General features: G+C 40.9%; 10 protein-coding genes across 21 annotated transcripts in view; 4 read left to right on the forward strand and 6 right to left on the reverse strand.

Annotated features, from left to right (window-relative positions):
* The first annotated feature begins 2750 nt into the window (after positions 1-2750).
* Positions 2751-5771, forward strand: atp5mf (ATP synthase membrane subunit f). The gene is made up of 4 exons (XM_074655391.1): positions 2751-2891; positions 3980-4087; positions 5333-5449; positions 5616-5771. The coding sequence occupies exons 1-4, from the start codon at positions 2876-2878 to the stop codon at positions 5642-5644; spliced, it is 270 nt and encodes an 89-aa protein (XP_074511492.1). The 5' UTR covers positions 2751-2875; the 3' UTR covers positions 5645-5771.
* A 117-nt stretch (positions 5772-5888) lies between these two features.
* Positions 5889-12477, reverse strand: cpsf4 (cleavage and polyadenylation specific factor 4). 2 transcript variants are annotated; one of them, XM_074655389.1, is made up of 8 exons: positions 12063-12477; positions 11858-11908; positions 9992-10144; positions 9756-9851; positions 9511-9604; positions 9215-9287; positions 8916-9083; positions 5889-6871 (listed from the first exon to the last, which is right to left on the reverse strand). In XM_074655389.1, the coding sequence occupies exons 1-8, from the start codon at positions 12163-12165 to the stop codon at positions 6803-6805; spliced, it is 807 nt and encodes a 268-aa protein (XP_074511490.1). In that variant the 5' UTR covers positions 12166-12477; the 3' UTR covers positions 5889-6802. The 2 variants fall into 2 exon arrangements, with proteins under 2 accessions (XP_074511490.1, XP_074511491.1); XM_074655390.1 differs by lacking the exons at positions 11858-11908; positions 12063-12477 and adding an exon at positions 10612-11260.
* A 1473-nt stretch (positions 12478-13950) lies between these two features.
* On the reverse strand, positions 13951-24639 carry shmt1 (serine hydroxymethyltransferase 1 (soluble)). Its single transcript, XM_074655393.1, has 12 exons — positions 24513-24639; positions 23435-23563; positions 21626-21771; positions 21403-21518; positions 21100-21260; positions 19251-19332; positions 18927-19139; positions 18666-18779; positions 18432-18554; positions 17648-17764; positions 17352-17462; positions 13951-15159 (listed from the first exon to the last, which is right to left on the reverse strand). Exons 2-12 carry the CDS (start codon positions 23525-23527, stop codon positions 14987-14989), a joined length of 1449 nt encoding a protein of 482 aa, XP_074511494.1. The 5' UTR covers positions 23528-23563; positions 24513-24639; the 3' UTR covers positions 13951-14986.
* Positions 24640-25932: 1293 nt separating this feature from the next.
* pdap1b (pdgfa associated protein 1b) lies at positions 25933-30422 on the reverse strand. 3 transcript variants are annotated; one of them, XR_012596595.1, is made up of 7 exons: positions 30264-30422; positions 29585-29676; positions 28685-28789; positions 28366-28487; positions 28054-28148; positions 27789-27940; positions 26067-26527 (listed from the first exon to the last, which is right to left on the reverse strand). XR_012596595.1 is itself a non-coding variant. In XM_074655394.1 (6 exons), exons 1-6 carry the CDS (start codon positions 30274-30276, stop codon positions 26472-26474), a joined length of 540 nt encoding a protein of 179 aa, XP_074511495.1. In that variant the 5' UTR covers positions 30277-30421; the 3' UTR covers positions 25933-26471. The 3 variants fall into 3 exon arrangements, 2 of the variants coding, with proteins under 2 accessions (XP_074511495.1, XP_074511496.1); XM_074655394.1 differs by lacking the exon at positions 28054-28148 and having other exon boundaries at positions 25933-26527; positions 30264-30421; XM_074655395.1 differs by lacking the exons at positions 28054-28148; positions 30264-30422 and having other exon boundaries at positions 28627-28789; positions 29585-29682.
* A 2021-nt stretch (positions 30423-32443) lies between these two features.
* Positions 32444-36533, forward strand: bud31 (BUD31 homolog). Its single transcript, XM_074655396.1, has 4 exons — positions 32444-32661; positions 34584-34706; positions 35121-35287; positions 35966-36533. Exons 1-4 carry the CDS (start codon positions 32568-32570, stop codon positions 36014-36016), a joined length of 435 nt encoding a protein of 144 aa, XP_074511497.1. The 5' UTR covers positions 32444-32567; the 3' UTR covers positions 36017-36533.
* Positions 36534-40445: 3912 nt separating this feature from the next.
* On the reverse strand, positions 40446-49079 carry smcr8a (Smith-Magenis syndrome chromosome region, candidate 8a). The gene is made up of 3 exons (XM_074655397.1): positions 47884-49079; positions 43852-45603; positions 40446-41053 (listed from the first exon to the last, which is right to left on the reverse strand). Exons 1-3 carry the CDS (start codon positions 48483-48485, stop codon positions 40594-40596), a joined length of 2814 nt encoding a protein of 937 aa, XP_074511498.1. The 5' UTR covers positions 48486-49079; the 3' UTR covers positions 40446-40593.
* A 1781-nt stretch (positions 49080-50860) lies between these two features.
* Positions 50861-69176, forward strand: top3a (DNA topoisomerase III alpha). Its single transcript, XM_074655430.1, has 19 exons — positions 50861-51416; positions 52536-52595; positions 52707-52780; positions 52873-52948; positions 53621-53729; positions 54154-54297; positions 54446-54616; positions 54712-54812; positions 55438-55512; positions 55697-55779; positions 56115-56325; positions 56763-56948; positions 57288-57417; positions 58688-58801; positions 58891-59056; positions 59230-59376; positions 59529-59651; positions 65038-65762; positions 67594-69176. Exons 1-19 carry the CDS (start codon positions 51174-51176, stop codon positions 67755-67757), a joined length of 3102 nt encoding a protein of 1033 aa, XP_074511531.1. The 5' UTR covers positions 50861-51173; the 3' UTR covers positions 67758-69176.
* Positions 69177-80523: 11347 nt separating this feature from the next.
* On the forward strand, positions 80524-85743 carry cbx7a (chromobox homolog 7a). Of its 2 annotated transcripts, XM_074655432.1 has the most exons (7): positions 80524-80912; positions 82146-82189; positions 82421-82486; positions 82642-82708; positions 83753-84068; positions 84165-84253; positions 84338-85743. In XM_074655432.1, the coding sequence occupies exons 1-7, from the start codon at positions 80844-80846 to the stop codon at positions 84695-84697; spliced, it is 1011 nt and encodes a 336-aa protein (XP_074511533.1). In that variant the 5' UTR covers positions 80524-80843; the 3' UTR covers positions 84698-85743. The 2 variants fall into 2 exon arrangements, with proteins under 2 accessions (XP_074511533.1, XP_074511532.1); XM_074655431.1 differs by having other exon boundaries at positions 80572-80912; positions 84165-85743.
* A 3230-nt stretch (positions 85744-88973) lies between these two features.
* On the reverse strand, positions 88974-128579 carry ep300b (EP300 lysine acetyltransferase b). 7 transcript variants are annotated; one of them, XM_074655424.1, is made up of 30 exons: positions 128362-128579; positions 124966-125573; positions 122999-123175; positions 121017-121320; positions 120428-120541; positions 119972-120214; positions 119397-119499; positions 118997-119122; positions 118511-118628; positions 118126-118381; positions 117857-117934; positions 117390-117469; positions 116880-117032; positions 115727-116374; positions 114686-114925; positions 114313-114499; positions 112585-112736; positions 109448-109687; positions 108015-108103; positions 106828-106938; positions 104363-104419; positions 103894-103971; positions 103224-103291; positions 102483-102633; positions 100296-100556; positions 99939-100104; positions 98554-98721; positions 98288-98449; positions 95440-95721; positions 88974-93827 (listed from the first exon to the last, which is right to left on the reverse strand). In XM_074655424.1, exons 1-30 carry the CDS (start codon positions 128453-128455, stop codon positions 90363-90365), a joined length of 8979 nt encoding a protein of 2992 aa, XP_074511525.1. In that variant the 5' UTR covers positions 128456-128579; the 3' UTR covers positions 88974-90362. The 7 variants fall into 7 exon arrangements, with proteins under 7 accessions (XP_074511525.1, XP_074511528.1, XP_074511527.1 ...); XM_074655427.1 differs by having other exon boundaries at positions 106828-106908; positions 112618-112736; positions 115727-116377; XM_074655426.1 differs by having other exon boundaries at positions 112618-112736; positions 115727-116377.
* Positions 128580-137491: 8912 nt separating this feature from the next.
* Positions 137492-142575, reverse strand: part of xpnpep3 (X-prolyl aminopeptidase 3, mitochondrial) — a 15276-nt gene continuing 10192 nt past the window's right edge. For both annotated transcript variants that reach the window (XM_074655398.1, XM_074655399.1), the window contains 2 exons: positions 140935-142502; positions 137492-137911 (listed from right to left, as the gene is read on the reverse strand). In XM_074655398.1, the coding sequence (XP_074511499.1) occupies positions 142336-142502 (167 nt within the window). In that variant the 3' untranslated portion in view covers positions 137492-137911; positions 140935-142335. The remainder of the gene's footprint in view (positions 137912-140934; positions 142503-142575) is intronic.

A 142575-nucleotide genomic window follows, 5' to 3' on the forward strand; every position in this document is an offset into this window, starting at 1 on the left:
CTCGACAAGCAAAGACGGACGACTAATGACCAGCAAAACCAAATGTCAACTCAGTTCATTAGCTGAAGGCTGAAAGTCTTTTCTTTGAATTATATTCAGTTTTAAGGTCATCGCTCTTTTCATAAAATGATCCATCTTTTGAGAAATTGTGGTCATCATTTTTCAATAAAGTAGCTGTCATTTCAGGTTCACCTAAATGTATAGCCAACTAGTAAAAGAGAAGAGTGAAGGTGCGTCTCTTCATGACGCTTTATTTTTTATTATTGCACTCATATTCAGCCACAGAGCATATGTTAGAGACTCTCTGGGGCCAAAATTCCTGCCAGCATCACAGAAGCATGTTGTCTAGGTGCAGGTTGTGCCTATGTGTGTGTGTGAGTGTGTAATATTATCATGTCCCTCTTTGTTATTTCATTGGCAAAAGAAACCTTCTCCAATAGAAAGCAAAAACTTGGCTGCTTTTAATGACAACTGGGTGTGTTGGAGGCTCTGATTGGAGGAGAGAGGAGAGGAGAGGAGACAAAAGGAGAGGAGAGGAGAAACATTTGGGTCAACGTGCAGTAACGAGAGCTGAATCATCAACATTTAAGACCAAATCCCTGTAAAAATTCATCCATGTTCAACACACACACACACACACAAGTTATTCATGTATCCACCTACGTTGAAGGTGGGTGGATAAGCCTGGTTTTTAATGTTCCTAATATGGATGTATATACATGTGTGTGTGTGTGTGTGCGTGTGTGTGTGTGTGTGTGTGTGTGTGTGTGTGTGTGTGTGTCTGAGTGAGAGAGAGAAGCAGTGAAAAGGATAAAGAGGGAAAAAAACAGGGTGGATGTTGGACATCTATATGAGTCCTCCATCTAGGCCTAATGAAAGTCATTAGAGTGAAGCAGGGAAATCAGTCATATAACAGAAAGAGGTTGCTGCTCAGTCTTGGATGAAAGCCAAAACCATCACCACACACCCTCATTCACTCAGTGTGTGTGTGTGTGTGTGTGTGTGAGTAAGAGAGAGAGATGAGATAAGGCTAGAGAGGGGTGTATTGATCGGTGGGCGTGTTGAGAGGGGACCTGAACTACCACAGCTCCACCTCTACCACACACACACACACACACACACACACACACACACACACACTAGTCTCCATAAGATCTTCACTATATCTTCAGGTACATTATGTGTACCAGTGCTGTTGGCTGTTGTGCTGCTCATTGATCGGCTTCTTTCTCTTGAAAAAAATTATTCCTCTGATAGAGTGTCAGGAGACACCAGTGTGGTAAACCCTTCAGGTCACTGTTTCAAGCTGCTTGAGAGCTGACATGCTTTTTAACGGAGAGAGAAAGGTTGAACATGGGTTTATACAAAAATCCGAGGAATCAGAATATTATATGTTTAGATATGTTTACCTATTTTGATACCTGTAGGTAGCTAAGTCTTTTCAAATCATATTGTGAACATATGTTAATGCATAAATGCAAAACTTACTCTGATTTAGAGGTTAACTTCGGTGTTTTTCAACCTATTTTCCTCTGTTTTTGTGTCTAAGTGACTAATGGGACAACTATTTTTGAAATTGGTCCAGTATTGAGCAGCGAGGGCAAGTGAGCAGCATCAGTGTGACGTTCACTAAAAGTGCTTGTTTTTGCCACTAACAAGCTCAAATTGTTATATGTGTCTGACAACATTATGGAAAGGACCCTAAAGAGAAATAAAATGTTTTTCTTACCTTTCACTTGATCCGGTCTGTCTGTTATTGTGTCCAAGTCCCGCTCAAGGAGAAGTCTCGATGTGAAATCTGAATATCGGGCCCAACAGGTCCCACTCTTAACAGCATTCTTCCTCTATGGGCACAGGGTCAGTACATTTCACCATGGCAGCCACAATATTAAGTAATGTCTACTTTCATCCCATCATCACATATGTCTATAAGTTGTGACAAGGGCCGCAATTAACGATTAGTTTCTGTATCAATTACTCTGATTGTTAATTAATCGTTTAGTTGATAAAATGGTGAAAAACACAGGTGTTTCTATCATTTTGTCCACTCCATTTAAAACAGTCTGTTACAGTAATCATTCCATATTTATTCCAGCACCCTTTTGCATATATATATATATATAACAAAGTATATTAATCGTTTAGTTGATAAACAACAACAATACATGTTACAATACATATTATTATTATTGTCATTCCATATTTATTCCGGTCAATCAGTCTTTTATTAGCCTATATATAACAAAATATATTAATCGTTAGTTGTTAAACAACAACAATCTGTTACAAAACATATTATTATTATTGTCATTCCATATTTATTCTGGTCAATCAGTCTTTTATTAGCCTATATATTTATCTATATATATATATATATAGATAAATATATATATGTATAAATAGATATGTGTGTGGTGACTCCTATATATATATCTATATGTATATATAGATCTATACATATAGATATAGATATATGTATAGATCTATATATACATATATATAGATAGATATAGATAGATATAGATATATACATATATACATAAATGTATATAAAAAACGTCACCCTAAAACGGTTTCAATAACCTTTATGAAGGTAGGATTTATTGCAGGACTATATTAGTTTTAGCAGGTGTACTTATGTCTTAAAACATGTCTTAAGGGGATCTTTCAATACATTCACCTGTAGTTTGTTGTTGTTCCTTAATGTGTGATTGTGCCTTTTGGTCATGTGTGCTTCTGGCTCTTGTAGACTTGTAGTGTCATGTGTTCTGCTTCCCTCTAGTGGATATACTTAAAAACTACATATTCTCCCATAATGCACCATTCTCGCTTTACTCCCATGATCCCTCACTGCTAGTCCTTCGCACCAGGCAAGATGGCGGACAGACCAGGTACTATCTCGTGTCCTCTGATTAAATGTCTCACATTGTCTCTACTATCTGCTCTGCTGTTGGTATATTGTTTAGTTTCCACAGACTGTGTGTGCTTTACTGTCAGACTGACTGTTAATGAGTCGTTTCAAGGTGTTAATCTGCCTGAAGGCCGCAGTGGTCCTTTAAGTCACCTCAAGGACTTTCTGTGTCATTGATGGTTTAACAGTTTAAAGAGTCTCTGTTGGACATTAAAGTGTCCTGCAGGGTGATCAGGAGCTTTAGATATCACCTGCATGTTAGGACGCATTAATCATAGTTAAGCTGTCTTTGCATGTTTAGGTTATGTAACGGTTTCTGCTGGCTAGCTTGCACACTAGCCTGCAGACATGTCACCTCAAAGTCTGCTCTTCTCTTTGGTTGGTTTTAATCTTTGAACACATTCACCTTACAGACAAACTGTCTTTCAACTGTGGGCCGAGAATACTTAGTCCATAGTGGTTTAATATAGCTACACACCTGGTAAATGTCTAAAGTTAGCTACAGAGATAGAAAGTAATGAAGCAGATTGAAGTTGGTGTTTTTCAGTCTACTGTATTTGCAGCTCACTTTGTGTATTTGTAAACTGAGTACTTTTGCTTTATCGACTTTTCAGAGGATGACGTTTAAGTTTGCAGAATTTAGGGTTACCACTAATGGTTAGGCCTAATCCCTGTCTCGATTAGTCTGCAGATTATCATCTCACATAACAGTTTTGTCTATAAAATGTCAGAAAGTAGACCTCAGAGTCCAAGGTGACATCTTCACATTGCCTGTTTAGTCTGAGCAAAACTCAAATATATTCAATAACATGAGACAAATAAAAGCCTCAAATTTGAAAAGTTTGAACGAGGAAATGTTTGGTTGATTTAAGTGATTGTTGCAGATTAATTTTCTGTAATTTCATCTCTGGCAGATTGACTTTTTAATCATATTGTTATGACCTCTGGATGAAGTGTTGAATCACTCCCTGTTGCAACCAGAGCACACTACCAGGGCTAAGCATGTGTTGCTCATTATTATGGACAACATGTAATCAAACTGTCTTTGCTGTCTCCACTTGTGACCAGTTCCCGTGATTGAGAAGCGACTGATGGACGTGAAACTGGGTGAGCTGGGAACCTGGATGGTAGGCCGAGACTTCACTCCCAATGGCCTCCTCTCAGCCGTCCGCAGGGGTGAGGAAACCTGTTCTGATAAACTGTTTTTGTGGACCTGAAAAAACTTTACTAAGGAGTAACTATCACTAAAAAGTAGTGCCTTGTAGTGACTTGTGAAATGCAGGCGTTAGAGGTTTTTCTGAATACCAGAAACCATTTTTCAATAAAACAGCAACAGAAGGAAGTATTATATAAGGAACATGACGATACAGAAACCTAACCATTCCTCCTTTTCCAAATTATCAAGATGCAACGGGAAAGCAAACCTGACAGAAGTTAAGGAATTCTGGGAAGTTTGTAGCTCCTTAAACGTCACGTTTTAAATCTTAGGTTCGAAAAATGACTAAATCTGTGTTTCAGCAGCAGAGTTGACATGAAATCACACCATAAAGTCTTCTTACACAAATTTGAACTACAATCACATCAATCTTTTTTTAATGCTAAATATTCAGGGAACATAAAGGATGTTTTGTTTTCATTCTTATCAGCATGCGCGACACAATGTTCCCTGCTGTCACTTGACAACTGTTCTGAAAGGTTGTCGGTTCAGCATCTTGTTTTTTTAAGGGCAGGTCAGGCGCCATAATCACAAAACACCCTGAGGCTGAACGTAGTTCTCAACTAGCGTGAGTTAGGAGAAACTCCTAATCTTAGGACTCCTATGTTTTTGGTTTAAGAGGAATTCACAAAGCATTTTAGCTCCAAAACTAGCTTGTACATCCATGAGAAGTTAAAGGGCGTCCAGAGGACTCTTTGGTCACTGTGACTTTCTGATATTTAAAATATCTTGAATGAAATCTGTCTAGCATCTAGCGTCATTCATGAAACATGATTCCATCCATAGCAACGGGGTCAATCCCCCTTCTCTAAGCTCAGGAGTTCTCAGTAAGAGTTGCTCTCAGCAGCTTTGTGAAAAGCTCTTAAGAGGAAACACTTTTCTAGGAACTTTAAATATATTTTTCAATGAAAATGTGAATAAGGATGTAAAAATGATCATTCCCTCTAATATTGTAAATCATATCCCAATCGCAATATCGGTCAAAATACTTAATGAAAAACTCACCCATATTTGACGAAGGGCTGGAAATGTATTTCCTCTTTCACCATGTTCACATACAATCAGTGCAGATAGCATTTCTATTCATGCCGTGAAGATTACTCACCGGTTTAATTAGCTAACTCACATCTTTATAATTTGATGACACTGTGTATGTCGTCATAAAGTCTTCAGCTGTGGTTTATGGTTTGTTTTTTGTCTTCCAGGCCACGACAGATACTACAACAAGTACATTAACGTGAAGAAGGGAGGCATCGGTGGTGTAGCTATGCTGCTGGTTGGCTACGTGGCATTGAGCTACATGTGGGAATACGACCACCTCAGTAAGAAATACACACTCCTTACTTCTGGTTTAGGATGTTATACCTTTTACTATAAAGTATGTTTTCTAAGAGTAAATGTCACTTCTCCAATGTTTGATTTTTTTTAACTCCAGTGTGGAAAAATAAGACATTTCATTTAAACTCTCTTTTTGTCCTTCTCTTCCAGAACATGATCGCTGGAGGAAGTACCACTAAAGCTCCCTCAGCAGCCATCAGGGGTTGAACTTGAACCTCTTTGCTCCCCCGGCTCTTTCTACTCTCAGCTCTGTGTTGAATATGTGACTGTTGTGACCAATAAACAATACTAAGATTTATTATTGGATATCATGTTTGTGTGTGTGATTTTTAGTTTCCAGTTATTTAGCTGCATCTAAATGTCAGCTGTGTCAGCCACCTCACTGTTGTAGTTACATGAATGCATGAAAGTATAACTGGTAAATCTGTAACAAGAACATTTATTTGTACACACTGTACACATGGTGAGAATATGTTCAGGCTGGCAACACAACAATCAAATTCATCCTTTGAGATAACTTTTTTTTTTTTTTTTAGCTGAGCCAAACTGCTGTACCCCCACATGTAAAATTAACAACACAGGGCCTCCACACACACACAACTGGTAAATAATTATTTCCAGGATTTTAAATGTTTGCAAGAAACCGTGTGGTTACAGTTAGAAAGTCTAAAATTTGACTTGTGTGATTTTGTTTGTCACAAGCCAGAAGATTTTAGGTGGTGTTACAAAAACAATACAAACCATTGCAGGGTGGATTTGGGCTCTGATTAATAACAGTAGTTTGAGTACAAACTGCATTAATTTACATTCCTACTGGCATTTATCACTTTTTTTTTTTAATGCATTTGAGTCAGATTCACTAGAAGTAGCGGAATAGAAAAACTGGTCTGGTGTCACTGATGCAGTCACATGACCCAAGGAGAAACGCACATGATATCCTGTAAAGAAGCAGCAACATGTTGCAGCACTGCACCTCTGTTGGACCCCAGATGTGATGTCTATTTAAATATTCAGTGTGCTTCACAGTACAAATGTTGTAGAAAACTCCAAAGACTAACACACACAAGTCGAGTCATTCAACCACAGCCACGCAGATCGTGACCTCTTCTGTTTTTTCTTGTTATTTCATGTATCCACAAAAAAATAGAGATAGCTATGTTTATCTTTCTTAATCTTTTTCCTACTGCCTGTGTCTATGAGTTCACACACACAACAGCGGCAGTCAAAGTCTTTAAGTTCAACTTCAGCCTGCGGAGCAAAGGGGGCTTCCTCTGGTCTCCTCTGCTCACATCAGGAGAGACTGAGCTACAGCACCGCGGTGACCTCGAGGCTGGAGGTTACTGTCCACTCAGGAAGGCAAGATGGCCTTTAGTGCATTTGTTGGCATAGTGGCCCTTCTCACCACACTGCAGACGCACGGAGGACAAAAGAAGGAAGACATTAATGGCTCCTTATTGAAAGCAAAAGAAAGCTGGTAAAAAAAAATTCTCCCCGATGATATGAGCAAATACTCTTATCTGCTTTCTTGCAGATTGTTAGATGAGAAGATCAATGCCACTCATGTCTGTAAATATGTAGCTGGAGCCAGCAACCACATAGCTTAGCACAAGGGATAGAAACAGGGAACCTGCTTGCCTGGCTGTGTCCAAAGGTAACTAAATCTGCCTACTAGAACCTCTAAAAATCAATAATTAACATGTTTGATAATGTTTGATTAATTTGCTGTTTTACATGGGGTTAGGTTGTCGACTATTTCTTGGCTTACTAAAAGGATAACTTGGATATTTGTCCTGGACCCTATTTTGCCATGTATACTGTATGTGTAAGTCACTAATAGTGACTACAATTTTCTGAAATTGGTCCAGTATTGAGGGAGAGCGCTGCAGACAGAAGCTGCTCACAGGCTGCAATATGGTGCAAGCTGGCATCGTCATTTACGAAATAGTGCTTGTTTTTACCACGACAGGCTGTGATTGTTATTATTAGTGTCTGACATTATGGAAAGAGCCTCGCTCAAGGAGAAGTCTCGTTCTGAAATCTGGCGAGGTGACGTGTTGCTGGAAGATATCGGTGGAATAGTGGAATACCTCCAGGCAGAGTTTGTTGTGTTGGAGTACAGAAATGGTAGCTTAGTGTAATCTAAAAGATTTTCAATGTCATGGCATTTGGCAACGTGGATGAGGTCTTTGAATTCCATGGCCGTCTGTACTTATTTGAGCCAGAGTATACAGATAGTCAGATTTCAGATTTCACAACTAGACTTCTCCTTGAGCGGGACTTGGACACAATAACAAAAAGACCGGATCAAGTGAAAGGTAAACATAAAGTTGTCAGACACTTATGATAATTTGAGCCCGTCAGTGGCAAAAATACAGCACTTTTAGTGAACATAACGTTATAGTGACACTGCTCACTGCCCTCGCAGCCCTCGCAGCTCGTTTCACGGCTGCCGGTTACAGCGTTCTCCCTCAATACTGGACCAATTTCAGAAATTGTCGTCCCTATTAGTGACTTATACATATAAACATGGGAAAATAGCCCAATACCCAAGTTACCTTTTAATGTATTACCATTATTATGATCTTTGTCTATTTCATTTTCTTTAACATCTTTTTCTTTGTTTTGACTATCTGTAAGGATTACAAACCTTCTACAAAATGAGTTGTTAAAGTTGGAAACCGAAATGCTGCATGTGTGAAAATAACAAAGTAAAGTATTAAAGTGGCTGCTGGCAGTAGCTTCATATTTACTTAACAGATCTGAGAGTGGTATCGATCTTCTCATCTAACTCTCGGCAAGAAAGCGAATACCATATCCCAAAATGTCAAACTATTGCTTTTAGGCATTATTCAAACATTTTTAGAAGGACCATTTACATTTCTGTGTTTAGCAAAGCTAAGAATTTAAATGTGAAAACAATACACCTTTTTAATATTAGTAGGTTATTGTATTAATAAACACAATGTTGCATTTAACATTCTTTTTATTCAGTTGAAATTCCCTCTGATCAAACAGCATAGGTTCAAACTTTTTTAACAAAATAAGTATTTCTGTGCTTAAGACAGAACTAATGAATGGGCTAATTAGCCTTCTACTAAAATGATCTTCTGATAATCTAACCTCCTTCCTGACAAGCTAACATGACATGGTTGGTACCAATAGATTTGTTGCGTGTTGTAGTTTAACATGATATCAATATCTTATCCATTCTAGCTGAGCCCGCTACAGCGTCTTAAAAACAGCAATGTCGGCCAGTCTCAGAGGGTTAAATATTTTTCCATATTTATGAATGATCAAAGGGGCCGGATTTGGACCATGGGCCCCCAATTGAATAGGCCTGCTTTAAGGTTTTACAGCTTTATTTACGACTACAGTGAGAGAGACTGGTGTCTTGGTGGTGATTTTGAACACAAAAGGGCATATTAGCAGACAGATGTTCAGATGACTCACCTTGTAGCAGGTGACCTGATCCAGTGGCCGAGGCCCTCTGTTGCCAGTCATGTTGTTTTGCTGAGGATGAGGAGGAGCCATCGGCATATGGTTCTGCGGCCGCATGCCTGGACTGGAGTTGGTGAGCTGGATTAGAGAGAGCGACGAGCGACCGATGGTAGGCACAGGCTGCAGCAGGAAACAAAGAGAAAACGTAATTTTCTTGGCTGTTCAACAATAAAGTAGCAGGTAAATAACGTGGAGCAGAGCGCTGAGGTAGAGGCTTCAGCATGTGGGTGTGTGTGCATGTATCCTCTTACCTTTGACTGGCTCTGTATTTGCATTGGTAGAGGAGGCTGTTCAGAAGCTCCCATAGGCAATTCAAAACGAGGGCTGAAGAAGAACATTTCACTGTTAAAATCTACATAACTGTAAAGTAAAGCCTCCAATTATTTATTTTATTTTATTGCTAACTCAATCGTTTGTCAAAAGAATATTTTACTAGATGACATAAGAACTATCCCAAGTTACAAAACCAAATGCTAAAACAAGTCATAAGTGGTGTCTTTTAACACATTTCTATTATGTAGGAATCAAATAAAAAAGGAAAACGTACTGCATAAATTTACAGGATTTTCCCTCTGGACAGAAGCCCACCAGGTAATTCATACAGATGACTCTTCTTGTGTGTCTGTGTCTGCAGTCTGGACCTGAGACAGGAAGATGGAAGATGATAAACACAAACCACAACAGAGAGTAAGTTTTGCTTTTGTTTTGCTGCTGATGAAGAGTGGAAGACTATGAGTATAAACAGTATGTTAATATCAGTACTGCTGGAACGTTTATGTGAGCAGGACATACCGTGTTTGCAGAAGCCTCGGTCATACCAGGGACAGTCTTTGATCTTGGACTCTGGGTCAATGTGCAGGAATGGACATTCCTTGTTGCTACACTCACCTGCCGAGAGACGACACACAAATTAATTAAACAGGGACAAATACACTCTAGGTATTTTAACAACTGATCAACAGTCACAATGCAAATACAGTCATCGAGCTCATCTGTGTGATTTTATGAAACATCAAACGTCAACAAACCAAACTTGGAGTAGAAGTAGCACTCAGGCATCTTGGTCATGTCGTATTCGTGGAGAAACTCGCACTGGTCTCCTTTCTTACACAGTCCTCTGAGCCAGTGCTTACACACCACCGTCTTCTCGCCACTGATGTGACGGAACGGACACATCCCGCCTGGGAGAGGAAACAAATGAAGATATAACACAGACTTTTCTATTTCAAACTGCTGATTGCTAATCCTTTTCACAAATAGTGTGGCACTAACAAATCACACAGAGGATATTATTGTGAAGCAGCTACAGGAAATGCATTATATTGGTCACCTAGGTTTACGAGAACAGCCATTGTTCACTATACCTTGGTTTAAGGCTGCATGCATGATTTTGAAAAAATGTCTAATTGCGATAATTATTTTTTTCATTTTCATTGAAAAATATATTAAAATGTTTATGGTGTGATTTTTGCAGGGATCTGTACCAAACAAAGATGTTTTTTAAAGTCTGTAGAATATGATGTGTAGGCCAGGACATCTCTGCAGCATGACAATATTTCATTTTAAATGGTACTTTTTCCACACATTTGCCTTTCACAAATACAACGCCTCGAATTTGATAAAATTTCTGTTAATTGTGCAGCCCTACCTTGGTTGACAAGAAATTAACATTTTCAGGAGTTTTGTTTTTTTCCGTGGGTGAGTTTTAAATAGTGGAGGAATGGTAAAAGAAGAAATAGCCGATGAGCATGATTTAACGTCGGTGATGCTGCTTTCTGTTGTTATGGCTTTAAACTGTGGAATGCCCTTCCATTGGATTTTAGAACAGCAAACTCCCCAGGTATTTTAAAAATAAATAATTAAAGACCTATTTTTTTAAATCTGGCTTTTATATTGGGGTAATCCAACCTCGTCAGCTCTTAAGTTTTTATCTTTGCTATTCATATTATTTTTTTCTGTGTTTTTTTATTGGTATTGTTCTTAATATTTTATCATATCTGTTATCAATCACTTTACCTATTGTTATTATTTTCATTAATAACTAACAAAACAATGTGATCATATTAACACGATACGATTTCCACTGTCAACTCATCACCCAGCCCTACTGCAAGCTTTTATTTATTGTATTTGTGAACAGTGGATATTAGTTTATATTTGAACATGAGCAGTTACCTTACTTCTAAAGGGGTCTGGCTGCATTCTGGGAAATGTAGTAAATTAAAGACATATTTTTTTAATCTGGCTTTTATATTGGGGTAATCCAACCTTGTCAGCACTTAAGTTTTTATCTTTGCTTCTCATATTATTTTTTCCTGTGTTTTTTACTGGTATTGTTCTTAATATTTTATCATATCTGTTATCAATCACTTTACCTATTAATAGTATTTTCATTAATAAACTAATAATAATAATAATAATAAATTGGACTCATATAGCGCCTTTCAGAAACCCAAGGACGCTTTACAAAGGGGGCACACAAAATCATACCAATAATAACACAGAGGAGAAACTATAGCTAAGTAATTAAGAGAGTGATGTGTAGGAAGAGTCAGATGAGATCACAGGCCTTGATGAACAGGTGGTGTTTGAGGTGTTTTTTGAAAAACAATGTGTTCATATTAACACAATACGATTCCTCTGTCAAATCCTCCCCCAGCCCTACTGAGAGCTTTATTTACTGTATATATTGTATTTATATTTGAACATGAGCAGTTACCTTACTTCTAAAAGGCTCTGGGTGCATTGTGGGTAATGTAGTGTTTTAGGAGCTTGACTTTAGAAACTCTGCTTCCAGTGCTGACTGTTATTGTTTAAATCCATCTCTTGTGTGAGTCCCCAACCTTTATGGAGTTGAAACACTAAACGTGGTGTTGTGTTTGTTGTGTTTTTACCTTTCTGACAAGCTGCTCTCATGAAGTACTCACACACAGCAGACCCAGATTCTGCAGAGACACACACACACACACATACATATTATTATACAGCCTTAATAAAGATAGAGGTGAAACACAAAGCCAACATGAGCAGCATCCAGCAGCCAGGTGTGTCAGAGTCAACCTGCCGTTAGCTAACCAGCTAGCCTCCAGAGCTACTCACTGTCCATGCCGGGGAAAGGTAGAGGCTGAGCTCCGAGCTGCTGCTGCACAGCCAGCTCCAGGTCAAACTTCAGGTGGTCCACGTTAGCCAGCATGTCCTGCATGTCTGCAGTCAGAGAGATGTCAGCTTCTGGTAGCTAGCTAGTGCTTTCTAAAGATGCTAACGAGGCTAGCTGAGGCTAACCGAGGAGCTAACAACACTCCCGAGGAGAAACCACAACACGAGCTGCTCTTCTGTGTAGCTTTACGGGACTGTTTTAGAGAAAACACCGGAGCATTAGTCGTTGTATGAGGTTTAGTTAGTCAGGAAACAGCTCCTTGTTCTCAACTAGTTGATCTCAACAGTGGAGGGATGGAAGGAAGGCGCGCAGACTGACCTCTGACCTCTGACGGAGTGAGACCAGACTAAACGATCACCGAGTGCTCACCCAGGTTTAATGTGTTTCATTCTGAGTGTCTTTCTGACATTAAAGCCCGTAAAGTCATGGAAAACAAAAACATTTATTGAAACTTCTTTGTATAATAGAAGAATATGAATTACAGGTATACAGCCCTATAGCCCTTAATTTAATTTATTATTATTTTCATGTATTATTTTACAGATATTATTTGTTCTTGTTCTGTATGCACCTTGTCCTTTTACTGTAATTCAAGATTCAAGAGTTTTATTTGCCATGGTCACCTATAAGTACATTGGAATTTTGAGCAGTTTACACCGAGTCAGCTTTGAGAAAAGAAAAGAAAGGTAGAAAAGGCACAAGGTAATTACAGTATAAAATAAGTAACACATTCAACTCAACACAATAAATAAATAAATAAATTATTAAAATATAAAACGCCCTCAGTGTAGTCAATAAATAAACTAAACTACCCTCTGCATAGGAATCCAGAATCCAGAATACAAACATACAGTATATATGCTCCATGACCATGTTAAAAATACCATTCTGAGTTTCTTTCTTACATAAAAGCCCTTAAAGTCATGAAAAACAAAAATGCATTGAAACTTCCTAGTATAATAGAAGAATATGAATAACAGGTACAGCCCTTAATTTAATTTATTATTATTTTCATGTATAATTTTACATATTTTATTTGTTCTTGTTCTGTATGCACCTTGTCCTTTTACTGCAATGCAATGATCTATGAGCCATGCTGTTTGTAAATTTGAATTTGTTCAATAAAAAAAAAAAATTATGGTGGCCTTTCTACTGATTTACTAATTTATCAATGGGATTTTGAGGAGAAAATAATATTGTAAAAGAAAAACAAGTAAGAAAAAAATTTAATAAGTTCACCCAAACACCCTCAGAACAAACAGACTAAAGCCAAAATAAATAAGCCAATATAATATTTTTTACTAATTATTTAGACTTTTCATATTCCTCAAATATGTATTTTGAGATATTTGATCTGTTTGCTGTTTTTTCATACTTAATTAACTGTTAATATTATAGACATTTTTTATTTCCTACATGACGGTCTAAATGCCACCTTCTGCATGCTGCCAGAAATAATTTGTTACATAGAAGAAGAAATGTATGGAGCCTGGGAGGTGTCATGGAGGGAAAAAACATTGTGTACTCCATTTAATAATTAGTGCACAGAATTTAGTGATTTGTGCTCTTGAATTATAAATGAACTTAATAAAAAAATGGTAATACATTCATGCCATAATCTTGTATGCCCCTTTCACATTACATATCCTCTCAACATACCCACTATATGGTTGGATTGAATAGTTTTATTTTGCCCTTGGGATGAGATTTGTGTATATAAAGTACTTTGGCTGTTCAACACAATGTTGTGTTGTAAAATAAAAACATACTTACATTTACAAATAAACCAATACATGAAATAATTTAAGAAATAATGAAAACTCAACTAATCATTATGCAATGATTTTTCATCATATTTATTCTTATAGCAAAACGATTTCATTGGAGTTGTGCAGAAGCAGAGAACATCTGTGGCTGCAATAATTTGATTTTATCCAGCCATCTATGGAATTTATGTCAATTACTCATTTGGAAAACAGGTTGCTTTCTCAAGATAACAAATTACTGATCCCATTATGTAGAGAATACGGTTATCTGATATATATTATTTTCAATATGACAGCATGCACATATGCTATTGTTTTACCTACCGCACTATCTGATTTGAATTGATATCAGGTCCAGAAGATTCAGAGTGGGGATAAATAATGTGTTTCTTTTAATATAACATTCAGTCTTCCTCATTTAACACCTCAGGGTGCAACTTTACAGAGGAATGCATTTCAGACAGTGATCCTGCTGACATTGTTAATTTCACCAAATAATATGAGGTATGATGTTTGCAGAGGTTTTGGTTTAAAAGGAGTCTGCACCAGTTTGCAGTTAAATTGAAAGCTCATACACAATAGCTGTTGTTTCATTCATTATGGAGTCTTTAATTGCAACAATTGTGTTTTTTTCCATTTATTATACTGTATATATATACAGTATAATGATATAGAATGCTCATGTATTAAAGTAGTAGTCATGCTTTGTGATTCAATCTGCAGTACAGTGTAAGAAAACTTTGTAATTTCAATACAAAAGAAATGATTTCGGACAAGATTAAAGCTGAAATGTGATCGGAACAACCGAGACCAAAGCTACATTGGAAAACGAAACACATTTAAAACCGCAAAGGCTCATAGCAACACTGGATAATTTGACAATGAAGTCTGCAAATCTTTCTATTAAAACAAATCTGTTAAAAACAATCTGCTAAAACTGATCTGTTGTGAGGTAATGAGGAAGTGTCTTGATTTGAGCAGTGACAGAATTAAGAGGTGTACACTTAAATAATATACACACAACACACCACCAAAATTTGGCATTATAACATTTGTTATAATCATCAGTCCAGTGTGATTAATGTCTGAACTGCTGCCCTCTACAGCTCAGGTAGGCCAGGCATGGGGAACTGACCAGCGAAACCCTCCACCTCTGCCCTGATTTCTGATACCCGCTGCTGGAACTTCTCCCCCTGGGCCAGCGCCTGAAGGAACTCCTTCAGAGTGGCTTTGGGATCCAGGCTTCTCTGCAGCTCCAAGGTCAGCGCAATACCTGCGGGAGGAAGGAGAGCAGGGAGGGCTTTCAGATTGCAATTTCATTTATGTGTAACCATATTTTGTTTGAGTGGATGGCTCTACATGTTACGACAGCCTCAGTTGCCTGAGCTACGGAGAAGAGGCTAATCAGAGGCTTGAATCAGAACTGTAACAAACTCACATCGCTTCATCTGAACAAAACACCGCCAGAATGTCACGGTGAACTGATCAAAACTGTACAATATGACAATTTCTTCAAGGGAAATCTTTAGCAGTAGGTACCACAGAAATTTAAGCTTGGTGACTGGACTTTTTTTTTTTTTTTTTTATTACTTAAGTTGTAGTTGACTTCTCTTATGTTTTTATGTAAAACCAACTTTAATATTAGACAATTTAAAAGTAATGGAATGGCTAGTATCAAATCTGGCTAGCAGCACTTCTTCTTAATTAACCCTTTATATCTCGTTAGTTTAATCCGTACAAAAGAAAATGTAAAAATGATAATTTGTGGTTTTACAGGGTGAATGGAGCTAATTTCCTGACAAAGCCTGACAAAAAAAACAAAATCTGTTTTACAAATGCTCTACGATTCACTAACAAACACAGTGTGGCTTGCAAATACAAAAACAACATTAACAAACTAATGCATTTTGTTTTGCAAATACAAAACATACCTATCAAACAAATACACATCATATTTCTTTTTTTTTTTGGGCCATTTTGCCTTTATTGGATAGAGACAGTAATAGTTGTGAAAGGGGGAGAGAGAGAGGGTATGACATGCAGCAATTGGATTCGAACCCCGGGTCACTGCAATAAGGACTCAGCCTTGGTACATGGGACACCCGCTCTACTAGGTGAGCTACCAGGGCACCCCATACACATCATATTGCTACTTCATAATCAAATATGTCTTACTGGTAGGGCTGACCCAAATGCTTCTGAGCTTCGACCGTTGACATGGTATTTGTCCTCCAAATCACTATTTGAATGCTTATTTTTTTTCTCTTATATAAAGAGTATGTATAAGTATAATAATAATAATGTATAAATCCCAAAACAGCCCATGAAATAAGGACAACAAATTATTCAGAGTAGTTTGCCCTCCACAACAGCAGGTGGCACTATTGGGCAATATAAAGGTACAAATACAATACAATGGTAGAGACAGTAAAAGGTGGAGACTGAGGCGCCACAGGGCAGAAGAAAACAAAAGGAGGGACACAATTGTATTGTTCCTGGATGTAAAATTAGTTTTACATGTTAAAACCAAGGACAAAACCGTGCATTTCAGAAAGTGACGCTGAATCGGAGATCAGTAACGTTACTGCAGCGCTGGCTAGTGACACTGAAAGAGCCCTCCGACAGGCACCGAGTCCAGCTGCAGCTGTCCGTCTCTCCATCTCCCGTCCTCTCCCGTCCTCTGATCACCTGTCGCTCCTCCTCTGCTGTCTCATTCAGACCGTTCAAAGACAGGGTCGCCAAGAAAATAAACGCTGAAAGCACTACTTTATTCTGCAGCCCGCATTATAGTGTTTGTTGACATGTAACTTGGCGGTAGTTTCTGCTTTTTGTAGGATATATGTTTTTGTACTTGTAGGACATATTTGTTTCTGAAGCATTAGAAATACAGTATGATGTGTATTTGTTTGAGTGGTATGTTTTGTATTTGCAAAACGAAATGCCTTAGTTTGTTTAAGATGTTTTATATTTGCAAACCACACTGTTTGTTAGTGAATCATAGAGCATTTGTAAAACAGGTTTGGTGTGTTTGTTTAGTTTTGGCAGGAAATTAGCTCCATACAGGGTGTTAACTTCGGTCAGCTGCACATAAGGGAGTGTTTGATACTCAAAGGATAGATTTTAGGGTGGAGTATGACTTAAAACACCAATAATCTAATACCTTGACACCCCCTCAGTGGTCTGGTCACCTCAGTTCAAACATATTTCTCAGAGAATATCTTGTCAATTATAGCTTCTTTTTTTTAACCTCTTCCACTCCACCCCTCTTTACCATTGATGCATTTTTCACATCTTTTTAAGGGGGGTCAGGGTGCAGATAGCAGGTCAACAGTAGATGTCACATAGAAGTGGTGTACATCATCTGAAAGCTGGGAACCTGAAGATTAAGGTTTTTCTAGTCATAAATCAGAAATAAATTTTAAAAAAAAGTATTAATTCATTAATACGAGGCCTTTAAAAGATTACCTCTGTGAATGAACTCGGCAACCTTCTTGAAGTCCTCATCCATCATGCCTCTGGAGGTCAGAGCTGGAGAGCCGAGCCTCAGACCACTCGGGCGCAGAGCACTCTTATCCCCTACACAAACACATGTATGTGAAAATGTTAAGAATGGCACTCTGTAGGGAAGAGGGCTACATCCAAACATACATTCACAGAGAAAAGGGATAGACTACTTTTGCCTCAAGATTACTCACACTAGGTGCAAACAAAACTGCATGTATAATATCATATCAGTGCTAAAACACACACACACACTATACCTGGACAGGTGTTCTTATTACAAGCAATAGCACAGGCTTCCAAAACTTTCTCAGCTCGTCCTCCATCACTTCCTTTGTTGCGCAAGTCCAGCAGGATCAGATGGTTGTCGGAGCCGCCTACACAGGAAGAGAAAAAGAATATTAGAACTACATAAGACTATGAAGCTATTAACTGCTATCGGAAATCTGCTATTGAGGCCCCTTTTCATATACCATCAGTAAAAGAAAACACAGACATCAAGCATGGTATGTCATCACCCTTTTTTGGGGGATATATGGATGTTTAAGTTAATGTGACGTTGGCATTTTCAACCCTAAAGAAGTGTACTGTATATTCACTGAAGATAGAAAAACATTTTCTAATTATTTTTATGACATGGCATCTTGTAATTAGAAGAAAACTATCTACGGTCGACATCTTTTAATTATGAAAAACATGGTGCATGATGAGGAAAATTATCTTTTGATTACGAGTGCAGACACGATCAGTCGGCCCTCGTAGACCACTCGAGAAATATCAAATAGATCAGAGTGTGCTTTTTGTCTGAACAGCACAGAGGGATTTAACAAACGCATTCAAGATGCCATACTAACTCAATTTACATTATTCACTGAATTATACTCAAAATGCCTCAAATTAAGGAGGAAATGAAAGGCAAGTTTAATCAGTTCTTGTCATCATTTTCTTTGTGGTAAATGCAATTTGCTTCTCTACAAAGGCAACTGATATTCTAGATACGTTTCATGTCAATGTGTGTTTGTAGAGTGGCACCGTGGCACGTACCAGTGACAATCTTGTAGCCGTGGTCAATAAGGGCACTGGATAGAGCTTTGCAGTTAGCAAGAACCTGTAGCTGGTAGGCCTTGAACTCCGCCGTCATGGCTTGTTTGAGAGCTACAGCAACACCTGCCAGTGAAAAACATGACCTAAATGAGATAGATGCTGACGTACTTGAATGGCAATCAAGATGAAACTGAGAGGACAAAATCAAAAAGGGAGAAAAATGATGATGTGTACCTGCAATAGCGTGGTTGTGTGGTCCTCCCTGCAGCCCTGGAAACACAGCCTGATTGATTAAAGACTCCAAGTTATACAGAGTCTCCTTCCCCTTGGCATCGACACTCCGCACACCTGGAGGAGGGAAATAAAGAGACGGAGGGAAGAAAAATTAAAAAAATAAAAAGGTAGAGAAACCACAGAGTACAAATATAGAAAAAAGAGCATTGATAAACAAAGCAAATGGTTTGTTTTGGCAGAAGCATCATGTTCCATTTCTACCTTTCCTGTAGAAGATGAGTCCAGCGCGGCAGCCACGCAGCGTCTTGTGTGTTGTCGTGGAAACGATGTCACAGTAGTCAAAGGGTGAGGGCACCACTCCAGCAGCCACCAATCCACTGATGTGAGCCATGTCTCCCATCAAATATGCACCATTCTCATTAGCGATCTGCTTCAGGCGGCCGTACTCTAGGTTGCGGGAATAGCAGCTCGTTCCTGGAGAAGAAAAAGACGCAGAGGTGAATGTGATTTTTTTCAGGTTCTTTGGATATTCACTCCTCATCATTTCACTGATTTGTTTTAAATGTGTGAGAGTAAAATAAGTACCTGCAATGATGAGTCTGGGGTGGAACAGCCGAGCGTTTTCTTGCAGTTTGTCATAGTCAATGTAGCCAGTTTCTTGATTCACCTGAAAACAGAAGAACATGTCATTAATATACCAAAACAGCTGATATAATGAACATAAGAACACAGCGATATTTAAAAAGGATTGTACTTTAGGATTGTGAGCCCATTAGACTGAAACAACCTGAAAACACATTGAGTAAAAACATCTTTATTAATTTTTTACACACTGTGCTTTGAACTAACATCTGATTTTATTGATTCTATACACATATTCCCCCCCACCCCCTCATTTGTGCTTTAATCCGCCAACAACAGATTTTGGATGCATAGTGTCAAATAAAAATCGCAATCATCAACTTGCTATGTACTTGCTCAATATCGTGGGAAAGCTAATCTGGAATCCAATTATAATACAGTAATAAAGCATGACCAGTAAGGTTCATTAATTGCCATTTCTCCAAGTGATATTCCAACCTTTTTCCCCCGTTATTATATTCATATGCAACACCATTTAAATTAGCCAAATCTATATTTTTAAGAAACGTAATGTTGTCTGGATTACATTGTATTTCAACACATCAGATATAATGTTCACACTGAACTGGTGATGGGTGAAATGATAAAGTAAAGTTGCCTACAGGAGACATGGATTGGATTACTACGAGGTTTTTTGTTTCAAATTTGTAAAGATTTGATAAATTTTTTTTTGTTTCCACTGTTTTTACTCCCCAATTGTGTCAAATTATGAGCCTTTTGTTCTCATTTCCAGCTCTCACGAGGAGCTGCAGGCCAATGCCATGTGCACATACCTGCACTAATGAGGACTAATCTTGTTCAACTTGGTCCAGGACTCAATAAACAAGAAGTAACTACTCCACACTTAACATGTGTTTCAGAAAGACACTTTTTAAGCTAGAATGAAGAAATTAAGACAAACTCCTGGTTTGATTTATACTCAAACACTTATCATAGATAAAGGATTTGGTGATGCTCACAGTCATGATTTAACTGTACATATTCTCAATCTATGCCGTTACTACTACTACCTCCACAATGGGACCATTGTGCCACAATTCTTATTTATCTAACAATTATTACAGTATATGCTATATTACATAGTGTACAGTTATTGTTCACATCTTTGAGAAATTTGTACCCATCTCTTTAAGACTTCCTGGATGAGTGTGTGTCAGTGTTAATTTAGTTAACGAAAATTATGATGAAATATGTTCATCAACGACCTTTTTTTCCATGACTAAGACGAGACGATGACGAGACGGCACCGACGTCATTAAACACCATCGGTGACGATATCAAACATGCGATATCGTTGACGAAAAAAGGGGAGACTAAAATGTAGTTTAAAAACATAAAAACTTTACCAGAATCTCTCTTTTAGTGATGCGCGATTGAACCGCGCATCACTAATGAGCAGTCAGAAGGACTCAAATTAACTGCAAAGCTGCATTCTTAATCATTTAACCTGTTTTTCATCAGATATTGAGATAAAGTTTTATGTGAAATAAGATTGACTACAATTACAGAAATGTTCAATATAATCTGATGACTAAACAGGACTAAGATTAAATAATAAAATCAAATGACAAAATTAAGAGAGGAAACATTTTGACTAAAATCAAATGACTTTTTGGTGACTAAAACTGGACAAAAATGTTTTGAGTTTTCGTCAACTAAAACTAGACAAACTATGAAGGATGAAAATTACTAAAATGTGACTTAAAGTAATAAGCATTTTGTTTTAAGACTAAATCTAAAATAGCTGCCAAATTTAACACTGTGTTGACAAATATATGTGATTGTTTTGTACCTTATATGGCATGGACTCAAAGAAGATGGACGTTGCTGAAATTTTCTTCTTCTCAGTCATGAAGCCGTGTGTCAGGTGACCTCCATCAGGAAGGTCCAGCCCCATGATCCTGCCATGGGGCTCCACAACGGCCGTGTAGATTGCAAAGTTAGCAGGGGAACCTGACAGGGAAGCATAAACAAAAATATGACAAAAAACAAGGAGTACAGAGGAGGAGTTTGAATGTCTAAATACTGCATCACATTAATCAGGCTCTACACAAAACATTAAAATAGTTTTATAGGTTTAATCACTATTTGATACCTGAGTATGGCTGCACGTTGACGCCCCATTTGTCTGAGTCCAGACCATAGGTCACTAGTGCTCTCTTCTGACAGAGTCTCTCCAGCTCATCAACATGCTCCGTACCACCATAGTACCTGAACACATGGATCATAATGATTATTACTTATTAGTTATTAGATAGGTAGGAGAACGCAGAATACACCATTTATACATTTTTTAATTATTTGATTAATTGTGGTACCTCTGACCGGGATATCCCTCTGAGTATTTGTTGTTCATGCAGGAACCCAGAGCCTCTAGAACGGCTCTGCTGGCAAAGTTCTCCGACGCTATCAGCTCCAGACCGTACGTCTGCCTGTGTTTCTCTTTTTTTATAATGGAGAACACCTAAAACACAAACAAACATTGTATTGTTCAAGCTAGGGCTGCACAATTAATCCCATATTAATCGTGATCACAATTTTGACTTTGGGAAACACTGATCGACATTTTCACAATTTTCTGACATTTTATAGCCCAAACAACTAATTGTTTAAACAGATTAATCGGAATGGACTGTAAAGTTATGACGTTGATGAAACAGGAACATTTTAGAAAAGCAAACATTAAATGTTTGCCGAGTAAACTTTCTGTTGTTGCCGTTACACAGGTTAGATCCAGTTTGCTCATATCAGCAAACTTCCTGCCTAGCTCCAGGGTTCACAGCGGCAGCACTGGGTCTGACCTGTAAAGTTTCAAAGTTTGCTCAGCAAACATCCTGCTGCTGCTGGTACACAGTTTAGACCAGCCTGATCTCACGGAAATACCTGAAATGACCACGACCTCTTAACAGCCCATTACCTGGTGGTGGCACGCAGTGTTAAAATTATGTGTCAACACCGCGGAAACAATGTCAGTGGAAAGTCAACTAGGGTCCTTTTTGACATGGTGGACACACAAATTCCCAGGTTCAACAGAAATACGCTTTAATCAAAGTCCGCGTAGGAAGGAGGTTGGGTGGTGGATAGACGGACGGGTCACCCAGGAGACCAGTGTATTCGTGTACGTGTGAAACCAAAAGTCAATGTTGACTTATTTTAAATTATGTTGACTACAAAAGTTAAGTTACTTAATAAACATACTTATTTGAACCCAAACCATGACTTTTTCTTTCCTAAACTTAACCGAGTAGTTTTGTTGCCTAAACCTAAAGTCTTTTATGTGGTGGCGGCACGTAAATTGTAATGCGCTGTTAAGAGGTTATGGCAACTGAATTAAATTTCATAATATTACATAACTAATAAATTCTATTTAAAATTATGCTATTCAGATTCAGTTTTCAATGCAATTATTCAAGTTGAGCAATTCAAATTCAAATATAAATGACTCAAATTCAGTTTCTACCATTAATTTATCACATGCAAACTATAATCGCGGTGATATCTCAGTCATCATTATTAAACGTCGGCAGGATGATAGATTATTATTTTATAGGGCTCATATTTAAGCAGACTTTACAAAACAGCTTCACAATTTAGAATAAAATGGAAAGATTATTGATACGTTGAGTTGTGATTTCAATGTTTTTTCAGGTATAAGTGCAGGGAACAACTAGCAGAACTTCCATGGAAGACCAGAGTGGGTCAATGAGGTGTTGAGAGTAAACTTGCATAGTTTACAATAAAACTATATTTATTATGTAGAATGCAAAAAAATAACTTCAATTTGGGACATTGGTTGTCAAGTCTGGGACAGTTGAAAGTAGACTTCAGGACAGTTGCGGGACACTTTGGTAAAAGTGTTAATTTCCAGCCATGTTCAGGAGACAATAACAATTTGTCATACAAGTTCTTTAGTGAACAAAATGTATAATAATTGGACTAAACAATCATGAAAATAATTTTTAGTTGCAGCTGTGAAAAATTACAATGTTTACACCAACCCCATCCAAAGAATAACTAAAAAATGTAAGCATTTCTTGAGAGGGCCATTAGTACTGCTGATCCCACTGAATCACCACAACATGGGCGTAAATAAGACCTTCTATTGTTAAAATCCAGTGAGCACAAACCTCCGAGTCGTTGACGGACAGAGGCTCCAGCATCATCTTGTTGTGTGAATCCCATGTTTCCTTGTTCACATTGTGGCCATTTGTTAAAGACATGGTTTCTCGGTTTCTCTGGTCACACTAAGTGGAAATCTAAAGAGGAAGATAATTCTTCATTTAGAGATATGAATCATAAAGACATAAAAACAATGTCCAAGTGAGACAAAATCTGTTTTTATTGAAAAGTTGAATAGACAACTCTGAATACATGGATGGAGTTCACAATGGACATTTACAAATGGAGAGGAAAACAGCATATGTTAACCATAAACTGGAATTATTTGTGTCACGCTGGGACAACTATGTAACACCCCACAGGCCAGATTTTAATTTTACAAATATATGATAGCATGATAATGAAAAGATCCAATCAGTGATCATTTGTTTCCTCGTTTAACGTGTCAAAAATATAATAAGTATTATAAAAAAAAATGAATATAATAAAAAATTATAATAAAATATATTATAAAAAAATATATATATAAAAAATATAATAAACAAAACATTTTATAGAAAGTATTGTAGATGAATGGGTATACAGTGAGTGCTGCTCCCATACAGATCCATTATCACAGTGCTAAGCCTCAGACAAAGGAGGACACATGCAGCAGTGATACTAACTAACTCACCAGTTAAACTTTGAACCACACAGACTGATAAACAAATGACCTGCAGACACTGTCCATAACACAGGTTATTAGGTAACTCAGATAACACCTTTCCTACTCTATGAAGTTTCCCCTTGTGTTTACAGTTAAGTCTTTATCTGAGGCTGGTTGTCCTGATGACAGAAGGTGAAAGTCACTGCAGGTCAGTCTTTAATCTGCGAAATGCTGCTCAACAGCTTCATATTAAAGAGACTTTAGATACCGTTATTTATCTGCTCTGCTCGACTGACTGAGTAAATGGAGGAAACGTTTGATTAAACTTACTAAAAATGTATTTCTAACCTGAGTTAATCTTCTTGGGAAAGTTACTGCCTGCCAAAATAAACCTTTCTATTGTGTTTACCTGTTAAACATTAACTAGTGGGTTAACTCACCAGTAGAGTGGATGTACTCCCGCTGCTGTCTCCTCCAATACAGGACTGAACAGCGAACACGGGGGCTGAACAATGAACTGATTTATACGGAGGATAAAGTCCGCCAAACTTTACACCAATCAGCTCACACCTTCTTCTTCTGGTGGATGTTTACTCAGCATATTAGGTGTATTACCGCCCCCTCTGGTCGACACTGGAATTACAGCTAACACCATGTGTAACATTATCAAAATAAAGTGTTATAAAGTAGGATAAAGCTGTGGTAATAAAACTGAAAGTCCTACATGTTATATTTTTCTCCCAGTCATACTGACAATACATTATTAATATTCATAAAATTATTTAAAAATAGAAATAAGGATGTATATTAATTAAGTAGTAATAAGGTAAACATTTATGTTATTCAAGTGAGATTAATCTCTGGAGGTCCTATTAAATTTTATATGATAGCAAGTTTATATATTTAGATTTGGTTTTTTTTGTCATTTGTTTTATTATTCATATTATTCAATCCACCAGAATTCTTGTATTTGCTTTTCCCCATTTTGTCCATGTATCTGTTTTTATGTTTTTAATTTTTTCCCGCTCACAATGTTGTTTGGTTACAATTACCCAGAAGTCTTTATAGATATTTAAATCCATATCCTCCTCACAAACACTAACCATACACTTCCACGCAACACACACACACTTGTCTTTTTTTGATATATTATTGTTATTGTTGTTATTATATATATCTTGTCCTAATTGTTTGTTATCACTATTATGTAGTCATATTATTTCTTTATATTAATCTTGTCTCTAGGTGGAGGCTTCAGATATGCCCAGTGTTTTTTTGGCTCTTCCTGCACTTTATATTATTCATTTATTTTTTTGTTATGTTGTATAGTCTTAAATTGTGCAAAATAAATAAACAAACAAATTTCACAACTGGGCCGATACATATTGCAAATTTCATAATTGATATAGATGTGGTTTATGTGAACTTTGGAAAAATTTTATGTCACATATGTGACATGTGGAAAAATCAAATTGACGTAAACATTTGATTGTATTAACGTTGAATCCATCTAAGTCATGAACTTTTTCATGTTGAATAGGGAGTGTGGGTGGGACATGCCTATTTTTCATAAAAAAATAGAGCAAAATTACATAATTCTTAGAATTTTGATTCACTTAAGACCGAAACGTTCCTCTGAGACTTTATACACACTGGCCCAGAGACTAAATCCTACCCTATATTCCTATCTAACACTTGATAAGTTCATCATCATCTTCATTTAAACATCTTTACCTTCAGTGTTCCTAAATTCTTTAGGGCCAGATTAACCCACAATTTATTTTTATTTATTTATTCATTTAACTGATCAGTTATGCTCCAAAGCTTCCTCTGCACTGCCACATTCAACTTCTACTATTCCAAAATAAACATCTGCTTTATTGACTCATCTCATTTTGATATCAGTGGATGCAACATGGACTCTTGCACCTGAGGCTGGTAGAACCTGCTCTAAACCAGTCGTTTTCTCACAGGGAAATAAAGAAATGTACACATTGTACTGGTTCCATCATATTAATCTGAAATATTTTCATGAGTCAGTTATATACAATGTAAGATCCCCCAAAAAACATAGTGGCAAAGCTCAGTTAGCAAAGTCAGAATTGTACAATGACAAGTAAACCATTATTAATGTCATGTACAAGATCATATTTTTAGTAGGGGTTCATTCCAAGTGTACGTGAAGACCGGTGTATTCTCAAGTGCAGCTTTACTTCCTGGAGGGATCAACGAGGCCATTATTCCATGCCAAAATATAAATATCCTCCTATCCACTGGTGTCTCCACAACCATTTTCCAAAATGGTCATATGCAATGTAATGTAGACATCATAGCTCTTCTTTTAAAAATAGTCAGATATATATTGTGCCAGTCCGTGAACATGTAAAAACGCCCCGGCATCATTTCATTGAGAGGGAGTTTATTCCTCTCGCCGCTGTTGCCGCTGCATCTTTTGCTGTAAGCAGAAAATAAAAGACAGACACAATCAGCTTGACGCACTGCATGGACGGGTATACAGAGGCAGTGTATTTGACTCTCTGTGTAGAAAGGAAAACTATATTCTGAACTGGCGGTTCACTAAGCCTCGCTCCCCCCCTTAGTTACTGTTACTATGCCTGTCAAAGTTTTCCGTTTTCACACATGAAATCTCTAGTCATTTTTTTAAATGTGGTGCTTCGATCTCAGACAGAGGTAAACAAAAGCAGGCTTCTCGTGGCTTTTTTGGGGGGCTAGGCGATAATTCAATATGACAACTTATCATCTTTCAATGGAATCATATCGTGATTAAATCATATATCGAGATATTGCGATACACAATTACGTCATCTAAATTGATAGGAAAAAAAAGCACATACTAACTGAAATTTCTTAGAAAATCTGATGTGAAATATTTTGAGGGACTATCATTTGAAGATTGAAACAAACTACGACAAACTACAAAATTAACAAACTGGACTCCAGAACACAATAGTGCATATAGTTCAGAAAATTATAATGGTGTAGAATAATGTGTAATGTCCACTTGCAACCCAAATGTTGGTTAAAATAAACTGGAAGTAGTGCTTTCCCAGCAGTGTGCAGGATTTTCTTCATTCATTCATTCATTCATTCATTCAGATTCCTTGTTCCACTCCTGCGTGCCTACACCCAATAATTCTGCTTATGGGAGCTCATGCCAGTGTGGTTAAATCAAACTATTGTTGTAATCTGATTACTCTGTATTTGTGTTTATCAGGCATGTGACATCAGTGTATAGCTGGAAATATTTATTCTATTTATTATTTATCATAATTATTTTAAATATTTATAAAAGGCTTTACCATGTAGCTATTTCATATAGACTATATAATTTATATATTAAGGACTAACTTTTGAAGCATTTGTTTGTAGAGAGGCACACAATCAATGTCGTTGGAATGATAAATAAAGTACGTGTGATGTCATTTTACCTCCTCCTGCTGCTCTGAGCCTCATTTTGAAGACAAGAGAACGCCAAACCCCCACATACCACAAGATAACATGTCAACAGTCCATGCTGACGTGCTCTATTTTGTGAAGAATACTGCAGTTTCTTCAAGATAAGGACAAGCTTTCATGTTCACATTAGGTAATACATTGTGTAGTGTTTTCCTGGCTTAGGGCCGTCAATATTTATACTCTGTATTATACAATCATCACTATATAATAAAAGTTACATTATTAAATGTTTTGCGTACCTTTTTTCTCTGCTTCTTTCTTTTTTGCCGCATCTTCTCTCTGTTTCTTGATAATGGCGAGGCGAGCGAGGTCGGCTTTGGCCTGGTCCGTCTTCCCGGCCAAGTGCATCTTCATGTAGCGCTCCTTCGCTTTCTGCTTCTCGATCTCCTCTCTGTGCCAGAGTGTGTGTGCGTGTGACAAGGAGAGGCAAAGTGTGATAAGGAAAGTCGTTATCAAACATGGGGAACTGGGAATTTATAGACATAAAACATAAACAAAACCAACCCATCAGCCTTTTAGTGTTGCATTGTTGTACATGCAGGGCTTTCCGTAGGATGTGACGCTGTGCCGTCATTCTCTTGTGCAGCACCGTCACACCTCTTTCAAAATATGCAAATAATATGCTTATTTAAACACATAACACTTTCACGTTTCTAGCACATAATGTACAAGACAGTAGAGCTGGTCATCAGCGCTCCACACTGCTCCAACTGTCATGGCATGCAACTTCTATCGTTAAGATGTTTTCAATTAATACTATATGTTTAAAAAGAAGTTCCCATTTAGCACTGATATGATGTGACACCAAACACACACCTCTCTCTCCTTGATAACTGCTTGGGCTCGTCCAGCTCAATCTGCGTCACCTTCTTGGACTTCTGAGCCGCTCTGTTGGGGTTCTCAATCTCTATCAAGCCCTCCACGCCCGCTCTCCTCCTCTGCAAACACATCACAACAGCTCATACAGATTGAAGTGAATGCTTTGAATATATTAGCAAACAATGATAATGCATGCTGAAAAAAAGTTACAAGGTGCTTCACAGGTGCACATAAATTACTAATAACAAATTATTATACTTTATGAATGTGTGTTTGGTAACAGAGCAAGCGAATGACAGAAACAGTGTGGCGGTACATCTGAGTTTTCGTCGTCGCTGTCTTCTGATCCTGATGCCGGTGGCTTCTCCTCCGCCGTGTCATTCTGAGCTGCGCCCCCTGCCGCTTCTGCTTCCTGCTCTTGCTATTACGCACAACACACAGGAGACTGTTATCAAACCAAGGCATCAGGTCAAACACATGAAGTTACAACAGGGAATACCTACACCACCTATGTATGCAGGTTTTTACTCCATTCAAACACCATGTCAGCTGCTTTCACCTATCAGGTCCTCTCTTCTGACTGGTGGAGAGCTAATGAGAGTCTTAGAGGGCACTCCGGGAATGTTAAACATCAAGATCAGTTACATAGTTTACTCTTTCCAATGTAAAGTTGCTATTGATTTGCATTTTGGGAAGTGTAGGATCCATATTTCCTCAACTGATCTCAACATGGCAGCCGGGTCACAAACTTTCTCATTTTACATCTAAACAGTACACTACAAGATGTTTCTGAAAACATTTGAGGCGAGAAATAGTTATTACAGTAACAGAATATTGATTAATATTTGATCAGCGCTGCCTAGTTTGACTGTTTGATTGGAGATTGCGAGTGATTGACAGCTGCTCAAAGGTGGCAGGCTCCAGCTCGGCTCTGATTGGTTGGTTTCCTCCTTTCTGTGAAATCTTGCAGATGCCATTATGAGCACTGGAGGATACAGAGGCACATGACTTTTTTCAGATTACCTGTCTCATGCACTACTGTCAGAATATAGTGACTGTTTTATAAAAATAACTTTTTTTTAATCATATTTGAACCAATTCTGCCCCCTGCTGCTCTAAGTACAGTACTTGAGTAAATGTACTTAGTTGTATTTTTTGCCACTGCAGAGTGGAACATGAATCAAACAGTATTTGGATGTAGACTGACTCCACTAACCTTTTTCCTTTCCTTCTCTGCCTTCATCTGGGCGTCTATCTCATCAGGGCTGGTGTACTGCCGCACCCGACCCTTGTGGCCACCTTTCCTACCTGCAACCATGATGAAAAATGACATCACACACAGATTTGCATACACAGTGGGGTATTCTATATATATAATATAATTACATTATATATATATATATATATATATATATATATATATAATATATATTATATTATATGTTATATAATATAATATATATAATATATATATAATATATATATATATAATATAATATAATTATAATATATATATATTATATATAATTTATATAATATATATATAATGTAATTATATTATATATATATTATATTATATTATATATATAATATAATTATAATTATAATTATAATAATAATAATATATATTATATATAATATTCTAGGGGTGAAGAACAGCAGCCAGGCAGGTGTGAACAGAAGCAGTGCGGCTTATAAACATGCTGTCAGTGCTTGTTTAATGTTTAATGAACAACACACAGATATGTAAATAAGAGCAGCATGTGGCCTGGAGCTCTGCCGGTTGTTGGGCAGCTAACAGACAGATCTTTTAATACATCCAAGCTAACAGCAGGTTCACAAATCTACAAAAACTGATGTCAACACAATGTAGCATGTTTTAAGATGATTCTTACCTCCTTTGGGCATTTTGACAAACGAATCCTTTATTAAAAAACTCTCTAACAACTAAACAGTGACAGAAAACATAAGTGTCAAAACAGCAGTACGAGCTGACAGCTGGCTGCAGGGATGAGTATCAAATACCCTGAGTAGTCCAAGGATCTGCCTGTCAACAAATCTTCAATACAAGGCTTTTTTTTCAAGCATTTAGTAAACTTATTTGCTGCTATAAACTAAATGATGTAGATGTGTCGATATAATGCACAGTTGTTTGACTAAATGGCGTAAATGATTAAATTCAACAACCTAAATCATGTTGTTTACCTTAAGGCAATATGCTAGTGTGCTAAAGTGATGCAATATGCCAGGAACGACAGAAAGACACCTGCTTTGCTTTTTATTTAAGCAAAACATGTGTTAACTGATCTAAATAAATGTTTCTATAAACGTAAATAGTTAGTTTAAGAGAAGATAGAAGAAATGCTGATAAATGGAGTATGTGTATTTTGGCATGGTGACGTCACTTGAGGGAGGAGAAGGAGAAATAGAACTAATATATATAATAATAACTGTACTATAGCTTGCTAAGACTGCATGAGAGGTATAGATGTATTATTCTGTTGGGTTCCAGCACACGAGGGGATGAAAGGGAATGAGTTTGCAGATAAACGAGCAAAAAGTTCACGGCAAAATGAAATAACAGTACCAGTTCTACTTGGGAAAGGAGAAGGAAAAGCGGTGATTAAAGGTCCCATATTGTAAAAAGGGAGATTTTCATTTTTTATTATAAAGCAGGTTTAAGTGATATATATACTGTGAAAGTATCAAAACGCTCAATCCACAGATAAATACACAGCCCGTATTCAGAAACTGTGCGTTTGAAACAAGCCGTTAGGATTTCTGTCCATTTGTGATGTCACAAATATACAATATTTAGACCATTTCACAGTTTTAAACGTAAACATTCTAAATGTGTCCCAGGTTATTTCCTGTTGCAGTGTATGCGAATGACATCAGCTGACAGGATGTAAACATGGACCCAAGCTGTTTCCTAGCAACGCAATTCCATTGAAATGCATTAAAACGGAGCATTTCAGACAGAGTGTAAATACAGGTATATTCAGACAGACAGTATGGGGAAAATAATGTCTTTTTTGAACATTAAAGCATGTAAACATGTTCTTGTAGAATCCCAAAATACAAGCATGAACCTGAAAATGAGCACGATATGGGACCTTTAAAAGGGAAGGAGTGGAGATATGGCAGAAAAGACGGGAGGAGGACCAGAAAGGAAGGAGATATTTCAGAATACAAAAGTCGGTCATAACAAAGAAATATAAAGAACGGAACAGAAGGGAGGAAATCATCATAACAAGACTCAGACTTGCGGATTGTGGTGTTAAAGAAAATGTGCAGCGTATCCTAATTCATTTTAAAAAGTATGAGGCTGAAAGACAAAGACTACAGGACCAAGTCAGAGAGGAGGGATGGGACTGGGATTTGATGGGGATATGGGGAACAGAGGGTGAGGGGGTTGAAGGCACCAGGAAGGCAACTATTAATAATATTATTAATGTTCTATTAATGTTATTAATGTTCTTAAGAGACACAGGATTGGTGGGTAGAATTTAAGAGTAGCAGTAATGTGTAAAATGACATGATGTTGTTTATGGACTTGTCATGGACAATAACAAAGAACATTCTCATTCTTGGAAAATTTTATTTGCACAAATCTAAGTATATGAAAGTGAAACCTATAGGTTAATGTGTTTCATTCTGAGTTTCTTTTTTACATAAAAGTCCTTAAAGTCATGAAAAACAAAAATGCATTTAAACTTCTTAACACAATAGAAGAATATGAATTACAGGTACAGCCCTATAGCCCTTCATTTAATTTATTATTATTTTCATGTATAATTTTACATATTTTATTTGTTCTTGTTCTGAATGCACCTTGTCCTTTTACTTTAATGCAATGATCTATAAGCCATGTTGTTTGTACATTTTGCTATACATGTTTGTACATTTTGCTATACATGTTTGTACATTTTGCTATACATGTTTGTACATTTTGCTATACATGTTTGTACATTTTGCTATACATGTTTGTACATTTTGCTGACATGATGCTACACACTCTTGTCCAGTAGGAGGCGGTATGCAGCTTAAAGCTGGTTGCAATCCGCCAGAAACTGAGAGAAGAAGAAGAAGAAATGGACCCCTGGTGACGTGAAATTGAAGCGCCTGAGACGAGTTCGCAATACAAAACGAAAACACGGAGAGCTTTTTGTTCTGTATTTTGTATAAAACAGAGCAAAATGCCGAAAGTAAAGAGGAGTCGGAAGCCTCCTCCAGACGGCTGGGAGCTCATTGAGCCCACTCTGGACGAGCTGGATCAGAAGATGAGAGAAGGTGAGCTGGTAGAAGATTATTACTGTTGTTCAGATGCTCCTCACAAACACCTGGCCGTCGAGCTGCAGACACAGCACGGGCTGTGAGGGGAAACATCAGCCTTCACCTCCACTTCTCTCTCAATGTTGATAGATCTTTTTTATGTTTTGTTTTATTTTACAACTGATTAACGCTGGGTGGTGTCAAGAATCAAAAGAACAGCTACAGGTCAAGCGGTTAGTTCAGTGAGATACTATTGTTGATTCTGTCTTCTGATAGGCCAGATGTCTCAACATGTGTGATCATATGACGTTAGATTCCATTTTCCATTGAACTGGGCTCTGCCACTTAGCTCTAATTAAGGGAAACCTTAATGCTAATGTATACAGTTGTACTTAAGACAGAAGTCTGCTTCCAACTTTGTGGTAACAGTTTGATAGATAGTAACTTTATTGGTCCCGAGGGAAATTCAAGACCAAAACGACCAATAAGTCGACTAAATGACTAAAGAAATCTTAGTCGACTAAAGAAATCTTTGTCGACTAGGACCAAAACGACCAATTAGTCGACTAATTGACTAAAGAAATCTTAGTTGACTAAAGAAATCTTAGTAGACTAAAGAAATCTTAATCGACTAGGACCAAAACGACCGATTATACGACTAATTGACTAAAGAAATCTTAGTTGACTAAAGAAATCTTAGTCGACTAAAGAAATCTTAGTAGACTAGGACCAAAACGACCGATTAGTCGACTAATTGACTAAAGAAATCTTAGTTGTCTAAAAAAATCTTAGTAGACTAGGACCAAAACGACCGATTATACGACTAATTGACTAAAGAAATCTTAGTCGACTAGGACGAAAACGACCGATTAGTCGACTAATTGACTAAAGAAATCTTAGTTGACTAAAGAAATCTTAGTAGACTAGGACCAAAACGACCGATTATACGACTAATTGACTAAAGAAATCTTAGTTGACTAAAGAAATCTTAGTTGACTAAAGAAATCTTAGTCGACTAGGACCAAAACGACCGATTAGTCGACTAATTGACTAAAGAAATCTTAGTTGTCTAAAAAAATCTTAGTAGACTAGGACCAAAACGACCGATTATACGACTAATTGACTAAAGAAATCTTAGTTGACTAAAGAAATCTTAGTCGACTAGGACCAAAACGACCGATTAGTCGACTAATTGACTAAAGAAATCTTAGTTGTCTAAAAAAATCTTAGTAGACTAAAGAAATCTTAGTCGACTAGGACCAAAACGACCGATTATACGACTAATTGACTAAAGAAATCTTAGTTGACTAAAGAAATCTTAGTAGACTAGGACGAAAACGACCGATTAGTCGACTAATTGACTAAAGAAATCTTAGTTGACTAAAGAAATCTTAGTCGACTAGGACCAAGACGACCGATTAGTCGACTAATTGACTAAAGAAATCTTAGTAGACTAGGACCAAAACGACCGATTATACGACTAATTGACTAAAGAAATCTTAGTTGACTAAAGAAATCTTAGTTGACTAAAGAAATCTTAATCGACTAGGACGAAAACGACCAATTAGTCGACTAATTGACTAAAGAAATCTTAATCGACTAAAGAAATCTTAATCGACTAGGACCAAAACGACCAATTAGTCGACTAATTGACTAAAGAAATCTTAGTCGACTAAAGAAATCCTTTTGTAGAAGGCTGGGGAAAATGCCCCCAAGCAGAAGCACAGAGCGCTGACCTTAACCACATCCAACACCTAAGTATTCTCATAGGAGTGGAGGCTGTTATAGTAGCAGATGTATATATTCTATAGTATGCATTACATATTTAGTGCTATTCCCACCTGGCCCAGAGAAGCGTTTTAATTACCCAAGCAGGTGCACCACTGATATTAATTCCTGCTTACCAAAGCTAACTTTCCTGATTTTCCTCTGTGTCCCAGCTGAAACAGAGCCTCACGAGGGAAAGCGGAAGGTGGAGTCCCTTTGGCCAATTTTCAGGCTGCATCATCAGCGGAGTCGATACATCTACGACCTCTTCTACAAAAGGAAAGCCATCAGCAGAGGTCAGACCGAGTTTCCCCTCCACCAACTACTTCACATCTAATGTTTTCCCATTTCCTCTTTTCTTATCCTCTTCTGTCTACTTCAGCATTTATAATCCTTCCTTAAATTTCAGCATGACATATTTGGTATCTCAGGAAACGTGTTTGAATAACATTTTATCTTTGCACAAGTTTGTTATGACTTCCTCATTTCCCCATATATAAGTAACAATTGCTTGAGAACATTTCAAGAGTCCCTAAGACTTTGTTTAAGATGTTCGTTGAGTGCTTTTGCCCCCCTGCAAGAAGCAATTTTCTTTTTTTGTATTATTTTTGTATTTGCACATGACCAAACATTTGAAACCCAATCATAGTTTATACGAATCATACTAGATGCCAAACCAGTGTTCGTCTTTCTGTGTGTTCTCCTGACAGAGCTGTATGAGTACTGTATAAAAGAAGGCTATGCAGACAAGAACCTGATTGCAAAGTGGAAGAAGCAGGGCTACGAGAACCTGTGCTGCCTGCGTTGCATCCAAACCCGAGACACCAACTTTGGAACCAACTGCATCTGCAGAGTCCCCAAGAGCAAGCTGGAAGTCGTAAGTCTGACAGAATTTTTGTGATTCTCACTAAAGTTGTTTATTTTAATCATCAACAATCCCAGTGAGAGCTTATTGTATTAAATATGTGTTAAGGCTACGGTTGCCCCCTCTGTTTTACATTATTCCTGCTGATGTCTGTACCGACATGAGTGCAGACAGTACACACTTGTGATAAAGTAATGCCACAGTGATGCCACAGGGCTCACTAGTCACTGTGTCGATGTTCATTAATCATTGATATGCTTTGTGCGACACCTACGAGGAACCCTCTCCCAAGGGAAAAAAAACTATGAGCTAAACACTTCCATCAGCACGCTTAACGTTCACAATGACAATGCTGATGTTTAGTATGTATGGTTACTATGTTGAGCATACTATGTTCACCAGAATGATTTAAATTTGCATTATCCCTTCATTTCAAGACATAAAAATCAACTGCAAATATTTGAACAGGTTCTAAATGTTAGAAACCTCTAGCATCAGCGAGTGCCAGTTATTGTAGTAATATTTTAAGAAATAGGATTTAAGATTTAGAAATGGGAATTGTCCTAAATAAAGTGACAGTTATCCAGTTACCTTCCTAAATGGTGACATTATGGCTCATAAGATGGCCTGTTCTTTCCCTGTGTGTCTTTGTGATCTGAATCAAGCTGTTCTTTTTCTTCTTCTCTGCAGGGAAGGATCATTGAATGCACCCACTGTGGATGCAGAGGATGTTCTGGCTAAGTGCAGTTTTTGGACATCCGGTCTATTTTCCGTTGGGCAACAGGGCTCACCCAGCTTCCATCTGTGCATTATCATAACCCCAAAGCAACGTTTGTCTTCATTTCAGTCAGAAACAAATCACTGATATCTTCACCATCATCCTCAGTTATAGGGGGGGTCAGTGTTTGGTACTTTTGAAAACAGGGGAGCAAAGGAGAATACACTGAGAGGGGCCATATTTTATTAATTACATCTGTTTTTCCTCTGTGTTTTTTTTTTTTTTTTATAAACCTAACTAAAGCCCTCAACTCCAAATGCTCAAAGTAGGAAGTTGAGGTTAGCCGTTTCTGGATCAGACCTATCATTCCTGCTAGTCAAACCCACTGTGAAGGTCATTTTAAAATCTAATGCTTTTCATTTCATTTGAAAAGGGCTGGGAGGGGAGTGAGTTTTGTTCGGAAATGTTGTTTTAAACCTTAAAACTTTTTCTTCATCATTGTTCTTGTAGTGTAATTTTAAATAAAACAATTCTGATTTACATGCTGTTTTTTATTTTATGATGCAGGTAAAGTGGGAGTTCTAATGAATTAAAAAAAAAGACCATTATGGACTGTAGAGTTACGAGGTTGTTATATAAAACTCTGTTTGCACTGGCCTGTTGCATTCAAACTTAGACATTTAAATGTGTTATTTATCTTAATTTTTGCCATTGTAAAGGGATTTATTGTGAGAAAAACATCATACAGTGAGATTTAGGCCGCACCGTGGTTAGCTGGCATTTTGTTCACCCTCATATTATCATCCCGACGAGTCCTTCCAGAGCATAACTCTCTAGAAGGTTGAAGAGTAGTTTCTAACTATGCATGAAGTCAAATGTCTATCTTTCATTTATGTGTCTGTATATCTGTTTTGATACAGAAAGGTGACCTCTGTGCATGCTCAGTTCCTTATCATAAAATGAGATTTAGGTGTTTGGGGAAAAGGCTAAAATAATGACATTGGTATGTTTTGACTAAAATATTTGCCTTTGTATGTCTGAGCTTTGGCTTCATGAAAAAAAAGCACAATTCCATTGAATTTCAGAGGAAAACAAGATCAATATTCCCAAATTCAATCGTTACTCTCATCGTCTCCTTTTCTTAAATATTATGGTTCACTATTCTAGGTTAAGAAACAAGTCGCTCTCGTTGACCCTGCTTCTATGTTTTTGTGCCTCAGCGCTGGTGACGGCCGTGGCCGTGGCCATGAACACGATATCTCAAGAACACAAGGAAGGAATTTCTTAAAATTTTGCACAAACATCCACTTGGACTGATTGGATTTTGGGGGTCAAAGGTCAAGGTTACTGTGACCTTACGTCCATCCCAATCTTGTGAAGGTGTTATCTCAGGAACACTTTGAGCAAATGTCTTCAAATTTGGCACAAACATCCACTCGGATTTGAGGACGAACTGCTTAGAATTTGGTGGTCAAAGGTCACAGTCACCTCACAAAACACGTTTTTAGCCATAACTCAAGAATTCATGTTAACTGACAATTTAACAGGATAAAATGATGAAGTGATGACATTTTGGACAGACATACTGTAGATGTAAACTGCAACTTGACTGGTTGGCGGAGGCATACAGCCGCAAGGCGGTAATTCTAGTTTGACTATCATATAAAGACAATAACTCACATCCCAAAGCAGATTCTTATTCAGTATATTTATAATTCATCATTATCAATGTTGCCACAACCAACAGCCAAAACCACGGTAGCGACTCAAGACAATAAGTAGGATACGGTTGTAATAGTATAGGACGAGTTGTTCTAATGGGGAACTGCATATACTCTTCAGTTCTGTCATCTCAGCTGAGGCCTATCTATATTACAATCAGGTAGTTTCAGTTTTTATCATTAAAGTTGGAAAAGCCCACCTGTTTGCATTATGAGTTCCACACATTGGCTCTATTGTAAAGAGCGAGCAGTGTTGTTGCAACCCTGCTCTTGTATATTACTTCCACCACCTTCTCCTCCCTGCTGCTCCAGCAGGGCAATTAGTTGATTTCACAGATGAGCATTTATTATTCACGACACCTCAAATGCTCACACATCCGTCATCGCTGAAGCAAGTCACGCAGACACGAGTCTGTTGGGAGTGTTTGACGTTTAATGATGATCTGTAGGATGCATCTTCCTCCAGTATCTCACAGTGAGATTCACCATGATCACCTATAACTCCTGCGTTACCCAGGCACCCACGCAAAAAAAGTTAAATGGATTCAAATAATTTAATGGAACAAAAGAATATCATCAACATTTACATAAAAGCGTCAAGACATTCACAACGTGCTTTATTAAAATCACTGGCGACGACGGCGTCTCACGGGGCCGAAGTGAGCACGACACCCCCCTCGTGATGAGACACAAAAGGTGGTGGACATGATATGGCAACATAAGGACACTGAGTGACGACATGTTAAGCACACTGTGGTATGGCTTATTCAGGTTACATTCACCTTTTTGCATTAGAGGGACAAAACCTAAAAAAAATGTAACATCTTTGCAGTAAAATGCGTTATTCATAAAAAATAAAAAGACAAGGCAAAAAAAGGAAATATCAAACTGAAATAATACGTTAGGTGGAATTAAAAATGTGAGGTTGCCGTTAGTTAAAAGAATATTCCATAAAAAAAAAAAGTGCAGCCATGATCCTACATTGTTTGACCTTTCACATTAAAACTCTGACCATGCAGTCACACAAGTACAGTTACCGTTCAAGATACAGATTTACAGCTCCATCACTGACGCCACAGAATTAGGAACAGTAAAATCTAAAATACTATCAAAAGACGCTTCTTCAGTGTCGTACCACTGGCCGATGTGACAGAACCTAAAATATTTCGTACCTCCAGCATCCACCAGAGAGAAAATCGGGGCGTACTCAGCATGATGGTTATAATCCAAGTAATAAATACAGAACAGTTTTGTTCATATCTCACATTCAGCAAGGGTTGTTCACAAGAAAATAAATAATAGGCAGCTGTCCTAATTCAAGTGTCAAGCTTAGAGTTTTGCTTTTCATGGCACAGGAAATCATTTTGTTCCCCATAATAAAATCTTTACAAACACAACACCACTATCTCAGCCACATCCCCTCAAACTCTTCAGCATCCTCTCCCGACTCAGTTCATCCGAATACAACGAAACAGAAATATTATCAACACGGTGATTCACCCTGGCACAAGACAGTCTCATGCTGACACCACGACACCCTCACACAACTTTAAGACAACAGTGAAATTCAATACATTTAGGGTTAAGTAGCTTTTAAAAATGTTCCTGACCGTGTGAGTAACAGCCATGAAAATGCTCGCCAGCACTTAATAGTAGCAGCTTTTGGCTGCCGCTGGCCCGTACACGGGTGAGAATGTATTGTGGTGACGTTATTTCTGGACATGCAAGTATCACGTGGGGGCCCACTGGATCTATAATTCACACAGCAAAACACGCTTCCTCATGCATCGCAAACCTGAAAGCTGGGAATGTTTACTCCATGAAATGGCAAAGCTACTCAGCAACAATCCATCATCGTGTCTCTATTTGGAACAAAACTATAGGAATGTGTGTTGAAATTGATTCACAAAAGAATTATAAAAAAAACAGTTGGGCTTTTGGAAGTTATGTGGTAGTTTTAAAGAAGAGAGGCATGTCACAAAACCAGCTGTAACAAGCTTGCGCGGTGCTAATAAGGTTTCACGGACAGATTCAGAGAGACGTCTGTTCTCCACAAGCAGAAAATGTCAGCATATGGGAGTTTGTCGGAAAACATGTTTATATATAGCTGCGATGATATCATAGCTGACAAACTGCTCGGTGATCGGTGGGTGTTAACACAGACGGAGCTTATAGTTTAACCTGTTAGCGAGCTGGCTGAGGTCAGACCAGCACTTACGACACAGAGACGGTGTATTTGTGTACAGCTGAAGACCCCATAAGTGACACTAAAATGATTTGTCCCCAATCTAAAAGGTTAAAATTCTGTATGCTTTAAACTAAAATGTCAAGTGATTTTAATAATCTGGGCACTCCCAGTAATATATTCCACTGGCCAGCATCTCTCTAAACCATTCAGAATGTGGCGTCCTCTAACGGGGGTGTGGAAATACGCGCCCCCAAAATCGACTTAAGCGTGTACGTGTGTGAGTGTGCGTGTGTGTGTGTGTGTGTGTGGTGAGGTGCGGTGGAGACTGACCTTAAACAAGCCAGCGCAGTGTAACACACACAAATGACTCGAAGGACAATAAGTGGAACCGACCTTCATGTGTGTTTGGGAGTGTCAACGTGCTCTGGACTGAACACAGGCAGTGAACCGCTCACTGACATTCACAACTCACTCTGTCTCCTTTTTCCTGCGCACAGAGGAAAGAGAAAGACCAGAGGAAAAAGACAGCAAGGCAGAGAGAGATTACACAAATAAAACAATAATAACCAGTGCAGTTTGTCCTCAAATTAAATGGCCGTAGACCTTATTGAGATCAACCTTTGTTCCGTTAAAAACCAAAGGGTCGAAGATGATTTTTGCTAAAACGTATGTGGGGATCCTCGTCCCAGCATCAGATTTTGTATAAAACGCTGGTGGTGTAGTTAAAACTAAAACAAGTTGCTGCTGCGCTGCCCCCGGTGGCGGGCCGCAGGTACTGCTGAGTGATGAGCTGGCTGAGGTAGAGCAGTATCTGGCTGTCCTCCTCTCCCAGCCCCAGCTGCTCCTGCAGGAAGCAGAGGCGTCTGCCCTCCACCACCTCGGGCCCCTCCGTGGAGCTGACCGGCAGGTGGAGGTGGTGGGTGAAGGTGAACAGGAAGGCCTTGGCCGCCAGTTCACAGAGCGTGCTCTGCAAGTGAAGGAAGTAAGTGGAGCCTCGGCGGACGTAGGTGCGGTGGTCGGCTATGTTGGCGAGGAGTATGCCACGATACGGCGGACAGCGCAAGGTCTTCTGGTCGGCATCCAGGATGGAGATGTAGCGGCTGTAGCGGGACAGCGAGTAGAGCATGCTGGAACCCACAGGGGACGCTACTCTGTGGGGGACAGACAGACACATACTGGTATTCGTCAGCTTATACAAACACATATATATAATCATTCCATATGGATGTTATTCGCCATGTCTGTCTTGGAATTCATATTTTTTTAAATGAGGATTAACATGCTCAGCACCATAGACTGTATATAAAGATGGACGACATGACAGCTCCCCAAAAGTGAAGCCAAAACATCTGGATCGCCCCCTGGTGGCTGGCTGCAGTATAGGTCATAAACCCCGCCCCCTTCGTGCTAGCAGATGGGACATGGGCCAAACTAAAAAGTCAAAGTACACATTAAATACATTTCTCCCAAAGATGGTTTCTGTCATTTTAGATAGTTCTTATCACGCTGATGTTCAAGTGTTCATTTTTCTGATAAGTTTGGTTTTAATTAGTTATTTCATGCTATAAAAAGGGGGTGAGAGGTCATGATTGACAGCTGCTCAATATGGGTGGCGTGTGGGTGGTCGATACCATGGCTCCCGCCATATCTGCATGTCCAATTGACCCTGTATAATTAGCAATTGACCCTTCCTATGTCCCGCCCTTTTTCGCTCTCTGCTCCAATAACAACTGAGCAAGCTTTGAACCAGGCAGAACTTCGGTCAACTTTCCTCTCTCCTGTTATACTTAGTTATGCTACATCAGTTCAAAGGTAACATTACTACGTAAGTCACATTGAAATCGGTGTCACAATCTTTGCGGACACATTACGTTTTATTTAGTCATAGCTATTACGAGGAACTTTCATTTTGTGTTGATTTTGGTGGTCCCTGTGGACAAGAGCGGTAGTGTTTCCGAGCACCAGAGTCCCTTTTTTCAATTGAAATGCTTGGCTTAGACTATTTGTATAGTCATTGTACAACAACTAAATAACTAATATATTGTATTAATGCACAGATTTGTCTGCACATATGCCCTATATTAATAAGGTAGGAGTGTAAAGATGAAGTAAATCCAGTTTGATATTGCCACAAGGTGTCACGACTCAGCTAAGTGCATCTACTGTACCAATATGATAAATACACCCAGAGGTGCTCTGATCAGATCCCACGGACTCCCTCCTCCGGAATCTCTCAGCGCCTTTAACTGTCTCAACAAAGACATGAGTTCATGACGCTATGGCTTCCTCTCTAAATGTAAAATATTGTGATGCTTTGGGGCCCATGCTGTCGTAAGAAAGATGAGTAGAAATGAAAAAAGAACCTCAAGGACAAGAAGTGAGGCTGGAGGTTAATGGTTGAATAGTTGCTTGTGTGAGTCATCAATGACTGAGTCAGACCAGATGAGCAACAGTAGAGTAAAGTGCAATACCAACTACAAGGAGCAATATGCCGACATCAAACTTCACACTCTCTTAAAGGAACAGTGTGTAACATTTAGGGGGAATATAATATTAATAAGTAGGTTTTCTTTAGTGTATAATCACCTGATATTAGGAGTCGTTGTGTTTTCGTTACCTTAGAATGAGCCGTTAATATCTACATACGGAGCGGGTCCTCTTCATGGAGTCCGCCGCCATGTTTCTACAGTAGCCCAGAACGGACAAACCAAACACTGGCTACTTTACGTTTACAAAGAAATATTACGGTTGTTGCCCTTATTCCGAAAAAGACAATATTCCTACTAAGCTGTTTACATGGCTAATGAAAATGAACATTTCACTAATATTCCCGTTTACATGCAGCCATGCATACTCCGATTAACGTAACCGGTGGTGGACTTGTTCGACTGTGTGAACACAGCCTCCCTCTTTCATTCCTTCAACCACCTTCTTGAAAAAGGTCGGCATTGTGATATTTACGCATATCCAAAAATCTGTTGATATCCAAGTCTTTCATAATGTTTAAAATGAGGTGTGTTTCTCCTTCCGAACAGAAATATGGGCTTTTCTTTTGGGCATGCATCTCTGCAATCTGTTGGCTAGTTGGTGTGTGTTCAATGCACAGAGCTGGCCATAAACAGGCAAGAGGCCATGTGTCACAAACTGCCGTAAAAACGCTGTCGTCTTAATCGGAAAAATGCTCCATTTCTCCAAGTGCTAATTCAGAAAATCCAAACGGAATATGCTGTTTAAATGACCCATATCAAATTCATAATATTGTCATATTCGGAATAGTAGATTATTAGTGTGCATGTAAATGTAGTCATTGGCTCTAGATGGGGCCATTCGCATTTTCACGTTGGCCACTGTAGTTTTCCTACACGCTTGGCACACAGGGGAAGTTTTAGTTGGTTGCAATCTGCAACCTCACCAAAAAGTTAAATGCTTTAAAAGTCCAGTGTGTAGGATCTGGCCGTACCTAGAGGTTGCAACCAACTGAAGCCTCTCCCGTGTGCCAAGCGAGTTGGAGAGCTACGGTGGCCAACATGGAAACACAAATGGCCCTCTCTAGAGCCATTTGGAGCAGAGTCAGTGCGTAGAGTGTGTGTGTGTGTATGTGTTTGGGGGGGAATTGAGTGATGAAGCAAGAGAGAGAGAGCGGTGGCGACGGGAGCAAGTTACGTCAACGACTCTGGCCCAAGCAGGAAAAGTTGACAGAGTTTGGTTTGTCCGTTCTGGGCTACTGTTGAAACATTGAGGTGCAACCTGGCGGACTCTGTTAAGAGGACCCCCTCTCTATGTAGATATAAACGGCTCATTTTAAGGTAACGAAAACACAACGCTTCTTATTTTCAGGTGATTATACACTAAAGAAAACATAATTTTTAATATATATTCCATTTCTGCCAATAGATCCTCGTAAATGCTACACACTGTTCCTTTAAATATAAATGCAAATTGGAAATACCTTTGCAATCCGACGAGTTTCCACCTCTGCAGGTCAGTCAGGGTGAAGGGGCAGGACAGCCAGGCTTGAACCCTCTCTCCACACTTTCCAGGACCAGGCACAAAGAGGGCCAGAGCAGCAACCAGTCGGCGGACTCTTCCCTCATCCGTCCCGAGCACCACCAGGGTCCTGCCGCTCAGCAGACACCACAGAGCCTGTATGGCGAAGGGGTACTGTCGCACAAACCTCAAGGCTGCATGTCCGGCCTTCTTCCTCTGACGTAGGGTCACCACCCCCCCGTAGCCAAGAGGTGAAGCCGCCCGATCAGACCCTGTAGAAGCGCTCATGGTACAGTCAGACCCATCCTCCGCTGAGGTACGGGACACTACGTCTGCGAGGAGCCCCACCGGCAGCTCCAGCCCAGCTGCAGGGCTTTCTGAGCATGGAGAACCCACCGTGTAGTCGTCCTGGAGTGGAAGTAGAGCATGGGGCTCCTGGTTGACCACAAGGGTTTGACAGGGTTGCGGGTGGGAGCTTTGGCCATGACGTGGCGCCGCCTCTGGGGCAGAAGCCTCATAAAGGAAACCCTCTTGGGCCATACAGCATGCCGTGTCCAAAGGAACCAACAAGTCAGACTCCATCTCACAAGCCCCATCAGTCACATCCTCCCTGCTGGCCTCCAGCTCAGACACCACCTCCAGCAAGGACACAGGTGTGTCGCCTCCGTCATCGTCCCCAGCAGTGGTCTCCATCTCTTCACTGCTGCTCTCCCTCTCCAGATCAGTGTTATTGTCAGGGTCAGGGTCAGGGGTCAAGTCAGAATCAGGAGCTTCTGACTTCATACTTGCCAGATTCTGCTGCCTCTCTGCCAGACCCATCCCGCTCTTATCGCTGCTAAAGCTTCCTTTGGTCTCCTCCGAGCTCTCCTGGGTCTCCAGAGTCTGGTCTGAGGGGGAGGACTCCAGATGGCTCTCCACAATCCCGAGCTCACTCTCTTGGGTATGGCTGGTCCCAGAGGCTGGGTCTAGAGGATCTGGAGGCTCCAGAGCATCTAGCTCTAGAGGTTCTGGTCCGAGCACTATAGGAGGTGGATTTAAGACTGTATAGTTATCTACAGCATGGTTCACAGCACAGAATGGTCTTAGTGTTCCCCTTTCATCCTCATCTTCATCACCGAGGTCCTCCTCGAACAGGAAGTTGGTAACTCTCTGTTTCCTGCGCAGAGCCCTGTCCAGGCGCCGTGTGTGCAAGTAACACAAGTCCCCCTGGAAACTCCTCTCCGTCTCCTTCAGGAGCTCCACGGTGGCCTCGTAGAAAGTATTGTCGCACAGCTCTCGCAGGGTCTTCAGGCGCTTGTCGAAACACTTTGCAGACTTCGCTTTGATCAGCTGCGGCGTGTAGGACGGCCTGCGTTTAACGCCCTCATCTTCCTCCTCTTCTCCACATCCTTCCCCATCGACCTGCCCTTCCACCCCCTTCTTCCGTTTGTCAGTGTAACTGAACGGGTTGGCGAGCTTGGCGTATTTCTCTAACAGCTGCTCACACTCGCTCAAGCACTCGGTTACGCACTTCTGGCAGGTGATGGCGTGAGGATCTCGGCGTGGACGGTGATGGTAGGTGCTGATCTGTCTCAGCAGGTCTCTGTGTTCGTAGATGCTCTTTTCCACATTTGCGAGCTCGTTGGCCTTATCCACAGCGTGAGCGGAGTACATGGACTGAGGCCCCGCCTCTCTCTGCAGGCCCTCCTCCCTCTGCAGCACAGAGTGGGTGTACCTGATGGGAAGAAAACAGGTACTGGTTCACATGTGTTCATACAGGGAAAGGGAAAAGTGAGAAACCACTACACAAGAAACATTGAAAACCTCCAACATCATGATCTGTAAAATTAAGGTTGGGGTTCAGTAGCCAGTTGTGTTTTTAGCCATGCGTTGGTTGGTTGGTTGGTTGGTTGGTTGGTTGGTTGACCATTTAGGTCCAGACTGAAATGTCTCAACAACTTAAGGATGGATTAGCATAAAATGCTTCCTCTGGGGACAAATCCTACTGACTATTCCTCTTGCGTCACCAGCAGGTTGACATTTCTGGCGTTTAGAGAAATAACTTGACAGCAATTAAATGGATTACTATGAAATTTGGTACAGATATTCATGGTCCCCAGGGGATTTATCCTAATGTTTAATGACCTAAAGACTCCTCCACTGCCACCGTGATAAAATCACATTTGTGGTTTCACGCGAAATGTCTTAGGATGAATTTTAATATCTTCGGCTTATCTTATCTTCAATGAAAAGTCAAGGGACTTTTCATTGAAGATAAGATAAACTTTATTGTCCCCAGGGGAAATTTTCCTTGGGCAATAGTGGTGCACACAGCTGCAATGCAGCTTAAAACAATACATAGCCAACAAGACATTACGGTAGTACACCAAAGACGCAGTACAAAAACGTGTCAAATATTGCACATTCCCTGTGAAAAAATATATATCAATACATAGGTATTAAAAACAAGAGATAATCATAAAAGCCATAATACATAAGACAACATTTCACTGTGCCTTTTTCCTGTGAACTACAGAACCAAGGATTAGGACTAAACTAGGATGGTGAACATGGTAAACATTCTACCTGCTAATCGTCAGCATGTTATGTTGTCATTGTGAGCAGGACGGAGAGCTCCTGAGACTGCACCATTATTAGACAATTTTGGAAGCCTGTCTGGTGGAAGGAGCCTGTGTCAAAAGCTTCATTATTTCAGGTCAGAAATCAATCACTTTCTGACCTCACCTCTTTCAATTTTAACAAATACTTCCCACATGCTAACCTATATGAGAGAGTATTAAAACGTGGTTTAATTAACCAGAGTTTTTGCCTTTTTTTTCTTCAAATTAACGTTTAAGGACAAAAAATAAATAAAAAATCTCCTAATTTGCATATTTATGTATTCTGGACCAAAAGTATTGAATTTTTGGATAACCTTGTCTGTAAGCTTTCTGATAATCAGAAAAACATACCGACGGAATGCCCCTTTAGTTTATAATGTGCTCACATCACATGATGCATAATGCTAGATAAGGCGTGTTTAATCAAATTACTGCAAACTAATTTACACACAGAACCATGAAGACTGGTGGTATTATTCCAGTATAGGAGCCCTGGTTGATTACTGGTGTCCAGCCACGTGCAGTCTTCTGTGAGCGCTCTACTTAAAGGGAACTAGGTACATGGACAGTACACAGAGAGGGCTGTGTATTGGCAAGAATCTGGCTATACGATACGTATCATGATACAGGGGTTACAATTCAATATATTGCGATATATTACGATACTGTAAGCATGGCGATATATTGTGATTTTTTAAAATTAAATTTTAGGAAAACTGTAATCGTATAAAGAACAAACCAGAAATACATAATTTTATAATAGGCAAAAACAACAAATGATACTGCATGCAAAAAATTACATGGTTTTTGCCCCATACTGCATGTGATTATCATAAAGTCTGTAAAGGGGAGACTCGTGGGTACCCATAAAACCCATTTTCATTCACATATCTTGAGGTCAGAGGTCAAAATCGCCATGCCAGTTTTTCCTTACCAAAATGTAGCGTAACTTTGGAGCATTATTTAGCCTCCTTCGCAATAAGTTAGTATGACATGGTTGGTACCAATGGATTCCTTAGGTTTTCTAGTTTTATATGATGCCATTAACTTCACTCTAGCCAAAAGATTGAATAGCGGTCGGCTCTGATGGCAGGCCATTGGATTTTTAAGAGGTTGATTGAAAATCGATACAGTGTTTTGGAGAATCGATACAGTATCTCACAACATAATATTGCGATACTCGTGTATCAATATTTTCTTACACCCCTCATACATAGAGGGCAGTAGGTGTGAGGTAGGGCTGGGGGTGAGGGGTCTTGTCCAGGGCCCCCTAACTGATCAATCCAGCCATGCCACTACCATTTTTCCAAAGATTATTCTGTTCACTCTTCACCTAAATGACTAAACAAAAGATTTTAGAGGATATCAGACAAAGGTTGTATTAAAGTTCTTACTCCAGGTCTCGGAGCTTCCTCTGGAGTTCCTTGGCGAATGCTCTCCTGTTCCCGGCCTTCAGACACTCAGAGGCCTGTGAGAAGCGGAGGGACAGCTCCTGAAACTGCAGCATGATTTTCCTCTCGTCTGCTGAGACGTACGCCATACAGAAGGGTCGCACAAAGCCCCTCGCTTCCAGGTCGTAAAGCGTAAGGTGATGGACGTAGGCGAACGCCCCCTCCTTTGAGTCGCCCAGCACCACCCTGGAGTCCTCCACAAAGCTGAGCCTTGGATAGCCGCTGCCAGGCGGATGTCCCACAAAGGAGGCCTGGTAGTCCACCGACATGATGCGAAGGGAGAAGTAGTTGAGATCGAAGGTGCCGCAGATTTTGGGGTCATCGGGGATGGTGAGGAGCGGCTGAGGGCCCACCTGCTCAGAGAACTCAGAGATGAGGATGAAGTCTTTGGTGAACTTGGCATAGGAGGTTTTGGCCCAGGGGTTGGAGTCAGCCAGCGGATGGAGAGGAACAGAGAACTCCTCTGGGAGAGCCCAGGGGTCGGGAGCGTTCTGCCCATACTCGTCCTCTTTAGTGAAAGCCACCACGTCAGGTGAGCCTATCATAGTGGTGTTGTTGAGCAAGGCATGAGATACACAACACACAGTGCAGCACAAGTCATAGACCAGCTGTCAGAGCACAGCGGTGCAGGGCAACCACAGAAAGTGCTGTCAGATTGACCATCTTGTTGCACATAGGTTAGTAAGGTTGATGGAGAGATGGAGAGATGGAGAGAGTCCACACACACACAAATTTAAGCTGATTATATAATTGTAAAGGGAGTCCCAGAGCAGAGTGGGCCCAAAATGTAGCTGCACCCCTGCAGGAGAGAGTCCACAGAACAAGAGCCTTGATATTTGTCAGATAAAATAACTACCGACACCGCGACAGATATACATTCAGTGTCTCTGTTAACAAAAGCAATTATCTTGCGCCTATCAGAGGCTGCGTGCAGGCATCAGACCATTCATGCTGTGCACAGATTAAAAACCATGAAGCAGCATCGGTGAGGCGCCTATGTCCTCCTCTCCTTCATGTCTTCATGCGTCCTCTGCAGCTCCTCTCTGTGCTCTGGACCGTGGAGCGACACAGACACCGTTAACACACCAGCAGCGCTACATGTAATGTCCACATCCTGAGACAGACGCCATGTTTACCCAGCTGGTTGTAGTCTCGTCAGGTGACCAGTCCGCCTCCCCATCTGGAGGAATTACACCCTAAAACACACATTTTACATATTTGGTCTATGATGACTGAAGGTATTACAGTACCCCAGTTGAGGATGACATTTTTCTTTTTCTTTTTTTTCTTTTTTTTATTGACACTCTGCAACAAACATACATAACATAATTTAAAGATCTTGTATACATACACCACCCAATAATGTCTGTCTAAAGTGCCATATTTTAAGATTTGTTATACACATAAAAACAAACACTACAGTATGAACAAATAGGGAGTGATCTTCTCATTATCATACAATCATAGATTTTTAAAAATAAAATCTATCATGTGGGGTGTTACATAGTTGACCCAGATGTCCCAGCGTGACACAAATAATTCCAGTTTTTGGTTAACATGCTGTTATCCTATTCATTTTGTAAATGTCCATTGTGATGTCCATCCATGCATTTAGATTTGGGCTCTCCTGTGATAACCACTTTCTCGTCAGAGCCTTTGTACCAGCTACCAGCAATATATTTAACAAATATTTGTCTCTTTTCAACCATTCTTGAGGCATAAGTCCAAAATATAAAGTCTTGCACTCCATGGGAACATGCCATCTGAAAATATCTTGTAAGGCATCATGAATCTCTCTCCAATAATCCTGAACAGGATGACATTTTTCAATGTTTAAGCAGGGTCATAACCAGGATTTTAGAAATACTGAGTCATTCCCCAAACATCTCAGCCTTCTGTATTATTTGGATTTTTTTTACATATTGTTTATTTTAGTAGCTGTTCTGTTGTATTTTCTGCAAGTTTTATTTAAATGGATTTGTGTCCTGAAATTCCTCTAGAAATAAAAAAAAATTAAAAAAAAGTTTATAAACTCAATAATCTAAAGCTTAATACTTAGTCTCTGTTTCTATTTTAACAATTTAGTGTTAGATTATTTCCTACAAAATGATTAGGAAATGTGGATCTGTAAAATGAAAAGTGACAGTTTTATTTCTTAACATTGGGACTCCCTCATGCTGTCAGGAATAATATTTTGGTGGAGTAATACTGAACTGTTTATTCTGTTTAATCTGTTTAATCTGGAGTTACCCTGCACTATATTCAGTTTTAACAGTTTTCTTAATCTCCTTGTATTTTTATATCTGGTATATATTTTTTTCTACTTTGTGTTTTGCACTACTAACTTTTTACTGCCTTTTTACTAACATGTTTTGCACTATGGAACTGTGATGCTGGAAACTTGAATTTCCCTCTGGATCAATAAAGTTACTATCTATCTATCTATCTATTTATTTATTTGGCTAGAAAGTTGTCAAATTTAAATGTAGGATCTAAAAACACAATGCCTAACATTACAAAGAAATGTGTAGGCTACGTATTTAAATGTAGAATTTAGAACAAAAGCTCTAAAAACCCCAAATTGTCATGAAAAATACGCTGGACACAATCTCAGCACCCTCCACATGGTAGTTACAGTCTTGGTTTGCAGATGTTGAAATAACAAAATAGCAAATTCTGTTTTAGGGTGGATTTTCTGTTTAACATTGATGTAATATGGCATTAATATTTACACTGTAATTGTTTTTATAAAAATATTATTTATAATAATACCCTAGACATGTAAACAATAGTCAATTTGAATGCACTTATTGTACTATTATTATTATTATTATTATTATTATCATTATAAACCTGCTTTATTTACACGTTTTGGTGGTGTTGCTGGATTTTACGACAGTGTTACAACAGTGTTACGACCTTTGTTTACGGCAGTATTTGACAGGCGAGCGCGGTATTTGTAAACAGAGCTAACAGTCCAGAGGTCGCAGAGTTTTTAAATAGCACTTTTTAATGTGCTGAAATTAATTTGATCTCACTTTGTCTCTATTTAATTCATTGGGGGTGAAGATTGTCAACAGATAACCACTTTAGTAGCTCTTTGTAGAAGTTCTGGTGAGCGGTTACCATGGCTAGCGGTTACCATGGCGTTAGCTGTAGCGAGCTCCTTTAGCTACCATGCTAACCCGGTGGCGCGCCAGCAGCAGTGAGGCTGTCTGGAGGAGCGGACAGGCATGCTAGTAGTGAACCTCCTCGGGAGATCTGCGCTTCTTCGATCGGGACTACAGCGGCTCGGGGTCCAGCTGAGGAGTTGTTTCTGTGCGGCGCAGAGTGACCTGTTCCCGGACACACAGCAGCAGCAGCAGGCAGACATGAACCGGAACCGGGCTCAGATCCAGCGGGTCCTCTGCGTGGCCGAGAAGAACGATGCGGCTAAAGGCATCTCAGAGATCATGTCCGGAGGCAGGTCCAGGAGGGTCAGTCATGTCTCTACTCACCAACACAGACTAGTAGTAGTCAGCTGATGTAAATGTACATAACGTTAGTTATTGATACTTATTATGAGATAGCAGCTTTGTCATGGGAAATAAGTAAAGAAGCAGTTTATGGGTCAATATAAACCAGATGTGATGTGAATGTGTGTGAATCCAGTGAATAATAAACCTGACAAATCAAGGTAATTGATCATTACATAACTATGAATCTGATCGGTCACCATCCATATTAAAGGGACTGTTTGTAAGAATCAGAAATGCTTGTTAACAGCGACACCTGTGGCCGTTAAGTCAACTAAAGTCTCGCTCTACATAGACATGAACGAGCATCGCTCAAAACAGTGAGGCGACCCACGTCTGCTAAAACCACAATATCACTCTATGTTTCACCTGCTTGGCAGTAATGTTAGCTGACCAGACGAAGGTCTCTCCATGAATCAGTGCTGATCCTAGTGTTGGCTTTTCCTGCCTCAGCCTCCCGACCGTGGTCAGAAGGAACAGGGGAGACACCGGAGTTTTAGTCGGAGACGATAACGTTTCTCGCTGCGGAGCCCCGTCACTTCACAAGACACGGGAAACCTCTGTTGGTCTGGAGGAGCTGCAGCATTTATTTCTCCACAAACATCCACTGTACATTCACTAGATATTCTCAGAGCTACCTACTCTTCTGCAGTGTGGAGTGTGCGCGCATGCACGTGAGGTGGAGCGAGCTGAGTGAAGGCAAGCAGACAGAGGAGCAGAGGAGCAGAGTACAGCAGAGACTCCGGCCCTGGAGACCAAAGCTACGGTCTCCCCCGCGTCCTCCGACCGCGGCCAACACTGTTTTGCAAGACGGGCTTCACTAGATATAACTTTGCGGTTTTGGTGCTTCCGTGTAGTTTGTGTTGGAGTCTTGTCTGAACAGCGTAGCCACACGCGGCGCGCATATGCGAGCGCGCATGGGACACCGACCCGGGTGATTTATACGTGTAAGAAGTTACAAACAGTCCCTTTAAGAAACCTCTTCCATAACCTGGCAGTGTACCCATATCTCCCAAAATCACAGTATATAAATACAAATGATAAATGTTACAGTTCTGATTGTCTTCTTTTCCATTTCAGAGGGAAGGGATGTCGAAGTTTAATAAAATCTATGAGTATGAATATCATCTCTTCGGTCAGGTGAGTGAATACAGTGAAATAATTAGAACATGCATGTTGTTTGTCTGTTCTGTTGTTTTTAACATTGTCTCTGATCTTTCTGGTTTCTTTAATATCTCCATCCCGCTCCAGAATGTGACAGTCTCAATGACATCAGTGTCAGGCCATTTACTGGGATTGGAGTTTAAAGCACAGTACCAGAAATGGTAAGTTGAAACTGGATTGTTGTTTTTTCGGTATGTTGAGCATCACACAGTGTCATAACAACTGATTGTATTTGTGTCTTTTCTCTACAAAGGCACAGTTGCAATCCTGTGCTGTTATTCGATGCTGAGGTAGAGAAGTACTGTCCAGATAACATGAAACAAATCAAGGTATGCTTATATACTGTTCAAGATGTTTATTGTCCCGCCGGTTATACAAATACAATCATGTGAAATACTTTTTGCTGGGAAGCTCCATTAAAAAGAATAAGTTATATGACAATAATAAAGGGAGATACTTTGTGCAAAGGCATATTAAGAACATATGCTGTGTAAGAGGCAGTGAGATAAATATAGAAGCAGAGTTGGGTACTATAAAAATATTGCACATGCATTTATTTTTTATATTGCACATATTGTATTGATTGAGGTATTGCACTGTCCTCCCATGAGTCACAAAAATATACAAAACCAAATCTTTACTTTGTATTTAAATGGACCTATGGGATCTGTCACTCTTTCTGTAGCCACATGATGTTTGTTTGTTTTCACAACCAAATACCAGTTTTCCTTTTGCTCCAATAACTTGTGCGGTTGCAGAATTACTCTATATTTATTTATAAAACCAGGATGTACCATTTTGTTGTGCCAGTCGGCAGCAGATGATGTACTTTTTTTTGTTTGCCTTTTCCTCTTTCTGCAGTAGGAGGCCACAATTTCCATTCAGGGGAAATAATGATGAATATGGATACTAGAAATAGACATGAAAGATTCCCTCCCTCTTCACCTAACAGTCTTTCTTTCCTTTCTCTTTCTTTTCTCCGTCCCTCTCTGTCTCTCTAGCGGACACTGGAGAAAGAGGTGAGGCAGTGCCAGGCCTTAATCATCTGGACTGATTGTGACAGAGAAGGAGAAAACATTGGCTTTGAAGTCATAGATGTCTGCAAAGCAGGTATGATGTTAATATGTGTGTTGTTTTTTGTCGTTGTGGCCGCAAGTGAGCGCGCATCTGAACTCCTTTTCAAAGGAATAGGTCGACATTTTGGGAATTACGCTTATTGCCGAGAGTTAGATGAGAAGATTGATACCATACTCATGCATGTACGGTAAATATGAAGCTGGAGCGAGAATAGGTTTAGCTTAGCTTAGCTTAGCACAAAGACTGGAAGCAGCTAGCCTGGCTCTGTCCAAAAACAACAAACAAAAAGCGCCCACCAGTCCCTCTAAACACGTCATATCTCACTTGATTAATCCGTTCAAAAACTGTGTGTTTTGTGTATGTTTGTCCGCAAATCGCTCCTGATAATGGTGTGTGTGTGTGTGTGTCTGTGTGTGTGTGTGTGTGTGTGTGTATTCCTTTTATGTATGCTTTTTAGTGAGACCCAATATACAAGTCTTTCGGGCAAAGTTTTCTGAGATCACCCCCAACTCCATCCGGAGAGCTTGTGAGACTCTACTGGAGCCGGATGCTAACATCAGCGATGCTGTCGATGTCCGTCAGGAGCTGGACTTGCGAATAGGTAAGGTAGATTCTTTCATTATGGGACGGCTCAACAGATAATGGCTCATTCTGCATAATCACAATTTGGCGATCTTTGGTTACAACACTACTGGCTCTGTTTATCTGAAGAAATGTCACATATTAAGATGATCCCTTCCTCTCTGCAGGTGCGTCCTTCACTCGATTCCAGACGCTTCGCCTGCAGAAGATCTTTCCAGAGTCTCTGGCCAATCAGCTGATCTCATACGGCAGCTGTCAGTTTCCCACTCTGGGCTTTGTGGTGGAGCGCTTCAAAGCCATCCAGGCTTTCATACCTGAGACTTTCTACAAAATCAAAGGTACAAACTCATCCGTGCACAGACACACAGATCGGTAGTGTTCAGGTTTTCAAGTGATACTCACTCCTCTTCATCCCTTCTGTTCTATGTCTCAGTGCTGCACGAGGTGGAGGAGGACACTGTAGAGTTCAGTTGGAAAAGAAACCGTCTGTTCAACCACACAGCTTGCCTGGTGCTCTACCAGATCTGCATGGAGGTATGTGCCTGTTTGTATGTGTATCTTTTATAAACTTGGGCCAGCTCAGTCAGATGCTCAGTCATCCCAAATCCCGATCCTGCATCCCAAAAATGGGTGTGAGGCCGGGGGCGTCCAGTGGCCTAGTGGGTAGGAGATATACCATACTGTATACCTGCAACATCCCCCCCAGGTACCTTTGTTACATGTCGAACCCTGCGCTATTGCAATAACTGTTGCTATTAAATAAAAGCAAAACACCCAACAAAACTATTTTGCTTCTGCGTAACAGGTGCAAAATGTATTCATGCTGAAACATATCACCAGCAAAGCAACACACATATTGTGGTTGATTGATTAATATAAAAGCAAAAACACACTGATAGCTGATGTTGCCCAGTTAGAAAGACACCGTGGAACTGTACCAACTGTGTGGGTGTGGAAGTGTGTGTCTACTCTTTGGTGTAAGTACATCCACACGTGTAACCTCTCCTCCTCCTCCTGCAGCTGGAGGACACAAAGCAGTGTTGTGTGTAGTGTAGTGTAGTGTAGTGTTAAATTAGTGTTGTCGATCTGTCTGAATGAAAAGGGCTAAAAGCCACATGCAGAAAGGTACACACAAGAATATCCTTTCACTCATTTCCAGGATCCCATAGCAACAGTCACCTCAGTAACCAGCAAGCCCAAGAGCAAGTGGAGACCGCTGCCTTTGGACACTGTGGTAAGAACGTAAAGTAAAACAGCCACGCACATACACTGTACATACGCTGCCTTCTCAAAACACATCTGTTTATATAAAAAAAAATGTATGTTCTTTCAGCACGTACAGTAGTGTCCTTGTGTGGAAACACCCTCCGCTCCTTTGTCCCACTCTGAACAACCCTCTACCTTTATCTGAACATCAGGAAATGGAGAAACTTGCTTCTCGGAAGCTAAGAATAAGCGCCAAAGAGACCATGAAAATTGCAGAAAAGCTCTATACCCAAGGGTGAGTGCATGTTAGATAATGTACATGCATAATGCAAAGTATTGTCTTGGTCCGACCATATGCTGAATGACGTCATCGGTTTATCATCCCATAGTAGTTTTCATATTTCATTTGTACTTGTTTCAGTCAGAAAGCTGGTGTGAAGCCACCTATTAGAGGCATAGTGGTGTCAGTGAAACAGTCAAATGCATTTTTTGTTTACCAGGTTGTTAAACTTCCTCAAAGTCGGGCCTATTTTTGTACATGGAAAGACACCATCTGGCAGGGAGAAGGTGTCTCTCAGGTGTTTAAATAGATGAGTTTACCAGCATTGTCTGTTTTTTTATTCTGCTCAGGTATATCAGCTACCCGCGTACGGAGACCAACATTTTTCCCGAAAACTTGCCTCTCGGCCCCCTGGTGGAGCAGCAGACACAAAGCCCGGTCTGGGGGACGTTCGCCCAGCGGGTGATGGACCAGCCCGGGGGTCCCAACCCACGACAGGGCAAGAAATCTGACCAAGCCCACCCCCCCATACACCCCACCAAGTTCTCCAATGCACTGCAGGTAAGTCTGCAAAAAACTGGAGCTCAGTTTGTACAAATGTACCTTTTTTTTCTTCTCCTAATCTGAATTATTGTGACCAAAAAACAATGTTGTCAGTCAAGTTCATCTTTAACTTGGTTTATTGTGCGTTTTGTCTCTTTTTTTGGCAAATGAATTATACTCAAAATACGAATGTAGGGAGGTGGAGAGAGAGACTGTAATCATAACTATATATATATATAAAGTGATTTAAGAGGTGAAGGATTATTTATAGAATATTATCATGTGTACTATTAACATGATATCACTATGACATGTTTTAAATATCATGCTTATCGTCAATGCCAGCATATCGCGACATCCCTACCTTCAACTTTTTCTTTTTCTTTTTTCAACAATATGATGGAAACAATTGGATCAAAGGTTTCACGGATCATTTCTGTTTCTTCTGTGTTCAGGGCAACGAAGGACGTGTGTACGAGTTCATTGTCCGGCACTTCCTGGCTTGTGTATCCCAAGATGCTTTGGGGCAGGAGACTGTGGTGGACATTGTCATCGCCCAGGAGATTTTCTCCACCTCGGGACTCATGATCATTGCTAGGAACTACTTGGACGTTTACCCGTATGACAGGTGGAGCGCCAAGGTATGATGTGTGTGTGTGTGTGTGTGTGTGTGTGTGTGTGTGTGTGTGTGTGTGTGTGTGTGTGTGTGTGTGTGTGTGTGTGTGTGTGTGTGTGTGTGTGTGTGAAATCACTATTCCAATGTTTTTTGTTTATCTGAGCACAATTAATAGAAATGATTGTACTGTATAAAAGGTCAAATGATTGGCGGTCTCATCTAAAGGGTTCTAAACTACTAAACTCAGAGAAAATTCAATCTAAGCTACATTGCTTATATATAAAATATATATATATAAATACCTTGCTTTTATAGAGACTGTCGTGTGTGATAGCTCCAGTAAACCTTTCTCTGTATGTGCTAGGTGATTCCAGTGTTTGAGCAAGGCTCCCAGTTCCAGCCCTCTGCTATCGAGATGGTGGACGGACAGACGAGTCCTCCGCAGCTGCTCACTGAAGCCGACCTCATATCACTGATGGAGAAGCATGGCATCGGTACAGTGCAAACACACACACACACACACACACACACACACACACACACACACACACACACACACACACACACACAGACACACAGACATGAGACTTTTTTTTTTTTTAATGTGTGTACTTCCAGCCACTCACAAAATATTGATGAATCCCACAAAAGGTCTTAATTTGTTCATATCCACAACTAGGGCTGTACCGAATGTAATTTTTTTTTACATTCAAAGGTTTTTGAATGAAGCTTTGAATGTCTGTCATCGTCACGCAAAAAACAAATCCTTGAATAAAGTCCTCAGTTTGAATAAAGTGATTCATCACATTAAATTAGTTAGTTTTTTTTTTTATTAAATCAACTTCCTTTAATTAATATAACTCATTAGTGCATATCTACCTTTGTGTGCAACAAGTGGGAGAGCAAAAAGTTTATGACTGCAGTGAAAATGTTTTTGAAAGGCTAAACGGCAACATAAAAAAGATTAAAAAAACATGTTGTGAATTTTGACATTTTGACTTTACAACGCTTTGGAGTTATTGGAAATGTTTGATCACACGAGTCGGAAACAATCCTACGCAGACACCAATGGAATCTAATTCTACAAATTGTCTAATACTGTTACCGGTTACACCTGTTTGTAACCGGTACCGACAACGTTATCTTCACTTCATCCGTCTCTCCTCCGCGTGTGTGGAGAGGCTAAGCCCCAAACTAGGTTAAACACGAGAGCAGATATTAATGATTGTGTGAAATTGGGGGAACACTGATTAGAGTAGCCTCATCTTTATCTGCAACTGTGCAGAAATACCAGTTTAAACAAAATAAATAGACATGCAAAAAAAAAAAAAGCTGTGCCGCATTTGAATGTTGATTTATAATTTAAATGTCAACGTTATGAACAAAGCTTCGAACTATTCAGTACAACCCTATTCACAATAGTCAATAAAGTATATATATTTTTACAATATCAATATAAATTGTGATTTAGTAATTGTTACTAAAACTTCTCAATTAAATATTCTGGAAAATTGAACTGAGAAAATCAAATGGGACGGTCTGCTTTGGGCTCATTTATTGAGTTAAATACCTGATAAATCAACAAAAGATAGAATAAAGCACCCCTGCTCATTGATTTACAACATTGTCTGCATACCATTTTCAGTTAAAACAGATAAAAGCTTACATAAAGCAAACCTGGCAACAACTTAGTGCCCCTTTTGTTGAATCAACATAGAATTGTCTGACGTAAACTGTACTGCATGAACTGTGTACATATTACAGGCACCGATGCAACCCACGCAGATCACATCGAGACCATAAAGAGTCGCAGGTACGTGGGCTTGACAGCTGACCAGAGGTTTCTGCCTGGAGAGCTCGGCATGGGACTGGTGGAAGGTATGCACACACAAACACACCGCATACCACAATAAACAACAATCCTTGTCACTCAAATATGTTACTTATCAAAATGTGTGTGTGTTTAGGTTACAACTCTATGGGTTATGAGATGTCCAAACCAAACCTGCGTGCTGAATTGGAGGCGGACCTCAAGCTGGTATCGGAGGGCAGGAAGGACAAACGGAGCGTGCTGCAGAACCACATCCAGAAATACAAGACCGTCTTCATCGAGTCTGTCAGGAAGGCAAAGAAGTTAGTTCCCTTTGGAGGAGATTTATGTATTTCTGATGCACCACCTGCACCCAAATGAGCAGAATCGTGTTGTATTTTACAATGACGGATCAGCTAACACCTGTCCTGTAGTCATTGCAGGCTGTCGGTTGTTGTGATCCAGGTGAGAAGTCATTTTTCTGTCGTTGCCTCAGGTTAGATGAAGCGCTGTCGCCATATCTGGGTGCAGCTCAGGAGATCGCTGAAGCAGAGCAGCAGGACATGGAGATGCCGCTGCCGGTCAGGAAGTGTCCTCACTGCGGGCGGGACATGGTGCTGAAGAAGAAGAGGGAGGGAAACAGGTGAGTTTCAATGGATTGGATTGTCAAATCAAAAACAAAAGTTTGCCTGGAAGGTAGGAAAGCAATCTAACAGTAGTATGGTTTGCTTTGCTGTAAATGGGCTAGAACAAGATTACAGTAGCTCATTATCCTCTCTTCCTGTCCTCCTGCAGTAAGTTCCTGTCCTGCACGGGTTACCCGGCCTGTAAGACGGCAGTGTGGTTCCCCGACACGGTGCTGGAGGTGAGCAGAGATGACAGCGTTTGTCACACCTGTCAGCCGCGCCCTGTTCACATGTAAGTATTCATTTGATACTGACCGTGTTTCATTTAATTTCACAGAGCTGTTCGCTCAACATCAAACACCTTTAAATAGTTTATGATCAAGATGAGTTTAGACTGCCAATAGTCTCACATTAACATTTTTCAATAACATTCATCATCCTTCCTTCTTTGCGTATTATTTTGTGTTTAGATATTTTTCAAATCAGATGAATTGTGAAACATTAGAGGAGCAGATTTATATGTTGCTCATTCAGTTCTACACACATACAGTGTTAGTCATTTGGATACTCCACAGATTTTACACATGAAGTTCAATTTACTCATCATCAGGAGTACCACTCAACCTGTGAAAACAGATGTGTAATGTTTTCTGTGACGCTGGATGGAAGTTTGAATAAACGGCCCTTTGTTTGGCTGTTCTAATCTAGATTTAAAAGCCTAATCAGGGATGGGGGCGGCATATTAGCTTCAGCTAGAAGCCATACGGTACATTTATGACATCTGTTGCATTGCTCATCTGTATGTAACAATGTTTATCTGTATGGTAAGTAAGTAAAGTTTATTTAATAAAGCACCTTGCATAGAACAAGATCACAAAGTACTTCACAAGAATAAAAAACTATTAAAAATAAGACCATCAAAACAGTAAAAGAAAGAAGCAATAAATCATAAACAACAGACCTTAAAAACACACAAAATTACAAACACTGGACAGCACGAGGCAAGACAAAGAAGAGTTTAAATAAGTGGCTCTTTAGCTGTTTTTTAAAGGCATCATCAGAGACGCAGATCCAATACCTATAGGAGGAGCATTCCACAGTGTCGGGGTCACCACTTAAGAAGCACGGTCACCTTTTGTTTTCAGTCGAGCTAAAGCGACAACCAGTAAGAAGCCCTGGTCAGAAGACCTGTAGCCCCTTTCCCCTCTTCTGGACAAAAAGCCCACTAACATCTGGCTTTTGTCTTCAGTGGGAAAAGTTACAACTGGCATTCATTCCCGGGACAAATAACACTGCAGTAGTCACGGGGATTTCATTTATCGGCAGTCATGGAAACACGACACCCCGGTGGACGCGCTCATTTTCGTCCCCTTTTCCGGTGCGATGCTATGTGACGCGCATTAAAGTAAATATATAATAAAGAAAATCAATTTTATTTGGACATTTATTATAATTTATTAACATACAAAACATACGATTAATATGATCTCCTCGAAGCCACCAGACTTTCATTTTACCTCGCTGTTCGTCGTAAAAGAAAACACTTCATTCAAACTCAAAAGAAACAAAATAAAACTCATCAAAATCGTCTTTGTGAGTCTTTCCACTGTTCCAACAATCACCAACTCTGGTTTGAAAGTTTGAAAGAGAGACTGAATAAGTGATAGATATAAAAAAAAAAGAAGTAACCACCGTAGCACTTTCACTGTTTACTCACCCTGCTTCCGGTCCGGGCCGGCGCGTCCGTGACATCAAAACATGAAACACCGGCATACTCGGAATAGGAAAGGAGTCCATCGCCTATTTTTAGCGGGTTTTCCCATTTTTTTAAAAACCTGCATATACTAGCTAATTTTTGGGGGAAAATGGTTTAAGTGACCTACAGGTGATAGTCGCTGGTAGTGATGGTCTCTATTGAATTACAAATAAATATAATAGAAGTGCAACACTAAATTGCTGAAGTGCCCCTTTAAGCAAATAACCTTGCAGACAGTCGACAATCTGTTTGTTTGAAGTAACAGAGCCTTTTGAGGAAGTTTTAAAGCAGAGGAGGAATTCAATTATACAACCAAGGCATTTAAATTTTAGAGTCCTACATAGTTGACCGTCACTTAATTAACCCAACAAAGGCTCCTTTCTACAGCTCCTGGTTGTCATATTAACCTGATGAATAAGTAATTCAGATTGCATGGTTGTTGCTGCCCTGCTGGTTTCACTGTCCACTCTGTTATACATACTGTGTGTTAAATTCCTCTCAGCACAATTCAGACCCACACATATTAAACATTGAAAACACATACTACTTTCAGTGGTCACTTCAACACCAAGTAGCTTATTTTTCCTCAAACACACAACTTCCATTTCTTAGATTAATGAGAAGTGTATGTAGGCGCCCCTCGCTGTGCAAACAACAACAGCACGCGCAGATGAAGCTCTCCGTGGCTTCAGCAGTGCAGGAAACTTGTCTAAATTCTTGTTTACGCAAGTGGGCGTTAACCCCTTGAGCACGTGCCTCAGCTCAGAACAAATATAGGGCACGCTCACTAGCATCGAGCCAAAGTGCTCCACACCAGCATCTGTTTCCATAGCAACCAATCTGGTACAGAGCTCAAAGTTGAACTACAGCACTTACTCTAAGACAATATCACTGTTTTTTTTTTAATCAGATCTCTCCCTGCAGTTTCAGCGTGTTGGATAACCGTTAACAGCAGATGTGTGCAGTGATAAACTACAGCAACTTGCTGTATTATGCAAACTTTTGTTGTGCACATGCACGCATTTTGAAAAGCAGGCTCCTTCAACCACCTTTTTTGAGAAACTGCTTTTACTCAGTACACACACAGTGTTAACTTGGTGTACTGTGTGTTGAGTAATGATAGATTTCTATTTTATAGACGGATAGATGCGTTCACTTCAAAATGCTTCACACAGAGAGCATGACAGCAGTCAGTGAGGACTAAACTGGATCACTTGTCATCGCTTTGACTCAAATTTGATTTGAAAACCTCATCTTTCAAATTTAATGCATTATTTTCTCACTCAAACTCGACCACCACCAAAACTCTCTCTATTTAAAAGTCGACGTTTATGTACTATTTTAAAAACGGTTCAATTTACACGTGTGTGTGTGTGTCTTTTTCTGATTTATGTGCCGTACTTATTTTTCCTGATAGCAGTATATGTATGATAAAGTATCAGATATCCATGACAAGCCAGTATCGGTGTTTTAGTAACAGTAGTTGCAAGTATACTGGCTGTACCTGAAAATATTCAGGGCCTATTTGAATATAAAATCTTGATTTCTCCTCTGTCTTTTTTATAGTGCGCTGCAGGAATGCGTCCTAAAACCTGGAAATGAGTTCGCATTTTAGCACTTCTGGTTCCCTCGTCTGGAAGTCAATGTTTTTTTTTAATGGGTCTTTAATTAGATGCCTGAAATAAGGTCTGTGGTTTACACAAGCTGAAGAGATTTTAACATTTTGTTTCCACGATATAAAATACGTCTGTAAATATCACAAGTGAATTTTGAAGCTTTTACGTGTCTTAAAGGTCACCTATTATGCAAAATGCACTTTTCCATGTCTTTTAAACATCAATATCTGTCCCCAGTGTGTCTACAGGCCACCATAGTATCATAAAAGACCATCCTCTCTCTTTTTCTCCTCCTCCGTTTGTCCGGAAATGGGTGCAGAAAAAAAATTCGCTTTTTTCCTTGTATTCTGACGTCATTTGAGAATGCAAGTCACGTGAGGGTTTCCTGGTCGAACCAGAGAGAACCTTCAGTAGCTGACCCCGCCCCACAGCGCGTCACTGTCTCTCCTCCTCAACCGAACTTGAGCAAAGTAGCTCCTACAGTTAGTCTGCAAGAACCAGCAGAACAGGCTTCATGTACTCCCATCATCTAAATATAACATGTTCATTCACAAAGGCTTTATGTAATTACACTGTTTAAACAGATGATATTTATATATTATATATATTTGATGTCATGCATGTAGAAGAGTACAGGTAGTAAATAGTGACTTGTAAGCAACACAACACATTTCTGTTTCACAGTCAAACTTTATTTGAGTTGACAGATGACAATATTAATTATTCACAGCATTTGTAATCATCTCACCTGTTAGTTAGTTATGTAACATGGTACAGGAGAAAGTCTTCAGCTCTGGTAAACTACAGTAAGCTAAGCTCCGGTGGTCTGTAGTCATGGTAACACAGAGACAGCTACTACTGTAAATAATATACCATTACTCTGATCTTCCATACATTTATCTTTTAGCAGAAATAATGAACTGACTACTGTTTCACATCTTCTATTTTCCACCCTGATGGTCGCTGTGTTTACACACCGTGTCATAGCGGTAGCATGTAGCTAACCCGTTAGCATGTAGCTACATGCTAACGGGTTAGCTACATGCTACCGGGTTAGCTCTGTATCTCCATGTAAACAGAGCCATCTGCTCTCAGCTATCTGCTCTCAGCTGTCTGCTCTCAGCTGTCTTCTCTCAGCTGTCTGCTCTCCTCTGGGATGATTCTGTCGGTCATTTCTCACAGATGGATCTGTAAAGACAGACGTAAAACAGAGTGTATGTTTACGGTTTACAGAGTTGATGCATAAGGTAAACACTGAGCTAACTAACAGAGATATAAATAGTATTATTTACCTGAGAGAAACCGTCAGGAAAACCTGGAATCTGGACCGCAGATGTTCATCATGTGTCGCCGATTTCTGATCAGATTCCTCCGGTAACGTGCGCTGGGTGAAGTTTCTGGTTTATAAACTTTAAAGTGGTTTATAAACTTTATTCTAGCTGCTATCTCTCCACTCGTCTCTCTCTCTCTCTCTCTCTCTCTCTCTCTCTCTCTCTCTCTCTCTCTCTCTCTCTTTAGAGAGAGAGAGAGAGAGAGAGAGAGAGAGAGCTTCTCCGGGAGGGAGGGGGAGGGTGACGCTATTGTTGAGGACGTTTGATTGACAGAAAACGCTGACCAATCAGAGCAGAGTGGGAGGAGACAGAGGCTACAGACACAGAAATCAGCACTTTTGGAAATGGGCTGAAACAGAGGTTATAGAGACATGCTGGAATGCATGATCTGATTGTTTTTTTGAAAAAAAAACTTCAGAGACATGGTTTGGAGGTGTCTGAGACCTATAATAACTAGTTTAAATGGAGTATAATATGTGACCTTTAAAAAAGGCGGTTGCTAACAAGTGGCTAAATGAGACTATTAAACGTCATCACACCGATACGTCCGCCGTTACAGCCTCGTTGTGTAAACTCACGCTTAACAGACTGTGATTTGTTTACAGCCTAACGTTAGCTTTTTACTTCTGGCGATTTCATTCACTCTTCAAAATTCATAAAAGTGGTGTTCATTTGTGAAGATTATCTTACAGAACAAAACGTGTAAGTATCACAAACGTTTGTTTGCCACAGAGCTTATTTTCTGCAATAATCTAAAACCCAATGGAAAAATCTCATTGGCTTTTAGTCGAGGGAACCAGGACGATGCTAATTTCCTGGTTGGCCATATTAAAAGACATCATCTCTGCAGCACTCTATAAACAAACAGTTACAGCCCCTTAATAACTGGTGGATTTAGACCCATCATCACACCATGTGTGTATACTGAGGTTGACTTCTTTAACATTCATCTCCTGTGTGTCCGACGTTCTTCAGGTTAAAGTTCAAGTTCCGCAGGGGCAGCCTCCCTCCCATGATGCCTTTAGAATTCACGGGCTGCATCGGTGGATGTGACGAGACGCTCAGAGAGGTGTTGGACCTGAAGTACCTCCGAGCAGGGGGAGGAGGTGGAGGAGGTGGGGGAGGTGGGGGAGGAAGAGGAGAGGATCTTCGTCCTCCGGCTCCAAGACGACCCAGACCAGAGCCACCCAGAGCGCCAAGTTCAAATCCTCGACCTTCCCTTCCTCCCGTCCCCTCCTGGACCCCGCAGCCACGACCTCCAGCAGGTGGCGGTGGTGACCCCAACAATGATGTCATTGTGTGTAACTGTGGTCAGGATGCACTCCTCCTGACCGTGCGCAAAGACGGTCCCAACCAAGGTCGTCAGTTCTACAAGTGCAACGCCGGGAGCTGCAACTTCTTCCTGTGGGCGGATCAGCCAAGTCAGCAGGAGGGGGAGCCACACGGTCGAGGGCCTCCGCTGCAAGCGCCGCCGAGGCCCTCTCTGGGGTTCAGGAACACCCCCGGAGGAGGCAGAGGACAGGAAGGGGGCACAGGAGGACACGTGGGACAGACGATGTGTAACTGTAACGAGACGGCGGTGACGCTCACGGTGCAGAAGGACGGTCCAAACAAGGGCCGGATGTTCCACACCTGCGGGAAACCAAGAGAGCAGCAGTGTGGCTTCTTCCAATGGGCCGATGAGAACGCTCCTCCACCAGGCATGGCTCACACACACACACACACACACACACACACACACACACGCACACACGCACGCACGCGCACACTAATCAAAATGTAACACTGCTTTTAACACTGCGTTATTAACCTGAGGCCGGAAATGAATATCCATTGCATGAGACATTTTTAACTATGCTAGCAGTGGAGCCTAAGAATGGTACTGTCAGTCAGGCGGTTCACAATTTGGTCCAGACTGAAACATCTCTATTAGAGAGAAATCTATCAGGAGGATTGCCATGAAGTTTGGTACAGACATTCATTCGCCCTTCGAGATTAATTAAAATAACATAACTCTCATCTAGCGCCATCATCAGGTCGAATTTTCAATATTTCCAACACTTTGGTTTAAGGGTGCTCTGATCAATCAGCCACCGGTCGCTATCTGCCAATATTCGTTCAAAATATGTTGATCTGTGCTCGCTATAAAGGCCGATCAGAAAAGCCGATCAGATGTTGCAAAACACGCGAGACAATTTCTCTTAGCGGCGCCAAAATGGATTCACCGGAGTTGTAATTTGTGTCTCTAAAGCCTTTTACACTGCCTGTTCAAGGCGGGACTGTTGCGCCGTTATTCCGCCTCGCTGTTCTGTATAAAAGGTACGGACACGGAATGGTGGGCATTTTACACGGCCTCTAAGCCGTCAGTTGAGGTAGTCACAGAGCCGAATTAACGTCTGTGTAAAAGGGCAGCCGGCATGGCTGGACTACACACACACACACACACACACACACACACACACACATACACACACACACACACACACTCTCTCTCTAGACGCCAACGCTGTTGTGTTACACATCTAAAATATGATGAGGGTCTTTACAGCAGTACTGGGGGATCTGCGTATAAAAGGTGCTGATGAGAGAGAATGTCTCTTAAGAGAGAGAGTGGAATATGTTGCACATGTTGTCGGCTTCAAATAGACCTTGTTATCGTTTCGGCCGATCACAAAAATCCCCAAAAATCCTGATCGGAGTACCCCTTACTTTGGTTAATCACTATGTTCCTGCAAAACTGATGACATTTTGATCAAATCAAAAAGGGCTACTCATCCTGACTGTATTAAAAATAGACAACTAAAACACCTTTGTTACAATGAAGGAATATTTTTGCTTTTTAAAAGCACAACAATGAGAAGTTTCGGCATTGTTACCATCTGCTGTGCTGACCAACAGGGGACTTTTAGAACATCCATCTTCAAATGTTTTTTGGTTTCGGTCTGTGGTACTCGTCAAGTCATTACACTTCACCGTTTACTTTCTCTTTCTCTTTCTCTTTCTCTTTCTCTTTCTCTTTGCATCACAAGCAAACTCTGTTTCATTAATACATTCACATATATACAATACGTTACAGACATCTGCAGTGTGTTTCATTTGATTTCTCACAGTTAAATGTCTGACTGCATTAGTCTGGCTGTCAAATCATTTACATCATGAGCCTGGAGTCAGCGAATGCTTTCTGTGTGCTTTGTAAAACACACCACGTTTATTTAAAACATCCTAACAGGAGCAAAGCAGAAAAGATGTACACTCAGATCAAACACCAGAGAGAGAGAGAGAGAGAGAGAGAGAGAGAGAGAGAGAGAGAGAGAGAGAAAGCATCCTCCTCATCCTCTACATCTTTATTTAATGATAAAGGAAAAAGCTGTCACGACTCACTAACACTCCCACTGAGACCTTGAGGCATCCACTTACCAGGCTGACACGGCGCTGTCAGTCCCGGCGTACACAGAAACAGCTTCTGCTCTTTATGCAGTGACCTCCTACCTCCTATCTCATGTTGTGTTTGCTCTCTGTTCCCCGTGTCAGGTGGGTTTGGTGGTGGATTTAATGGTGGCGGAGACGAAGGGAAGAAGGGAAGGAGGATCACGGGAGACGCCAACGCTAACAAACCTCCAGCTGCTAGAAAACCTCGTACCTGCGGCATCTGCCACCAGCCGGGACACACCCGAGTCACCTGTCCCCAGCGGTGATCGCTGCTTAAAGACGCTATGTGGCGTTACTGAAGTGTATGACTTCAAAGTGTGACGTCAGGTTTTATTTCTCAAATATGCAGCGACTCCAAAAAGTACCTCTTCGCAGGGGGTGGACCTCATCTTCTGGTAGAATTGAACCAAGAGCCTGTACCCTTCCTGTGAAGTCACATTTTGAAAACACTTCCAAGAGGGCACAAACAGGTTTGAGCACGAGACTGAAGTCATGTAATGACTAAGACTCAAATGAGATCAGAAATTACCGGCAACAGTTGTGCAGCACAATGGCAACTCTGTTATAAAATAGGGGAATGTCAAAGACATTTTGCGTCAACAGAAACTGGACCTTTACTTTCTGTTCTCATCCAGCTCTAACGTCTCGGGTCTCCTCAGATCTGCAGTGTGCTCGTTCAAGATGGCTCTTTTTCTGGTCCCCGGGAGGAAAGTAAGGGGTCACTTTGGAGTCCAGTTCACTTTTAGTATCAACATTTTAGGAAATACGCTTATTTGTTCTCTTGCTAAGATTTAGATGAGACGATTTCCCAGTTTATACGCTTTAAACTCTGTCTGTCTGAGTTGAACCACTTTAAAAACTTGTCGGTGTTTGTAACCGCAGTAACCTGAAAGTGCTCAAAGGTTAATGGGAGATTTGCTCAGCTGGCCTTAGATCAAATGAATGCCCCGTCTATTGTGTTTATCTGTATTCACAATCCTGACAAGCTTGACTGAGATCACTTTAAGGAGGGTGATTCTGCCACACAAGCACTGCTGTCTTTAACCAATAAATGTGTATTTTAAAGAAAACGTATTTGCATGCAGTTTCTTCACAATTACCAGCCGCGACTGCGTGTGTGTGGTTTTCACCTTGTGAGTCTGTGTGTGTGTCATCACGGCAAAATGTGGTCCTGGAGATGCCTACTGTAGCGGGAACGACCACAGAAGCTGTTTTGAGTTCTTTGCCAGGTGTTTATATTTCTGTCTGTGGACAGATTTTGTCAACGCAGTCAAGAAACTTTACAGGTGTGTATTTGAGATTAAAAATAGGCAGAGTTCGAAGACGGGTGCGGTCCGAGCAAGGGCGCTGGATGTAGGAGGGGGGGTAGGAAGTGCTATTCAGCATCGTGGCTGGTGTGATCCCAAGATGGTCTCTAGTTATGAGTGTGATCAATAGTGTGTATTAATATGTTTACTTTTGTTTTTCATCACTGTTACCATCACTACGTATCTTAAACGGTAGCCAGGTGTTTTACATTTGTTGATTCTTCAAGGTCGTTGTTTGAAGAAACTGCATAATATGTTTTTACATTCTAAATATCACAAGTGCAAAAAAAACCTGTTCTCTCTCTCTGTAGTCTGAGGAATTGTCATTACGAAAGATTTCTATTTTATTATTGATGAATGCTAATAAACATGAATGTACAATATCCTCCCGTGGTTATTTATATCTCTACAGTCATGACAGAGGTTGATGTTGTGAATATATACTCTCTTGGTTCCACTGGTTTGGGTTTTATCTTTAGTCTTCAACTTATCAAAATGTGTTTCTTGCATCTGTACATAATAAACATAATGAGTATATAATATAAAACCTTTATCCCGTATGTATTTTGCCTAACATTTTTACAACTGTTACGCCACATTACATCATTAATTAAGTTTTTTAGTTTGTGCAAAATGGAGCAAAAAATGTTTGTACAATCATAGTTATTTTCCTGACCAGTGGAGGAAGAAGTACTTGGATCCTTAAAGTTTTTCTCAGTCGCTTTGGCTCATTTTTTGAAACCGTCTTAACGTTCTTTAAAGAGATTTGTAAACAATACAAAGAACAATTAAATCAATACAATGGTAAACAATACATAATTATTAAAATAAAACAAATACAAATAAAACAAATGAAAAAATTACATAAAACACAAAACATGCCAGGGGTTAATATTAATAAAATAATAGTAACTTAAGTAAAAACATTAAAATGAGAGCACGAACTCATCGTTTTATGGCTTTTTTGCAGAAGATATAGTCCTAAAATATATAGTTCCATTTCTTTCTTAAAAACATTAAAATGAGGTTTAACTCTTGCAAATTTGCATTTATGAATGTAAAACTTTGCAACAATGATAATGACATTGATTAGAAAATATTCTCTCATATATTGTGTTGAACATTAAAAAAAAAAGAAGAAAATTCCAGTAGAACTTCAAAGTTTCTCTAAACTGTTTCATGGGACATCACAACTCCATCACATGTTTGCAAAAGGTAGTAACTCAGCCTGAACACTTCATTCATGCTTCTTAACCTCGTTATTGTGTCAGTAGATTGTATGGAGAGGTGAAGCCAATAAGCTTTAATCCACTGAGGTTTCTCACCGGACTCATCTGAGTGATGCGCTCATTGACACTTTATGCTTCAACTCTCTGTTTGTTTTAACATGAACTTTATCCCTTAACTCGACTACACGTTTACTCCAAAAATAACAAACAAACAATATACAAGTAACGACTGCAGCAACACGGTGCCTCAGCGGTCAAAAACTGTTTATGCATCTGGGCGGAACACTTGACCCGGCTAACATTGGTTCCTACTTACACATGTCAGTATCAATTCCTGATACACCATCTGGCTCCTACGCTGGACAGTGCCATCAGATACTGTGTGAGTAGGACTGGCCAAAATGTTGAGATGTGTTTTCACCATGACACTCAACCCTGGTGATATTTCTTATATGCAAATCAGAGTTTGTTGACACTGTCTGCTTACTGTAGGCTACTATACCAGAAGGTCAGTTTTGTCTAACTCAGGGGTCAGCAACCTTTACAATCAAAAGAGACATTTTAGGCAAAAGAAATAAATAAATAAATCTGTTTGGAGCCACAGAACATTTGAGCATTGTGATGAAGGTAACACAGTTTATAGTCTAAGTATATAGTATATAAGTCTAATGCAGTGAGGGACAAAGTGCAAATGTATGATGGAGTATTAGGGCCACATTGAGGGAAACAAATCTGAGATTTCCAGAATAAAGTCATAACTTTCCGAGAAAGAAAAGTTGTAATATTACGAGAATAAAGTCATAACGAGAAAAAAATAAAATAAAACATAAAATTACTACTTTATAATATTACGACATTTTTTTCGTAAACCTATGACTTTATTTTTGTAATATCACGACTTTATTCTCGAAATCTCAGATTTATTTATTTTTAATTCATTTTTATGTGGCCCTAATTATTCGGTCGTACCGTCGTACCATGGACCTACAACAATGATAAATAAAAATAAAAATATAAAGAAAAAACAGTTATTCATTTCCATTTTTAAAAATCCACAGGGAGCCTGTGGAGAGGAGCTAAAGAGTCACATGTGGCTCCGGAGCTGCAGGTTGCAGACCCCTGCTCTAACTGAATGTTATTGTGTATGAGCTTTTTATATTAACATTTTAACTACAGGTCAGTAGTTACTGTGAGAAGTCAATACTGAACAATACTGTGGTACACAGAAACACGATATGCACATTTGTATGTATACAGTACAACTGTGTGGCAATGTGTTATTTACAGTAAACAGAAAACTCACCTTTGTTCTTTCATGTGAAGTTGTATACAGTGAACAGAAAATTGCCTCAAAATGACCATCCAATCCTTGCCGAAAAGAGAGGAAAATAAATTATGGAATATACATGTACAGTATATAATTATCTGACAGATTTTGATGATGAAAGAATATTTATAAGTTGTGACAATTTTCACTGAGAATCAACTCATCAGCTGTGATCTGATTGCAAGCCATGTACAAATGGTTATCGTGCAAATTGTAGACAATTGTACTTGCACATGTGTGCCAAAACAAGTGCAATTTGCTTGAATGAATGAGAAATTCAAATCTGTTGTAAACAACAAACTATAATTGTTTAGAAATTTGAACTTATTGTTTTGGAAAAAAATATTCTCATTTGAGAATTGAGACAATGCGAATGACAAAAAAACTGCACAGTAAAAGTAGTAATACCACAACACACTAGAAATACTTTTAATACAAGTTAAAGTCCAGCATTCAAAATTGTACACAAAGAAAGTAAAAAAGCATTAGTAGCAGAGGAGGGACCAAGTCATTGTTTAGCAGGTCACAAGTAAGTCTCAAGTCCTAAACTTTGAGCTTTGAGTCCTAAACAAGTCATAATGCGCTCTTCACCAAATGTAATGCCATGTGTCTCTGTCTGTAATTTTAGACACGCACGTATTGCATACTGCAATTAATTTTTTTGTTGACCACAGCATAGTTTTTGTACTCGGACAAAATGATCTTTGGTATAATTTTTTCCAACTGGCGCTCAGTAACATAATGTTAGTTCTTCATGGTCAAGTGGATCTGGGTAATTAAACCTGCAGTAGGCAGAATGTTTTTGGCATCATTGGGCAAACACTTCATAATAACCTTTCAGCATATTGTAATTCAAGTGTTCAAGAGCTAGACTTCTGCTCCTCCTCATGGCTCTGTTTTCAGGCTTTAAAAAAAATCTAGCCAGTGACAGGAGACTTTGGACGATCACAGATCATTTCACAGAGAACATTAATATTGAGCGTTCCTATAGGATGTGCTCCGGCTGGTGGGTGATGCTTGGTATTGCCTCAACAGATCTCAACATGGCTGCCGCGTCACAAACTTTACAGTACATTACAGTAGCAGAATATTGATTCATATTTGATCAGCGCTGCCTAGTTTGACCGTTTGATTAGAGTTTGTGAGTGATTGACAGCTGCTCAGAGACGGCAAGGCTCCAGCTCGGCTCTGATTGGTTGTTTTCCTCCGGTCTGTGAAATCTTGCAGATGCCGTTAGGAGCACCGGAGGACACAGAGGCACATGATTTTTTTGCAGATTTCCTATGTCATGCACTACTGTGAGGATATAGTGACCGTTTTATAAAAATAACTCTTTTGAATCATATTTGCTCCATTTCTCCCCACTGCAGCTTTAAAGTCCAAGTCGAGTTGCAAGTGTTTTTTTTATTTTGTCGAGTCTAATGTCACCATCATCATTTGTGACTTGGGTGCAGGTCATGTGATGCAAGTCTACAACTCTGATTAGTGGTATTTGTTATGCAGAAAAATTGTCCCAGTGAGAGTTGTATTATTATTGTACATTATGTAATTGGATGATTGCTATTAAGTAGCATTTTACTGCACTAGCTAGTCAAATTGATGCCAATTTCAACTACTGATGGGAAACTTATAACATATTTTTTAGATGATAATCAAATGTTTTGTATGTAAAATTGTAATCTGTAAAGTAACCAGTAACTACAGCTGTCAAATAACTGTAGTGGAATATAAAGTACAATACTTCCCTCTGATATTTAGTGGAGTATAAAGTACTTCTCTCTGATATGTAGTGAAGTATAAAGTACTTCCTTCTGACATGTAGTGGAGTATAAAGTACAATACTTCCCTCTGATATTTAGTGGAGTATAAAGTACTTCTCTCTGATATGTAGTGAAGTATAAAGTACTTCCTTCTGACATGTAGTGGAGTATTAAGTACAATACTTCCCTCTGACATGTAGTGGAGTATAAAGTACAATACTTCACTCTGACATGTAGTGGAGTATAAAGTACAATACTTCCCTCTGACATGTAGTGGAGTATAAAGTACTTCCTTCTGACATGTAGTGGAGTATAAAGTACTTCCTTCTGACATGTAGTGGAGTATTAAGTACAATACTTCCCTCTGACATGTAGTGGAGTATAAAGTACTTCCCTCTGACATGTAGTGGAGTATAAAGTACAATACTTTCCTCTGACATGTAGTGGAGTATAAAGTACTTCCTTCTGACATGTAGTGGAGTATAAAGTACTTCCTTCTGACATGTAGTGGAGTATTAAGTACAATACTTTCCTCTGACATGTAGTGGAGTATAAAGTACTTCCCTCTGACATGTAGTGGAGTATAAAGTACAATACTTTCCTCTGACATGTATTGGAGTATAAAGTACAATACTTCCTTCTGACATGTAGTGGAGTATAAAGTACAATACTTCACTCTGACATGTAGTGGAGTATAAAGTACTTCCCTCTGACATGTAGTGGAGTATAAAGTACAATACTTTCCTCTGACATGTATTGGAGTATAAAGTACAATACTTCCTTCTGACATGTAGTGGAGTATAAAGTACAATACTTCACTCTGACATGTAGTGGAGTATAAAGTACTTCCCTCTGACATGTAGTGGAGTATAAAGTACAATACTTCCTTCTGACATGTAGTGGAGTATAAAGTACAATACTTCCCTCTGACATGTAGTGGAGTATAAAGTACAATACTTCCCTCTGACATGTAGTGGAGTATAAAGTACAATACTTCACTCTGACATGTAGTGGAGTATAAAGTACAATACTTCACTCTGACATGTAGTGGAGTATAAAGTACTTCCCTCTGACATGTAGTGGAGTATAAAGTACAATACTTCCCTCTGACATGTAGTGGAGTATAAAGTACTTCCTTCTGACATGTAGTGGAGTATTAAGTACAATACTTTCCTCTGACATGTAGTGGAGTATAAAGTACTTCCCTCTGACATGTATTGGAGTATAAAGTACTTCCCTCTGACATGTATTGGAGTATAAAGTACAATACTTTCCTCTGACATGTAGTGGAGTATAAAGTACAATACTTCCCTCTGACATGTATTGGAGTATAAAGTACAATACTTCCTTCTGACATGTAGTGGAGTATAAAGTACAATACTTCCCTCTGACATGTAGTGGAGTATAAAGTACAATACTTCCCTCTGACATGTAGTGGAGTATAAAGTACTTCCTTCTGACATGTAGTGGAGTATTAAGTACAATACTTCACTCTGACATGTAGTGGAGTATAAAGTACTTCCTTCTGACATGTAGTGGAGTATAAAGTACAATACTTCACTCTGACATGTAGTGGAATATAAAGTACAATACTTCCCTCTGACATGTAGTGGAGTATAAAGTACTTCCTTCTGACATGTAGTGGAGTATTAAGTACAATACTTCACTCTGACATGTAGTGGAGTATAAAGTACTTCCTTCTGACATGTAGTGGAGTATTAAGTACAATACTTTCCTCTGACATGTAGTGGAGTATAAAGTACTTCCCTCTGACATGTATTGGAGTATAAAGTACAATACTTTCCTCTGACATGTAGTGGAGTATAAAGTACAATACTTTCCTCTGACATGTAGTGGAGTATAAAGTACAATACTTTCCTCTGACATGTATTGGAGTATAAAGTACAATACTTTCCTCTGACATGTAGTGGAGTATAAAGTACTTCCCTCTGACATGTATTGGAGTATAAAGTACAATACTTTCCTCTGACATGTATTGGAGTATAAAGTACAATACTTACCTCTGACATGTAGTGGAATATAAAGTACAATACTTACCTCTGACATTTAGTGGAATATAAAGTACTTCCCTCTGACATGTATTGGAGTATAAAGTACAATACTTACCTCTGACATGTAGTGGAATATAAAGTACAATACTTACCTCTGACATGTAGTGGAATATAAAGTACAATACTTACCTCTGACATTTAGTGGAGTATAAAGTACAATACTTCTCTCTGACATGTAGTGGAGTATAAAGTACAATACTTACCTCTGACATGTATTGGAGTATAAAGTACAATACTTACCTCTGACATGTAGTGGAATATAAAGTACAATACTTACCTCTGACATTTAGTGGAGTATAAAGTACAATACTTCTCTCTGACATGTATTGGAGTATAAAGTACAATACTTCCCTCTGACATGTAGTGGAGTATAAAGTACAATACTTTCCTCTGACATGTAGTGGAATATAAAGTACAATACTTCTCTCTGACATGTAGTGGAGTATAAAGTACAATACTTCCCTCTGATATGTAGTGGAGTATAAAGTACAATACTTCCCTCTGACATGTAGTGGAGTATAAAGTACTTCGCTCTGACATGTAGTGGAGTATAAAGTACTTCGCTCTGACATGTAGTGGAGTATAAAGTACAATACTTCCTAGAACTATAAAGTACTGGTTCTGGCTGTTTTACCTGCAGACATGCACATTGTGTGGTATCTGATATCAAATGTTGAATGTTAATAGGTGTTTTGCATAAAAAGATATCTAGTGATCCTTCATGTTCTCTGTCAGATAAAGTTGGAGTCGTGCAGCTTCGTGTTTCACTGCAGTGAAATTTGAATGTTCTTTTTTATATATCCATGTTCCCAGAAGTGCTTCCCCCTGTACTACCAGGCGATCCAGATGAAGTACACCCCCCAGGACAAAAGGGGAGTAAATGAGAAACGCATGGATTCCCGGTATGAGTCGGTCTGTAAGTGACCCTACTGTGTTTTTTTTCTCTCTGTTGTTATTCCAGAGAAGTGGCGGTGATTTTACCGTCACGTTTGGTGAGTCATGCGTGAGTCATCACATGTGGGTGGGAGAGCTAGGCTGTGATCCGTCCTGCCGTGTTGTTTTTACCGCTCCATCCTCAGCTCCCAACTCTGCACACTGTAGTATCCGGGCAGATAACAAGTCATGTGATAGCACTGTTGGTTTTTTTTTCTGAATTGCTGCGATATCCTCCTCCTTACGGGAAAAAGCGCTGTCTTCATCCCTTATTACATTTTTAAAGTGATACCGTAACGCTGGTCGCTGCAGGAGGAGGCTACTTACTAACACCTTATAGCACTATGAGATCAGCACAAGTCTCTTATAAGATCTATAACATCATGCAGGATCACTGTGCAAACTCAATCCCTGTTAGGATATTACACCACAGTGCTCAATAACTCAATCACTTAACTCCTGTAAATACCACGAAACTCTTGCAAGAATATTAAAGGAGCATTATAGCATCAACTTAAAGGGACTGTTTGTAAGAATCAGAAATGCTTGTTCACAGCGACATCTGTGGCCGTTAAGTCAAAGAAACTCAGCGTCGGGGTCGCGCTTGCTCGCTCTAAAAAGACATGAACGAGCATCGCTCTAAACAGTGAGGTGACACACTTCAGCTAAAACCACAATATCACTATATTTCACCTGCTTGGCAGTAATGTTAGCTGACCAGACGAAGGTCTCTCCATGAATCAATGCTGATCCTAATGTTGGCTTTTCCTGCTTCAGCCTCCCGACCGCGCACGGTCAGAGGGAGACACCGGCACCCGGTTGGAGACGATAAGGTTTCTCGCTGCGGAGCCTCGTCACTTCACAAGACACGGGAAACCTCTGTTGGTCTGGAGGAGCTGCAGCAGTTATTTCTGCACAAACGTCCACTAGATATTCTCAGAGCTACGAAGTCTTCTGCAGACCGCGGCCAACATTGTTTTGTAAGACGAGCTTTACTAGATATAACTTTGCAGTTTAGGTGCTTCTGTGTAGTTTGTGATGGAGTCTGATTCTGAACAGCGTAGCCACACGCGAGCGCGCATATGCGTGCGCACATGGGACACCGACCCGGGTGATTTATACGTGTAAGAAGTTACAAACAGTCCCTTTAAAGGGGCAGTCCACCAATAATATTTAACGAGTTCAGTTTACTCGTCATGAAGAATATAAAAAAAACAACATTTGTATAATGTCTTCTGTGCCTCTGAAGGGAGCTTGTCTAAAGTCTGACAAAGTAACCCTGATGGTGTCATAGTGATGTCATCAGGGTTATCTCGGTTTGATTGAGACAAAACGTTTTTTTTAACAGAAACTGTGTTACAAACTGGAGATGTGAAGTTTAAAAGACGTGGGTGTTTACAAGGCAGGGAGGATCTCATGAATTGCAGTTGCATTATGGGAAATGAAGGATTTATAGTTTTTGGAGAATGACTCATTCTAGGGATTAAAAGCCAGAACGTCTTGGTCTCTGCTACATCAATTTATCTGTCTCTACAAGTCCAACTACTTTCTGGAAGTGACACACTGAATCACTGGAGTAAACACTAGTGAGGTCAATAAACTATTGAATGTCCTAGGCTTTTATTTAAAGAATATTACAACATCATAAGAGATGAAACATGATGATTTAAATAAAAGCTGAAACAATTGTCAGAAAATGAATCTGCAACTATTTTGATCAGTTATTCATTTTTAAGTATTTTTTAAGCAAAAATGATTAAAGAAAATTGCTGATTGCAACGTCCCACATGTTAACATTTGTTAATATTTCTGGGTTTCTATAATAAGCGCTTAATAAACTGATTGCCTTTGGATTTTTGACTGTTGCAAGAACAATTTCAATAGGATAACTTGGGCTTTTGGAACATGTGAGGGGCTATTTTTCACTATTTTCTGACATTTTATATACCAAACGATTATCAAATAATTGAGAAAATAATTGGAAGATTAATTGATAATGAAAATAATGATTAGTCGCCACTCTAATTATATCAAACCTCACCAGGACAGTTATAGACACCTAAAGATATACAGTATATATTTTTTATTCTAAAGCCCATAATCACTATAAAATGAATCTACTCTATTTACTGTAATACCACAGATGATATATGTATATATATGAGAACATTGTTGGATTATTATAGGAATTTTTTGGTAGGGTTGTTTACATTATCTCTGGATTAGGAGGTCAAAGTTGGGTCAGTATAGGTGGATCACTCTTTAGCCTTGAGCTGTTCATCAACTCTTCCTGCTGTCTCATCATCATCATCCAGCTTTTCCCGTGGTCGCCGTAGAAACTGTTGCCATGACACCCAATGTCCGTAAGTGATGCAAGTGTTCCAGGTGCAGAGAGACCATGGACCGTGTGGAGGGACTATGTGTGTGTGTGTGTGTGTGCGTGTAGTTACAGAGAGTCCTACTGTAAACTGATTTACACCAGCCTCAATGAAAGATAATAGGAAATTGGCTCTGGGCCTTTTTTCCACAGCAGTCACTTTACCTTTATGAGCTGTCCACACCTGGGGGGCTGGACGAGTACACGTTCAGGTATGAAGTCAGATAAGTGGGTGTGATCAGTGGCTGTGACCAAACCACTTCACATAGATTTTAAGAATCAGTCCTCTCTAATGGTAATAAATGTTGGCTGCAACATATCAGCGGTCATTATCATCACTGAGATCTTTTTCATCTGTGTTGCGCTCAATCTTATTTTCAGCTCTCCGCTCTGCAGAGATGTTGCTTAGCATTCAGGATGTAAAATTAAGATTTCCAGTCAGTGTTTAGCTGTTTAGTTCCATATTTGGATCAAACGCGGCTGGAGGGGTGAACATCTCCACCAGAGTGAAGCAAGGCTTTCATTTCCATTGCAGATTCTGATCTTTCCTGCCTTTACTACTGTTACATAAAAATACACGCGCTCACATGCTGCATGCTGAGGCTGGAGTTCAGTCGTTTTAACTGCACAACTTCGTTTGACTGTATTTCACCTGTGAAAGAGCAGAAAGCCTTTATATCAAACCTAGTTGTCCTATTTTGAAGCTATGATTGGATTGACATGTTGTTCTGTTTGTTAATATCTGAAAGGAATAGTTTTACATTTTGGGAAATAAGCATATTTGCTTTGTGGCGGAGAGTTAAGGCTATAGCTGGTAAGCTTAGTTTAGCATAAAGACCGGAAAATGGGTAAACAAAATCCACCCACCAGCACCGTTAAAGCTCACTATTCTTTGGTATATCCGAAACCATAGTATGAAACCAATAGTACGCGGATATTACAGTATGCAACGCTGAACACCATGGTGGCATAAATATCCCGCAATGCAATGCGGTAGTAATGATAACGTCCATAACAGACGTTAATAACGCTTAACTTTAACTGTAAGTATAAGATTTCACTTTGCTAGACGTAATATATTTTAAATGAATTCAGACTTTCAAACCATCGTTTTGGTCACATGAGGTTGGCACGGGTTACCATGGTTACACGTCTCCAACCGGCAAGGAGACCCTCAGGAAGTGACGACGTAAATTACTGCTCCGTGCGTCTGAAAATACTACTGTTTATTCAGTCAAAAGCATGTTGAACGGTAGTACACATATTGGAGTGTGTAGTGCATAGTATGCAATTTCAGACGCAGCCCAGGCTGTATGTCTGACTATTTCCTGGTAACTTCCTGAAGTCTCCACTAGTTGCGTGGCAACTGCTCCCAGCCAAGAAATATGATGTCTACAAATGGGGTTGTGTGGAAATTTTCCTTCAAGTGGAAAGTTTCTGAAAGTTCCGAGTTCACAAGTTGTGACGTGTTTGTTGACGCCAGAAATGGCGGAGGCCATGGAAGTTGATGGAAGTTCATTTTTCGGGTACATAATAAGTTAATATATTGTAATTTTAGTCGTATATTGTTTTTCTTCGTAATTATATATATATATATAATATAGCTCACAAGTTTCATTTGAAGGCACCAATAGCCTGGATTTTTCATACAGATGTGAGAATGGTATCGAGCTTCTCATCTAGGCTAACTCTCATTAATTAGAATTACGCGTATTCCCCAAAATATTTCTTTAAAGTAGCAAGAATATATTAAAGTTTTACAAGGAATGAAATAAAAACATACATAAAACATAAAAAAGTAAGGTTTTGAAAGGTCAGCCATGAAATAAAAATGAGTGTTATTTTTTTAATGATGAAATGTAAGTGAAATCCCTCATGTTTCTACTCCCCAGTAACTTTCCTTTCTCCTAATAACCTTGTCGCTTTGACTCTCCCTCCTCCTCCTCCTCCTCCTCTTCCTCTGTCCCTCCTCTGCACTATGCTCCAATTTGCGTGCGCGTCCTCGCGGGCGCGGGTACGCACACTGGGGGCTCGGCCCTACGCAATGGGAAGGCGGCGCGCTCGACTTAAAGGAGCGCGTTGTCCTGTGCCGTGTTGTTGATGTGTCGCAGATTTTAAAAAGTGAGGCAGGCAGGCAGCTGGAGTTTGGAGTGAGGAGGAAGCGCAGAGACTCAGCGCTCAGCGCTCAGAGCTCAGTGTCCACACCGGGGGTCCACAGCCACACTAAAGAGGACTTTTATTTTTTATTTTATTTTCACCCCCTAGTCCTCTTTATAAGGAGTCTATTTTTATTTCAATACAATAACAGAACCAGTTTGTTTGGGAGCGTGTGGAGCAGCGCTCAGAGATGGAGCTGTCATCAGTGGGAGACCAAGTGTTCGCTGTGGAGTCAATAACAAAGAAGAGAGTGAGAAAGGTAAGACTTCTATATAACTTGCATGACTTATATCCCCTGTGTTGTTTTGATCCTAACGAACAGCGTGTACCCTCCGCTGTTCCTCATGCACAACACAAACTAGGCTACGCACTTTCCCTACAGTGTGCGTAAAAAGACACGTTCAAGACTAATCTCTCTCCTTTTTTAATCAACTGCGCACAAAGTTGAAACATTGTTTCACATCGCTGCAGAGTTTGCATTCTGGAACGCTCCTGTTCTGTGCAGCCGCTGGAGATGCTGCTGCAGCAGCACTGAAGCGTGGTTTGTTGAGGGAGCCTACGCAGCTGTAGTAAGATGGAAAAGGGGGTGTGTATCCTGAAAACGGGCATACGGGCTGTGTGTGTGTGTGTGTGTGTGTGTGTGTGTGTTTGTGTGTGTGTGTGGAGCTGCGCAGTTGATTTGAGTTACGCCAGCGAGCGGCTGAGTATCGATGTGAAACTGCTGCGTAATGTCACCAAACGCTGCGTAATGGTGATCCGTTGATTTTTTACAGTGGAGAAGATGTGGATTCATAACAGATTATAGGCTATCAAATAAAAATAATATATATTGACGCAGCATGTGTACACAGTGTACTCTGTGATGTAAACAAATGAAAAAGTGCAGTGCGACATCACCTTTATGTAATAGTGGGATAATATGCTGTTATAAAGTTTAGAGTGATATAAAAAAATGGTGACACTGTACACTATGTCCTCAAAAATAAAAAATCCACACACTGAGTGATAGAGTTATTTTTCACTGATGATGAGACTAGCAGGTTGAACGTTGCGCAACACCACGTTGTTTACATGTTCCCCGTGTGGCCCCACCTATCAGAGCCACCGGTGTGATGTTCAAGATAGAGCCCCGTGTATTGTTGAGACCGGCTGGTGAAGCCATGTGCGGTCACGTCACCGCGATGCTGAGAGAAAAGCTGCTGTTTGGAGGCCGCCCAGCCCCGCTGTCATTGACGTCATCCACCAGAAAAACACCATTTGAAAGGGAGAAGAATGTCCATGACCCTCCTCCCTTTTCCCTCTCTCTCTCTCCACACTTTAAAGTGACAGTCATCCTTTTTTATTCTCTCTCTCACACACTCACACAGAACAGAACAGCTGCTTGTTTCTTTCTGCATCACACTGCTGGACCAGATTATTTAATATACAGGTTGTGTGAATGTGTCTCCTCTAAAAGCCCCTCCTCTCTCTCTCTCCTGTCTCTCCTCCTCAGGGTAATGTGGAGTATCTACTGAAATGGCAGGGATGGTCCCCAAAGTGAGTAAGCCTTGAGTCATCATCCTGTGATCTCATCCCTTCAATATAAACTCAGTAGCCTTTTCAAAATATGCTTCTTGATACCTGAGCACACCATGTCCTGTGAAGATAGATAGATAGATAGATAGATAGATAGACTTATTTGAATGTGTCCTGTGAAGATAGATAGATAGATAGATAGATAGATAGATAGATAGATAGACTTATTTGAATGTGTATTTGTGTTGGCAGGTACAGTACTTGGGAACCAGAGGACAATATTTTGGACCCGCGCCTGGTCCTGGCCTACGAAGAGCAGTGAGTAATCTTGGAGAGCTTCCTCTTTATGCTTGCAAAGCACTTTTATTTGTGTTTTCTTTTTTTGTTCTCTCGCTCACAGTCTGTTTCTCTTTGTCACTTTGTCTCTGTCCTCTTCTCCCGCCTCTCTCTCTCTCTCTCTCTCTCTCTCCCAGTCAGGAGAAGATCAGAGCTCTGGCCTATCGAAGGAAAGGTCTCAGACCCAGGAGGCTCGTCCTGCGGGTATACTTACTTGATACTTACTCCACTACATCTTGAAAGCACATATTGTACTTTTTACTCCAATACATGTATTTGATAACTTTAGTTACTAGTTACTTTGCAGATTTATATTATGATGTATTATTATAGGTTAAACTATCCAACAATATATAAAGTAATTCAAATAAGCTCCACCTTTACCAGCTATCAGCAACATTAAAGTGTTAAACCATCAATAATGATAATCTGATCATATAGTAAATCATATTCTGAAATGGGCCATTCTGCACAATGTGTACTTTCACTTTTGGTACTTCAAGTATATTTTGATGCCAATACTTTTGTACTTTCACTTTAAGTAAGATTTTGAATTGTAGTATTGCTACTTTTATTTAAGTAAAATATATGAATACGTCTTCCGCCACTGTTCAGCACTAATGATAGCCTCAATAAACCAGAATGCAATGCAGTTAAAATACATGTTGTGTTTTGGAGCGAGAAGTTGAGCAAAAAGTTATTAAATTAAAACTGGAGTAAATAGTGAACTTGCTGTGGACTATTTTTAGCGGTGGATGAATACACATTTTCTGAGCTAGTATTTTACAGTAGCAGGATGGTATATGTGGGATGACTCAAAATAAAGTACAGTGCCCATGTTCATCTTAATGAAGGAACATGTCACCCAGTGCAACAGTGTGGTTCATTCATGTTTTTTAAAGCAATGCTAGATATCAGCATGTTAGCATTATCACTGTGAGCATGTTAGCATGCTGATGTTAACATTTAGCTCAAAGGACCGGTGTGCCTAAGTACAGTCACACTGATGGCTATAGACTTTTTGGACCAAGGTCGAGCTCTATGGCACAGAGGACTAGGCTATAATAAGGCTTTTACACACAGTCAGTACTTAGTAGGATCAATTACTTATTGGTTTTGGTCTTTTCATGGGATTGGTTGACCATAAGAAAAATATAGAATATCACAAGATGTATATTTTAAGACTACATTTCCCAACGAACACAGTAATGATCCATGTGTTAACTTGTCACCTTTGCTCTGCCCCAGAACCTCTTCGCCATGGACCTCCGCAGTGCCAACAAGATCTCGCAGAAGCCCCCACCTCGACTGCGTCTCTCCCTCACCCGCTCCATGAGTACAGACGTGGACCAGGGCGAGCGGGGCAGCCTGTACCGTCGCCTCGCCAGGAGAAAGAGCAAGCAGAGGGTGTTGAAACGGGGGTTAGAGGGACCCTCACACAAAACCATCCTTCCGCTCAGGAAGAGGGAGGAGCCTGTCGAGGAGGACTGGGGCGTCACCAGCGAAGAAGACAAGCAGGAGTCTGAAGGCACCAATGAGGAGAGATGTGAAGACAGTTTATACGGTGGGTTTGTCAAGTTAATCACGTACAAATTCAGTACCTTGGTCATGACCATTGACCTCAGAAAATGAACAAAATGTCTCTTTTTATTCCTTTAAGGTCAGTCAGAGTGCAGCTCCCCACCCCTGCTGGAGCGACAGGACATAGAGATGGAGGTGGAGGAGAAGGTGGACACCGACCTGACAACGGTAGGCACACAAACATGGATTGAAATGAGACAGAACCAAACGATCGCGTGCGACCAATCAAAAGACAATGCCTCTGTGCCTGAGGCCGTGCTGGAAGATGCGGTTTCCGTGGGCGACGGTTCAGATTGGGACAGAGTTGAGGAGGACTTGGAGTCAGGGTCGGAGTGTCCCACATTAGAGAGAAGCGTTTGTCAGAGCAACAACACGACCTCAGTGATAGTGAGCGTTCAGGCGGCAGGTGACTGTGCCACTACTGAGGCGACGAAGGAGGAAGAGGTGAGTGACGACAATCAGAGTGTTACCACGACGACACCAGGCAGTCAGACTGCTCTCGCTGCAGCAGAACACCCCGGGAAGGTGATTTCTACAGACGTGACTATCAACTCTCTGACGGTGACTTTTAAAGAAGCCACGGTGGCTGAAGGCTTCTTTAAGGGCTTTTGAATGATGAGAAAGAGAGGTGGAGAGAGATCAGAATAACCATAAGTAGACTTGCCACTCATTTTGTATATGTAAATAGTTGTGTATGTTAGGTAATTTCCACATGTTTACAAAGCTACATTCATTACCTACTGAGTTCGATGAAGACATTGTTGCCTTTGAATAAAAAATGAGTGGTAATTTTATCATTGTGGGTCATTTATTAGGCGTGATAGCAAGCCGGAGGCCCCAAAAGTGTCCTCAAATCATCCATTGCAATCCAGAGGACTAAATGGATGTAAGTGGCAGGTTTCATTCGCGGGGTCACTGGGTTTACTGAGAGCGGGAGACAGACGCTGAGGCAGCAAACGTAACAGTCCACATTACTACTTCCATGCAGCTACTTTTTCCAGTCATCCACAGTGCTTTCCAGCCAGACATCGGTCTTACACTCAGATCTGTTCTCGGGGCCTGTTTCAGTCGCTCCTCTTTCTTATGATGTTTTGTAAAGATATTGCTCCTTTTTTCAGTATTTGCACAGAGATAACTTGCATGCCCTGTCAGTCTGTGCCACACATGCACAAAGTCCTGTCCTGTGGTTTGTTGAAGAGGTTTATTTCCGTCACAAAAGAAATAAAACAAAGCGAAAGAATTAATGCCTGCCACTTAGATGAAGTTCTGCATTTCAAGGAGGCTTGACGCACAAAAAAGAAGTACACAGTTGTGCTTGCTGTCTGTCTGTCCTTTTACTTTTCAAGTATGAAATGCTACCTGGTTCTATTTTCGTATTACCAATTGATAGTCCACTCTCTACACTAGCCTTTGTGCATTTCAAAAGAGGATATCAGTTTACACCGTCGCTGTTCCGCTGTGTACAAATGGAAGCAAATGTAGGTTAGGTCAGACTGTAATGAGCTATTATTTATTGCATGTCACATGTATAAGCTAAACTAACTTATGTCACTTATATGTGTCTTTCTCTATGACAAAGATGAACTGTCAAACATGTCTTCTCTCAAAAAATGGATTTTTATTTTGACTGCATTTCCAATAAATATGTACTAAGATAACTGTCTCCTGGAGCGTGTTTATCATGTGGGATTACTTTTTATGTTCATTAAATATCAGATAGTGGGTTGAGGAAACATCACATCACAGCACGACTTCAAGGCAGTTTTCCTTCTAAAAGAACTTTCTTGTGTAGTTATTTTACTTTAGACAAACTGAAGTACTGGAAGCATGAAGGCAGTCCTGATATTTACTCCCTAGAACAATACGGTAGCTGTTTGTGCAACCCGCTTGTAGTGTTTCAAAGATACAATGATTGAGTTTTGTGGTCAACAGCGCCCCCAAATCCCAAAGTTACATCTTGACAGTGTTGTATTCAAAACCACATAAACCGAGACCAAATCATGACCAATGCAGGGCGAGACTGATTCAAGACTAGACCGGACCAGTGTGAGTCCCACGCAGCATGACACATTATAAAATGTGGAACATGCAAACCACAGAGACACTCCTCAAAATGTCATAAAAGATCCATATTTCCATAAAAAACCCACAGAAAACAAATGAAGATTCCTCTTCATTCACCTCTCTTATTGCCATGTATACTGTATATGTGTGTATGTTCAAATGTACCATGATAAGTGTCTTGATAAAATAATCAAAAGGTATTGCAGTGGTGAATTTTATGTGTGGGAACGTTACTTTGTTTTCTACGAACAATCACAGTTATAAATCAGACAATGTACAGGCAATTTAGTGACAGCCTTGCAGTAGTGTCCACTTTGTCGGCGACCGTGACAAACATACTATACTATCACTTTTTGACTTTTTAAGACTTACTATACTATGTCTTTTTATGATTTTTTAATGACACACTATACTATGACTTTTTAACTTTTTAAGGACATACTATACAATTACTTTTTTTCTCATTTTTATGACATATTTTTAATTTTTTTACTTTTTATGACATACTATACTATGACTATTTATGACTTTTTTATGACATCCTATGTAACTACTCTTCTCAAACCTGCTGCTACTCTGAGCTCTGTTTTCTCAGCCTTTTGAAACCTTAATGATCTGAAATATAACTAACTTTTCCCTTTTTTTCAAACCAGGTATTTTACTAAAACTCTGTCAAAATATAGTTACCATACAATAATGCTTTCCACCACTGAATGTGTTATGCATCCACTACTACTGCCTCGAATGTGAACAATCGTACTGCCCGGTGTCACCATTAGAGGGCGTGTTGTTCTCAGGAAAGAGAGATTACTGTAAGTGACGCCATCAAGTGCAAGTTAATAGTCTCTGAATCATAGGTTCAGTATGTCTGAAGAGCAGCAGTGGAGGGGGGAGGGGGGGGGGGGGTTGTGTAGACACTAACAAGGAACATCATTTAGACGACATTCAGCTCTCAGTGCTTCTTAATCACTTGCTACTGTGAATTTGGAATCGTAGTTAAGCTGGAAAAAGGGAAAATTACACACGTTATCCTGTAAAATCACAAGATCAGTGTCAGTGCTGGGATGTAGGCCTACGTTTCCTGCTCACCCTCTTACAAAAACAATCTATTTGCAGATGGCGAAGATTTCAAAACAGGTTAACGTTCATAAGTGCATAGATTTGAAGGGAATCAAGGTTTTACTTAGCAGTCGGTAATTTAGTATTCTTGCTCAATAAGATATAGTTCTGCTGATGTTTAATGCTTCATATTGATATAACTAATGCCCGCAAGAAAATTCAGTTACTGTGGCAGCAAAATAAAAGTGATGAAATGTATACAATCTAATCCTAATCAGACAACTTGAATACAATAAGAAACTGTGGAAACACTTGAAATAATATCCAAACATAAAAGTAAAGCTAAGGTCAGTGCCAGGTTTAGAAACTTTTAAAGAAGAGAGGCACATTGGGAAAATGAGTAAAAATGAGTAAAAATGTAAAGCTTGGCAATAATGAACTGCACACTATTAATATGTACGTAGTTTACTCAATGTAATAAATGGATGCCAAACAAACGTTTAATATTCTAGTTTTAAATAATAAAATAGCTGTATAAACAAACTGATTATGAGACTTCTACTAACAAGACACAAAACGACAACAAATGACGAGGCCATGTTGTTTTGTAATCAATTATGATGTCTTTGTGGTCCTTTTGCATCTCCAGTGATCGGCCAATTAGATGTGCCTTCCTTGGCCCCGCAATGGCTACTATGAATATGTGATACGCTTAACAATGTTAAAAGTAGCCTAATGTAAGACTGTTGAGGAAAAGAAAATACGTTGTGTATCGATTAAAAACTTGAATCACTATTAATCGAATGATTGTCCGTAGTTAATTATGATTAATCGCAAATTATTCGCTTATATGTTATCTGTTCAAAATGTACCTTAAAGGGAGATTTGTTAAGTATTTAATACTCATCGTCACAAATCAATGACAAATATTGTCCAGAAACCCTCACAGGTACTGCATTTAGCATTAAAAATATGCTCAAATCATAACATGGCAAACTGCAGCCCAACAGGCAACAACAGCTGTCAGTGTGTCAGTGTGCTGACTTGACTATGACTTGCCCCAAACTGCATGTGATTATCATAAAGTGGGCATATCTGTAAAGGGGAGACTCGTGGGTACCCATAGAACCCATTTTCATTCAAACATCTTGAGGTCAGAGGTCAAGGGACCCCTGTGAAAATGGCCATGACATTTTTTCCCTCGCCAAAATTTAGCACAAGTTTGGAGCGAGCTCTAACCTCCTACCAATGGATTCTTTAGGTTTTCTAGTTTCATATGATGCCAGTATCTTCACTCTAGCTTTGAAAGTGAGCCTGCTACAATCTAAAAATCGAAGGTTGTGTTAATGTTAAAGAAATTAGTGCCGTAAAAACAAATTTGAGTTATCGCGTTTACTTTGACAGCCCTAGTTGTATATGTATCAGTATGTCTGATAAGGTCCATCTGATGCACATGCTGCTGTAGGAATGCCGACTCCATTTTTGCAGTGATGTGATTGGCTGTTGGCAGGGTTTGATCTGATCTGGAATAGGTTAGCTGTGCAGGTTACCACGGTGATCCATCTTAATTAAAAGTGAACCAGCTTCATGATGCCGGTAAAGCAAAACTTAGTCCAAAGACACTCGAATTACACACCGTCACTTCATGATCCCATACTCCAAGGTCTTTTTCTAAAAAAGGTAGACGCATGGTTCGTTGTACTTCTTATATTCACCAAATACACAATGTGATTCCTAACAAACTGCCACATGCAGGACACGTCACTGTTGGTAATTTTCATTTTTATTATAAAAAACAGTATTTGAGTCCACAGTTTGTGTTTCCTTTGTACAGTAAAAAATATTAAATTAAACTCCCAAAGTTCTTAGCAGAAAGATAAAGAGGATGGAGTTTGAGGGGAGGGAGAGCAACTTCCCCCAGAGGAAGAGGAGGAAGAGGAGGAGGGGGGAGGGGATTTAAAGTCCATGGGGAGCAGCAAAGGGGACGAGGCAGAAAGAGACGGAGAGCGAGTGCTCCTACTTTTCTCCTCATTTCTGTGCAACACAGTTCATTTGGATCAAAATCCTCTGTTTACTCCAAACAGCGGATTCCTAAAAACACTAAAAGGAGCCCCACCCCACCCATATTTTTTCACATCCCAGCCCATGTACGCAAAATGTTTCAGGCACACAGGTATGCACCCCCCCTCCCCAAGCCTCCACTGCTCCATATTAAGCGTCTTTAAAGGAAGGAGTGCACACACATTCGAGGGAGAGGGCTTGCATGTTTGCGAGGGAAGAGTCCCTTCCAGCATGACCGATGTCCAATACAGAAGCTGGTCCGCCGGGACGTCACAATAAGTCCGTTCAACATCTCAAACTCACAGCAGACCCTCAACCACTGCAAGGAAACACTGACATTTAATTATTCCCACCTGGACAGACCCAACTAAAGACATCTAGAGTGAAATGAAATATCCACTACCCCCGTCATAACAGTCAATAACAAAAATATATTTCTATACGAATTGTAGCAGTCTCAGGGTACATAACACCCCCACCCCACCCCCCAAAAGAAAACAATAAATAAAGCAAACCCAAACATTATAAAAAAAAAAAAAAAAAAAAAAAAAAAATGAAGATATGCATCATGTTTGGATTTACATTAATAATAATCCACATCACTCTGCAAAACAGAAATAGACAGACAGACTGAATGATGGGGGAACCGATAAAAAAAGTTCTTTGCATTAAATCATTTCCTCTTTAATTCTTGACCACTTTTAAAATCTTAAAAACATTTCTTAAAAAAGGCAAGTACTCCTATTTACCCCCGAAAATATCACCTTTCTTGTATTCAGCAAGAGGTGGAGGTGAGGGGGGGTGCTAGAGAAACCATCCCCCTCTTTGTCCACAATTGGCAAAAAAATATATTAACAGCAATAACTTACAATTCATTTATTCTAATTTATTTAACGACTGCTTGATTTATTGTTCATCTCCCATAGGAAGTTCAGTTCAATGCATCTTTATTGAAAACATTTTAAATAACATTTAATAATAGTATAAAAAAGAAAGGCTAAGTAATAACAATAACACTGTCCTGGGTGAGTGCAGTTTGTGCGAAGAATCACGGAGCGTTTTTCAGCTCGACTTGACACGTTAAGTAGAATTCCTACATGATGTCTAAAGGGTTGTGATTCATATTCTGGCCCAGCGGGTCCTGACCGTTGCCCCCCGGCCCATGTAGACCGGCCATGCCGCTCAGCTGAGACAGCATGGCGCTCGGGTCCGACCCAAACTGCTCCATAGAGTTCTGTTGCTGCTGCTGAGACGTCGGCTGTTGTTGCGGAGGGCCCACCATGCCCGGGTGGTGCTGGTTCAGGTGGCCTGGGTGTGGGGAACCCGTCTGCATCTGGGGAGAGATGTGATGTGGGGAGGGCTGAGGCTGCATGCGCGGGGACGGGCTGGAGTGTGGCGGCTGGGACTGGGGTCTGGGCGAAGGCTGCGGGGATCGCACCTGGTTAGCTAGCGACGTGGACATCGCCTGGCCCTGCAGGTGGGGGTGCGGGTGTGGTGACTGGGCCATCTGTTGCGGCTGCTGAGGGCTCATGGGATTACTGTGCTGGGCTGGTGACCCCCCAGGGCCCAGATGCTGATGCTGCTGATGTTGCTGCTGCTGCTGCTGCTGCTGCTGCTGGAGCAGCCTCTGGTGGAGGGCCTGTTGGAGCAGAGCCTGAGAGGATGGAGGTGGGGGGCCACTTTGAGTGGGCTGAGGGCCCTGAGGTGGCTGCTGAGGACCTCCTACACCCCCTCCACCTGGCCCCGCATCACCCCCTGGCAGACCAGCCATGGCATTATGCTGCTGCTGCTGCTGCTGCATCTGGAGGTGGTGCTGGTGCTGGAGCCTCTGCTGAAGTGCAGCAGCTGTGGCCTGCTGCTGGGCCACTGACCCTGGGTAACCTTGCCCCTGCTGGCCTGGGGGACCTCCAGGCTGCTGAGGGCCAAGAGGCGGACCTCCAGGTGGTCCCTGTCCAACTGTAGGAGGCTGCATCCCAGGCTGGCCCATGTAGCCCTGCCCCTGCGGTGGCTGTGGCTGCTGGAACTGACCGTGATTTACTCCCATTTGTTGTTGTTGTTGTTGTTGTTGTTGTTGTTGTTGTTGTTGTTGTTGTTGTTGTTGCTGCTGCTGGAGATGCCGTCTCAGGAGCAGCTCTCTAAACTGGGGACTGTTGAGATTTCCCATCTGTGACCCCTGGCCCTGCATACCTCTTCCTCCACCTTGCTGCTGTTGTTGCTGCTGCTGCTGCTGCTGCTGCTGCTGCTGCTGCTGCTGCTGCTGCTGCTGCTGCTGCTGGAGAGCCGCCGCTTGCTGCTGTTGTAAACTGCTGGGCATCGGCCTCTGCTGCTGCTGCTGCTGCTGCTGCTGCTGTTGCTGCTGCTGCTGCTGCTGTTGCTGTTGGAGCTGCTGCTGCTGCTGCTGCTGCTGCAGCTGTTGTTGCTGCTGAACCTGCTGTAGCTGGGCCATAGTGGCCATGTTGACATTCGTCCCTCCCTGACCCCCCATGTGTATCCCCGGCTGGCCGCCACCTGCAGCATTCATGTTCACCTGTGGGCCCACTCCAGCCATGACATTACCAACAGGACCCCCTGTGGGACCAGGACCTCCAGGGACACCACCTGGTCCACCTGGGCCCCCCTGAACCCCCTTGTATTTTGAGGCCCTCTGCTTGATAAAAGCAGCCATGAGCTGTGGGTTAGAACGCAAGATGTTGAGGACTTGCTGTTGCTGGAGCGGCGAGCTAGGTGAGCGGAGAGTCCGTAACAGCTCCTGTAGGGCTGCCTGAGGGATGTTCCCACCAGCAACACCACCTGGGACACCAGCAGCTCCAGGGACAGCTCCACCTGGGATCCCACCACCAGCACCTTGCTGCTGCAGCTGCTGCTGTTGTGCCATATTCATCAAGGCAGCGTGGCCCTGAGCTTGTTGGTGCTGCTGCTGCTGCTGCTGCTGCTGCTGCTGCTGCTGCTGCTGCTGCTGCTGCAGCTGTTGTTGCATTTGCTGCTGCTGCTGCGCTTGTTGTTGTTGTTGTTGAGCTGCCATCATGGCTGGATGGCTCATTTGGTTCATAATAGCTTGCCTCTGCTGAGGTGGCATCCCCTGGCTTGCCCACTGCTGTTGCTGCTGCTGAGGGTTTTGATGTGGAGCACCCATCCTCTGTTGTTGAAGCTGTACCTGAGTGGGCAGCTGGCCCTGGGGCAGGTTACCCTGCTGAGGGGATTGCTGCATGGGCCCACCAGCGCCAACCATCATCCCTGGCGGAGCACCTTGTTGTTGCTCCATGTGGGCCCGAGCAGCCGCCACTGCCGCTTGTGTCTGTGGTGGCATACCCTGGGCTCCGACCATCCCTACTGCCCCCGGGTGTCCCATGCCCATCTGTTGACCCTGACCCTGTTGATGGTGAGGGTGAGGCGGCATCAAGCCTGCAGCTGCCTGGGCCGCTTGTCTCTGCAGAGCCATCTTCCTCTGAGCATCGGCTACCTGTTGGATCTTCATGGCAATTTCTACTGCTGCCGGTGGAGGGCCAGAAGGAGGCTGCTGCTGCTGCTGTGGAAGGGACGGCTGGCCCTGGGCCTGACCGGGAGGTTGTTGACCCCCGACACTTCCGGCCATGACGGCGCCACCGAGCTGCTGCTGGGGAGGCGTTGCGGAGCCAAGGACCGGTTTTCCCTGGGATTGATGGATTGGGGAGGAGCCTGGGGGTCTGCCGGCATACGGAGGCAAACTGTTGGGGTGCTGCTGGAGCTGTTGAGGGTTGGTCCCTGCTCCACTTTGCTGCTGGACCTGAGGAAGCATCTGCTGCTGATGTTGGGGAGAGCCCATTATCCCCCCAGGCCCGCCTCCTCCTCCACCCGCCATCTGCTGGAACTGGTGGTGAAGGTGTTGAGGATGTTGAGGAGGCATGCCACCTTGTGGGGGCATTCCACCTGGCTGCTGTTGCTGCTGAACTCCAGGTCCAGGGCCCATCCCCTGCTGCGTGACTGGGGGCATGGCCTGAGTCGGGGTCTGGGGTGTTGGGGGCTGGGTTCCACCAGAAGTTGGGGTACTGGGCGCCGTGGTGCCATTGTTCCCTGGTGATGGAAGCCCTACAACAGGTCCTCCCGGAGGCCCTACGGCCGCCTGCCCCACCCTCTGCATGCTGGCCATCCTCCTCCTCAACATCTGGGCCTGCTGGAGCCGGTGCTGCAGCTGCTGCTGCCGGAGCTTTTGCTTAATGTTCAGACAGAACGGGACGGGACATTTGTTCTCCTGACAGTGTTTGGCGTGGTAGCAGCACAGAGCGATGAGCTGCTTGCAGATGGGACAGCCGCCGTTCGTCTTGCGCTTGCAGCCTTTTGTGTGCTGAACAACGCGCTTCATCTTCTGGCAGGATGGCAGGGAGCAGTTGGCGTTGCGGCACTGGCATGCGTGGACAAGAGACTGGATGCAGCGCTGGATGCTGAGACGGCGAGAGTCTCCGGGACTCTGGGTAGCTGCTGCTGCCTGGTTGTTGCTGTCGTCGTCCAGTCCAAGCCCCAGCTTATCCATCTTGTGCTCATGGCCTTTAGTGTTGTAGCAGGTGATGCACAAGTCATAGTCCTGAAGAAGGAAGGGATGGGAAAATTAATATGAATCCAAGTACTGGGTTAAATTAACACATGTTAACACTTTCCTGTGAAACTAAAATCAGTTTTCTGCAGTACAAATTGTGCAGTCCTGTCTCAAATCATGTGCCATCTTGGCTTTTGATAACCCTTAATCCAACATCATCTTACATCTTCTCTGAACAGGAATGAGTCTTTGTCACTCTTCCTGCATAGCTTTTCCAAACTTTTATCTGGGAACGCTAAGAATGAACACTCATTTGCGCCTGCAGGTGTCACAGCATAGAAAACAGTCGCCCACCATCGCAGAGATCATGACTCAGTCTGCAGCAGCAGTCCGTTCCAGACAGTGAGGTATCACGTCTTTCTCGCTGCACTAGCAGCTCAAGTCAAGACACTTCTGTGAAACCTGGGGCAGCTACCGACTCCATGTGTACCAAAGTTGCACATGGCTTTCTACACCCTCCCCAGGTCAAAGGCCACAGTGGAGTTAGCAGCGACAATGACCACAGTACAAAGGAATAAGCGGTTTTTAATTGGATTGGAAAAAAACACATCTGTTAAACCACCAGGCTTCTGCTGTCTGCGTTCAACTAAAACCTCTGGCCTTATTTATTCAGCTGCCACTTCAGTAGAAAAGAATACCAGAGGATCTAAGAATTTTGCAAACAAATTATTCAAAAATGAAACAAAAGAAAGCGTATGTTCCAGCTTGAACTGAAACACTGGAACAAACAAATAGTTGGAAAAAAATGGTGCAGGCCAATGGACCAGTGCCTCTTTAGGGCCTTTACACACAACGAGGAAGTGACGAATAAACGACACGAAAATATGAAATACTCGCCTGCGAGTATTATATGTCAAAGGTTTTATTGGGAAAGATAACAACGGAAGGAGTGGATCTGGTATGCGCCGCCCTTGTCAAGGTTGAAAGGAGTTATAAAGTTTGCCGTCCTGGTTCGGAATATAGGTGCAACTCAACCCGTTCCTCAAAAAATGTGATTGGGTGACGTCTTTTTTCGCGGTGCGAAAGCTGAAAAAAATCAACGTTGCTCAAGAAAAAGAATTACGACGCTTTTTTGCCATGAAATATTCACGTTCTGTGTGAAAGTACAGATGACAAAAACAACAGTTTGAAAACGTATATTGATGTGCAAATTAATCGCACGGAAAAAAAAAACGCCTTCGGTGTGTAAAGGCCTAAAGGGCCATGTCCACACCATGGTGGATAAATCTGAAAAATGCTGTTTACATTTGAAAATGATTTGCAAGTGGTGGGGTCCTGAGCTCATTCACTCTGAAATGTCAGAGTAATAAAAAAAAGCTAAATGTAAGTTTCTTTCTCTTCTTCCAGTTAGTGAAACAACAAAACAGAAATCTGAACGTAGGTCAAATCATTGTTTTATAGCTACAAGGTTGTGTGATAACCATAAATACAGATCAAAAACAACAGCTTCATGGTGTGTTTGGCTATGTTGACATTCAAAATAAGTGATCTTAGAAAGGAAAAACATTGTTTATCGTGTCAACACTAAAACACAAGACTTGCTGCAGTTTGATCTCCATTTAAATTCAAAAGCGTGATTTAAGTGGGTCTGGATTCTCACCTCGCAGACGGTGCAGTGGAAGCGGGTCTCCACGTGGTGTTTACACTCGTTGCAGGTGTAGACGAAGCGGTCCTGGCTCTGGTTGTGCAGCTCCACCAACATACACATGGAGCTCCACCTGGACCTCCTGAGAGAGCTGAACTCCAGATGCTTGTCCCTGGCCAGAGTCAGGAAGGCGTCGCGGCCGTCCATCAGGTCGCAGGCCATGAGGGGGTCGGAGTCCGTGATGGGGGGCAGCGAGTTGGCGGTGGGGCCCGCAATAAGGCGGATAACAAAGAAGACCTGGGAATTAAGAGTGGAGAGGATCAGCTGATTCAGGCACTGCTCGTACAGACCAAAGTCATAATAGTTTTGAATTTTCAATTAGTTTATATTATATGTTAGTTTTCACTTTTCGATTTCTTTTTAGTTTAGTTTTAAGAATGTGTTTGATAGTTTTAGTTTAGTTTACATTTTCAGAAAAGTTTACTTTTAGCCTTACAGTAGTTTTTTTTGTTAGGGCCAGGTATAATGTCTTAGAAGTATGTAGCTACTTACAAAATACATGGTTGGAGAACTGTGTAGGAATTGCCATAATGTTTAATATTTTAATCTTCACCCTACATTAGTGAAGCAATTGCAGCATTGGGCCATCTCCTGGAATGTCAAGTCTTCAATTTCTGTGGTTCAAAGTCACGAGAGTTGACGGAAATTCATGCCGTCTCCTTGTTTCGGTAGCGATATATTATAGCTAAAAAAAAAATAAAACTGAAATGAATTTATGTTCATTTTTATTTTATTTTTTATTAGTTTTTACCCAGGCAATATAGTTTCAGGTTAGTATTAGTTGTTCATAAAGGTTTTCATTTAGTTTCAGTTTACTAAAAATATTTTTCACTGTTTATTTTCGTTTTCGTTTCAGTTTTATTTGACTATAATAACGCTGGTACAGACAGGGTTTTGTAAAAATTTGATTTTAGATTAATACATACATTCAGGAAAATAAATAAATAAATAAAATGACTACCTTTACCCCCCTGTACAATAGCTCAACTTACAATCAACAGGCGTTACAGTGATCAAATGATCTTATTCCTGTAGATTCCTACGCCCACAGTGAGTGTAGTGTGGGGACAGAGTTTCAACAACAGCCGTCACTCAGTTGCTTTTCATTTTAGTGCTGAACAGAACGTCATTTTTCTCCTGTAGTTTGTTAATTAGCAGACTCAGAAGTCACTAACTGACAACGTTAGCTGTAAATGTAAAATAAGGTTTGTGTGACAATTTCCTGAAGTTCTACAAATGTGACTATTTTAATGAATGTTCACGCCCTCCTGTTGTTTGTAGGTTAAAAGGTGCTCTGTGGAGTTTTCTTGTAAACAACCAAGTTATGAATACATTCAGTGTTACACAGCAAAACACATTGTGTGTATCCTTGAGCTCAAACAAAACATGTCAAATGCATTTCCTTTCTCACAAAACATTTGGTGCACTGTTTACATTCACGTTGACTTGGCTAGAGATCCACTATCAGTGGAATAGTGTGAAACTGCTGGCAGGAATGTGCATTGAGCTGCTGCTGATAACAGCTGGGACAGTGAGTCAAAATACTAAAAGTAACGGCCATAAAACCAAAACAATGAGCTGAATGATTGTGAAACCCTCCGTAGAGCTGAGGGGAACTGCAGAGTTGGTGATTATAGTTTTGAATTTGTTTTTATTTTATTTTAGTTTTGACTTTTCAATTTCAGAATCAGATTTATTTGCCGAGTACGTGTGCACATACAAGGACATTTGACTCTGTTTTTTTTGCATCTGTCTCAACGTACTTACACAGAAACATAAATAACAGCCAAGACCAAAGACAACAAATCTGAACAATAAAGGTAAAGAATAGACCGTTAAGTACACGTTAGGTGTGTGGAAAAATAGGTGTATAGAAAAAAATATATATATATACAGTATATATATAAAAAGCACCAATGACCAACAATAAAATAAGAAATAAAAAACGTCTATATACAGGTCTATCTATATACTTTAATTAGTTTTCAGTGTGTTTGCTAGTTTTAGTTTAGTTTTTATATATTTAGTTTTACAGTAGTTTGAAGTTAGTTAGCATTTGCATTATAGCGCCATCTCCTGGAATGTCAAGTCCGTTCAGTTTCTGTGGTTCAACGGCACGAGAGTTGACGGAAATTCATGCCGTCTGTTTTTCTGTACTGATATATTATAGCTAAAAAAAAACTAAAACTGAAATGAATTTACGTTCATTTTTATTTCATACGTTTTTTTAACCAGGCAATATAGTTTCAGTTTATTTTTATTTTTTCTTAAATGATAGAGTTTTTAATTTAGTTTCGGTTTACTAAAAATACTTTTCGCTGCTTGTTTTCATTTTAGTTTCAGTTTTAGTTTACAATAATAACCCTGCGGCAGAGTTAGTGATAATTCTCTGTGCGTTCATCACTATGAGTGACACCTTTCACATACAAGTGGTCATGTGATCCATTGTTAATATAGATTGTAGCAGCTTTAATCCGTTATTTGTCTGCGGTCGGTAAAAGTACGGTAAAGGATGTTTTTACTAAACTCAGTTGTTACAATAGGATAAGCTGTACCTACTCTGCAATACAACAGCTGAATATTTCAAAACAACAGCAGCGACAGAGGTGCAGCAGTGACAGAGGTGCAGCAGCGACAAGAGCTGCAGCTGCTAAATAGCAGAATTTTAATGATCTGCATTCACAGAGTGGAGTCAACATGATAACTCTGATGACACAAGTCAGCATAATGTTCTTATAATTATGCCCTATAATCCAATAAAAGAGTAAGCAGCTATTCCTATAACCAGATTAGACTTGCATACCTCCTTGTGTTTCTCCATGGTGGCGTAGAGTTTCTGGGAAAGGTCATTGGAAACGTTGGGCATCCCTGGTTTCTTCTTATTGGCTCGGCTCATGCTGCTCTTGTTCTTGCTTGTCTTTTTATTGTTCTTCTTTTTGGCATTCTTGCTGTCTCCTTTCGCGACCTGGAAAGGTTTTAAAGTCAGTTTCAACACATTGCACTGCCATGACAAAGATCGATATTTTGTGTCAAAATGAGTCTGAAAGTGATGATTACATTTCTACTCACATCTGTGCACTCATTGGAGGTGCTGTTCTCCTCCCTCTTCCTCTCCTCCTCCTCCTGCTCCAGCTCCTTGATACTCTCCTCCAGTACGTTGGGCCAGAAGTCGCCCTCAAAGTATGGCAGCTCCTTGGCACTGGTCAGCCGGTCCTCTGTCGCCTGCTTGAAGACGTCCTGAGGGACAAAGAGATAATTGTTTAAGTGCTTGTAATGCCTTTAATGTCTTTATTAGCTTTTTCACTGTTATAGGAAACAACAACCGTGATATTTAAAAAATGAAATATTGATATTATGGTAATAATGTACATGATAATATAGTGTAAATAACTTAAATTTAACTTGTAGTGAGATTGCCTTGGGGCTTGACTAGGGATGTCACGAGAACAGATCAGTGTTGTCAAAAAAATCGAAGTATCGATACTGAATATTTAGTAATGCTTCAACTCTAATTTTTCCACAGTATCGATACACGGGTACCCCGCTGTGCTTTCTGCTCTCTCTTCTCTCCGACAGAGAGTTGACACACACACACACACACACACACTGCTATTTATCTTTCAATAAACGCCCTCAACATTGTGTCCATTCTTCCCCGTGGTATCGAAAATGGTATCAAATATTGACATATTATGTGACAGCTATTGTATCAAAGTTAGAAATTTCAGTATCGTGACAACACTAGAACAGATACTTCGGTTCCAAGTCGATGCCAAGATTCTGAGAACGTGACGGTACTCGTTTTCTACAGTACCACAGGTACAGGGGGGCTCGAGGCTAACGGCATTTAAAATGTGAAAGGACGCAGTAAACTCACTATTGACAGGTCCAGGTGGATGTATCCTATTTTTCCCCTGATAACGCTACACTGTGAACAACAAATCTATTCCTGCCAATTTCAACAACGAGAGCTAGTTAACGTTAGCTGTTAGCAGCCGGTGGGCAGCACAGTCCTGCTTGGCTAAATAATGGAGCTAACAATAACAATAACAAGGTTGCATTTAGTGTCATTATGAAGCTCTATTCATTAAAAATGAGTATTGGGCAAAAGTAAATTCTAACGTTATCGTGATGTGTTCAAATGTAATCTGTAAAATGGAGTTTTTGGCGAGAAATCTGAATCAATACAGTTGGTTGAAAGCCATGTTTTCACAGCAATATAAAATAGATAATAGAGAGGGAATGATGACCTGTTTAACCTCATAACACTAGCTCTAAGTGTTTATTGTTTTGTTTTTTACTGTGGTATCGAAGCAAGGATTTTCAGTAGTATTGGTATAGACTACTAAATTTCTGGTATCGTGACATCCTTAGACTTGACTGCTTTCTGCAGTGATTAAATGCATTAACCCACGCTGTACTCACACTATAACTGAACTGAAAACATGTCTCACCTTGTAATCGTGGACGATGCGCTCAGCGACGGCCTTGTCCAGCATCTTCCTGTACCACTCCTGCAGCCGTTTTGGCTTGGGGATCTTCTGGTCCGCTGGGTGACAATGGAAGATGTAATCATCCCCTTCACTGGGTGGACAGGCCCAGATGTGACCCGTTGTATACCTGACACAGGGAGACAAATCGTCGTATTCATTAGAAAAGAAGTATATTGATTTCCTTTTATTCCATCTGCCTGCTCATTTTCAAGCACTGAAAGCGGTCTGTAGCACAAAGCCTAATGAGCACACTTCTCACTGCATAATGGGCTCATATTTAAAATGCCTGTATAATGCCAAAGTTTTCATTTCTCTTACCCCTGCCTCCTGACATACTCCAGGTAGCCTATCAGGATCTCGTGGTAGACGGCAGTTCGGAGGAGTCGAGGTTGGAAGAAGTGCACGCTGTCCAGGTACGAGATGTACACTCGTCTCTGATTGGGCGGCGGGCAGTCCGAGCCGTACTCTTGAACGTGCATGCCGAAAAAACACACATCCGCTCCCTCAACGTCCTCAAATGCAAACAGGGCTTTCATCCTGTAGGGGAAGGACGCGCACATCTCTCCACTGTCAACAAACCTGGAGGGGGGAAAAAAAGCCAGGGTGAGGAAAACGGCTATGAAATCCTAGAAACGTCATCAGAAACTCTTTCCTGCTGCGTCTTGACCATAATGTTCGTTAATGTTAATGCTTGATAACAGATGAGATGCAAGATTGAAACCAGTGACTGGACTATTTAACTAAACACATTACAAGCCTCAAACACAAGGATATTAACTGAATGTGCAGCACACATATCAGCCAGGACTCCGTACAAAACCACAGCACAGAATGGATTGGGCAATTTAGTGTGGGATGCGGTATGACTGTTAGCATTTTGTGGAACAACTGGTTAGTTTTCCCAAAATGATTATGAATTGCCATTAATACTATATTATCTCACTTTTAAATTAAAGGGCGGGTCCATCTGGATTTTTTTTTTTTAAATAGAAACACCCACTCAGCCGTTAGCAAGAAGCAGTGACGTAGGTTACCAAAGTACGCTAATCAATAAGGCTATGAATAATGTGAACGCTAGCACTAGCTGAGTCAACGTTAGAATTGCTAAGTTTGGAAATAACTGAAAGGGTTCATTATGACATTTTTAAGTAGGGTTGTATGTATACTCCCATGTTCTGTGAGGTAGAATTACTGTTTTTGTGAATGGAGTCTGGTGGGGAGGTAAGGCGGCTGTGGCCGGGAGCAGCAGAAAACCTCGTCATCAGACAGCCCTTTCTGACGGGGGACTGAAGCTGTTATATCACGGTCTTCAAAGCCATGGGAGTTAATTCACAAAAACAGTTATTTTACCTCACAGAGCATGGGAGATGCTGGTCTACCGCGGCATCGATTGGTTAGTTCGTTTGTGTTATTTTGTGACTTTCGGATCGGAACTAACATGGCGTCCACACAACATTACATTCTTAGCGTCTGTGCCGGTACTCCTGTCTGCCTCTCCAAACTGGGAGCGTGTCGACCACCATCTAAGTTACTGTAGGTAAGGTTTTAGAAGGGCTTGGGAAAATAGCATTTCGAGGCTAAAATATACGTACGAACACCACTGGGAAGCTACAGAATTGACAACACGCAAACTTTACTGTATTGCTGTAGCGATAGATGGTCTAGAATTCATTAGTTGGCTGTTGTACTGAATCAGTTTGTTGCTTCTGAAATAAGAACTGTCCCACTACTAATGTGCATTAATGCTCTACCAATATTTCCCACACTTATAAACAAACTCTGCATTCAGACTTGCCTGTTGCCTGCTTTACTCTGCATCACAGCCAACCAGCTGTTGCCTAGCAACAACAACCTTATGCATTTGTTTTTACATTGGCGTGGAGGACCTGGAGCTCAGAAACTGGTCCTGCAGAGGTGCTGCTTTTTTGTTGTTGTCATTGTAGCATCTTACTCTGTTACCAGCGTTTTAATTTTTGATGACCGTGTACAACTGATTATTCAATTTTGACTGAATGAGATCGACCAGATTATTTCTCGACACACACCGGTTAGATATCACAATGTTCAGCTTCTCCTGGTTATTCAATACCACACACTACGTTTCACAATAAAGCCTATATTTACAATACGTTCGTCTAATTTTGTCTCCAATAACATAACCACAGCTAGGAATCTGTTGTAAATATTGCAGTGGATTTTAATGCTTCTTCGTGCACATGTTTTGTCATTTACATACTTTAACGCATGTAGATCAAAAGGAGGCCGGTATGATCTGGTATTGCATTTAAGGTGAGTCTGTTTGGCACCAGGATAAACTGGTGATGTACTTAATTGTTCACCATTTCACAGTCGGCTGAGCCAAGCGCATGTTTCCCTCAGGAAACCAAGGTGGTAAGCCATATAAAGGTGAATTGAATGTTTTTAAGATGATAGTGGTCTTTTTTTTCATATGCGGAGGTCAATCTCCACTTTAAAACAATGTGGAAAAGAAATTAGACCTCTTACCTGGACTTCATGCCCGGCTTGACCTCGACCACCTTGTCTGACACGTGGACCACACGGATGGTGACGTCGCCAGAATCAGGGAGGTTCTGCCGCTTGATGTAATCGTTTACTCGTGTCTCCAAATAGCACCCCAACTTGGTCTGAGGAAGCCCTGCAAAAGAAGAAGGATGAAGAAAGAGAGGTGGAGAAGAGTTTAATTTTAATATATCACACATTGGTCTCAGTCAAAAGCAAAAATCCTGATGACTGATTTTGATCCGCAAAAATCCTTAAAAGTATTAGAGTGGAATGTTTGGAAAATATCTAGGGCTGCACCCTCTTGGTCGATTAGTCGACTAATCTGTTGTTTTGGTCTTAGTCGACTAAGATTTACTTAGTTGATTCATTGTTTTTTTATGTTTTTTTGTGCTGAATGACTTATTTCCAAGAAACTTGTGATCACATCTCTGGTAAACACAAGATTTAAAGTGATGCTTTTGTGTGATTCGTTGTGGAGAAACTCAGTTTCACAGATCTGTCGATTAAATCAACTATCATATGGGTGTTAGTCGATTAAGCAAATCTAAGTAAAAATATCAAAGTAAAAAGACAATCGAATTAGGAGTACATTGATGCAGTGTTCAGTAGCAACAGAGTTCATGTTTTGAAATACTGGTATTATAGCAAATCCAACGACAAATTGTGAATGAAGGAAAGGAGGCAGGCAGAAATGAGCCGGTAGCTCAGCGTTACTCCACTTACGTTTGGCTGCGTATTTGTTCTCTTTCCGCGTCTTATTGGCCTTTTTGAGGCAGTTGTCACATACAAAGCTGTGGTTAGGGAGGAAGCAAATAAGAAATGGTTAAATTTGCAGGTTACTATCAGCCCTTTCACACTCAGCACCAATGACAGGGATTAAGTGGCTTTAATCCAGAGATGACTTAGTCTTTCATGTCAGTCTTTCTTTCTTTAAACAGCTTTAATGACTCTGAAATTGCTTTTAATTACAAACAGACCACACATGAAGGGAGATCAAACTTTGAGAAATGAGAGACTCTCTCTCTCTCTCTCTCTCTCCCTACACTCAGGCTGCAGGACTTTGTTTGCATGAGCAACTGTTGCTGCCACATTGGCAGGAGTTTTCTGTCCTGATGTAATGACCAAGACTCTTAAATATTCTCAGTTTCAACACTTTGTCCAAACTGCACTTCAAACTGTTGGAACTGTGTGACCTTGGCTTAAAACGGCACATCTGCAGCTATTGTACTCATGTGTGTGTTAGGGGTTACTAGCTGTACTTTTTCCAGCACCTTTATTGATGTTTTGGAGGATTTTAAAGCTTTTCAAGGCACACAAAAGGTCAAATTTATTTATTTTGCAAGCCCAGTCACGTAACAGAATGTACAGTGTGTGTGTATGATAGCTGGCTCACCCCGACGGCCATATGGTATCATTATGCAGGACGCAGATCTGGTGCATTTTACGACTGCAGTCAATACATTCCACGAGCCTGAGAGAGAGCAGGAGACAAAAGACAGACGCAATGTCCAAAGTTAATCAGGCAACGTGTCACATATAATAGAAATACCCTGTTTGTTCCTCTGCAGGAGCTACAAAGTTACTCAATAAGTAAGTAAAGTAAATAAGCAAAGTTTGAACATCCAAAGTTATTTGTTAAATGAAAAACTTGTGACCATCATTCACATATGATAATTACTTAATCATATTATTTATCCTTATTTATATATAAGCACCTAATTCAAGTGGCTCAAATACATTTTTTAATCTAAAATCATGATCTAATTTAAACTAAATACCTAAAATCATTGATCTTACAGCATCACAGAGATGGTGTGAAATCATTTTAAATGGGGAATTAATGAGTTAAAAAGGGGACGTACAACTCCGGGTCGAGTGTGTCGTTCTTCTTCCGTTGGAACTGTTCTTTGTTGATGGACCTGTGGGACATATGAGAAAATAAACCACTGTAACAGACACAACAAGGTTATCCTCTTCAGACTGCAGGCTGTATGCAGGATCCAATATCTCCAATTCAGAACATGCATAGAGAAATTCATAATGTGCCCACTAGCTAAATATTTTATCACTACTTATACTGAATATTTATCCCTCCCCTAAGATAACAGAAAATAAACTCTTATCTTGTGCGGGAGTTTTAAATACAACATGGTTACTGTAAGATGGTGATGTGAAATACGGAAAGAATTAAACTATGTAACTAAAACAAAATCACCAAATAAGAAAAGAAGGACTTTATGTATCAGAGTTTTCTTTATGTATTGTTTTAGATTTATCTGACACATTTCAACCAAATAACAATCCCCAGTCAAAACTAAAGCTGAGCTAAAACTATTCATGATCTTTAACCTCTTAAACCCCACTGAGCTGCCGGTGGATCAGTCATTACAAACTCAAACATTGTTCAATCCCACAGAACTTTAGATGCAACCAGTGTTGAATTCATTAACAAAAACTATGACTACATATGTTAAGATAAGATTTCAGTGACTAAAACTAGACTGAAATAGATATGGGTTTCTTTGACTAAGATTAGACTATAATGCCCTGACTTTTAGTCAACTAAAACTTGATGAAAAAAAACAGGATGAGGGTGACTAAATATGATAAAACTAACGAGGACATTTGACAGGACTAAGACAGTTAACACTAGATGCAATGGTTATTATCATTATCGATCAATCTGATTATTTTTTCAATTCATCAATTTGGTCTATTTAATGTTACAAAATGGTGAAAAATGCCCACCACAATTTCACAGCGCACTAGGTGCTTAGTCTGTCCAATTATTTTAATTTACAGTGATATAAAACAGAGAAAAGCAGCCAATCTTCACACAGGAGAAGCTGGAACTAGGGAATGTTTGGCTTTTTTTTTTTTTTACTTAAACAAATGGCTTAAGCCGTTATCAAAATAGTTGCCAATTAATTTGACTAAATGATCAATCGTTGCAGCTCAACAGAACTTTACTTCAAATTCTAACAAAGATCCCAAAGTCGATTGAAGTAATAAATTCCTCAGTGCATGCTATACTGACCCAGATAGCTGTAAAATCTGTTGTTCTTCCAGCATCCAGCGTCGTCATTTGACATGACAGTGACATAGTAGGAGGCAAGGAAGAACTACAGGCTGCTATTACAGCTTAGATTTCTAGTCTCCACCACCGTTGGCCATCGGAGCCAGGGGGCGTGCTCTAGATGATGCTCAAAAACAGAACTCTCTTGTTCTCTTTGCTTGTATTGCAAAGCCACAAGCTGTATTTATACAAGCCACAATATACGGCCGAAGAATTGCATGGCTGCAGTAGGTCCTGATCAGAAGTGCGTTTTAGCAGTCTGGGGCGGCTTTTTGTAACTGTTCTCAATGAGAGTCAAGCATTTTGCGCACAGCTTTTGCGTTGCTGAGCGCCTTGCATTTTTTGCAAGAGCGCCATGAAAGCCTTGAGTTGAAAAAAATTCAACTCAGAGAGCAAAAGCGGCCAATGTCATTAGTGTTTTTTTCTCATTGTGATGACTTTTGCTGGATACTCCGGTTAAGTTGTTTACATTAATATAAACTGTAACATTAACTATGAGGTAGTGTACAGCTCATGGTTTGTTTTGAGCCAACTTTAGCACTCAGTCGGTGGTTGCCTAGTAACAATAAAAAAAATAAACTAAAAAAGACGCAGCAAACAGCAAAAAAATGCTGTCTGATGGGGCATCTTCAAAAAAAAAAAAAAAAAAAAAGGCAGTGTGAGTTCACTGCGTGACCAGGAAAACTCAGCTTTCTGGGTCAATATAGCACGCACTGATTGGACATCCACATTAAAGGTGGCACATTTTAAAGGGGATATATAACGGTAAAGCGGGATGTTAAACGGTTAATACCACTGTCACTTTACATTGCAATGTTTTTCTCCATATGCTCCATAGTTTTCCATTTTACCCTTTATAACCCTTTATTTTATTTTTATTTCATTCTTATTTTAGTTTAGTTTTTTCATATACCGCTTATTATTTGTATTCTTTCCATCTGTGCTAATGCTGTCATTGTGCTGCTACAACAACCAAATTTCCCCTCTGGAGATGAATAAGGGTTATCTTATGTTAACCTTAAATCCAAGCTTGTGTGTTCTTTTTTCACAAGAGATTTTTGGGGGTTAGATCTAAAAAAAAAAAAAAAAAAGAGAGTTTATAACCGCTGATAGATTCAATCTTTGATGCTTCTAATAGCATCATTTTTCATCTGGACAAGCATGACTTGAAAACCTCTTAGTTTTGATGGGAGATGGGAGAGCTGTTGTCTGCTGTGTGTGAGAGGAAGGCAGGAGTGCGACGGTACTCACGTCTGAGGCTGGGAGGGGTCGTCCCCCAAAGAAACGCTCTCGCCCTGGATTTCGTTGAAACACTTCTCACAGAAGTGGTACCTGTCAGCAAGAAGCCCATATTTTGGTGAACTACACCGTTCGTCATCAGCACAGCCAATCACAGAGAGGGCACGAAGAAGCAGCCGCCAATCAGGGCAGGGCAGGACAGGCCAGGGGGCGGACACACAGGAGGAGGCAGAGGGCAAGGTAGGTCGTCGCCAGGAGGAAGCAGCCAATCGTGATGCAGGGTTTTTGTGTGGGCGGGTGTTTTGATTTTGCGCGTAAATTTTGGAGTGGATGATTGGTCACACCAAAACAGGCCAATGCAGACATCACAAGCGTTAAAAAAGGAGGGAGAGAAGGGAAGGGGGGGGGACGGAGATGGGGCAGGAGGGGGTCAAAATGAATATTAAAAAAGCGTGAAATAAATCGTTACAGGTCAGACGAAGACAATGGAGGGGACAGAGAGGGAGAGGGGGGGACATGGAGGAGGGAAGGACGGACAGGATGTGAACAACAACCAACAGAGGACAGAGAGCCAAGGCAAAGCAAAGATTAGCGTCAGACGTCCAGTGGTAAACAACAACAACATTACAGCAACATGAGAGACCACTAGGAGCTGTGGACGAGGAGGGGGGGCGGGGATACGAGTCTCCGAACATGAAAGGGTGGATGAGGAAAAAATAAATGGTAAAGCAACAGAGACCCATCATCCTTTCAGTTCATTCATAAAGTGGGAACCTTTCTTCTGATGCTGAGAATGGACACCCCCCCTCGCCCTCTATTTATTTATTTATTTATTTATTTATGCAAGCCGTCATGTGTTGTGCACATAAATTTACTAAGTGGGAAAAAATGGTGCAACAAATAAAGAATAACTGCCGGAGAAGACAGGAGCCCACTTTATGAATGACAACATAATGAAAATTAAAAGGGTGAACTATGAAGGTGGAAGATGGTGCCAGGGTAACCATTTGAAGCCAAATTAAAACTCATCTGTGATTGCACTGATTGCATGTAGGAAATATAATCAATGTGCAGAATACAACAAGACAAAATAACAAGCTGGCTCTCACTGGCTGCTTTTTCACAGCAAAATGTGGATAACACTATTCTGAAGGCTATCTGTGTGTGTGCTTGTGTTCCAATGTGCCGAAAGCCCTTACCTGTTCTGGTAGCTAAAATAAGCAGCGTCCCGTTGGATGGTGCATAATTGTTTTCCATAGCAGCATAGAGTTTGGGGGGAAAACTCAAACTGCAACAATAAAAGACAAAAAGAAAAAGTTGTTTTTCTGAAACACGTCTCATACAGACACTCCTCACACAAACATACAGTACTAGGATTCATAAAGACAACTCGTAGCTCAAAACACGCCTGCATGTTTGTATGACTTCTCGGACTCATTTAGGTGGTCACACCTCACCTAAACCTCACCCTAATATTACATGTTGAAGAAATAGTTTACATTTTGGGAAATACTTTTATTCACTTTCTGGCAGAGTTACTCTGGATGAGAGGATCCAAAACCACTCTCTGAAGTGTCTGTTAAATATAGGGCAACAGTCAGCAGCTGATAAGCTTAGCATAAATACAGGAAACTCCTCTTTCACACACAGTTCCCAGTACATTACTGTGATACTGGGACAACCTTTCAGGCACCGCTAGTGATTTTCACTGTTCACACATGTACTACATTCAGGAACATTTTCTTCTTGCACCTTTTCACACATGCCATGGATGTGTCGGAATAAACGGGGCGAGGGACAGTCCATCAGGTGGCAGTAATGCAACACTTATGGAAGCTAACTGCCATAAAACGCAATGTATTTAATATTTAACTACATTGCGAGACAAGTCAAATCACCCGCAAAAGCATTGGCGTAAATGCTAAACCGTAAACAAGTCGTGGATTCAAATACGTCTTCAGCAGAGTCTTGCGAATGGTTCGCTCGCTCCGCATGAAAGCGTCTTTCGTCAATCGAAGTAACCTTTTACGTGCTTTTCTCTGCAATGTTACTGCTTTCATTCACAACACAGCACATTTTCCCTGAAATGTTGAAAGATATGGAAGTGGGGAAACTGGCAGTACAGATTTCCTTGAATACCGATCCCCGCTTCCAACATTTCAGGGATATGTGTGTGAAAGGGACTAAAGACAAGCAGCTAGTCTGTCCAAAGGTAACGAAATCTGCCTACCAGCACCTCTAAAACGTATTTGTCTAATCTATTTCTTGGCTAGGAGCTGTTGCCAGGCAACCACCGCAGACTTAAGAAAGTTAAGCCCCCTAAAATGGACAATTTAGAGGTTCTGGTAGGGAGGTTTTATTACCTTTGGACAGAGCTAGGCTAGCTGCTGGCTGTAGCTTCATATTTACCGTGCATACATGAGAGTGGTATCAATATTCTCATCTAACTCTCCATTAGAAAGCAAACATTATATTTCCCCAAATGTCACTATAAACCAATTTCTTTAAAACCTGATCCTAACCATAAATTAGTTCAATGAAAAAGACAAGAAAAATGTCTTCACTTAGGGAACTATTTCTCGTCTGAGACCACATGAGTATAGAAAAACAAAGACATATTCGCCTCTCTCACCTTCCTCCCACAGCAGTATCCCAGGCCCTGCATGACAGGATCGATCTCCGACTCAAACACCTCGGCCAGCTTGGAGCAGTACTTGTAGACCCGGGACGTCTTGCGGTTATACAGCCAGGCGTTGTTGAACATCAGCCAGATATCCTCGACATACTGCCAAGGCTCTTGGTACTGTCCCGTGTCCAGCTTCCGTTTGATGGTCGACAGGTCCATGGGGTTTTTCACGATGTCAAAATAGTCCTGATTAAGGAGGGGCGCCGTTCGGATTCGAGTGACAGTTGAGAAGGGTCAGAGGAGAGAGCAGCGAAATGGTGGGAGGGTTTGGACGTCCGAGGGACAAAGGTGAGAGAGATGTGGAAGAAGAGTATGATCATCATCATCAACGTTATGGTCATCGGGTGAAGGTGTGATGAAGGCGTTGCAGTCGACCAGGCGGGACCAGAGTAAGGAGAGAAGAGGGTGCAGGGGGACAATGTTGTTGAGCGCTGCAGAGAAGAAGGTTCGCGTGCAAACAGAGAGACATGACAACTTCTGCCCTCCAGCTCTCTGCCTTGCACCCTACAGTTAAAGTCAAGTCCCTATCTGTACTGCGAACAGGGACCAGGTGACCGCCACAAGTCTGTCCGATCCTCTGCCGCTCAGAATTTACAAAAACTAGCTAAAGTAATGACATTATATGTCAATTTGTCTTAGAAAGTAACTCATTTTGCTAATATGGCCACACAGTGCTGCAGCTGGGGGAATGGTTCTCTGCTGAAGTCTGAGAGCAAACAAAGCTTTCAGGCCCAGAAAGCAATCAGGGTGCAAAACCAAGAAGAACAGAGCAGTGGCAACTGGCAACAGCAACAGGCACAGAGATTTACTGTTTATAGCAACATAGTGGTTGGCATTAACAACGCCAGCAGCAAAAGTGGCAATATGATGGCAGAGTTAAAGCCAACAGTGCTGAGGGGAAGCATACGTAAGAGGGACGGATGAGCCTCCAAGTTGTTTTTCTTTTCCCGTTGTCCGACCTCCGCTTCTTTCTCAAACTAAAAACACTGTTTGAGAACGGAGCAGAGAAGAGGGCGAGGAAAAGAAAGGCTTTTTGGAGATTCAAACAAAACAAATAAAAGGAGGTGCGACTTTCAAAGAGCAGGGTCCATCTCCGTGTCACCATGGTAACAACAGTTAGGAAACAGACCCTCGGTCTCTGAATGGAACCGCTCGCACGAACAAACAAGTGATGCATATTACAATGTCGACCTACAGCCAACTGTACATCACAACCATAGACTGTATATATATAGATGGACGACACGTCTCCAATTCCTCGCATTGTACAAAAGTGAAGTCACAATATCCCGGATAGGGGAGCTGCGCAGTAGTGATCGGGGGTGGAGCCGCGGTATTGAGGTCCCATCCACACACCTGCCCAAGCCATTCAAGAGCCGAATACGACCGCAGCTTGCCAGCGTGAGCCACCTAGCTGCTACGTTAGCACCACGGTAGCCGTTTGGTTACAAAGACACAACAACTAACCATAGCATCTCTTTAACTACGTCTATGATCAAATCGACACATGTTCTATTACACAGACAGATGGTGACGGTTCTGGAAAGTTAGTTACATCACCTCCCTCGTACGAGTCTCCAGCTGCGCGACTACTTCTCTCAGAGCAGCTGTCAATCACAGCTGTCAATCATGACGTCTCACCCCCTTTTTATAGCATCAGCTAACTAAATAAAACCAAACTTATCAGAAAAAGACTTGAACATACATCAGCGTGATAAGAATTACCTAAAATGACAAAAAACATCTTTGGGAAAAATGTATTTGACATGTACTTTGACTTTTTAGTTTGGCCCATGTCCCATCCGCTAACATGGAGGGGGCAGGGTTTATGACCTACACTGCAGCCAGCCACCAGGGGGCGATCCAGATGTTTTGGCTTCACTTTTGGGGAGCCGTCATGTCGTCCGTCTTTATATACAGTCTATGATCACAACAGTGCAGTGTTTAGAAATCCCAACGTTTGCAACTTACATTTTCATTAAGTGGCTGAATGCTCATCTGAAAATGGTCTTATATATTTATACAACAGAGGAAATTTGCATCACTTGACTGTGGAGGTTCCTGTAGAGAGGTGAGCCAATAGCCTGTTGCTTGCTCATCAACGCTCGAAAAATGGCATTTAATATACTTCACATTGCATGAGGCAGTGGGAGGACGGACACTGTCACTCTGTTTCCAATACAATAATGATTTTAACTGTATGCAAGTACATACAGAGTCTTGTATTGAATCAAGTACTCCTTTCCCCCTAATTTGGATGCAATGAGGGTAAACGGTATTGTCCCACCTCTACACACTGCCCACCTGAACAACGACACACTACTACTGGTGAGGAACTGAACTAGAAAGCTAGCAATGGAATACTGGGATGAAAGCTACAAAAATCATGATTCAAATTAAAACCTAAAAGTGAAAAGTCAAACAAATTAAAGTGATAAATGAAAGCAATTGGCTCATGAACTGTTGTTGGAGCTTAGAGCAAATTATGTCCTTCCTTTGGACTTTGCACATTAAAATACATAATGATGACATGTCTACATTATTGTCTCCTTATTGTATTTGGAGTGCTGTGAGTGACAAACAGCTACTCATTAATTAAGCATATTACTCTGATGGATACTTGGGTCATGTAATATTGGGGGGGGTCTACAAATCAATTGAAATTACATAAAAACTAAATTTCAATGTCAATCTGTAGAACTAAGCCAAACTTTGAATGGTGTTTTATATCTGATATATTTTTGCCCTTCACTACAGTTCCATCAAAGTAAAGGCACATGTTCATAAGAGTCATTGCTTTGATTTACAAATGACAAGAAGTTTCAAAAAAGAGAACACACACACACACACACACACACACTTGTCACAAATCTAATTTTCTTAACTTCTGACATGCAATGGGAGAAAAAAACAACTAAAAGATTAAAGAAACTGGAAGCAAATTTATAAAATAAATTCAGAAAATATGACAACTATGACGAAGGAGGAAAGAATATAAAAAGATGAAAAAGGAAAACAAACAAACAAAAAAGCTACGTTTTCAGAGGAGTTGAAGCAAAATGGCAGCCAGTGCAGTCCCTTACCAGGTTAGTTTTGTTACTAGTTCGAATACGTACGGGTATTCCCAGTAACTGGGGGTCCACCGGCTGACGGAAGGGAAGTGACTCGGGGTCCTGCCGGTACAGAGCTTCCAGGGTAGGCATCAGAGCCTGACGCAGCTCCTCCGGCTTAAAGACTGGAAAAGATGGAGCGGGAAAAACAAATGACGAACGATTAAGAGATGGATGGTAAAGGAAGAAGAGGCAGGGGAACACGTTACAAAGCAGCCTCTCCTCTCTGCTGCATTTAAAGATGGCTGGCAGCGAAACTCCACTGACCGCATCCTATAGCGCATTTAACAACGGCCATAGCACACATCAGACGCATCACACAGAGATACTATAAGTATTAAGTAGTCGCTCTTCTGTGTGAAATAAGTGGGGCCGGAGGCTTAGTGATGTTGTGACTACACACAGGAATGGGGATCGAGACCCGGTTCCAAATTTCTCGAAACCCGTAAAATCAATAAGGTCCAATGGGGCCCTGTGTATTCCTTTTCAAATAAATGTGTTTATTGAAGGCTAGACAAATTTCATTCTGTTGTTCAGAAATCAAAAGACTTCAACAGTCACAGGCTCACAGTTAAGCAATAAAAGCAATACCAGTTCTGTTAAGAATGTTTTGTCGTCTCATCTTGGCACCAAATAATAGAAACACATCGATAGTGGTATTTATAAAGACTCGGATCGTTAAGCAGTCTCAAAAATGGTATTAATATCAATAAAACTAGGGCTGACCCGAATGCTTCGAAGCTTCTACCATTGCCATGGTAATCAACCTCCAAATCAGTATTTGAATGCTTTGTTTTTGGGTATGTAATAATAATGTATAAATCCCCAAATAGCCCATGAAATAAGGAATAATCCCACAACATTATTCATAATTTATATTCAACATTAATTATTATTTGTTATTCTCAGACGGACATTGCTGTTTGTTCTGTGTAGAGGTGTGTGTGTGTGTGTGTACAGTAGCGCGGCAGCGAGACTGTCCCAAGCTTCCAATACCTTTGAATATTTCTCACCGAAGCTTCGAATCCCAAAAAATGGTATTCAGGACTGCTCTTAATAAAATCCCTACTACACACAGGGCTAGTGGGTGAGCTAATCATGAACTGGATATCTGAATGGGCTAGCACCAGTCTGTCACAAAACCGTCTCTCTATTTTTCTCTCTGTTGTTCTGTTTATTTCACCCTGGCATTTTGTTTCACAATTGTACACCATTTCATTCAATACATAGTCATTGAAGAGGGAAAATAAAGTTTAAATACAGTTTGCTAACTGACCGTTTGCAAGCTCGGCTTGGTTGCTAACAGGACAATAAGTACACACGGTTTATTAAAAAGATGTATTTGTACCTCCAACTACGGCTTCATAACCGTCTGCAAACCTTATTCTTCTGTGGAGCAGTTTAAACTTCGACAGCGGAGGTTTAATAAAAGTTGATGGTGCAACATAGTTAGTAAGCTACGATAGCTTCCTCCATTTATAAATCTCCGTTCCCTGAAAGGTCAGCGCGATCAAGGCAGCTTTCACGTGTCAAAGTTCAGCAAAATTTAACTCTACATGCAGCATTCATGTTTTTACTTCTTGCATTTTAATGAAAAACAGCACTTTTACTTGAGTACAATTGTTGGCTACTCTACCCAACCATTATTGTGCAGGTGGTGCTAGCTGTTAAATCAACGACAGAGTGAAGTTCCAAACTTACTTTTCTTCTTGCTCTGAGCGCTGGCTGGGGAGCCGCTGTTGGATGACCCCTCGTCTTCCTCTTTGGGCTCTTTCTTCACCTCCGGCTTCTTGTCTTCACCTGTGGGTACCGACGATGACGCTGAGAATGAAGATGTATCCATGGGCTCGCCTTTACACCCATCTCCTGACGGTTTCTCTTTCTTTATCTGAGAGGAAGATTCAAGTGTCAGTAAGAGGATCTCCCATCAATATGATTCTTAGAAATCTGAAAATAAGACCCCAAAACCCTTTAAGCCCTGAAATTTAGACATCATTTCAGACATTTCAAAACTTTTCCAGGATTTTCAGACACCAGGATAAAAGTGTCAGTGAGTCGCCGTGGATAACTTTACCTCTGGTTTCTCTTCCGTCTTCACGTCACGCTGACCCTTGCCCATCTTCCCCTTGCCCTCTCCTTCGGTGTCGGCCCCTTCGTCGTCCTCATCCTGCTTCTTCGCCTCCATTTTGACATCTTCCTGGCTGGGAGCAGGGCCGTCCGGCTGGGTCAGCTGGGAGCTGGGATCGGCGCTGCTGCTGACCGAGCCTGGAGAGGACACCTGACCATCTGCTGTCAGAGAGGGCTTCGGAGATAGCTGCGGTAAAAAGAAAGAGATGGAGTGAGGTTTAGAAATTGCAAGTTAAAATCCAGATTCATTCATTTATTCATTTTTTGTTGGGTTCACACACACACTCACCACTGTTTTGTAATCCAATTCAATTAATTATTCCTCAAACTCATTTTATTTTTCAAAAGGAAGTGAAGTAATTTGAAGCCCATTTACTCATTTGTAAAGTCTAAATTTCCTGGCCTTTTCATTTTCTATGAAAAATGTGTTTTTCCATTTAATTTGTATGCATTTTAAGTATAAGTAAGAGGAAACTAGAGAACAACTAGACTTGCATGCAAGAATAACAGGGATCGGGGACTCGCAACCAAAGCAGGAAGTGTAGAGCATCCCCGAATAAAGGCCTTCATGAAACCGGGGGCATGACGAATAAACAACACGAAAATACGAAATACTTGCCTGTGAATATTAAATGTTTAGGGCTTTTATTGTGAAAGGCAAGAACAGAAGGAGTGGTTCTGGTCTGCGGTTCCTTTGTCAAAGTCGTGTTGCGGTTTAATAAATATAGGCGCAACTCAACCCGTTCCGCACAATGTGATTTATTTTAGGTGCAAAAGCTCAGAAAAATGACTTTATTCCGGAAGAAATTGTTTTTTTCGCCGCGTAATATTTGTGTTTTGTTTAAAAGTACTCATGGCAAAAAACAGTTTGAAATAACATATTGACATGCAAATTAATTGCACGAAAATAACGCCACCGGTGTGTAACGGCCTTTAGGCTTAAAGGTGGTTTAAGAACAAAAGAACGATAGCAGGGTGATTTACTCACCGGGGTCTGCGGCCGCTGCAATGGCACATGAGCATTCTGGGTAGGCACCGAAGAAGCTTGACCTGCTTGGGGCCCTGAGGAAGCTACGCCCCCAAGCGCCTGCTGTGGAAGCTGATTGGCCTTCTCAGAGTTCGCCACCTGCGACGATGGCTGCTGCTGCTGGGAAGCTTGTTGTTGTTGTTGTTGTTGTTGCTGTTGTTGTTGTTGTTGCTGCTGCTGTTGCTGCTGCTGCTGCTGCTGCTGCTGCTGTTGTTGCTGTTGTTGCTGCTGCTGTTGTTGTTGTTGTTGTTGTTGTTGTTGTTGCTGCTGCTGTTGTTGTTGTTGTTGGTGCTGTGGAGGGGGCAGCTGGGGTGTGCTGGGAGTCTGTGGCTGTGGGGTCTGAGAACGAGGTAACGTGGGGGGCGTTTGATGCGGTTGAGGCGTTAAGCTGCGTGCCGGTGAGGGGGAGTTTGTTCGGATGGGCGGGCAGTGAGGGTAGGAGTTCGGCTGGTTGCGGGGCGAGGATGGAGGCAGGCTGGGTAGAGGCCCAGAACCACTGGCACCACCAGATCCCATGGAGCCTACCGGGGCTGCGGAGCCTGGAGCCGAAGAGGCAGACTGTGCTGCAGGGCTGCTGACTGGGAGGGAAGGCGGCGTTGACATCTGGTTCTGCTACGGAGGATAAAACAGAGGTTAGAAATCTTTCTTATAGAAACTTTGGCTGGATCTCCAGAGTACGGGAGGGCAACATGGGTTTGGATAATTATAGCAAAAAGGTTTTACCAGGTACACAACTCTGGATCATCTGAGTCACAACACTTTATTTCAAATCAATCTCTTTGAAACCTATAATAAATTAAATAGGGAAGACTGCCAAAACGCACAAATAATCAGTCTTAAAACTTCTAGATAGAGCAAATAAAGAACTGTGATCATCTCTCAAAGCGGTCATGAATTATGTGCCAAAATCCTGAAGACGGTTCAGTTAATTATACAATATTCATCACTATACATCAATTCCAGCAAAGCTGCTCTGAGAGTTGATGCTTGTTTGTCTTCATTCATATTTATTCAGCAGGATTCCCACATCCAACTGAAGATAATATGTTTGAATTTCTCTACAATCCCAATCCCCTTTATGTTGCGAGGTATCACTCTGTCACTTAATCCTTACCGGTGGCACAGCAGTCTGTGCTCCTGGCTGGTTCATGCCACCAGGACCAGAGCCATGTCCAGGACTGGACCCGGGAAACTGGCCCGGAGGGAGATACTGGTTCTGTAACTGTGTGGCATTGGACTGACCCATCCTTGGTGCTCCCATACCCATCTGGAAATGAGACAAGGGGAGTGTGATGTTTTAGATAAATAAGGCATCATTTCAGCCAACAGTCATATAAAGAACAGGAAAGTACGGTCAAATTTACTGTTGCATGGCCTTTAAATGTTTTTTAATGCAAATGTGAACACTAAATGTGGTTCTTCTGGTTTTTCTCTACCGTCCTCCACACCGATCATAGCTGAGATTACTCACAGTGCTTACATTAGGAGAACAATATCGTTTAAACCTTTAGGAGGCCTGAGTATCAATTTTGGAAAATCATCATCCATCATCTGTGACTTTCAAGCATAAAGTTCATATGACCCCATAGTAATCTGTGATAGAGATGGTGAAAGTGATGCCAACCTGGTTCATTGGAGAATTAAGAGGAAGAGGAGACCTCTGACCCATCGATTGCATCCCCATCTGACCAAACTGGTTCATTCCTAGAAGTGAAGGAGGACAGAAATCAGGCATGTTAACATGAGAGGTAAGGAGGTGTGTTCACACTAAGGCTGTCAGTTCTTATTTGAAAGTCAAACTACTGTTTGAACGTTGGAAAAAATGAAATATTCAATCCGTAGTGATCTATTGGCATTCAAAAATTCAGAGTATAAGCATTAACATGCTTTGTACTACAGTGGGGGGGTCAGTCTGACCCATCACATGTCCTGTTTCTTTATCAGTAATCTTACTAGGCTATTGTTCTCTTTGCTAACGCAAAATGGAGAAAACTAACGAACCTGCTGAATGACTAATCATGACAATAAAACATCTGAGAAGTAAAGTTTGAAAGCAAATTTTTTATAATTTCCACCAATTAAGAGACGTACCTGATGGGTTTTGCATCCTGTTGACCATCTGATTGGGTCCAGCTGGTCGGACCATGGACGGATCGGCGTGAGGACCATCTGACAGGGTGATAAGAGTTACAGGAATCACAGATCTCGTCTTCAGGATCACTGAATACCAGTAAAACCACAGAGGACTAAAAGATGTTTAAAAGGGTGAGAAACGTACACATAGGTGTGTGTGTGTGTGTGTGTGTGTGTGTGTGTGTGTGTGTGTGTGAGTGAGGCAGGTAAAAACAGTGTTTGCTTACTTGGGGATTGCCCAGGGGCCATGGGCGGCTGTCCCATGCCGGGAGGCTGTCCCATGCCGGGAGGCTGTCCCATGCCGGGAGGCTGTCCCATGCCGGGAGGCTGTCCCATGCTGGGAGGCACCTGCGGGAGGCCTGGCGAGGCTATGCCAGGTTGGCCGGGCATCATGCCCTGCTTCTGGAGTCGTGTCCTCCTCTTTTCCTCCAGCTCCTTTTGGATCTTATAGATCTTCTCTGCCAGCAGATGGTAGTACTCCGCCTAGAAGGGAGACAGGATGTTACAGGATACATCGCAACAGCGCAAAAATGCTTTTATTTCCTCAACCCGTAACTGGAAACTGATGGTCACACCACAATACTTAACACTCTGCGTGTGTTGGTTTCTTACCCTGCTGTTGGCTGACTCGTACATGTCCCCCTCTACTTTTCGAGCGTAAGCCACCAGATTCTCCATCCGCCGATCCTTCAGCGCCGCTGGATCAGGAGTGGGGAAGATGGCCTGCACACTACTCTCACACATGCACAAACAAGAAGGACACACAGATACAATTAACTTGAGGAAGGAGGATGCCAAATAACATCCAGTGCTGAAAATGATCTGATATCTCTATGTCTATACTGTACATATCAGATCTATAGTGTATACACCATATTCATAACACACCTCTAGCTGTTAATTATGTTTCTTACTATTAGGACTTTACTGCTTTTTGCACTTCTTGTTAGAAGCTAAACTGCATTTCGTTGTCTCAGTACCTGTACAATGGCAATAAAGTTGAATCTAATCTGATCTAATATTCAAATTAGTTTATTTCTTGAGATCCTGGCCATAGTTAGATTTATTGGGGGTCCTTGCAAGACACAGCAAACTCACAGCTTGTGGACAAGGTGGTTGCGGAGGTCCTGTGTGATGTCTTCATGCCAAGACTTCCTCATGCCTGGAGCAGAAGGAGGAGTCGCCGTGGGCATGGAGCCCAGGTTCCCCACATCATTCATCAAACTGTGAAAAATGACAAGAAGGGAAGGAAGGAGACTTAAGCCAATACAGAACCAATTTTGACTTTCTTAAAGTCTGTTATATGACAGCAGCAGCCTGACTATTGCACAGCAAGCACTTTACCGACAGTGACTTATTTATTAATTATTACTTTAACCTCTTCTTTATTCTTATTATATATCGTTTTTAAGGGATGAAAGAGCCAGGGCACATGCATTTCATTGCATTTGAATGTGCAACCTTACTTTTTTAATGTATATGACAAAAACAGTCCTACCTCTGTGCATTCAAGCTGTGCAAAAGGGCGTTTGGCAGTAGGCTGGACTGCTGGTTGGGGGATTGCACCCCCACTCCACCGTTCACTCCCATAGAGTTTCCACCTGGACAGAGTTAAAGAGTGTTATAGACTTTGAAGGATATGATGACAACAATAACTTGTGCTAATAAGACACATCTTCAAATCCGAACATTTTCAAGCCAAAGAACAGTGATTCAATATCAGCTGGAGATGTTCTTCCTTAGCATGACAGTGAACCTGTCCAGTGAAATACAAATCAAGTTTCTGTGACAAAGTCAGCGGCTGGAAGAGGTCAAGGAGGCCATTCACATCCGATGCCATACAAACACCTGTTATCACATTACTTAAGTGTCCTGTGATGCCAGCCCCGTTCACTGATAAAAGACATGAGATGCCATTTAAAGCTCCGAAACATCTGGTATGTCGACCTTTGATTTGAGATTATTTTGTCATGCATACTGTCAGTGAGGTCAAAAATGAACATCCATGCTCAGTGATAGTCCTAGTAGGTTACCATATAACACATGATATGCACAATGGTATTACAAACTAACCCATGGCGTTTAGAGTCCTCATCCCGGGCTGCCCCTGCAGGCCCTGGTTGGACATGTTGGCCTGTGGTGACTGCTGTGGCATCTGGTTGCCCTGGTAAGTGAGGCCGAGTGCGGCGTAGGCCCGCTCTATGGAGCTGGGGTCAATCTGGTTGGGAGGGTTCAGGTTTGGAGTGTTGGACTGTCCACCAGGCACCCCTGAACCTAAAGAGTTCACCAAACCCACTCCTGCACTGTTGACAAGAGCTGTCAAGAGAACGAGGGAGGGGGAGAGAGGATTGATGGGAGAAAGAGGAGGTAACAGGATGAACATCTGTGGATTCAAGCTGACTATCGAGCACTTTTACTGTTTAGCTACAGGATTCTTAATCATTTCATGGTAGACAAAGTGTAATAACTCAATGATAAGAGCAACAGACACGCACACGCACACACACACACAGAGTGAGAAACACTCACACTGCTGATTCCTCTTGTCTCCAGCGTTTTTCAGTGGCAGGCATACAGGACAGTCATGTCGTGTGCAATTCTTCCAATGAGAGATGATCTGTCTGGATGAGGCACAGTGTGCCACTGGAGGGGAGAAGAGACAGAAATGGAGAGGCGTTTGAGAAAAGGGGAAGAGCCATGAAGAAGAGAGAAGAGGGACAGAGTGAAATGAGAGATTGTGACAGAGTGAAGGAGGGAGATGAATAATGAGACAAGAAAAGGATGAGAGAAAAGGGGAAAGCAGTCAGAAGAGTCAAAAGGAGGAGAGAGGAGCCAGAGACTAAAGGAGTTATTGTATGAGTCATTCAGTACAATAAAACTACATCCAGATGAGAGAAGGAGGAAGGAAAAATTATAGTCGAACAGGCAGTTAAAGAGAGAATAACTCATTCTGATACAACGAAAAACTGGGAGGCAAACCAAGAGGGATATAAACAACATATAAAAAAGAAAAGAAAAAATGAATTGCAGATACATGACAACTTTAAACACTGCCTAGTGTTTATGATATAAACCACGCACCATAAAACCAGCAATCAGCATAATTCAACAGACTCACCCTGGCAGGACTTGCCAGCCTGGCAATGAGTCATGTGGTTGAGCACGTTCTTCATGGTGCGGCAGTGAGGCAGGTTGCACTGCCGCACTTCCCCGTTGGCCTGCTCCCTCCGCTGGCACTTGTGTGCGTGGAGCAAGAGGACCAGCTGCTGTTGAATCAGCTTCCGTTTCTCGGGGTCCGCGGTGGGGGGCGCTGCGCCGGGACCCGCCCCGACGGCACTGAGCCCGACCTGGGCGCCTCCCACTGCTGCTGCACCGCTGACGGATACGCCACCAACTGCTCCGGGCTGCTGCTGCTGAGAGGCCTTGGGACAGAGAGGAGAGAGGAAGCATAGACGAGTGTTAACAAGACTGCAATGATCAGGTGTTATACTACTTACAATGACCGATCTGGTAACAGCTCGGCAGCTAACAAATCAATTCAACGATCAATCTTCCCTAGACTTTGCAGTATAACATCAGGGGGAAAAAATGTCAATTACTGGTCCGGCCATGTGTAAACATATACAGTATATAGATATAGATGAGGTGTTAATTGTCAAAAGAACATGTGAAAACTTTTTATTAATGCAGCAAAGGCCATGTCTTTCATCTAATACCTTAAAAGAGTTGAGAGTTAAAAGTAGCTAAATGATTCAACTAATCAAACATTCTGTAAATAATGATGCAAAAAAAGTAACTTTCAGAAGTTTGCTTCAAGAAATTCTGTAATTAAAAACAGGAAAACCGTCTAAAGAATGAATGAGACCATTCTTTGTTGAAAAAATTAAGTTGACAGCGATCTACTGACTACTGATCACTTCTATTTCGCTGAATATGATCAGTGCCTAATTGATCAATATCTCCCTAATGTCCAACTTTCACACGAATTACAGCTCGACCGATGTTAGATTTTTGCTGATGAGATATATAAAGTGTTTTACAAAATCAGATGACAATATCTCTCTCTGGTGGACAAACTATGTAACGTAGAAACCGATTCTTATTTACCTCAAAACTAGTTTGGCATTTCTGTCCTACAATTTCTTGTTACTTATCAGCCAACATATTCACCAACACCAATATATCTGCAATTAGCAAATATCAGCCTGGCCAATTTATCAGTCTAGCTCTAATTTGAATCACTGGCATTTGAGATATTGCATGTGACAGAGTGAGGGACACACAAGACAAACAAAAACTGAGGGATAACAGAGTTTGAATCGGCAAACAACCAAATGTGGCAATATTTTTAGAGACACTTTGTACGTTCACATACAGTTTAACGACTTAAACGGGGAAGTTAAAAACCTACTGTGACTCCCTGTAATCTGGCAGCGAAGTTCTGGGGCATTTGGTTAATCTTACTTCAAACGGATTCATTTCTCTGAGGTAGGTAAGATTACTGTAATGGTGATTTGAGCTCCTTCTTCACTAAAATCCCTACAAGACAACCACGTCGATGATTATTCTCCTATTCACCAGAGGACCCAACCCGAGCTGCTTCCCCTTTGAGAAGAGTATGAGTTCATATAAAACATCTGGAAGATAATTTGCATAATTTAGCTACCAATTACAATTTTTTTCACCGTCAATTTCAGATTTGTCTGTAAAAATTAAACTGGTTTGTAGCAACATACACTTGCATCATCCATACACCCCTTGATGGGGACAAGAAAATATGATGGAATAGTCCAACCTGGAAAAATACTGATGACCCAGGATCAATGATGAAACAAGGATGTGGGGGGGAACCCCGATCCTTAGCCTCCTAAAACGGGACTTTCACAACGAACTACATGCAAAGCATTTCTGAATTCTTATCCTTAAGTGCAGGTGTTCCACGTCAGATTCACCAGAATTTCTTAACTACACAAATTTGTCATAAATCGCTTGTTTCAACTTGATACAGTAGGTCCACTTAATCTACGGTAATATAAGTGGCTTCTAATGATGGCTACAGAGTTTATCCACCTGTTAAGAACAAAAACAAACTAATCTTACCATCCCAGGCATGCCTTGACCCGGTGGTGCCTTCTTGTCCATGCCGAACTGAGCGGCCATATTGTTGGGCAGACCCGCCTTATTCTGGAGCTGTGGGCCCAGCCCTGCTCCAGACAGCCCCTGGCCAGACTGGCCGTACGGACCGCCATAGGGGCCCGCATTGGCCATCATACTCATCTGGAGGGCAGGGTGAGGGGGAAGCAAAAAGGAAATGAGAAGATGAGAGGGAAAGACATAGAATGAGAGACAGGGAGAAGGAGGAGTGAGAGAAATAAATAGTTTAGAGATCAACATTTCATGACCTATGAAAGCATGATTTAAGCAGCCCGTCGACTGATATTCAAACATTCAAGGAAGAAATAGGGGCGGTATTACAATGTATTCTTCTTAAATGAGTTTTAAAACTACAAAAACAACTGCATATGTATCAAACTGTATTGGACTTTTTTAAAACTGCTCCGACGGTGCCGCTGAGGAAACTACACGAATCATCACTTTACAAATATCACCGGTACTTATTCCTTCATAATGAGCTTCCATTGCGACTGTTCAGTTACAATGTTACTTCCTCTTTCTCCTGACCTTACTTTACTCTCCACCATAAATTAATACCACAGTAATGATCTAAATGCCTTTTTTTAGGCTTTGGAAATAAGGTCACCAACTATGGTCTCAGATCCAGCCTACAGTATTTTCAGCTACTTCAGTATCCGGTCAAACTAGTCTCTCTTTCAACAGCATAACAGCAAAAATGTGAAATGAACTGTTAATTGTTGGTATGTGACTAATAAAATCTAATGTAATTGTGCAGTTTAAGCTCAGTTATTGTATAACACATACTTTACTGATGCATATTTTAAAGCTACAAGACTTTACTAAAAAAAAATCCTGTGTTTGCTGGTGCACCGCCACAGGAAAGAGAGTTATGCTACTAGTTATGGTAAACACAGTTGTTTTGCAGTGCTGCCTTCACAGCTTCGATCAAAACTATCCTGTGGCATATTGTCTAGCAAGGAGGTTAACCATCACTACCACAGAGCAAACAGAGATATGACTGCAAGTCCAACACATAAACCACACTCACTCCTGCATTTGCTGTGGAGAACTCGTCTTCAGCAGCATCACATGAGCAAATACTACAGGTCTACTTCCATCTACAGAGTCACTCGAGTCTGAACCTGATAATACTGGTCAACTGTGACAAACTCATGTGTAAATACCATGAATCTTACTTTTTTAATTACTTCTAACGAACTGGAGAAATTCCATCCAGATCAATCGCATTTCCAAAAATTTTTTGCAGCAATTTCCATGGTAGAGCTACGACATTTTGACCAAACTGTTTTAATTCCAATTAGTGAGTAAATTTTAATAATAAATTGATCTTGCAATTTACAGTAGAATTCACTTTTAACTAGGGTTGCACAATATGAGGAAAATATAAGATATGCGATACCGTTGAATATCGCGATAACGATATTACTTGCGATAAATAAACTGATGATAAATAAAATCCGCCTTTAGGCTGCTTTCAGTATACTGCTAATATAACAAATTGTGTGAATTAAAAAAGGCACCAATATAAAAATAGTCACATTTTAAAGTGCAGTTTCCTACTGATACTCTTTCAACTTACTCAAAAAATCTGATTGCAATATCGCTGTCCTAGTTGACATTGCGATGACAATAAAAAATATATATATATTGTGCAGCCCTACTTTTAACAGCGGCACAACATTTTAAATGTAAAAGAAAATTAGAGTATTTTTACATTTGAACGACATGCAGGTGTGGGATTCAGCAGAGCACCAGAACCACACTTTGTTTAGAACATCTTCATTTACAATTTGCAGCTTACCACAACTGATAATTTGCTATAAAATAGTTGCTACTGAGATGTTAATTTCTGACCGACAACTAGAGTATGTGCAGTGCCCAACCCTGCTGGGTTGAGTCCGTGTGCTTACCTTGCTCAGTGCTCCGGGTTGCTGTGATCTCATCCCTGCCTGACCCCCAGGTCCCATTTGCTGACTGCCCTGCTGCTGCTGTAGGGTTTCCGCCAACAGATTACCACTGTTACCCATGCCTGCACTGCCAGGGTAACCCATTCTTGGCGAGCCATTCATCACCTGCCCCCCCATCAAGCCTTGCTGCTGCTGTCCAGTGTTGACCTTCTGGGCACCCATCATGGCGGCTGCCCGATTGAGTGCCGCCACCCCTCCAACCATCCCAACCTGCTGCATTAATCCAGGTTGCTGCTGCTGGCCCTGGGTGGGCATGCCTTGAGGTCCACCGGGGGAGACACCGACACCCCCCATCATCCCCATGGAAGCCCCGGATGCTGTGCTGTTGGAATTAGGGCCACCCTGCTGTGCCGGTGCTCCAGCGCGCAACAGCTCAGACAGCTGTTTGTGTTTCGCAGCCGCATCCTGGCCTCCTAAACCGAGCCCTCCTCCGAGTCCGGCAAGACTGGTATGGAGTTGACTGACGTCCCCTCCGTTGGTCAGCCCCAGGTCCGAGGAACTGATGAGCTCATCTGGGAGGTCATGCTCCAGGTCAAAGAGTGAACCAAAATCTAGGCATGAAAGAAAAGAAAAATCAGATTCACAGCTCAGGAAATTTAGGATTTGCACTACATACAGCCACAATTTTTCAAGACTAATTTAAGTGTGGTACAACGCTGAAATTAGTTTGAAAACTATCAACCATTAATCTAGAGCCCATGGCTGGACAGCCAGTGCAGCAGTAGCTGCCTCTCGCTGACTGGATTTCTCTCCTGGGCATCAGTTTGTGGTTTGATTTGGTGCCAAACATGGAGAGTGAACGCAGTAGGGTCAAGGTGAGAAGCCGCAGCGGGGTAAACACTACGGTACCTAGGTAGTGGGTGTGTGCATTGGATCTACAGTTATGCGGTGCAAGAGCATGAAACAGAAAAAAGTATCAGAAGTCATATCCACTGCGGGACAGTTGTTTGAGAGTGGTCCGTTTAACCTTTAATCCAACGAAATATAGAAATGGCAGTGATCTCTCTACTTTAACAGCCATAAACCAGGTTATCCCTTCAGATGGCCCCACAGAAACATAACCTGCATGTTTGATTTATATTATTTATGATAGCTTCTGGCATGTCAACATCCCACTGAATTCTCCTGAAAAATCAATGCTGCTGTGTAGATATGCTGTGCCAGTGTTTGACTTCATGCATAAATGTACTCACTGCATGAGCAGCCCAGATACGGTAGGAAATTAAACTTACATCAAGCTTGAAATCCACATTAACTTATTTTCTGACACAGTTGGAGAACTGATGGTGTGGCCACCAATCTTAATTCAGTTATAGATATTGCACATTCATATATAATATAAAGTTTTTGTGTTATATTATAAGAAATTTAACTATACAACCACCCCATCTATAATGAGCTGGTCAAGATGAGGAGCACCTTCGGCCACAGATTTATCCCCCCTCGGCACAACCCAAAGCACCTGGGTCAGTCCTTCATGCTGGTAGCCATCAGGCTCCATAACCAAGGCTGACCCCCATATGAGAACTATGAGGCCTTTAAGAACTTTAAACACGCACTATCTGCAACCATCTTGGACTCTAACCACTGGCGCACTTTACACTTTATACCACTTTATTGACTGCACATATGTACATACTACATTTATTTATTGACAGACTGTATACACTATGTTCACCCATTCACTCCATATTTTTTAGATCTCTATCATTGTTTTTACAATTTTTGTATACCTTTACCTCTCCTGTGTTTCACTCTGTTTGCTGATGTTGCTGCTTTGACACCTGAATTTCCCTCCGGGGATTAATAAAGGTTCATCTTATAGGCTACACATTCATTGTTTTGATTCCCCCATACCTAAAATCATCATGGTTCTGAATGTGTCTCATTAAAACAGGATGCAACAAGAGGAGGGTGATGCCCAGAGTTTACAGCTTCTTGCTCAACATGTGTAAATGCATAAATGTACTCACTGCATGAGCAGCCCAGATACTGTAGGAAATTAAACCTACATCAAGCTTGAAATTCACATTAACTTATTTTCTTGACACAGTTTGAGAGCTGATGGTGTGGCCACCAATCTTAATTCAGTTATAGATATTGCACAGTCATATATACTATAAAGTGTTATATTATAAGAAATGTAACTATAGGCTACACATTGATTGTTTTGATTCCCATACCTAAATCATCATGGTTCTCTATGTGTCTGTGTTATAACAGGATGCAACAAGAGGAGGGTGATGCCCACAGAGTGTACAGCTTCTTGCTCAACATGTGTAATTGAATTTGTTTGCAATAAAAGTTTAATACACAATCAAAGTGAGAGGTATTCAAGTGGTCTGCTTGGGGATAAGTGTTGAATCATTTTCAGCTGCAAAAAAAAAGTGCAGCGCGGTGTCACCGTGCAGCAAACAATGGAGGCTGAACAAGAATGGGCTTCGTCGGTAGCACCATTGAAGAAAACTAAAAAAGCCTTTGAACAAAAAGACATGAAAGAAGACGTTTCGGAGAGCGATTTTGCTCTTTCATTTAAACGCTGTAACTGAGTCTAAATAGACAAACACAGCTAACTAAGTAAGTCTTCTGAGCAACAACAACGCTTTGCTCAACTTTAATGAAGAGTGGAACAATAGCTGGTTCACTATAAAACAAGAGTATCGGCTAACAACACGTGAAACACACGGACTCCACGACTCAAAACGTTTAAATGCAACAACAGAGAGAGTTAAAACACACAGAAAAGGAGCTTGCTCTTGTCCACAATGAGGTTTAGTTAGTAAACACTTTAGTTTCTGTCGCTCGCTATGGAGCTCAGCTGAGCCGGTTATCTGCAGAGCTTAGCTTAGTTAGCTAGGCGGCTAGGTTACCGTTACTTTCTCTTAAAGCTACTTTACAAACTTCATCTCTACGTTAACAGAGTATTTGTGAAGCTTTTTGTTTCATATATACACACTCTCATTTTTCCATTTAACTAACTTTTAAAAGTAGCAGGTAAAGTTGAAGCAACCTGGGGTGACTCGACTCTTCCATTGTTTGGGAGGTTGGATGTTACAGTTAGTTAGCTGTAGTTAGCATGTGGATGCTAACACATCACAACATCCCTGCAGGGAAAGTTACCTCCTGCACAACAGAGACATCTTCTCTTTAGCAACACCAAACTCTCACACTTTACTTTTTTTTTTTTCAATATACAAACATTAAAAGCATTAGTTTATGGTGCAGCTCTTAAGTTTGCAGTGCAACTCTACAAAGACTAACCTGTACATGAACACACCAAACAGCAGAAGCTATAGTTTATATGTGCAGCTTATAAGTAAATGCATGCATTATATTTACCATTTCCATCACTGGCAGACACCGAGAGAGCTGGAGAGGACAGCTTGGGCCTCTTGGCTGAAGGCGGGCCGGACTCCAGGACATTATCGGCCATATTTTTGACTAATTAACAAAAAAAAAAAAGCTGTAGATCCTTATATCCCTTTAAGAGATGCTTGTGATGGTTTCCCCCACCGCTTTAGAGGAGGGACGGTAGGGGAGAGAGGAGAGCAACTCTTTCTCCCTCACAGTTTCTCCCTCTCTCTCAGGTTTTAGTCCTCCTCTCTGCAGAGATCAGTCCCCCTCCCCTGTCGGAGATTGTGTTTCTTCAACAGATTTTGAACAGGAGGAGGTGGGAAGGTGGAGTCGGCAACAACAAAAAAGAAAAAGGCAAAGCGTGTGCAGGCCTCCTCTGTGACAACCTCATGTGGCCTCTTCTTCTGCGACACGAAAACTGTCCCAAGATCCGTCCTCCGTGCTCAGCTCAGTCCTGTCCGCCATAGTCGGCGTTGAGAGAAAGCCTGTATTTCAGGTCTGAGTGTCTCGATCAGATCAGAGGGCACGAAAAATGCTAATTATGATCCCCAAAAAAACAACACACCAAGCCAGGAGTGTCTCTGTGTTTAACTTCTGCAGCTTCTCATGCAACAGTTATGAGATATCCTCGGTTGCATTCACCATTTCTCTCACCTGACCAGACACCGCTTGCCAAATGTGCCTTTTTTTCCAGACCAAACCGGTGTGTGGACTGTGGAGACCACCAGCAAGCAGCAGTTATAGTGGTGCTTCTCAAGTGCAATACTGAGGGAAAACAACAACTTGCATTGGCTTTAACAGCAACTGAATAGTACAGTTCTGCAGAAAGATGAGTCCCAACACTTTACTCGAGATAAAAGTCAAATATATTGCGGATGCATATATCCATGCACGACTTTTTTCTTTTGCATGTTGGCCTAAAAATGTTGCACTTAGTGTGTGTTGACCATGCAAGGCACTGGGTCAGAAACTCCTATTGCACATTTGGTTTGTTGCAACCCCCCCTTCCTTTCTGAAAGGTTTTTGCAGTCGAAAATCTTGTTTTTTTGCAGTCAGCAGGGTTGAAAAAATCTCTGCTATTGTGCAACCCGACTTTATATTTCTTTGACCGTATAGTTCCAAAGCGATAATTGCCAATCAGCAGGGCACAAGTCAGATTGATCCAATTAGTTTGTATTTTTGCAAGATCTGTGCGTGTGAGTGGGGGGTTACTTATCTTGTTCCTCCTCCTGGTTGGTTTCAGCACTTAAAAAATCTCAGATAATGAAAAAGAAAGATGCATATTCTCCAAAAATCCACTCACTCTGCTTTTACAGGATGTCTCGGTCGTGCAAGTGAAGAGAGAAAAATGATGTAAACCGGAGCACAAGCTAGCAAAGCAGGAACGACGGGGCGAAAAATGTGGTAAAAAAAAAACACGACGGTGGGTCGCTGAGATATTATGGCTATTTTTGCGAAGCAGGAAAAGCTTCAGATCGACACACTAAATGTTGACACCCCCTAAGATATTTAGGGCTGACAAAAATCGTCTCATTGCCTCTTTGTGATGGAGAAATGCCCCCCTTCGTGTTTGATTTCCCCCTCTTCTTCTCTCTCTTTAAACCCGTCTTTCTTTCCACCTCTCCCTTCTGCCCGGCAGACATTTATTTATATAATTGTCTATGCGGACTCTTTCCTTCCTCCGCGACGGACACATACTGATTTTTCATGTTGATTTCTCCTCTTTTATCGCAGGTTTTCTCCTTCGTTATGATAAAATATAAAAACCCTCTTCCGCCTCTCTCCTCTCTGCTCCCCCCTTCCTTCCTTCCTTGGATTTGTCGGAGTATTTCCTTCTCATGCATACACATATATATATATATATATATATATTTATATTTATATATATATATATATATATATAAATATATATATATATATCACCGACTCGGTTTCTCCTCCGTGATGCTTTCTCTCGCTCTTGATAAACACGGACGGAGGTTTCTCTCCCCTCGCTTCTTCTGTCTCGTGTAGGTTTCCCGGAGTTGTGTTCCGTCGGTGGACCGGAGTCTGCTCCGTCTTCTTCTCTCGGTTATCTCTGCTCTCCTGTTTCTGACGGGGCTGTCCGCACAAACAAAATGGCGGCTTGTTGTTTCTACTCCTCTGATACGGGGGGAGGGTTGGAGGTACGGCAACATTAGGCGTGAAGGGGAGGAGGGAGGGAAGGGGAGGAGAGGGGAGGGCTGTCTTCGGAGGGGTTCGGGAATGTCCGGAAACCGGTTCGGTCTGCCGAGTTCAATCAGTAGGGGACAGTGGCGCTCCATGTAGCAATCACTGGTGGAAAGGAACTACATGTACTCAAGTACTCTACTAAAGTACGACTTTGAGGTGCTTGAGTATGTACATTTTATGCTACATTTTAGTGAGTCTTCTTTCTCCACTACATTTATCTGAAAGCTATAGCTAAACTGCACAAAATCCAGTCAATGAAACAAAAAAAAAAGATTGAAAAAGGTTGTAATATTACGAGTATAAAGCATAACTTACCGAAAAAAAAGTTGTAATATTACGAGAATAAAGTCATAACTTTACAAGAAAAAAGTCGTAATATTACGAGAATAAAGTCATAACTTTACGAGAAAAAAGTCATAACTTTACGAGAAAAAAGTCGTAATATTACGAGAGTAAAGTAATAACTTTACGAGAAAAAAGTCGTAATATTACGAGAATAAAGTCAAAACTTTACGAGAAAAAAGTCGTAATATTACGAGAATAAAGTCATAACTTTACGAGAATAAAGTCGTAATATTACGAGAATAAAGTCATAACTTTACAAGAAAAAAGTCGTAATATTACGAGAATAAAGTCAAAACTTTACGAGAAAAAAGTCGTAATATTACGAGAATAGTCATAACTTTACGAGAATAAAGTCATAACTTTACAAGAAAAAAGTCGTAATATTACGTGTATAAAGTCAAAACTTTACGAGAAAAAAGTCGTAATATTACGAGAATAAAGTAATAACTTTACGAGAAAAAAGTCGTAATATTACGTGTATAAAGTCAAAACTTTACGAGAAAAAAGTCGTAATATTACGAGAATAAAGTCATAACTTTACGAGAAAAAAGTCGTAATATTACGAGAATAGTCATAACTTTACGAGAATAAAGTCATAACTTTACAAGAAAAAAGTCGTAATATTACGTGTATAAAGTCAAAACTTTACGAGAAAAAAGTCGTAATATTACGAGAGTAAAGTAATAACTTTACGAGAAAAAAGTCGTAATATTACGTGTATAAAGTCAAAACTTTACGAGAAAAAAGTCGTAATATTACGAGAATAAAGTCATAACTTTACGAGAAAAGTCATAACTTTACGAGAATAAAGTCATAACTTTACGAGAATAAAGTCATAACTTTACGAGAAAAAAGTCGTAATATTACGAGAGTAAAGTAATAACTTTACGAGAAAAAAGTCGTAATATTACGTGTATAAAGTCAAAACTTTACGAGAAAAAAGTCGTAATATTACGAGAATAGTCATAACTTTACGAGAAAAAAGTCATAACTTTACGAGAATAAAGTCATAACTTTACGAGAAAAAAGTCGTAATATTACGAGTAAAGTAATAACTTTACGAGAAAAAAGTCGTAATATTACGTGTATAAAGTCAAAACTTTACGAGAAAAAAGTCAGAACTTTACGAGAAAAAAGTCGTAATATTACGAGTAAAGTAATAACTTTACGAGAAAAAAGTCGTAATATTACGTGTATAAAGTCAAAACTTTACGAGAAAAAAGTCGTAATATTACGAGAATAAAGTCATAACTTTACGAGAAAAAAGTCGTAATATTACGAGAATAAAGTCATAACTTTACGAGAAAAAAGTCGTAATATTACGAGAATAAAATCATAACTTTACAAGAAAAAAGTCGTAATATTACGTGTATAAAGTCAAAACTTTACGAGAAAAAAGTCGTAATATTACGAGAATAAAGTCATAACTTTACGAGAAAAAAGTCGTAATATTACGAGAATAAAGTCAACTTTACGAGAAAAAAAGTCATATTAAGAAAATAAAGTCGTAATATTACGAGTATAAAGTCATAACTTTAGAACATTTTTTTGTAATATTACAAGAATAAAGTATTAACTTTACGAGAAAAAAAAGAAAATAACATAAAATTACAACTTTATAATATGACTTTATCCTCGAAATGTCAGATTTATAATTTTTTCCTCTATGTGGCCCTAACACTCCGTCGTACCATAGACCTACTACAATGACAAATAAAAAAGGAAAATGTAAACAAAAAAACAGTTATTCATTTCCATTTTTTAAAAAATCCACAGGGAGCCACTGGAGAAGGGCTAAAGAGCCGCATGTGGCTCCGGAGCCGCAGGTTGCAGACCCCTGAGTTATTGCAATATGATACACTTCATGCAATGTGATGTATACAATGTGTTATTTTTTATTATATGCAATATGTTATTGCAATCTGATATACTACATTATGTGTCTTGAAGGGAAGAAGAGGTGAGGGTTGTCTTCGGAGGGGTTCGGGAATGTCCGGAAACAGGTTCAGTCTGCCGAGTTCAATCAGTAGGGGACAGTGGAGCTCCATGTTGCTCTTCCTCTGAGTAGCAATCACTGGTGGAACTTCAGGTACTCTACTAAAGTAAAGCAATCACTGGTGGAAAGTTACTAAACTGGGGAAAAAAAGTTCTAATTGGCATTGTATTTTACATCGTTGGAAAGCCTGTTTATTTCCCTTCACAATGATGTCCAACTTGTAAGGATCATGCATTTGTGGGATGAGCAGCACAGCTGATTATGTGGGTAGCGCCCAAGAAAAATTTGCCAAAATGCTCTGTCAATGGTAAACAGTGTATTCTCCTGTTACTGAGGCTCCTGGTGGTGTATTAAATAAATAAAGTGTAAAATAGCCAATATGTCTTGTTTGTTCCTTGTTACTGATAGAGAGTTCAATCATCCAATTCACTAAACAACTCAAAACAAGAGTCAACACCAACAGGAGAATACACTGTTTACCATTGGCAGAGCATTTTGGCAAATTTTTCTTGGGCGCTACCCACATAATCAGCTGTGCTGCTCATCCCACAAATGCATGATCCTTACAAGTTGGACATCATTGTGAAGGGAAATAAACAGGCTTTCCAACGATGTAAAATACAATGCCAGTTAGCATTGTAACAACAGAGAAATAATCCACCAAACACAAGTTTCCGAACTTTTTTCCCCCAGTTTATAATAAATTATCTGATAACAAAGTGGAAGTCCTACTTAGTCAATTCAACATCATGGAGTACATCTAATAAGGCAAATCATGTGACATACACAAACAAATAATCTTTGTCACAAGGACCCCCACACCTTCAAAGATATCAACTTTGACTTCAGAGCCCACTTTTACATATAGTTCCCAAATACAGTACCTTTAAAAAGAATTCACGCATACATGTTTGCATAGGTATTCACCCCCTCCGTATCAGTATTTAATAAATGCATCTGTGGCAGCAATTAAAAGGTCTTTTAAAAACTGCCCTGAAGGAAACATGTTGCTGTTTTACATAATTCTTGACTCAGGTTGAATGTGTTAAGGATATTGCTGGTACAGCCTGTATGCCTCTCTTCTCTTACTATTTCTATTGTGTTGCTTATGTGTCTTAACATGTGAAATTGTTTTTATGTGAAACTGCTGCCGTCTTGACCAGGGATCCCTGGAAGAAGAGATCTTGTATCTCAATGGGACCTACCTGGCTAACTTTTTATTTTTTAATTTAACCTTACTTTACACAGGTAATCTCATTCTCAAGAAAGACCTGACCAGCAATACGACACAAAGTTAGAGACAGACAGGACATTCATACAAAGACAAGATAGTACGCTAGTCATAAAAGTAATAAGTGCAAAAATGCCCAAAAAAAAGAACACAGACACTCTCCAGATTTCTTAAAAGTAGTTTAAACTCTCCTAGGGCAATCATACTGGACAGCTTCAGTTCCCGCTTTAGCGTGTTCCAGGTTGAATTCTGTAGTGATGAGAGTGATGAAGCTCTGAGAGTGTACAGTAGGCTGTGGCAGCACTGTTTACGTGACATGTAAGCAGATAAATAAGTCGGCAGCAGTCACAGGATGGATTTATATATGAAGTTATACAAGTGCAAAGTTCTGTGCATGGATACAAATGAGCAGTTGACTAAAGAATACAGCGTAAAATGGTGTGTGAGGGGTTTATAACTGGTTCTGAAACAATAAAAGATAAAAAGTAAATTACAGCTTATATATAGATATTGTGTGACTTACAAAAATTCCAGTGTCCATCCCAATTTGTGCTTTTCAATCAACTTTTCGTGGAGTTGATTGGAGCAATACTGACTCATCAAAAGATACAGGTGTATTAATACTCCAATCAACTGAAACACCTTGACTACACACAGGTGATCTCCATTTAACTAATTATGTGACTTCTAAAAGGCTGCCCCAGTGATCATTTAAGTCTGTCCTAATATAGGGGGTGATTACTTAAACATAGAAACATGTATTTCATATTTGTAATTCATTTCAAATTTAGATTACTTTGCGGAGATCTGTTTTCAGTTTGACATTAAATGGTCTTTTTCTATTACATTAAACCTAAAGCTACATTAAATCTTTGATTCAATTAATATGGGTAATGTAGAGGAAACAGTTACGTAGTAGACACAGAGCACCATGGGCATCCCATCTGACTTGTGTCTCTGGCCACCTTACGAATACGTCCACACTTAACTAAGCATGAGTCGGCTAACTCCTGACAGAAAAATCAGTCTTTATTATTAGATGCTTAACTTGTTTGACCAGTCACTTGTTTACTTAGTCAGTCCTTTCGTGCTGAGCAGGTAGCAGTACAGTGAATTTGTCTGATCTTGTTTGCTTGAAATGGCTGCACATAGGTTTATTTGGGGGGTTGTTGAGAGCCAAGGCTGGATTACCAACTAGTCAAAGCAGAAAACTGCCCCGAGGCTTCAAACCCCCAGAAGCTGCAAAAGCGATAATTAATTGGAAATGTGTCAGGGTATATGCACCACTAAGGCACAATATCAACTTGTGCATATTCCTGAATATACTTGCATTTAATTAAATAACCAAAATTGTCACACAGCAAACATGGGGCCAAAAGAAGGGTACTGTTTGGTCTCTGGACAAAATCTAATTAAGATGCCATCATGTGTATGTAATGTACAGAGAATGGAGTGGTAATGTAGTGTGAAATAAGTGCTATTGCTATGGATACCTGCAGTTTGTGCATTGATTTATAATGGTGGTTAAAATGTTGTCCGGAGGTATGCTTGAGATCTCCGGTTGAATGATGTTTATGAACACCTGCCAGCCAATCAGAAACAAGCATTTTCAGTGGTATACAGCCCGTTCTCATTCCCAGGGCGTCAAATACTGACGCTTTGCCTTCGGTGTTAGATACCAACGCACAAGGCACCCTTGAGCGTCGGTATGAGACGCACCGAGCTTTCCGTTAACTACAATGCAAACCCATCCGCGTCAATATTAATGCTAAGGGAAAGTGCACAGAGAGTATGGTGATGTAGCTTTAAGAGCAATAAAAGGGGAGGTGGATGGGTCAACAAACACAAGGCTTTCATCCAGGAGACCGCTGTTCGTGTCCCATTCGTCCCGTTACAATTAGCTTCAATCATCATGTCCCATGTTCACAATGTTCAGCGTCATTTTCACTGTACAAATCTAGTAGTTTGAAGCCCAACCATATTGTTTTTGCCTAAACCTAAGTGGTTTTGTTGCCTAAACCTGTTTTTGTTTAATTCCCAACATTAAAGGAACAGAATGAGCCCTTCATATCTACATAGGGAGCGGGTCCTCTTCATGGAATCCATATTGCTCCACCACGTTTCTACAGTAGCCTAGAACAGACAAACCAAACGCTGGCTCTAGAGAGAGACTTTCACGTTTTTATGTTACCTGAAGGCCCCCGTAGTTCTCCAACATACTCGAGAAACTGCGGTAATGTGAGCCGCAGAGTGCAAAACCGTGGTGCCGCCAGCCGCCGTCTGACTTACGTTGCTCTTAAAGTAGTGTTATTATGGTAAGGATGGCCTCCGAGTCAGGTGAACGGCGTTAGCACGGTTTTGCACTCAGCAGCTCACATTACCGCAGTCTTGGAATGGGAGGAGTGAGCGGAGGGGTACTCAGTTGATTGCAATCTGCAATTACATCGCTAGATGCTGCCAGTTCCTACACACTGTACCTTTAAGCACGTGTTAACTGCGACCAAAAAGAGTGACACCGAGGGGTCTGACAAAGCGTCAGTATATGAGGAGTTAGGATGAGAACGCGTTGTGATATTAGAACACAGAATCTATTGACTTTGAACAGTTTCTTGCCTTTGTGTGGAATAGGCTAAGTTCTCAATCAAGACTGTGACGATAATGTCTGTGAATAGGCCTCTTTTTTTCTTCGTAATTTTATAGTATGTCTGAGGAAATGTTGATATTCCCAACTGCATAATCTTTTTCCTCTGTCATTATGCCTTTACATTTCCTGCATTATGTTACCCGCTTGCCAGCTTGCTAAATTGTTAGCCCCCGTGGCTTCTAGATGCCGGCAGTAACGTTAATATTGCCGTTGTTTAGCAGCGGTGTTCCTCACGAATGAACCACTTGAACACCAAGCATATCGTGCACATGACTTCCCATGTTGTAAATACAAGCTCACGAGTTTCATTTGAAGGCTCCAAGTCACTAGAACACTTGAATAGAGGAGAGCATTCGTTAGTGTTATTAGTTACACCTGTGCTGTTCTTACTTGACAAGTCAAAATGTCTGTTGTGAGAAAGGCCTATTATCCTGAGTTACAGTGTCACTCTATTTTTAAAGGTTGTATTTTTCCATGCTCCTTTTGGTATTTTGAGCACCAAAAACCAAATGGCAATGTGCTGGGGTAAGTTACAGAGTTTAGTCCAAAGCCACTGTAGTCCACCCACTCATTTCTTTGGACTGAGATATAGGTGGCACCAAATCAGACTCCAACTCCTAGTCTCCTTTCTTCAATATGATTCAATTTCACTTATTTTGTCAGTAAAAAAGAAAATAAAAGTCATGCATTTGCATTAGAAAAGAGATAATGAGATCTTTTTAATACACAGAAATACACCACTTTCTTTAAATCACATTTTCTCCCTGCTGAAAAGACAGAATTCCCACACACATACACAACAACACACACAAACTCTTTTCAGTGAACACTTGTTAAGCCATTTCCGTGTGTTGGTGTAATCATTACCATCATTCCAGGTTTATCAGGAGCAGCTGTTTAACACAAATTCAGTTCAGCTCAGTGAGTGAATGTTCAACATTTGGTGTTTCGATCTTTAGTACTGTAGCATGAGCTGGGTAAGAATTATGCTTTTTGTGTGTAAGAAACAAATGAAGTGTGTGTGTGGCCCTGTTCAGACCTGGTATTAACATGCGTCCTGAGTGATCAGATCACAAGTGGACAGCTCTGAGTACAGGTGTGAATCACACTTGATTCTGTTGCCCCTCTAAAAAAGAAGTTAGTAAAACAAAGGAAGTCAGCTCCATGGTATAACCCTCAAACACGCAAATTAAAGCAAGCATCGAGGAAACTGGAAAGGATATGGCGTTCCACCAAACAGGAAGAATCTCATTTAGTCTGGCAAGATAGTCTTAAAACATATAGGAAGGCTCTCTGTGATGCCAGAGCAGCCCATTACTCATCATTAATAGAGAAAAATAAGAACAACCCCAGGTTTCTATTCAGCACTGTAGCCAGGCTGACCGAAAGTCACAGCTCTATTGAGCCATGTATTCCTACAACCCTCAGTAGTAGTGACTTCATGAGTTTCTTTAATGATAAAATCATAACTATTAGAGACAAAATTAATCACCTCCTACCGTCAACTGGTACCAATTTATCCTCAAACTTAGGAACCTTAGAAACAGCTGTACAACCTGATATATATTTAGACTGCTTTTCTCCTATCGATCTCCACAAATTAACCTCACTGATCTCCTCATCTAAATCATCTACCTGTCTCCTAGACCCCATCCCAACTAAACTGCTTAAAGAAGTTTTACCTCTAGTTAGCACCTCTTTACTGGATATGATCAATGTGTCTCTACTAACAGGCTATGTACCACAGTCCTTTAAAGTAGCTGTAATTAAACCTCTTCTTAAAAAACCCACTCTTGATCCAGAGGTCCTAGCCAACTATAGACCTATATCTAACCTTCCCTTTACCTCCAAAATACTCGAGAAAGTAGTTGCCAGTCAGCTGTGTGACTTTCTACAGAACAATCATTTATTCGAAGATTATCAGTCAGGATTTAGAGTGCACCATAGCACAGAGACAGCACTAGTGAAAATTACAAATGACCTTCTAATGGCATCGGACAAAGGACTTGTCTCTGTACTTGTCTTGCTAGATCTCAGTGCTGCTTTCGACACCATTGACCATGACATCCTATTACAAAGACTGGAACATTTAATTGGCATTAAAGGAACTGCACTAAGTTGGTTTAAGTCCTATTTATCAGATCGATCTCAGTTTGTACATGTCAACGATGAGTCCTCCATGTACGCCAAAGTTAGTCACGGAGTTCCACAGGGTTCTGTACTTGGACCAATTCTATTTACCTTATATATGCTTCCCTTAGGCAATGTTATTAGAAAACACTCCATAAACTTTCATTGTTATGCAGATGATACTCAATTATATCTATCAATCAAGCCAGACGAAACAAACCAGTTAACTAAACTTCAAGCATGCCTTAAGGACATAAAAACCTGGATGACCTGCAATTTCCTGATGTTAAACTCAGACAAAACTGAAGTTATTGTACTAGGCCCTGAGCACCTCCGAAACAAATTATCTAATGATATAGTTACTTTAGATGGCATTGCCCTGGCCTCCAGCACCACCGTAAGGAATCTGGGAGTTGTCTTCGACCAGGATATGTCCTTTAACTCTCACATTAAACAAACCTCACGGACTGCCTTCTTTCATCTACGTAACATTGCGAAGATCAGGCACATCCTGTGTCAAAATGATGCAGAAAAATTAGTCCATGCATTTGTTACCTCTAGACTCGATTACTGCAATTCCCTATTATCAGGCTGCTCCAATAAGTCTCTTAAGACTCTCCAGTTGATCCAGAATGCTGCAGCACGTGTTCTGACTAGAACTAGAAAAAGAGATCATATTACGCCTGTATTAGCTTCTCTACACTGGCTGCCTGTAAAATCCAGAATAGATTTTAAAATCGTCCTCCTCACCTACAAAGCGCTAAACGGTCAGGCCCCATCATATCTTAAAGAGCTCATAGTACCCTACTACCCCACTAGAGCACTGCGCTCACAGAATGCAGGGTTACTTGAGGTTCCTAGAGTCTCCAAACGTAGAATGGGAGCCAGAGCCTTCAGCTATCAAGCTCCTCTTCTCTGGAACCAGCTCCCAGTTTCAGTCCGGGAGGCAGACACCGTCTCTACATTTAAGAGTAGGCTAAAGACTTTCCTCTTTGATAACGCTTATACTTAAGCTGCTATAGGCATAGACTGCCGGGGGACTTCCTATGACACACTGTCATAAGGAACTTCCTATGACACACTGAGCTCCCCTCTCCTTCTGTATATACTCATGTCCCATGTCCATGTTGTTACTAACTTCATTCCTTCCCGGGAGTCCTTGTGCCTCCTTGTCTCGCAGCTAACCGTGGAGCGGGGTCACACCTGGAGTGAGGTCATACCTGGAGCGGGATCACACCAGGGAGTGAGGTTATACCTGGAGCATGGGTACACTTGGAGCAGGGTTTCACCTGGATCTTGGTGGTCTCCGGTATTGTGGCTGCATCTGCTGCCGCGTCGGTGCCTGCTTGACACCAACTGCTACCATCCCTAATTAACTACGTCTGTACGAGGGACTACCAATGCTAACGAGGGATTTCCAACACCTAATGACAATGTGGCAGCCTGGAGAATAACACTTCTCAATCACTGCCAAAGACATCAAGAGCTCCCAGCAAGCATGCTGATGCTGCAGGAACCAATGCACGGGCATCGATCGCAGGGACGTCCCACACCAATACACATGGACGTACTGAGGAGAGATGCTGGACAGTGCTGGCTTTCCGATAGTTGTATTATCACTCTTTCCATCCACCACTATTGGTTTTGTGTTATCAGCCCTACTTGTATTAGTTATTACAGCTGCTAGACTGCTATTGTGGCTGCTTCTATATCTCTCTCTCTCTATCTCTCTCTCTCTCTCACTCTATCTATCTGTCCCCCCAGCCGGTCTCGGCAGATGGCCGCCCGCCCTGCGCCCGGTTCTGCTCCAGGTTTCTTCCCAGTAATCGGGGAGTTTTTCCTGGCCACAGTGCGCTTGGTGGATCCTGTTGGGTCTCAAAACTATGGTGTACGGTCATAGACCTGCTCTACATATAAAGCGTCTTGAGATAACTTCTGTTGTGATTTGACGCTATACAAAAATAAATTGATTTGATTTGATTTGATTTGATTTGAACGCACTCAAGACGCATTGAGGACGCATTGAGATCGAATCATTCAGACCACATTCTGAGGTGGTCTGGGCCACATATGGCCACATTCTTTTAGCGGTGTGTACGTGAATGTGTCCCTGGCCATATTAAGGAACGCCTACTCATCTGACGTCCCTCTGGGATCCGCGGGGTCTCTCTGCGCTCCTCAGGTGAAGACAGGCAGACGCGAGCGCTTGTCAGCCTCGCGGAATGGAAATGACCTCTGTGCTCTACTGTATCCTGTTGGTACAACTGTATTTTATTAAAATATATCTTATCTATAGGCTACATATCTACAGACTATCAGTCTAGGCACGTGAAGCGCATTATTATCACACTGTCGGAGATGTGTTGGTGTTTTTGCTCCGCTGCTTTGCACAGAGCTGACACCCGCCTGCTCGCTTGCTCGCTCTCATACTCTGAAGCTCTGTGTGCCGCTGTTACCTCGCAAAGACATGTCGGCGGCATGGAGGTCCACGTGGACAATAACCTTATATTTTGATGTTTATAAAATGTACCCGAATTTACAAATATGTAGGATATCACTACTGACATTCATGTAATCTTACATCTGCTGTATTAGCCATGAGTTTACTACGTGTTTGTTTGCATATAGAACGGGGAAGTGAGATCAGATAACAAGTGGTCACTCAAGAAGCATGTGAAGACGCATTCTAATGCCAGGTGTGAACAGGGTCTATGTACGGTTAAAAAAAGTTTTTGGAGTGAGACAACAAAACAAACAGTTACAGTATATCCTGATGTGCCATGATGATGGCGATTCTGAAAAACATGCGAATGGGTTTCAAGAATGAAAATGCTTCCATGGTTGTTGTTGTCTAACCAAACGGTCTTCAGCTGAATACTTGATGCAAGAGGTTAACTGTTGTTCCTATAGGTCTTATTTATAGTTCAGTGTCGGACTTCAACCGCTGATAGCCCCATCACAACACTAGATGGATGTATTATACATGATCAAGATTGGTTTTGCTGTAGCCCTGACGTGTAAATACATTTTTGAGGAGGAATACATCAGTTACGGTGCAGTATACGTGCAAGGACTGCAAAGCTACACCGTAACCTCTTAACACAACACAACTACACCCACCCTTTACTGTTGAAGAGCTCTTTATAATCATTCACTGTTGAAGACTGCGAACATGAATCCGGTTTCTTTAAACATTTAGGTAGACAAAGAAATCTAGGATCTTCCACACCAGATTTCTACATGTTTGAGGCCTCGCTGAGACTAAAACCAGAGTCTTACAGTGTGCTCCCACCTTTCATGTACCTGGGCCCTGGAGCCTGATGATGTCATCACCATGGGGGACGGTTGGAAAAGCACTGCCTGCCATCGATGCTGTGGTTCACTTGTCTGTCGTTCCCTGCCCTATCTCTGGGCACAGGCCTTCTCTACATCGGCGATGGTCTTTGGTGCATTAGAGGACAGAATCAGAGGGCCTCCCTTGTCTCGGATCACCACATCATCCTCAATCCTGATGCCCAGGCCGCGGAAACGCTCTGGCACCTGGTCATTGTCCTCAGGGATGTACAAGCCTGTAGCAATAGAAGGAGGAAAGTGGAACATTTATGAAAGCAGTAATTGGGAGAGATGTTCTGAATGGTTGTG

The sequence above is a fragment of the Sebastes fasciatus genome, chromosome 13 (genome assembly GCF_043250625.1).
Source record: "Sebastes fasciatus isolate fSebFas1 chromosome 13, fSebFas1.pri, whole genome shotgun sequence".
In the NCBI taxonomy this organism is placed as follows: Eukaryota; Metazoa; Chordata; class Actinopteri; order Perciformes; family Sebastidae; genus Sebastes; species Sebastes fasciatus.

What these genes read in the sequence shown, in the direction of transcription:
- atp5mf (XM_074655391.1), top strand. An exon ending in CCTCTCAGCCGTCCGCAGGG is followed by an intron (nt 4,088 to 5,332) that starts GTGAGGAAACCT and finishes TTTGTCTTCCAG; the next exon opens with GCCACGACAGATACTACAAC. An exon ending in GTGGGAATACGACCACCTCA is followed by an intron (nt 5,450 to 5,615) that starts GTAAGAAATACA and finishes CTTCTCTTCCAG; the next exon opens with AACATGATCGCTGGAGGAAG.
- cpsf4 (XM_074655389.1), bottom strand. Translation starts at nt 12,165, where the DNA reads ATGCAGGACATGCTGGCTAACGTGGACCACCTGAAGTTTGACCTGGAG. An exon ending in ACCTTTCCCCGGCATGGACA is followed by an intron (nt 11,909 to 12,062) that starts GTGAGTAGCTCT and finishes GTGTCTCTGCAG; the next exon opens with AATCTGGGTCTGCTGTGTGT. An exon ending in GAGAGCAGCTTGTCAGAAAG is followed by an intron (nt 10,145 to 11,857) that starts GTAAAAACACAA and finishes TTCCTCTCCCAG; the next exon opens with GCGGGATGTGTCCGTTCCGT.
- shmt1 (XM_074655393.1), bottom strand. Translation starts at nt 23,527, where the DNA reads ATGTCTTTAACAAATGGCCACAATGTGAACAAGGAAACATGGGATTCA. An exon ending in TGTCCGTCAACGACTCGGAG is followed by an intron (nt 21,772 to 23,434) that starts GTTTGTGCTCAC and finishes TTTGTGTTTTAG; the next exon opens with GTGTTCTCCATTATAAAAAA. An exon ending in GAGGGATATCCCGGTCAGAG is followed by an intron (nt 21,519 to 21,625) that starts GTACCACAATTA and finishes CCATGTGTTCAG; the next exon opens with GTACTATGGTGGTACGGAGC.
- pdap1b (XM_074655394.1), bottom strand. An exon ending in CAGAGAAGGAAAGGAAAAAG is followed by an intron (nt 28,790 to 29,584) that starts GTTAGTGGAGTC and finishes TGTGCGTAATAG; the next exon opens with CAAGAGCAGGAAGCAGAAGC. An exon ending in CAGTTATCAAGGAGAGAGAG is followed by an intron (nt 27,941 to 28,365) that starts GTGTGTGTTTGG and finishes ACTCTGGCACAG; the next exon opens with AGAGGAGATCGAGAAGCAGA.
- bud31 (XM_074655396.1), top strand. Translation starts at nt 32,568, where the DNA reads ATGCCGAAAGTAAAGAGGAGTCGGAAGCCTCCTCCAGACGGCTGGGAG. An exon ending in GGATCAGAAGATGAGAGAAG is followed by an intron (nt 32,662 to 34,583) that starts GTGAGCTGGTAG and finishes TCTGTGTCCCAG; the next exon opens with CTGAAACAGAGCCTCACGAG. An exon ending in AAGGAAAGCCATCAGCAGAG is followed by an intron (nt 34,707 to 35,120) that starts GTCAGACCGAGT and finishes TTCTCCTGACAG; the next exon opens with AGCTGTATGAGTACTGTATA.
- smcr8a (XM_074655397.1), bottom strand. Translation starts at nt 48,485, where the DNA reads ATGATAGGCTCACCTGACGTGGTGGCTTTCACTAAAGAGGACGAGTAT. An exon ending in AGGAAGCTCCGAGACCTGGA is followed by an intron (nt 45,604 to 47,883) that starts GTAAGAACTTTA and finishes TCTTCCCATCAG; the next exon opens with GTACACCCACTCTGTGCTGC. An exon ending in AAACTCGTCGGATTGCAAAG is followed by an intron (nt 41,054 to 43,851) that starts GTATTTCCAATT and finishes TGTCCCCCACAG; the next exon opens with AGTAGCGTCCCCTGTGGGTT.
- top3a (XM_074655430.1), top strand. Translation starts at nt 51,174, where the DNA reads ATGCTAGTAGTGAACCTCCTCGGGAGATCTGCGCTTCTTCGATCGGGA. An exon ending in AAAGCACAGTACCAGAAATG is followed by an intron (nt 52,781 to 52,872) that starts GTAAGTTGAAAC and finishes TTCTCTACAAAG; the next exon opens with GCACAGTTGCAATCCTGTGC. An exon ending in AAGAAGAGGGAGGGAAACAG is followed by an intron (nt 59,377 to 59,528) that starts GTGAGTTTCAAT and finishes GTCCTCCTGCAG; the next exon opens with TAAGTTCCTGTCCTGCACGG.
- cbx7a (XM_074655431.1), top strand. Translation starts at nt 80,844, where the DNA reads ATGGAGCTGTCATCAGTGGGAGACCAAGTGTTCGCTGTGGAGTCAATA. An exon ending in TGGCAGGGATGGTCCCCAAA is followed by an intron (nt 82,190 to 82,420) that starts GTGAGTAAGCCT and finishes TTGTGTTGGCAG; the next exon opens with GTACAGTACTTGGGAACCAG. An exon ending in ATGTGAAGACAGTTTATACG is followed by an intron (nt 84,069 to 84,164) that starts GTGGGTTTGTCA and finishes TATTCCTTTAAG; the next exon opens with GTCAGTCAGAGTGCAGCTCC.
- ep300b (XM_074655423.1), bottom strand. Translation starts at nt 128,455, where the DNA reads ATGGCCGATAATGTCCTGGAGTCCGGCCCGCCTTCAGCCAAGAGGCCC. An exon ending in GACACACTCGACCCGGAGTT is followed by an intron (nt 103,972 to 104,362) that starts GTACGTCCCCTT and finishes GCTCTCTCTCAG; the next exon opens with GCTCGTGGAATGTATTGACT. An exon ending in CCTCCAATGAGTGCACAGAT is followed by an intron (nt 98,450 to 98,553) that starts GTGAGTAGAAAT and finishes AAACCTTTCCAG; the next exon opens with GTCGCGAAAGGAGACAGCAA.